This window comes from Scyliorhinus canicula, unplaced genomic scaffold (genome assembly GCF_902713615.1).
Source record: "Scyliorhinus canicula unplaced genomic scaffold, sScyCan1.1, whole genome shotgun sequence".
In the NCBI taxonomy this organism is placed as follows: Eukaryota; Metazoa; Chordata; class Chondrichthyes; order Carcharhiniformes; family Scyliorhinidae; genus Scyliorhinus; species Scyliorhinus canicula.
The window spans coordinates 58,969-182,500 of record NW_024055470.1 but is presented as its reverse complement, the minus strand read 5'-3'; the positions used below and the strand labels follow the sequence as shown (position 1 = coordinate 182,500).

General features: G+C 46.3%; 1 protein-coding gene, 1 long non-coding RNA gene, 23 other non-coding genes and 1 gene segment (V, D, J or C); 19 read left to right on the top strand and 7 right to left on the bottom strand.

The window, feature by feature from the left end:
* The first annotated feature begins 5,841 nt into the window (after positions 1-5,841).
* Positions 5,842-13,099, top strand: LOC119959816. The segment is given in 4 exon segments: positions 5,842-5,887; positions 6,039-6,156; positions 12,172-12,245; positions 12,780-13,099. Coding segments are annotated over 4 exon segments (558 nt in total).
* Positions 13,100-21,696: 8,597 nt separating this feature from the next.
* trnav-gac lies at positions 21,697-21,769 on the top strand. The gene has a single exon. It is a non-coding gene; the product is annotated as a tRNA-Val (tRNA).
* A 496-nt stretch (positions 21,770-22,265) lies between these two features.
* trnav-aac lies at positions 22,266-22,338 on the top strand. The gene has a single exon. It is a non-coding gene; the product is annotated as a tRNA-Val (tRNA).
* Positions 22,339-24,171: 1,833 nt separating this feature from the next.
* On the top strand, positions 24,172-24,244 carry trnav-uac. Its single transcript has one exon. It is a non-coding gene; the product is annotated as a tRNA-Val (tRNA).
* Positions 24,245-24,731: 487 nt separating this feature from the next.
* trnai-aau lies at positions 24,732-24,804 on the top strand. Its single transcript has one exon. It is a non-coding gene; the product is annotated as a tRNA-Ile (tRNA).
* A 1,627-nt stretch (positions 24,805-26,431) lies between these two features.
* On the top strand, positions 26,432-26,504 carry trnav-uac. The gene has a single exon. It is a non-coding gene; the product is annotated as a tRNA-Val (tRNA).
* A 94-nt stretch (positions 26,505-26,598) lies between these two features.
* On the top strand, positions 26,599-26,671 carry trnar-ccg. Its single transcript has one exon. It is a non-coding gene; the product is annotated as a tRNA-Arg (tRNA).
* A 327-nt stretch (positions 26,672-26,998) lies between these two features.
* On the top strand, positions 26,999-27,071 carry trnai-aau. The gene has a single exon. It is a non-coding gene; the product is annotated as a tRNA-Ile (tRNA).
* Positions 27,072-30,461: 3,390 nt separating this feature from the next.
* trnaa-ugc lies at positions 30,462-30,534 on the top strand. The gene has a single exon. It is a non-coding gene; the product is annotated as a tRNA-Ala (tRNA).
* A 94-nt stretch (positions 30,535-30,628) lies between these two features.
* trnar-acg lies at positions 30,629-30,701 on the top strand. Its single transcript has one exon. It is a non-coding gene; the product is annotated as a tRNA-Arg (tRNA).
* A 329-nt stretch (positions 30,702-31,030) lies between these two features.
* Positions 31,031-31,103, top strand: trnav-aac. The gene has a single exon. It is a non-coding gene; the product is annotated as a tRNA-Val (tRNA).
* Positions 31,104-36,498: 5,395 nt separating this feature from the next.
* trnav-cac lies at positions 36,499-36,571 on the top strand. The gene has a single exon. It is a non-coding gene; the product is annotated as a tRNA-Val (tRNA).
* A 1,017-nt stretch (positions 36,572-37,588) lies between these two features.
* trnap-ugg lies at positions 37,589-37,678 on the bottom strand. The gene is given in 2 exon segments: positions 37,589-37,624; positions 37,643-37,678. It is a non-coding gene; the product is annotated as a tRNA-Pro (tRNA).
* Positions 37,679-38,767: 1,089 nt separating this feature from the next.
* On the top strand, positions 38,768-38,841 carry trnan-guu. Its single transcript has one exon. It is a non-coding gene; the product is annotated as a tRNA-Asn (tRNA).
* Positions 38,842-47,568: 8,727 nt separating this feature from the next.
* On the top strand, positions 47,569-47,642 carry trnan-guu. Its single transcript has one exon. It is a non-coding gene; the product is annotated as a tRNA-Asn (tRNA).
* Positions 47,643-51,740: 4,098 nt separating this feature from the next.
* On the bottom strand, positions 51,741-51,812 carry trnah-gug. The gene has a single exon. It is a non-coding gene; the product is annotated as a tRNA-His (tRNA).
* Positions 51,813-71,460: 19,648 nt separating this feature from the next.
* Positions 71,461-71,550, top strand: trnap-ugg. The gene is given in 2 exon segments: positions 71,461-71,496; positions 71,515-71,550. It is a non-coding gene; the product is annotated as a tRNA-Pro (tRNA).
* A 1,051-nt stretch (positions 71,551-72,601) lies between these two features.
* Positions 72,602-72,674, bottom strand: trnav-cac. The gene has a single exon. It is a non-coding gene; the product is annotated as a tRNA-Val (tRNA).
* A 1,262-nt stretch (positions 72,675-73,936) lies between these two features.
* trnap-ugg lies at positions 73,937-74,026 on the top strand. Its single transcript is given in 2 exon segments — positions 73,937-73,972; positions 73,991-74,026. It is a non-coding gene; the product is annotated as a tRNA-Pro (tRNA).
* Positions 74,027-75,065: 1,039 nt separating this feature from the next.
* Positions 75,066-75,137, bottom strand: trnav-cac. Its single transcript has one exon. It is a non-coding gene; the product is annotated as a tRNA-Val (tRNA).
* Positions 75,138-77,414: 2,277 nt separating this feature from the next.
* On the bottom strand, positions 77,415-77,487 carry trnav-cac. Its single transcript has one exon. It is a non-coding gene; the product is annotated as a tRNA-Val (tRNA).
* Positions 77,488-78,277: 790 nt separating this feature from the next.
* On the top strand, positions 78,278-78,367 carry trnap-ugg. The gene is given in 2 exon segments: positions 78,278-78,313; positions 78,332-78,367. It is a non-coding gene; the product is annotated as a tRNA-Pro (tRNA).
* A 1,047-nt stretch (positions 78,368-79,414) lies between these two features.
* trnav-cac lies at positions 79,415-79,486 on the bottom strand. Its single transcript has one exon. It is a non-coding gene; the product is annotated as a tRNA-Val (tRNA).
* Positions 79,487-81,856: 2,370 nt separating this feature from the next.
* Positions 81,857-81,929, bottom strand: trnav-cac. The gene has a single exon. It is a non-coding gene; the product is annotated as a tRNA-Val (tRNA).
* A 23,746-nt stretch (positions 81,930-105,675) lies between these two features.
* Positions 105,676-111,879, top strand: LOC119959818. The gene is made up of 3 exons (XR_005459303.1): positions 105,676-105,760; positions 109,537-109,652; positions 111,824-111,879. It is a non-coding gene; the product is annotated as an uncharacterized LOC119959818 (long non-coding RNA).
* A 235-nt stretch (positions 111,880-112,114) lies between these two features.
* On the top strand, positions 112,115-120,157 carry LOC119959815 (zinc finger protein 16-like; the record flags this gene model as incomplete). The annotated part of the gene is made up of 2 exons (XM_038787907.1): positions 112,115-113,188; positions 120,137-120,157. Coding segments are annotated over 2 exons (1,095 nt in total), but the record flags the coding sequence as incomplete, so codon positions are not given.
* Positions 120,158-123,532: the final 3,375 nt, after the last annotated feature.

Here is a 123,532-nt window from a genome sequence, read left to right as displayed (position 1 = left end):
AAATCGCATTTAACCTCATGACATCCCTCTGAATGTTTGAACTTCCGCAATTGCAGGACTGCTGCAGACAGTGATCACTGTCTCTGTTTCTGGACTTCAGACTGGAGCCATGGGGGTGAAACTCTGTCTGTCTCTGGTTATTGTCCTGGTAACAGGTCGGTTATATTGAACCCCTGTCCTAAATTACCCAAATCGTATATTTATTTACATTTCTATCTTCGGGTACACGTCGTCCCCATGTTAATTCGTTTAACCCGCTGTATTTTTGTTGTTTAATTTCAGGGATGAGTAAGGGAGACACCGTATCCCAGGTAGAACGAGGAGTCGACGCAGAAGAGGGTGACGATTCAGCAATGCCCTGTAGTTACTCGGTATCGAATTCAGCTATAGTATATTATCTGTTCTGGTATCGTCAGTATCCACACCGATCTCCTCAGTATCTGCTCAGAGTTGATAATAATGGATTTAAACAGACGGCTCCCGGCTTTGAACACTTCAGCGGGAAACTCAACCAGACGCAAAGCACTTTTCACTTGTCTGTGACAGATTTGAAGATGACAGACAGCGCCGTGTATTACTGCGCGCTGAGACCCACAGTGAATGAGGGCCCGGCGGGGCTCAAACAAAAACTGGAGCGGGTCGACAATCACAGGGAGGCAAAGTGGTACTGCTGCCTCACAGCTCCAAGGTCCCGCGTTCAATTCTAGGTGACAGTCTGTATAGAGTTTGAATATTCTCCCCCTGTCTGCGTGCGTTTCCTCCCACAGAATGACTCACCTGATGAAGGAGCTGTGCTTCGAAAGCTAGTGATTCCCAACAAACCTGTTGGAATTTAACCTGGTGTTGTAAGATTTTTTACTATGTCCACCACAGTCCAACGCCGGCATCTCCACATCATGGCCTCTGATCTGAGTGTACCTTTTGATCTCACACTTTAAACAGTAACATATTTGAAACAGTATCGCTGTTTACTGTCCATCAGGAACCACGTGCTCCCTGTGTGCTTTACTTATAATAAACGTCTTGCTGCCCGGTGAGTCTGAGCTCAAATCCTCAGACTGTGTTTCATGGGTCATGTTACTCACAGAGTTCTCACACGTTCTATCTGTTGTTACAGGAACCAATGGCCAAGATTCAGTTTCCCAGGAGCCGCCTGAATTAACGGTTCAGGATGGATGGACGGCAAAATTGATCTGCAGTTACAAAACGGAATACCCTGGCCAGACTCTCTTCTGGTACATCCAGTATCCAGGAGAAGCTCCGAGATATTTACTGAAGAAATGCAATACGGGGGATGGGGAAAAGTCTTCAGATTTCCCAGACCAGTTTTCGGCTGATTTAGACCAAGACAAGACAGCAGTTTCTTTAAATATCACAGTGGTTACAGTCTCTGACTCTGTCGTGTATCACTGTGCGTTGAGTCCCACATTATTGCAGAGGCACAGTCAGTCTGCACACAAACCTGCAAGGCACTCTTGGTGAGGCGGTGGCGGAGTGGTATTATCACTGGACTAGTAAACCAGAGACCCATAAAAATGCCCTGGGGGCAGGTTCAATCACATCACAGCAGATGGCTACATTTGAATCTGAAATTAAAGATCTAATGGCGATCATGGAACCATTGTTGATTCTCGTTAAAAAAAAATCTGATTCACTAATGTAGGGAAATAAATCTGCCATCCTTACCTGGTCAGGCCTACACGTGACTCCAGACCCACAGCAATGTGGTTCACTCTTAACTGCCCCCTCAAGGACAATTAGGGATGGACAATAAATGCACAGCCTGCTACGCCGACGTCAGATGAAAGAATCAAAAAATCCTCCTCTCTGAACCAGTTCTGTGACCTGAATTGTGAACTGTCAATATAAACAAAACAACATTATAACGAGCAGTTCGCCCGAATAATTTCTTTCTGTGGCGCTGAATAGTATTTTCCGAGGTTCCTGACTAGCTGTCTAGTAGACTCTTACGCTGTTATCACAACATTAAGTAACACCTATCAGTGTCCATTCTCAAAATTCAATCTGCAAAAGGGCCAACATTCACTTTAATGCTCTCCCTGTGTCAAAGGTTAGTCAGTCGTTTAGTTTTGTCGAGACAGTTGATGGATTTGTGAATATTCCGGGAAATAAAGGATGTGGGGTAGGAAGGTAGATGTGAGATTGATCAACCATGATCTTGAATCATGAATTGCGGAGTAGGTCCAAGTGATGGGACAAATGGTCCACTGCAGCTCCTGTTCCTTATCGTCTGATGTTCTGTTCAATTCATTGTTCTGGCAACAGGTGCAAGTGGTACCGTGCTCCTCGCTCAGACGTCATGGATTGGAGAACAAATAAATGGATCTAATTGGATGAAACGTACGACAAAGGAGCCGTGAACTGATTGGGTGTCACCTGTTGGCTTTGTCAGGAATGAACCAATCGGTTGTGACGCCGGATATCACTCAACGTCTTCTGAATTCTTCATTACAACAATTCAGCTGTAACTCACTGTGTTCAAATCCACCATCAGCTCCGTGAACATGTTGTGCATTATCTTTTACTCATTCTTAACAACAGCCAATCTCCTAACTGGTAAGTTCCCAAGTTACACAATCTCAAACTTGTTCAGGAGACTGACATATACATCTTACCCTTCAACTGTGTTTTCCTTCTATTTGTAATATCCACAATTACGTTGATCACATTGTTTCTTAAAAGGTGATATAAAAAGTTAAAGTCCTTGTTTCTAATTGTTTGCAGGTGCGAGTGGTGCAGATTCTGTCTCACAAGAGCCGGTTACAGCCACAAAGTTTGCAGGAGAATCGATGACCATTGATTTCAAATATTCGACAACAAATATTGCATATTCTTTACAGCTATACCGTCAGGATCGGGATAGAACCACTGCATTCTTGATCTACATCCCTAATTATGGAGATGTTATCAGAGCAAAGGGCGTGGGGACTCGAATTTCTGCATCCCTAAACAGGATGAAAAGTGAGGGGAAATTCACCATCCGGGAGCTGCGGCTGTTTGACAGCACGGTGTATTACTGCGGACTGGGAGACAGTGACAACAACTAGTGGGAGCCTCGGACAAAAACACTGCCGCAGCGTAACAAAGGGAATAGCGGGCAGAGCAGGAACACCTGGACTTTGTAAACCTATCAGCAGATTGTTCTTATTCAAAATAAATCCGAAATATTAATAAGCCGAAAGCAACAGGTGCAACACTGGGAAGATAATGTGAGGCTGTGTTTGGAGTATTGATACCATGTTGTGAATGAAAGATATTATAATAGAAATGCTGAGAAAAATATTTAATATTTGATATCCAACATGGAGAAATACGACATATGAAAGGGAGACAGTGAGTGAATCAGAAGAAGAAACCGTGATAGATACGGAGACAGAGATAGGACAACCCCGTTGGATATACAGGGATATAAATCTGAGGAAAGGGAATGATGGAAATGAGAGAGAGGCAGGTTGGGGCAGACAGTGAGAGAAACGAAGGAGAGACGGGGGCAGGAAGGGGAATAGTTGAAAATATGGTTAAGAAACACTGAAGGGAACACATGCAAATATGTAGAGGTCATACAGACGGGAAAACGAAGGGAGACCAACGAAGAGGGAACAGGAGAAGCAGTGAGATAGACAGTGAGAGAAACAAAGGGGTTCAGTGAGAAACGCAATGTCCGAAATGAAATCAGGAATTCCAGAAAGAGGTGGAAAAATAAGATAATATAACGTCGCTTGCCCCCATCCGGAACACTAGACCAGTGCATAAAGCCTCGTTTCTGTAACCTGGTCTGTATATTCACAATCTAACTGCACTGAACGTCCTTCTTAACAACACCGGACATTGAGTTGCTGACATAGTCCGTCTGTAAAAGTCGAGGAATAAAAGTGCATAAGGTTAAAGTGAATTGATTTAAAGTTATGTCGATCTGTATGACTGGGCGTAAGTTTCCAGTTTCCGAGATGTCCTTAATATCGGTATATGCATAGTGATTAGCATAGTGTGTAGAACAGTTGCCTCACAGCTCCAGGGTCCCAAATTCGATTCCCCGCTGGACCACTGTCTGTGCGGAGTCAGCACGTTCTCCCCGTGCCTGTGAGTGTTTCCTCCGGGTGATCTGCTTTCCTCCCACAGTCCAAAATTATGCAGGTTAGGTGGATTGGCCATGCTAAATTGCCCTTTGTGTCCACAAAATGTTAAGTGGGGGTTACTGGATTACGGGGATAGGGTGGCGGCGTGGGCTTCAGTAGGGTGCACTTTGTAAGGGCCCGTGCTGATTCGATGAGCCGAATGACCTCCTTCTGCACTGTAAATTCTATGATTCTATGTGGCATCGTTAAACACATTAAATAATAATACAAACTCGTTGCACCAATCTGCTTAAGTGTTTTAAAGTATATAACCCCATCACTTACGGTGCAACAGCGCCAGTGGTATGATCAGAAACATGTCTGACTGAATATCTCAGTGAATGGGAATGATCCAGAGATTGAAAGGAGAGAGGGAGCTCGGGCCCTGTTCAGCTCAATGTTCCACCCAGACACTGCACGGGGTCAGGCCCATTGTGACCTCGGTCAGGAAACCATGCCTATTGGCTTTGGTGATGATCCCACGTGACTTTCTAATTGGCATGCTTGGATTTGATGCCTTCTGCTATGGGATTCTGTTGAAAATGTCGAGTTTATTGACGCACATTAAAACATGAATATCAAACATCATCTTCTAGGAAGTCTAAATGGGACCTGATCCGCCACAATTTTAATATTCGTTGACGTTTCATAAACAGGGGCTGTTTAGCACACTGGGCACACTGGGCTAAATCGCTGGCTTTGAAAGCAGACAAAGGCAGGCCAGCAGCGCGGTTCGATTCCCGTAACAGCCTCCCCGAACAGGCGCCGGAATGTGACGACTAGGGGCTTTTCACAGTAACTTCATTGAAGCCTACTCGTGACAATAAGCGAATTTCATTTTTCATTCGTTTCTGAGTTTTTGAAGTAAAGCTAAATGTTAATAAATCATTGCTTAGAAATCACCATTTTGATATAACGCAGAGATTTGGGAGAAAGTACATGGAATGGTACCAGGATCTCAGCATTCAATGACTAACTGGGACTGTTCTTCGCTTATCAATCAGTTCAGGGAGATTCTTAATTATAGTGGTAACGATTTTAAGACGTTTAATGAAACGGATCAGATGTAATTGTTTCAATCAGTAGAACATTCAATAATCCATGTCCGCCAGGTTAAGAGAGAGAAAGGCAAGGAAATATCACATTCACTTATTACACTGCCATGTGTTCAAACCTGGAAATAGTGCCTGAAATGGTGACAGAATATTCAATAGCAACGTTCAAAAGGAAATTATATGTATCTTGAACAACAAATCAGATAAAATGATGGAATGAAAAATTATTTGGTTAATTATTCCAATAGTCTCAGTGGGTGCTCCAAGATTCTATGATTCTCGCTGCTTTATGTCCTTCCCGCTCGAGTGCTTCTCAGTCTCTTGAACATTGAGCAGGTGCAGAATGGTCACAATATTCTGCATATTCTCTATTTCCGCTCCGAGTACAGCTGAGAGTCACCGCACATGTCACTCTGAGTCTGCGGTCTCCCCACCCACAGCTTCCGGTTGCTGCTCTCGCCCTGACCCAATTGTGTTATTGGAGAAATGTCTGCCTCTGCCATTGGCTGGATGAGCAATGCAGTGTGACGGGGATCTGTATTTCTGCCTCTGCCATTGGCTGGATGAGCAATGCAGTATGACGGGGATCGGTATTTCTGTGTCTGACAGAGGATTCCTCTCACTGCAGAGTTCCAGACTCAGGAAGGATCATGGGGAACCAGCTCGCTCAGATGCTCATCATTATCTCACTTCTCAGTAAGTATTTCCTTCCCAGTAAAACTCCATTCTCCTCCTGGCTGTTGTAACCCTGACGTTATTGTTGGTGAAAACAATAGTGATGGTGAAGATTAAGTTGATCAATTTGAGGTTGATACTGATTGTTTCTTTAATCTATTTTTTACGTCAGATTGGAGCCATCAGGACACAGTGGAGCAGCCGGATGCTGAAATAAAGATTGAAGAGGAAAGTAATGTCACACTAACCTGCAACTTGAAGACAAGCATTTCTACCCCTTATGTGTACTGGTACAGTCAGAGGTCCGGGAAGGCTCCACAATACATTCTTCGTGTTCTGGGGAAGAACATTTACAGACACCCTGACATCACCGATCGCGTTTCAGCTACCTTAAATAAAACTGCGAAGCTTAGCGAGCTAATGATAGGCAACACGCTGATGTCTGATCGCGCACTGTATCTTTGTGCCTTGCAGCCCACACTGCTACGGATATAGCGGGTCCCGTACAAAAACCCAACAGTCAGGGTTCCAGTTAGTGCTCAGCAAAGAAACAGCAATCCAGCCTCCACAGTGACAGTCACAGTCGGAGACCATTAGAAAACTGTAACAAATCGCACCCTACTGCACAGTATCCCAGATGTGATCCCACTCATACCCTCTATAACTGAAGCATAACCGCCATGTTTTTGTGATGAATTCACCTCACAATGAACAACAATATTCTCATTATTTGCTACACCTGTAAACTGGCGTTTGTGATTCACGCACTCGGAAACCCAGATCCTTCTGAATCTCAGTCCACTGCAATTCCCCAGATAATCAGCTTCTCTGTGTGTCTACCTCCCAAAATTAATAATTTCATATTTTCCACATTATACTCTGTTTGCCAGATCTTTGTCCATTCACTTACCCTATCCATGCCCTTTTATCGGCCCCTAAGGTCCTCTTCAACATTTACTTTCCTACATCTCTCTCTGTGGTCAGCAGATTGAGCAAATATACCATCCAAGTCATTTATCTAAATTGTAACCGTTCGAAGGCCCAGCACTAACTACATCCTGACAAACTGAAAAATATCCAGTTTGATGTTCGTAGTGGATTTCAGGAAAAGGTTACAGAAATACAGGTCCCGGGACACCTGCTGAGGCAGCAATAACAAACTGGGAAAGAGCTCCACTATCACAGGGCAGAAAATGTGTATCAGAGTTTGAACAAGCTGTCGTCGGGACCGAAGCTCGCAGCGTTATCGCGAGTCCTTTGTCGATAGTTTGACGTTGATAACAGGAAATACTTTGGGACCACCTTGCCTCTGGCGGGGTTCCCAGTGGGAGGATTTACATGGGCAGAATGGTGGAAAGGTGTCAATTTACTTATAGAGCAATATCCAATGGCAATTCTTCAGAAGCCGCTTTTCAAACCATAAAATGTCGAATTATCGAGGAAGATTGAATGATGTTAAGGCCGTTTTACATTATTTCTGAGTCACTTCATTTATGATTTTAATTGATCGTTAACTCTATGCATCACACTCGTTATTTTTCACTTTTTTCCACTTCATTTTTCATTGTTACAGAATGTTCTGTGCTGTTCTTTCACTCATTCCGTCAATATGTTAACACTTTCCCTTTCTTCGACTATATTTCCAACTCTCTTCATATTTCTCCCTCTTTAACTCTTCCGCTTCTATATAGGTGTTGTTCTCATTCCCCCTTCCCATGGAATACAACACCCCGCTTCATGAAACGCCGATATTGCAGCCACAGTGAAGCGGCTTTGTAAGACGGTGCAGGTTTTTGTATGGGGTCTCCCTCTGTTTGTTACACTGTGCCTCACAGCGCAGAGATAGGTGGCAGCGTCTGTAATATGCGCCTCTCTCACAGTCAGGATACTGAGCTTGTTGTCTCCACCGATTGAAGCTGTAATCCTCCCGTGTTGATCGGTTCCTCTTGTGGCCATCACCAGATGCTGGGGTGCCTGGTTCGGGTACTGTCTGTACCAGAATACGATGCTAAATGCAACACTGCTGGTGCAGTTCATGGACACATTACCCGCTTCACTAGCAACCATCCACCCAGGGAGCTGCTGCACCTCATCTTCTCCGCTCACCTCCGTGCAGATCAGAGTGAAACACAGCAAAATGACTGTGTGAACCCGAAGCATTATCAGTTCACACGCAATACCGAGCTCGGCTTAGAACCGGGAGGTGAATACTATATTCTGAAAAATTAACCGGGAGCTCAGCGACGTGTTTCTGTTGAACTAAATAAATGAGCTGAGCATTTCTTAGGGTTTAACCACCCAGTCTCCACGTTTCACACTGACACCAGCTTGCACTGCCTCTGAACACGCACCTGTCCTCCCACCTTAAATACTTCTCATATATCACTCTGCTCCCTAGCGGTGGATACTGGTAAGGACACGGTGCAATTATTCACTTGAACTGCCGACAAGTTGCAGTTCACGAAAAAGTAACGAATGAGAACATGTATTCCCTCCTTCCTGTTACAGCTATGTTATTGCGGGAGATGAAAAAAATGAATGAAAATCGCTTCAAAGTAGGCTTCAAATGATGTCACTGTGAAAAGCCCCAGTCGCCACATTCCGGGGCCTGTTCGGGGAGGCTGGTACGGGAATTGAACTGTGCTGCTAGCCTGCCTTGGTCTCCTTTAAAAGCCAGCGATTTAGCCCAGTGTACTAAACCAGCCCCTAAATGCGAAGAACTTGATGTTTCTGCCGGGTTTCGAAGCGGGGACCTTTCACGTGGGTTAGGCGAATGTGATAACCACTACACTACAGAAACAGCTCAGAGACTAAATCTCACCTTCATGTCTGCTGTCCAACGATTGCGGTGCCTTTTGCTCACCTCACTCTTCCTGCAAATCTGACCAGTCGGTTTGAGAAGACGAAGATCCTGATGAAGGTCCTTATATCATTTTCCAATTTGAACCCGTCAAATGCGAACTCGTCTCTCTATCGGACATTTGTAACATCCCAACAGTAATAGCAGCAGTGAAAACACATGATAATAAATAACTTTTTTAAAGATTCAAGTTTCATATCAGTGTTAAAATAATGTTTCTGTTTCCGCATTGGCTCCCTCCATCACATTTTCTTCACTAAAGATACTCACCCAGTCTCCCACTGCCCTCTGGTGGCAGCTACAATCACTACAACGTGCGCTTAAAAATACCTGTCCCATTTCTGGAACCTAAGGCCATAAGACATAGGGGCAGAATGAGGCCATTTGGCCCATCACGTTTGCTCCGCCGGTCAAACACAGCTGATGTTCTTCTCATACCCAATCTCCTGCCTTCTCCGCATTACCCTGGCTCCCTTATTAATCAAGAAGCTGACTATCTCTGTCCAGTGTGGGGCAGCTGAGGTGCAGCGAGGTAAGAAGCACCGATTTGTGCGGCACTACCAGGCGGAAGGGAAGTGTTTCAAGGGACAATTAAAAAGGCAGGTGGGACAGACAAGGTGGGGTATCGGACGGGGACGGGGGTGGGGGGGGGGCGCCGTGATCGAACAGCAAGGGAGGGGGTTTGCTCAGACCGGACGTGCGTCGGATCACAAGATGGGGCCGGGTCAGACCAGGGGGCATCCGAAGGAACAAAGAGGAGGGAATGGGAGGCTCAGGTGTCGAGTGGGATCGGACGGCGGAGGGTCAGGCTGGAATGAAATGGGAGGGCCCGGCTGCATTGGAGAGGGAGGGTCAGACTGGACTGGAGTGGGAGGGCCAGGCTGGACTGGAGTGGGAGGGTCAGGCTGGACTGGAGAGGCAGGGTCAGGCTGGACTGGAGAGGGGAGGGTCAGGCTGGACTGGAGTGGGAGGGTCAGGCTGGAGTGGGAGGGTCAGGCTGGACTGGAGTGGGAGGGTCAGGCTGGAATGGAATGGGAGGGTCAGGCTGGACTGGAGTGGGAGGGTCAGGCTGGACTGGAGTGGGAGGGTCAGGCTGGACTGGAGTGGGAGGGTCAGGCTGGACTGGAGTGGGAGGGTCTGGCTGGACTGGAGTGGGAGGGTCTGGCTGGACTGGAGTGGGAGGGTCAGGCTGGACTGGAGAGGGAGGGTCAGGCTGGACTGGAGTGGGGGGGGGGTCAGGCTGGACTGGAGTGGGAGGGTCAGGCTGGACTCGAGTGGGTGTCAGGCTGGACTGGAGTGGGAGGGTCAGGCTGGACTGGAGTGGGAGGGTCAGGCTGGACTGGAGTGGGGGGTCAGGCTGGACTGGAGTGGGAGAGTCAGGCTGGACTGGAGTGGGGGGTCAGGCTGGACTGGAGTGGGTGGGTCATGCTGGTCTGGAGAGGGAGGGTCAGGCTGGACTGGAGTGGGAGGGGGGTCAGGCTGGGTTGGTGCGGGTGGGTCGGGCTGGACTGGAGTGGGAGGGTCAGGCTGGGTTGGAGTGGGAGGGTCAGGCTGGACTGGAGTGGGAGGGTCAGGCTGGACTGGAGATGGAGGGTCAGGCTGGAGTTGAGTGGGGGGGGGGTCCGGCTGGATTGGAGTGGGAGGGTCAGGCTGGATTGGAGTGGGGGGGGGGGTCAGGCTGGATTGGAGTGGGAGGGTCAGGCTGGGTTGGAGTGGGAGGGACAGGCTGGACTGGATTGGGAGGGTCAGGCTGGACTGGAGTGGGGGGGGGGGGGTCAGGCTGGACTGGAGTGGGAGGGTCAGGCTGGATTGGAGTGGATGGTTTAGGCTGGACTGGAGTGGGAGGGGCAGGCTGGATTGGAGTGGGGGGGTCAGGCTGGACTGGAGTGGGAGGGTCAGGCTGGATTGGAGTGGGAGGGTCAGGCTGGATTGGAGTGGGGGAGGGTCAGGCTGGACTGGAGTGGGAGGGTCAGGCTGGATTGGAGTGCGAGGGGCAGGCTGGATTGGAGTGGGGGGGTCAGGCTGGACTGGAGTGGGAGGGTCAGGCTGGATTGGAGTGGGAGGGGCAGGCTGGATTGGAGCGGGGGGGGGGTGTCAGGCTGGATTGGAGTGGGGGAGGGTCAGGCTGGACTGGAGTGGGAGGGGCAGGCTGGATTGGAGTGGGGGGGTCAGGCTGGACTGGAGTGGGAGGGGCAGGCTGGACTGGAGTGGGGGGTCAGGCTGGACTGGAGTGGGAGGGGCAGGCTGGATTGGAGTGGGAGGGGCAGGCTGGATTGGAGTGGGAGTGTCAGGCTGGACTGGAGTGGGGGGTCAGGCTGGACTGGAGTGGGAGGGTCAGGCTGGACTGGAGTGGAAGGGTCAGGCTGGATTGGAGTGGGAGGGGCAGGCTGGACTAGAGTGAGAGGGTCAGGCTGGATTGGAGTGGGAGTGTCAGGCTGGACTTCAGTGGGAGTGTCAGGCTGGACTGGAGTGGGAGGGTCAGGCTGGGCTGAAGTGCTGGGTCAGGCATTTTGCCCATCTCGTCTGCACCAACCCTTTCAATGAGCACCCTACCTTGGTCCAGATCCAGCCTTCATCCTGCAACCCCACTTGACCTGCACGGGAGCATTGTGGATAGCACAATGTCTTCACAGCTCCAGGGTCCCAGGTTCGATTCCGGCTTGGCTCACTGTCTGTGTGGGGTCTGCACATCCTCCCCGTGTCTGAGTGGCTTTCCTCCGGGTGCTCTGGTTTCCTCCCACAGTCCAAAGATGTGCAAGTTAGGTGGATTGGACATGATAAATTGCCCTTAGGGTCCAAAATTCCCCTTAGTGTTGGGTGGCGTTACTGGGTTATGGGGATAGGGTGGAGGTGTTAGCCTTGGGTAGGGTGCTTTTTTCAGGAGCCGGCGCAGACTCAATGGGCCGAATGGCCTCTTTCTGCTCTGTAAATTTTATGATCTATGAACCTGCACATCTTTGGACACTAAGGGACAGTTTTCGAATGGCCAATCCAGTTAGCCTGCACATTTATGTTGCTGACGGCTCAGTATATCATCATATTCGCAAGGCCGAACGTTGACGCAAAATACAGAGTTCTCATCCAAACGCCATTGTTAACAACAATGCCCACCAAATTCATTCGAATGTCCTTTGTCCAGCTCTGGGCGAAACAACTGCCCACCTCACATTATAAATAAGCCTATTCCTGTTAACCTATTTAAGGATTAGCATGGAGATTAATCAATTTAATTTGTTGCTTTCGATCTTCGCCAATAGGATGAATTGGAGAACCAATGCCCTGTGAGAACATTGGTTGAATTGAAGAGAAAAATAGCTTACAGGCAATTGGATGTGACCCGATGACGTTGTGAGCAATGTACCAATCACCAGGCACTCGGATGTGACTCAACCTCTTCTTAACTCTTGACGAAAACAATTTCAGCCTCAACCATTTCTGTTCAAAGCTGCCACGATCTCTCTGCAAACATGTCGCCTGTTACTGTGTATTTATTCCTCACAGCGGCCGCTCTTTTAACCGGTAAGTTCACAAGTTGCACAACTCTTTCTGTCACAGCTTTTCCATACATGACATTCTGTCAGGCAGGTCGCTCAATACAAGGGGGTGGGTGTGGGTGGTCGGACAAATAGATTGACCCCAACTTCGAAAAGTCATCCGGATCTTGCTGGTCTCAGCACAGAACGCTGTTTGCTGGAAGTCGGCACATTTCCCAAGGGAATGAGAGCGGAAGAGTTGGGCTGAAATTGAAGCTTCTCTGCTCCTCGTGAATGACATTGACAAACAGCGGACTGTCAAACCCACAGATCGTTAGTACTTTCCGCTTCCAGTTAGAGTACTGAAGCTGAGGACCGGACCTCGTTAGAAAGACCGGACTTAAAAGATTTACAATTTCCAAACAATTTCCCGTTACAGCCACTAAGCTGTATGATATATAATTCTGTTCTGCTGTCTGTTCACTCTCTGAGGCTATTGTTCAGGATGACGGGACGATTCTGCGGTATAGATTCAGTGAATTCGCATTGTTTAATTGAAAATCACTCTGGGTTCTTACAGGACATTGTCGAGGAGATTCCGTTTCTCAGACACCGGCTGCTGTCACAGTGAGTGAAGGAAAAGATGTTCAGTTATTCTGTAATTATACAGCTACAAGCACGAGCAATCTTTATCTATTCTGGTACCGTCAGTATCCCAGTCGATCCATGGAGTACCTGCTGCAGATTAGTAAATACACCGGGAACACAGAGAGATACCCAGGGGACCGTTTTTCCGCGGAGCTCAATGATACAATCCGCACCGTCCTGCTGAATGTGTCTAAAACAGAGCTGACAGACTCCGCGGTGTATTACTGCGCACTGAGGCCCACAGAGACATAGAGCTGGGCTGAACCTGTACAAAAACTGTCAAAGTGCCATTCAGCATAACAGAGCGTGAGGCAAACGCTGTCATCAGCGGCGAATCTGTAATGGAGCCTGAAATCGAGGTGATATCTCAACTTTTCAATTCGAACATACACTTTTAGCACTAATAAATTTAATGCGAAAATAAAGCAATGGAAGGGGCCAGTTTCGTGAATGCACGTTAGAATATTTATAGAGCTTCAGGTTGCAAAGTGTTTCACCGTCACTGTTATAATACAATGTGGAAAACCTTGCAGCCAATTGGACAGAGCATATCATTCCATACAGTAATATTTAATAGCCTCGCTGTTACAGTAATTGTGATTGGTGGATGGATATTGGACAGGGCATTTCTCCTGCTCATTTTTTTGGAAATGGCTGCCGTGAGATATAGATGCCTCCATTGTTATATGTCTCACTGTGTTAGCTTCGCACAGAGACACATTCCGGAGGAAGGCGGTGTCCTCAATTTAACATATTATCCAGAGGCCAGGAACTCTGACAGTGCAGCATTCCCTGTGGGATGCACCGTCTCCTCGGTAAACTCCAGGATTCTTGTTCCTGACGGACTGCCGGTGTCCTGTTGAGAGGAAGGAACCTCTGAACAGGCTGGAGATAGAATCCTGGAAAATCCCAGAACGTGGTGACCACTCATTAATCCAATCCGGGAAAAGGAGACAGGAATAAAGAAAAGGGAATTAATAACAAATTAATGATCTTCATGGAAAAAGGAGGACAATTATTTTAACCCCTGGAGTAAATTATTCCTCGGTAAACCAAAGAAGGACTTTTACTGATGTCACACCATTTACCGACTCCGGATGTCCGAAAGCACTTTTCAACCTCAGGAAGTTCATTCCCACTGAAGTCGGTGTTGTGATGTCGGCGATATTATTAACAGGGAGGTCATTGGGAATGTTTAGTTCTCCGACAGAAAGTGTTGTCATCCTAATGCTTGAGCGAAGGGATTTGAGAGCCTAGGTATTTTCCTGGCACTTTGACCTTCTTGCAAATAGTAACCAGAACATTCTGTGACGATTTGGTGGACATCCCTTTCTCTCTCTCTCTATGATATATTGAGGAATCACATTGATTTGAAACCTGTTAAATCTCTTAGTCAGACCACCCAGTGATATTGGAATAAAACAATTTATTCTGTTCACTGTCTAAGTCTCCACTGTCATCCTCCTCATCCTCCAGGTACCATCACCTCAGGTGGCGCTGGTTGACCATTGCCTTCCATTAGATTGACCCATGATTATGTTTGACTGCAGTTATTTCAATTGCCTCCTGCATTTTGGTTGACTAGAAAAACTCTCCAGCTCTTACGACCTGTCAATGGGCATCTTGGAAGAATTTACAAGCTGATCATCAATCGGTTTAACCAGACTGCGATCCAGAAAGTCCTGAAGTGGGGCTGGATTCCAGAGCCTCAGGCCCAGAAACGTGCTCTGTACCAGAGCTTCTGTAATTCATACATAGGCTCTTGCCCTAAATACATATCGTTTACCGGGAAATGACACGAAGCATAGACATTTCCTGTATTCTCAGCTGTCAGCTGAGACGGCGGTGAACTGACGCCTCTGTAAATTTTGGACACAGATACTGTCCTAGCGCGCCATCTAGTGGAATATTCTCTGTCAAGCAGCGATTCTCGATTTATCCTCGAATATTGGGGAGATTTTATTGTGGCAACTTATTACGGGGTTTATTACTTTGATGTCTTTATTACCGCATCTGAGGCATTTTCCATCACACTGCTTTTGCTACACTTGCTATTTCGGATTGACGCGAGCTCATTTGCCTCAATCTTCTGGCGTGCCTACGTCATTTGTAAAGTACTTGTTATTTGCATAAATAGCTTAACGAAATAAACTGATATATCCACAACTGATAAATTTGGAACGTTAATTTCGGAACAATGGAAGGCTTGAAGGTTCCCTAAACATTAAACAATGATGGTAACCAAATTCCAGTAAGCCAATGTATCATCCAATGATTTACGTGTTTCTACTGAGGATTATCTGCCAATTAGATTATTAGGAACAATAAAGCATATGTTTTAAGTCCATAAGGAAGAACCTTTTAATCGATTTTGCTTGTATCACACTCACTTCTAAAGCCCATTCACTACATGTCTCTGCAGTCCCCATATCGAGTGAGCAGGGTACAGGGCTCTCAACTCTTTGTTACACAGTGTCTCACTGCATTGTAATACACCGCACAGTCTGTCAGCTCAACTGTGTTAACACTGAGAGTGGTGGAGCCTTTCTCAAGGTCCAGTGATACTTTAAACCTTCCCTGAACTCTTTAACCTCCTAGTGTGGAGACCAGATACTCGGGAGCTTGATTGGAGAACTTCCGGCACCAGTCATTTGTAGTGGAAGTAGCGTTGTGATGAAGCGAGATAGTCTGACATTGTGTTACCCGAGATATCGATATCTGAAATGTCTCTGAGTGACAAGGAACAGCTGTTAAAACAGAAATAAAATTAACATCACGATATGTCCAAGGAGAAATAGATAAAGTGCTTGAGTATATAGGCAGAATAGGCTAATCTAACAGTCTATCTATCATGATGTGAAGATGCCGGACTGGGGTGGGACGGTAAGAGGTTTTACCACACGAGGTTGAAGTCCAACAGCTTTGTTTCGGAACTTCTTACTGAATCTATCTACCATTCTATTTGTCTGTCTGTGTTCCCATGACTATCTAACCATCTATCAATTTTTCTATCTATCTGCATCATTCATTATCTATCTTTCTCTTGCACGTCAAGCTAAGTATTTGAAAGAGAAAGAAGAGTCAGATTTTCTGCCTGTGTCTTAACTTTGTAGTTTGGGACAATTAAATAGAGAACATTACTTAACCTGCCCTGTTCCTCTATATCTCCTGTAACAGCTATAACAGAGGTTATTCCTAAGGTTGAGAACGCTACCGTGCTGCCCTTGTGTTGGAAGATTGTCCAGATAGAAGTTTGAACATGGGAAAGTAACATTTATGATCATCACGCGCATCTCTAAAGGTTCTGGTTTGGGGAAAGGTTAACGGGGCAGCGGAGACCCGACAGTGAACAAGATATTGTCCAGCCGGATCCGCTCTGTGTGGCACTGTGTCTGCTTCACACAGAGATACATTCCGGAGTCCTGGACCGCGCTCTCATCTATACAGATGGTATTGGACTTATTTGTTCTGTCAAAGGACAGGGTGTAGCGTCCTTTGGTCTTAGTCCCCCGGTAAATGGAGGCGATAAATGTGGGAGCCCCTATCAGTGTCTGTCTGTCCCAGACTACGAAATAGCCAGAACCAATGGAGTGCCAGCAATTCAGTTCAGCCCGATCCCCTTCCCGAGACACCGCCTGCTCAGGGTGGGAGCTCTGATCCTCACACTGAACAGCTGGGAACAAAATAAAACCCACATAAACACACGGTGTTATGTGATTGTTAAAACAATGCATCAGATAAGAAAATAAACCCACCCAATATCAGCAGCTTCATAGTTCCAGCTGGAAACAGCTCTTTCCTGGGATTCCTGGTCACGATGATGAAAGTGGACAAAAGGCGGATCAATCCGGGTCTGATTTCCAGACTGGGACTTGCCCCCCCCCCCTCAATGTGAGACTGAGGGGCCACATTGTCACCGATTGGACTATTATGGGATGTCGTTACCTGGCGTTACTCACGGTGCCACTGAGCGATTGGCTGTTTCTCAATCCATAGACCACTTGAACCGTCACTGATTCCAAACCTCTCTGCTTCCTGTGTGTAACACCAGGTTACATTGATTCAGATAGTCAGTGCTCTGTTTCCTGCCTGACTGAGCAGAGCCATTGATTATCTTACAATCATAGTGTTTTACAGCCCAAAGAGAGGAAATTCGGTCCATTATGTTGTATTGTCTCGCTTAAGGAGTTATCCACTGATTAATTATCTGCTTGTTCCATAGATTTCATCATTTTTAAATTTCTAGTTACTGGTCCGATATTTATCCACTTCTTTCTTAAGCTGATTGATGGATTCTGTTCCCGGCAACGTTTCTCGTGCACTTGCTCCAGTTGCTGAAGTCTCTGCTCAGGATTATTGTATTTCATCCCTGCTTCATCTTTCCCAATCCCTCCCACACTCTGTCTGTGAGGTTAATACCAAATGAAAGAAGAGTAACAGAACCATCCATGTGTTTGAACAGCATTCCCAACAGCGATATGTACATATTTACACTTGCTGTATCTTTTCTAATGCCTGCGTCGTTGTTGATAAATCCTGGATCCTTTAACTCTGTAACATCATCAGCATCGTGTTCCCAAATTTTCGCATTCGATCCCTGAATTCTTTGTCCTCTTTGACTCATGTAAATTATATATACTTCTGAGTTCCTATCTCATTCCATCTACTTTATATGTTTATATGATAGAATCAGACACAGCATTTGTGGTTGCACTTTAGATCAACAACTAATGTTCTTCCGTGTTTATTCAATGCAGGAAATGATCTGCTGACGCAGCCATACAGATTCCTGCACCACTGCATTGTTTACAGAAGTAGTGATAGGAAGGGGCCAGAGGCAGCGATGTATCCACCAGCACAATCGGTTCATATCGAGAGCAGCAAACGGAAGCTGTGGTCGTGGACACCGCAGACTCTAAACTGATCAAACTGTGCGGCGGATCAACTGCTGGAGCGGAAATAGCGACGGTTCAATCTCCAGAGGCCTGTGACCATCCTGCACCTGCTCACTGCTCAAGTGACTGAGAACAAACAGTGAGGGAGTGACATGAACGCTCATGAATCACAGAGATTGAGGGAACGGAATGAGGATTCAGTTTTCCTGTGTCTATTTGAAAACGCTGTCCCAATCGCCTTTCACACCTCACATTAGCCATGATGCTTCCCTTCACAATTCTCCTTTGAAAGGTTCCGTTGATTCTTGGTGGAAGTACGGATGTAAACATATCGCAACACAGTAAATAAAATTCATCATAATAAATTAAATTCATCTCTCACTGTCTAATTTTTCATGTAATCGGGAAGATTTTGTTTGCTGCTTTTAGAAACAATTACTAGTGATATATACCACCAAAATCAATATGTTTTAGCACATCAATTGAGTGTCCCTTCTAATCATTCTCTGATTCGATGCGGATCTCACTCTGTGGCCAGGGAAGCCAAGGCCTTTTCCCATTTAATCTCTCCTGACTTGCCCCCTGTTAGAGCCCTTTCCTGTTGTTCTGTTTCCTCCCTCCGGGAGTTCACTTGGTTAAGACGTACTACATTTCTAACCTGTCCCGGTTTTAATGAAAGGTGATGGTGAAAGACGAACTTTGTTGTCCTGTCGAGAAATGCCGCCTGACTCCCTGAGCTGTTCCAGTATTTTCCGCTTTCTCCTCAGATGTTAGATCGACTTTCGATGGCAATGACAGTATGCTGCGTTTACTTTCGAGGGGTTCGTTGGTCTACGGATATGATTCTCGCTTTGGGTGTCTCGCTGTAGGAATTTGCGAGAGGTCTCGGGTTCAAATCCCGGGTGAGCCCTTCGATGAGGTTTTCCGATGGTCATACCGCATGTTTTCTTCATTTCTTTGCGGCGTAGACGGCGGGATTCATTCACATTGGGTTTGCTTTGAGAAGCTGAGCTCAAACTGCAGGGAACCAATACATTCCCGAGAAAATCGAAACATTTTCGAAACGCTTGTCTATGAGTGGACATTCACTTATCTCTATTCTGGTGGATTCCGGCAGCTCTCTGTCTGTTCCATTTCATTCATTCGGGGATGTGAACACCCCTGGCTGCTCCAGCATTTATTGCCCACAGCTATTTGCTATTGGGACGGTGATGGTGAATTGCCTTCTTGAATCGCTAGTCTATTTTTACCCAATATTTATTTTGACAGTGAAACATTCCCAATTCCCCATTTACATTCACGTATTTATTTATTATGTATGTCTTCATTTCGACCCTGGCCTGCTGCAATGTTCCACAGAAACCCAGCAGAAACTGGGGGAATAGCTCCTCATCCTCTGATTAGGCATGTCCCGACATTAGGCCTTCCCGACTTAACATTCGGTTCAACAACCTTAGACTCTGAACTCTCTCTACCCCCTTAACCACCTGTTTATTTCCATCAACTTATTTTCATTAATTCCAACGATATGTTTTGCCCTCACCATTGCCCCTCCATCCAGCCCATCCGATCCCACTTGAGCAATCTGATCTCTATTGCAGGGGCTGGATTAGCACAGTGCGAAATCGCTGGCTTTGAAAGCGGACCACGATAGGCCAGTACCAGCCTCCCCCAACAGGCGCCGGAATGTGGCGACAGTAACTTTATTTGAAGCCCACTAGTGACAATAAGCGATTTTAATCTCATTTTCCTCTGCCTCGCTGCTTACTTTTGTTCTACCATGAACACATTCTGACCTCTTAATGCGCCTCTATCAGCACCTTTCTTAGCCCTGATTAGCCTCAATTACATTCCCTTTTCCTTTCTGTCCAACACATTTTCGTCATTTGCCACCATCGCTGACACTCTACCGAGGACCAATGCGTCACGTCAGCCCCGCCCCAGCCACAAGAGTCTGAATCTGACCCTGTTGCCCGTTCTCCAGCTTTGACAAAGAGTAAGCCAGACTCGAAACGTCAGCTGCCATCTCTCTCCACAGGGACTGCCAGACCAGCTGAGACTGTCCTGAATTTTTTGTTTTTGTTTCCCATCGACGCATCCGCAGTAAGTTGCTTTTATCGTACATTTAGACATGTGTGAAATGGTGATTAAATATGTTCATCTGCATCTGTCAACACAATAGATTCTGTGGTGGATGAACAAACTGCTAATATCCGAATTGTGGCAAATTAGGAAAGGCTTTGCTTCCCCTGGCGTCTGGAAAATTCAGCATTTCTGACTTTGTTGCAGGAATTGCAATACCTTATGCGAGACCAAATCTCATGTTCCTCGAACGTGCGAGATTGAGGAACAAACGTATTTTGTAAAACCATTCGTCACACGAAATGAAAAGCGCGGGATGTTTCCTAACCACCGTGGACCTTTCGCGTGTTAGGCGAATGTGATAACCACTACACTACAGAAACCGGTGGGAGCTTCGCCATCAGTGGACGTGTGTAATGTTCAACCTCAATGTGTTGCTGCAGCTTCTAATGGTTCCGCGGAGTGGCCATGTAACTTATTGCAAGAAGCCGTTTCTTTAAAACTGATCTCTCAACTTATGAAAGCATCAGGTATTGAACTTTGCTGAACTGAAGATAAGTTATGTTTTGCTTGAAGTTACAGAGAGAGGGCAGGGCTTTTATGAGTAACCACAGCTGATACGAGAATTGATGATGTCCTGCTGAATTTGCTCTGCATCAAGAACCAGCTGTCCAACCCACTGAACTAAAGAGGACGCCAAAACTCAGAACTGCAAGCCAGCCAGGAGTCGAACCCAGAATCTCCCGATTCGTAACCAGACGCATTATCCATTGCGCCACTGGCCCACCGAAGTTCCAAGTTTTTGCTATTCCTCGATGATGAAGACCAGTTACGAGACTGAGGTAATATTTAGCAACATATAGACTAAACTGGAAGGACCAGATGTTTCTGCCCAGTTTCGAACCGGCGACCATTCGCGTGTAAAGAAAATGTGATAACCACTACACTACAGAAACAGCTGGCAACACAGAAGCCAACGGACCTGTGTCACCTTCAAGTCAGCTGCCTTGTTGCAGCTTCGCATAGTTCGGCTGAGAGGCCATGTCGCTTCTTAAGAATTGACAATTATGTGTTTCTTATATTTGACCTCTTTGTGTTTTGGTGTGTAACATGCTGCAGCCTAAATACCGTTCATGTAGAAGAAAGGAGGGGTAATTGCAAATCAACATTGAGCCTGGATTCCCACACTGGCTTTTCCTGTTTCTCCATCAGGAAGACCGTTTTTACTTTCCAAAAGGTGGATCAGTTAACTCTCTGGCATTTCCTCTAAGTCAGTTACAGTATCGTTTGTGTCTGTCCTTTTGAGTACACATTACTACAAGACATCCTTCAATCTGGCCTGTTGCATTTGCTGATCCCAACGGCATCTACTCTGCATTGGAGAGACTAAATACCGACTCGGTTACCGCTGTGCAAAACACCTTCGCTCCATCGACAAGCTGGTGGAAGACTCTCCTGTCGCTTGCTATTTCAACTCCTTTCTGCTACATGGACGGTATTTAGGCTGCAGCATTTTCCACACCAAAACACAAAGAGGTCAAATATAAGAAACACATAATTGTCAATTCTTAAACTCAACTCAAGCATTGAATAACGGAACAAATATTGTGTAAAGTCGGTTGCTATTTTCTGTAGGATTTCAGAATGCTGCATTAATAATAGAAGAGAGCATTTCGCCGTTAGAGTTTTCTGAACAAATTCTTCAGTTCAATATAGGTTCTTCTACTGGCTTGTAAATTTAGACATCTGTTTTAAAGAAATAGACGTGTTCTTGTTAGAAGTGACATGGCCTCTCAGCCGAACCATGCGAAGCTGCAACAAGGCAGGTGAGTTGAAGGTGACACAGGTCCGTTGGAGTCTGCGCTGCCAGCTGTTTCTGTAGTGTAGTGGTTATCACATTCGCTTGACACGCGAATGGTCCCCGGTTCAAAACCGTGCAGAAACATCTGGTGTTTCCAGTTTAGTCTGTCGCAAAATGTGACCTCAATCTCGTAACTGGTCTTCATCATCGACGAATACCAAAAGCTTATGACTGCTGTGGGCCAGTGGCGCAATGGATAACGCGTCTGACGACGAATTAGGAGATTCCAGGTTCGACTCCTGGCTAGCTCGCAGTTCCTAGTTTTGGCGTCCCCTTTAGTTCAGTGGGTTGGACAGCTGGTTCCCGATGCAGAGCAAAGTGAGCAGGGCATCATCAATTCTCGTATCAGCTGTGGTTACTTATGAAAGCCCTGCCCTCTCAATTTAACTTCAAGCAAAACATAACTTATCTCCAGTTCATCAAAGTTCAATATATGATCCTTTGATGAGTTGAGACATCAGTTTCAAAGAAACGGCTCCTTCCAATAAGTTACATGGCCTCTCAGCGGAACCGTTGGAAGCTGCAACAATACATTGAAGTTCAACATTGCACAGGGCCACTGATTGTGATGCTCTCAGCGGTTTCTGTAGTGTAGTGGTTATCACATTCGCCTAACACGCGAAAGGTCCCCGGTCCGAAACCGGGCAGAAACATGGCGTGCTTCTGATTTTGTGTGGCGAATGTTTGCACTAAATACGTTTCTTCCTCAATCTGAGCGATTAACCCTGTAAGCTAAAGGGCTGTTTAGCTCACAGGGCTAATCCCTGGCTTTGAAAGCAGACCAAGGCAAACCAGCAGCACGGTTCGATTCCCGTAACATCCTCCCCGAACAGGCGCCGGAATGTGGCGACTAGGGGCTTTTCACAGTAACTTCATTTGAACCCTCCTCGTGAAAATAAGCGATTTTCATCTTGCACGTTCGAGGAACGTGAGATTTGGTCTCGCATGAGATATTAAAATTGCTGCAACACAGTCAGAAATACTGAATTTTCAAGACGCCGGGGGAAGAAAATTTTTAACAAATATTTTGCCACAATTCGGATATCAGCAGTTTGTTCATCCACCACAGAATCTATCGGATGCAGATCAACATATTTAATCACCATTTCAAACATGTCTAAATGTACGATAAAAGCAATTTACTGCGTATGCGTCAATGGGGAACAAAAACAGAAAACACAGGACAGTCTCAGCAGGTCTGACAGCCTCTGTGGAGAGAGATGGCAAGTGTCGTTTCGAGTCTGGGTGACTCTTTGTCGAAGCCGGACAACTGGATCTTTGGTTAGGTTTAGATTGGCGGTGCGTGGGGGAGAGCGACAGACGACCAGCGATGGGTGGAGAATAACAAGAATGTGTTGTGCTGAAAGAAAAAGGGAAGGTAAATGTTTCTAATCAGTGTTCAGAACGGTGCTGATAGAGGCGATTAGAAGATTAGAACGTGTTAATGGCAGAGGACAATGCGGAACAAGGAGCGGATTTCCCAAGACGGATGCGATTGGCTAGGGGAATGGGGAGGGGGAGACAATGGGAGAGGAAGACATATCAATGGAAGCAATGAAAATAGGTTGATGGAAATAAACATGTGGTGAAGTGGGAAGAGTGATTTCACGGTGCGAAGTTGTTCACCGTACTGTAAAATCCGCAAGGCTGTACCGTGCCTATTCGGAGGATGGGGTGCTGCTCCTCGGCGTTGTGCTGAGCTACATGGGAACATAGCAGCAGGCCATGATCGGACATGTGGACATGAGAGCAGGACAGTGAGTTCAAATAGCAAGCGACAGGAGAGTCTACCACCAGTTTGTCGATGGAGCGAAGGTGTTTTGCAAAGCGGTCACCCAGTCGGCATTTAGTCTCTCCAATGCAGAGTAGATGGCATTGGGATCAGCAAATGCAGCGGGCCAGATTGAAGGATGTCTGAAAGTAATGTGTACTCAAAAGGACAGACACAAACGATACTGTAACTGACTTAGAGGAAATGCCAGAGACTTAACTGAACCAGCTTTGGGAAAGAAAAAACGGTCTTCCTGATGGAGAAATAGGAAAAGCTAATGTGGGAATCCAGGCTCAAAGTTGATTTACAATTACCCCTCCTTTCTTCTACATGAACGGTATTTAGGCTGCAGCATTTTACACACCAAAACACAAAGAGGTCAAATATAAGAAACACATAATTGTCAATTCTTAAACTCAACTCAAGCATTGAATAACGGAACAAATATTGTGTAAAGTCGGTTGCTTTTTTCTGTAGGATTTCAGAATGCTGCATTAATAACAGAAGAGAGCAGTTCGCCGTTAGAGATTTGCTGAACAAATTCTTCAGTTCAATATAGGTTCTTCTACTGGCTTGTAAGTTTAGACATCTGTTTTAAAGAAATAGACGTGTTCTTGTAAGAAGTGACATGGCCTCTCAGCCGAACCATGCGAAGCTGCAACAAGGCAGTTGAGTTGAAGGTGACACAGGTCGGTTGGAATGTGAGCTGCCAGCTGTTTCTGTAGTGTAGTGGTTATCACATTCGCTTTACACGCGAATGGTCCCCGGTTCGAAACCGGGCAGAAACATCTGGTGTTTCCAGTTTAGTCTGTCGCAAAATATTACCTCAATCTCGTAACTGGTCTTCATCATCGAGGAATAACAAAAGCCTATAACTGCTGTGGGCCAGTGGCGCAATGGATAACGCGTCTGACTCCGAATCAGGAGATTCCAAGTTTGGCTCGCTCGCAGTTCCTAGTTTTGGCGTCCCCTTTAGTTCAGTGGGTTGGACAGCTGGTTCCCGATGCAGAGCAAAGTGAGCAGGGCATCATCAATTCTCGTTTCAGCTGTGGTTACTTATGAAAGCCCTGCCCTCTCAATTTAACTTCAAGCAAAACATAACTTATCTCCAGTTCAGCAAAGTTCAATATATGATCCTTTGATGAGTTGAGACATCAGTTTTAAAGAAACGGCTTCTTCCAATAAGTTACATGGCCTGAGCGGAACCGTTAGAAGCTGCAACAATACATTGAAGTTCAACATTGCACAGGGCCACTGATTATGACACGCACAGCGGTTTCTGTAGTCTAGTGGTTATCACATTCGCCTAATACGCGTAAGGTCCCCGGTTCGAAACCGGGCAGAAACATGGCGTGCTTCTGATTTTATGTGACCAATGTTTGCACTAAATACGTTTCTTCCTCAATCTTGCCCGTTCGAGGAACATGAGATTTGGTCTCGCGTGAGATATTAAAATTCCTGCAACAAAGTCAGAAATACTGAATATTCAAGACGCCGGCGGCAGAAAAGCCACATTTTGCCACAATTCGGATATCAGCAGTTTGTTCATCCACCACAGAATCTATCGGATGCAGATCAAAATATTTAATCACCATTTCAAACATGTCTAAATGTACGATAAAAGCAACTTACTGCGTTTGCGTCAATGGGGAACAAAAACAGAAACCACAGGACAGTCTCAGCAGGTCTGACAGCCTCTGTGGAGAGAGATGGCAAGTGTCGTTTCGAGTCTGGGTGACTCTTTGTCGAAGCCGGACAACTGGATCTTTGGTTAGGTTTAGATTGGCGGTGCGTGGGGGGAGAGCGACAGACGGCCAGCGATGGGTGGAGAATAACAAGAATGTGTTGGGCTGAAAGAAAAAGGGAATGTAAATGTTTCGAATCAGTGTTAAGAATGGTGCTGATAGAGGCGATTAGAAGATTAGAATGTGTTAATGGCAGAGGACAATGAGGAACAAGGGGCGGATTTCCCAAGACGGATGCGATTGGCTAGGGGAATGGGGAGGGGGAGACAATGGGAGAGGAAGACATATCAATGGAAGCAATGAAAATAGGTTGATGGAAATAAACATGTGGTGAAGTGGGAAGAGTGATTTCACGGTGCGAAGTTGTTGACCGTACTGTAAAATCCGCAAGGCTTTACCGTGCCTATTCGGAGGATGGGGTGCTGCTCCTCGGCGTTGTGCTGAGCTACATGGGAACATTGCAGCAGGCCAAGATCGGACATGTGGACATGAGAGCAGGACAGTGAGTTCAAATAGCAAGCGACAGGAGAGTCTACCACCAGTTTGTCGATGGAGCGAAGGTGTTTTGCAAGCGGTCACCCAGTCGGCATTTAGTCTCTCCAATGCAGAGTAGATGGCATTGGGATCAGCAAATGCAGCGGGCCAGATTGAAGGATGTCTGAAAGTAATGTGTACTCAAAAGGACAGACACAAACGATACTGTAACTGACTTAGAGGAAATGCCAGAGACTTAACTGAACCAGCTTTGGGAAAGAAAAAACGGTCTTCCTGATGGAGAAACAGGAAAAGCCAGTGTGGGAATCCAGGCTCAAAGTTGATTTACAATTACCCCTCCTTTCTTCTACATGAACGGTATTTAGGCTGCAGCATTTTACACACCAAAACACAAAGAGGTCAAATATAAGAAACACATAATTGTCAATTCTTAAACTCAACTCAAGCATTGAATAACGGAAGAAATATTGTGTAAAGTCGGTTGCTTTTTTCTGTAGGATTTCAGAATGCTGCATTAATAATAGAAGAGAGCATTTCGCCGTTAGAGATTTGCTGAACAAATTCTTCAGTTCAATATAGGTTCTTCTACTGGCTTGTAAGTTTAGACATCTGTTTTAAAGAAATAGACGTGTTCTTGTAAGAAGTGACATGGCCTCTCAGCCGAACCATGCGAAGCTGCAACAAGGCAGTTGAGTTGAAGGTGACACAGGTCGGTTGGAGTGTAAGCTGCCAGCTGTTTCTGTAGTGTAGTGGTCATCACATTCGCTTTACACGCGAATGGTCCCCGGTTCGAAACCGGGCAGAAACATCTGGTGTTTCCAGTTTAGTCTGTCGCAAAATATTACCTCAATCTCGTAACCGGTCTTCATCATCGAGGAATAACAAAAGCCTATAACTACTGTGGGCCAGTGGCGCAATGGATAACGCGTCTGACTCCGAATCAGGAGATTCCAGGTTCGACTCATGGCTGGCTCGCAGTTCCTAGTTTTGGCGTCCCCTTTAGGTCAGTGGGTTGGACAGCTGGTTCCCGATGCAGAGCAAAGTGAGCAGGGCATCATCAATTCTCGTTTCAGCTGTGGTTACTTATGAAAGCCCTGCCCTCTCAATTTAACTTCAAGCAAAACATAACTTATCTCCAGTTCAGCAAAGTTCAATATATGATCCTTTGATGAGTTGAGACATCAGTTTTAAAGAAACGGCTTCTTCCAATAAGTTACATGGACTGAGCGGAACCGTTAGAAGCTGCAACAATACATTGAAGTTCAACATTGCACAGGGCCACTGATTATGCCACGCACAGCGGTTTCTGTAGTGTAGTGGTTATCACATTCGCCTAATACGCGTAAGGTCCCCGGTTCGAAACCGGGCAGAAACATGGCGTGCTTCTGATTTTGTGTGACGAATGTTTGCACTAAATACGTTTCTTCCTCAATCTTGCACGTTCGAGGAACATGAGATTTGGTCTCGCGTGAGATATTAAAATTCCTGCAACAAAGTCAGAAATACTGAATATTCAAGACGCCGGGGGAAGAAAAGCCACATTTTGCCACAATTCAGATATCAGCAGTTTGTTCATCCACCACAGAATCTATCGGATGCAGATCAAAATATTTAATCACCATTTCAAACATGTCTAAATGTACGATAAAAGCAACTTACTGCGTATGCGTCAATGGGGAACAAAAACAGAAACCACAGGACAGTCTCAGCAGGTCTGACAGCCTCTGTGGAGAGAGATGGCAAGTGTCGTTTCGAGTCTGGGTGACTCTTTGTCGAACCCGGACAACTGGATCTTTGGTTAGGTTTAGATTGGCGGTGCGTGGGGGGAGAGCGACAGACGGCCAGCGATGGGTGGAGAATAACAAGAATGTGTTGGGCTGAAAGAAAAAGGGAATGTAAATGTTTCTAATCAGTGTTAAGAACGGTGCTGATAGAGGCGATTAGAAGATTAGAATGTGTTAATGGCAGAGGACAATGAGGAACAAGGGGCGGATTTCCCAAGACGGATGCGATTGGCTAGGGGAATGGGGAGGGGGAGACAATGGGAGAGGAAGACATATCAATGGAAGCAATGAAAATAGGTTGATGGAAATAAACATGTGGTGAAGTGGGAAGAGTGATTTCACGGTGCGAAGTTGTTGACCGTACTGTAAAATCCGCAAGGCTGTACCGTGCCTATTCGGAGGATGGGGTGCTGCTCCTCGGCGTTGTGCTGAGCTACATGGGAACATAGCAGCAGGCCATGATCGGACATGTGGACATGAGAGCAGGACAGTGAGTTCAAATAGCAAGCGACAGGAGAGTCTACCACCAGTTTGTCGATGGAGCGAAGGTGTTTTGCAAAGCGGTCACCCAGTCGGCATTTAGTCTCTCCAATGCAGAGTAGATGGCATTGGGATCAGCAAATGCAACAGGCCAGATTGAAGGATGTCTGAAAGTAATGTGTACTCAAAAGGACAGACACAAACGATACTGTAACAGACTTAGAGGAAATGCCAGAGACTTAACTGAACCAGCTTTGGGAAAGAAAAAACGGTCTTCCCGATGGAGAAACAGGAAAAGCCAGTGTGGGAATCCAGGCTCCAAGTTGATTTACAATTACCCCTCCTTTCTTCTACATGAACGGTATTTAGGCTGCAGCATTTTACACACCAAAACACAAAGAGGTCAAATATAAGAAACACATAATTGTCAATTCTTAAACTCAATTCAAGCATTGAATAACGGAACAAATAATGTGTAAAGTCGGTTGCTTTTTTCTGTAGGATTTCAGAATGCTGCATTAATAATAGAAGAGAGCATTTCGCCGTTAGAGATTGGCTGAACAAATTCTTCAGATCATAAGAACATAAGAACATAAGAACTAGGAGCAGGAGTAGGCCATCTGGCCCCTCGAGCCTGCTCCGCCATTCAATTAGATCATGGCTGATCTTTTGTGGACTCAGCTCCACTTTCCGGCCCGAACACCATAACCCTTAATCCCTTTATTCTTCAAAAAACTATCTATCTTTACCTTAAAAACATGTAATGAAGGAGCCTCAACTGCTTCACTGGGCAAGGAATTGCATAGATTCACAACCCTTTGGGTGAAGAAGTTCCTCCTAAACTCAGTCGTAAATCTACTTCCCCTTATTTTGAGGCTATGCCCCCTAGTTCTGCTGTCACCCGCCAGTGGAAACAACCTGCCCGCATCTATCCTATCTATTCCCTTCATAATTTTAAATGTTTCTATAAGATCCCCCCTCATCCTTCTAAATTCCAACGAATACAGTCCCAGTCTACTCAACCTCTCCTCATAATCCAACCCCTTCAGCTCTGGGATTAACCTAGTGAATCTCCTCTGCACACCCTCCAGCGCCAGTACGTCCTTTCTCAAGTAAGGAGACCAAAACTGAACACAATACTCCAGGTGTGGCCGCACTAACACCTTATACAATTGCAACATAACCTCCCTAGTCTTAAACTCCATCCCTCTAGCAATGAAGGACAAAATTCCATTTGCCTTCTTAATCACCTGTTGCACTTGTAAACCAACCTTCTGTGACTCATGCACTAGCACACCCAAGTCTCTCTGAACAGCGGCATGCTTTAATATTTTATCGTTTAAATAATAATCCCGTTTGCTGTTATTCCTACCAAAATGGATAACCTCACATTTGTCAACATTGTATCCGTCTGCCAGACCCGAGCCCATTCACTTAACCTATCCAAATCCCTCTGCAGACTTCCAGTATCCTCTGCACTTTTCGCTTTACCACTCATCTTAGTGTCATCTGCAAACTTGGACACATTGCCCTTGGTCCCCAACTCCAAATCATCAATGTAAATTGTGAACAATTGTGGGCCCAACACGGATCCCTGAGGGACACCACTAGCTACTAATTGCCAACCAGAGAAACACCCATTTATCCCAACTCTTTGCTTTCTATTAATTAACCAATCCTCTATCCATGCTACTACTTTACCCTTAATGCCATGCATCTTTATCTTATGCAGCAATCTTTTGTGTGGCACCTTGTCAAAGGCTTTCTGGAAATCCAGATATACCACATCCATCGGCTCCCCGTTATCGACTGCACTGGTAATGTCCTCAAAAAATTCCACTAAATTAGTTAGGCATGACCTGCCTTTAACGAACCCATGCTGCGTCTGCCCAATGGGACAATTTCTATCCAGATGCCTCGCAATTTCTTCCTTGATGATAGATTCCAGCATCTTCCCTATTACCGAAGTTAAACTCACTGGCCTATAATTTCCTGCTTTCTGCCTACCTCCTTTTTTAAACAGTGGCGTCACGTTTGCTAATTTCCAATCCACAGGGACCACCCCAGAGTCTAGTGAATTTCGGTAAATTATCACTAGTGCATCTGCAATTTCCCTAGCCATCTCTTTTAGCACTCTGGGATGCATTCCATCAGGGCCAGGAGACTTGTCTACCTTTAGCCCCATTAGCTTGCCCATCACTCCCTCCTGAGTGATAACAATCCTCTCAAGGTCCTCACCTGTCATAGCCTCATGTCTATCAGTCGCTGGCATGTTATTTGTGTCTTCCACTGTGAAGACCGACCCAAAAAACCTGTTCAGTTCCTCAGCCATTTCCTCAATATAGGTTCTTCTACTGGCTTGTAAGTTTAGACATCTGTTTTAAAGAAATAGACGTGTTCTTGTAAGAAGTGACATGGCCTCTCAGCCGAACCATGCGAAGCTGCAACAAGGCAGTTGAGTTGAAGGTGACACAGGTCCGTTGGAGTGTGAGCTGCCAGCTGTTTCTGTAGTGTAGTGGTTATCACATTCGCTTTGCACGTGAATGGTCCCCGGTTCGAAACCGGGCAGAAACATCTGGTGTTTCCAGTTTAGTCTGTGGCAAAATATTACCTTAATCTCGTAACTGGTCTTCATCATCGAGGAATAACAAAAGCCTATAACTGCTGTGGGCCAGTGGCGCAATGGATAACGCGTTTAACTACGAATCAGGAGATTCCAGGTTCGACTCCTGGCTGGCTCGCAGTTTCTAGTTTTGGCATCCCCTTCAGTTCAGTGGGTTGGACAGCTGGTTCCCGATGCAGAGCAAAGTGAGCAGGGCATCATCAATTCTCGTTTCAGCTGTGGTTACTTATGAAAGCCCTGCCCTCTCAATTTAACTTCAAGCAAAACATAACTTATCTCCAGTTCAGCAAAGTTCAATATATGATCCTTTGATGAGTTGAGACATCAGTTTTAAAGAAACGGCTTCTTCCAATAAGTTACATGGCCTCTCAGCGGAACCGTCAGAAGCTGCAACAATATATTGAAGTTCAACATTGCACAGGGCCACTGATTATGATACTCCCAGCTGTTTCTGTAGTGTAGTGGTTATCACATTCGCCTAACACGCGAAAGGTCCCCGGTTCGAAACCGGGCAGAAACATGGCGTGCTTCTGATTTTGTGTGACGAATGTTTGCACTAAATACATTTCTTCCTGAATCTCGCACGTTCGAGGAACATGAGATTTGGTCTCGCATGAGATATTAACATTCCTGCAACAAAGTCAGAAATACTGATTTTTCAAGACGCCGGGGGAAGAAAAGCCTTTACTATTTTGCCACAATTCGGATATCAGCAGTTTGTTCATCCACCACAGAATCTATCGGATGCAGATGAACATATTTAATCACCATTTCAAACATGTCTAAATGTACGATAAAAGCAACTTACTGCGTATGCGTCAATGGGGAACAAAAACAGAAAACACAGGACAGTCTCAGCAGGTCTGACAGCCTCTGTGGAGAGAGATGGCAAGTGTCGTTTCGAGTCTGGGTGACTCTTTGTCGAAGCCGGACAACTGGATCTTTGGTTAGGTTTAGATTGGCGGTGCGTGGGGGGAGAGCGACAGACGGCCAGCGATGGGTGGAGAATAACAAGAATGTGTTGGGCTGAAAGAAAAAGGGAATGTAAATGTTTCTAATCAGTGTTAAGAACGGTGCTGATAGAGGCGATTAGAATGTGTTAATGGCAGAGGACAATGAGGAACAAGGGGCGGATTTCCCAAGACGGATGCGATTGGCTTGGGGAATGGGGAGGGGGAGATAATGGGAGAGGAAGACATATCAATGGAAGCAATGAAAATAGGTTGATGGAAATAAACATGTGGTGAAGTGGGAAGAGTGATTTCACGGTGCGAAGTTGTTGACCGTACTGTAAAACCCGCAAGGCTGTACCGTGCCTATTCGGAGGATGGGGTGCTGCTCCTCGGCGTTGTGCTGAGCTACATGGGAACATAGCAGCAGGCCATGACCGGACATGTGGACATGAGAGCAGGACAGTGAGTTCAAATAGCAAGCGACAGGAGAGTCTACCACCAGTTTGTCGATGGAGCGAAGGTGTTTTGCAATGCGGTCACCCAGTTGGCATTTAGTCTCTCCAATGCAGAGTAGATGGCATTGGGATCAGCAAATGCAGCGGGCCAGATTGAAGGATGTCTGAAAGTAATGTGTACTCAAAAGGACAGACACAAACGATACTGTAACTGACTTAGAGGAAATGCCAGAGACTTAACTGAACCAGCTTTGGGAAAGAAAAAACGGTCTTCCTCATGGAGAAACAGGAAAAGCCAGTGTGGGAATCCAGGCTCAAAGTTGATTTACAATTACCCCTCCTTTCTTCTACATGAACGGTATTTAGGCTGCAGCATTTTACACACCAAAACACAAAGTGGTTGTCACATTCGCCTAACACGCGAAAAGTCCCCGGTTCGAAACCGTGCAGAAACATCGTGTTCTTCTCATTTTGTGTGACGAATGTTTGCACAAAATACCTTTCTTCCTCAATCTCGCACGTTCGAGGAACATGAGATTTGGTCTCGCATGAGACATTAAAATTCCTGCAACAAAGTCAGAAATGCGGAATATTCAAGACGCCAGGGGAAGAAAGTCGATCTAACATCTGGATTGGATTGGATTGGATTTGTTTATTGTGACATGTACCGAGGTACAGTGTAAAGTATTTTTCTGCAAGCAGCTCAACAGATCATTCAGTACATGGAAAGAAAAGGGAATTAAACAGAATTCAAGAAAATACATGAGAATACATAATAGGGCAACACAACGTACACAATGTAACTACATAAGCACCGGCATCGGATGAAGCATACAGGGTGTAGTGTTAATGAGGTCAGTCAATAAGAGGGTCATTTAGGAGTCTGGTGACAGTGGGGAAGAAGCTGTTTTTGAGTCTGTTCGTGCGTGTTCTCAGACTTCTGAATCTCCTGCCCGATGGAAGAAGTTGAAAAAGTGAGTAAGCCGGGTGGGAGGGATCCTTGATTATGCTGCCCGCTTTCCCCCGGCAGCGGGAAGTGTAGATGGAGTCCATGGATTGGAGGTAGGTTTGTGTGATGGACTGGGCGGGATTCACGACTCTCTGAAGTTCCTTGCGGTCCTGGGCCGAGCAGTTGCCATACCAGGCTGTGATGCAGCCCGATAGGATGCTCTCTATAGTCCATCTGTAAAAGTTGGTAAGGGTTAATGTGGACATGCCGAATTTCTTTAGTTTCCTGAGGAAGTATAGGCGCTGTTGTGCTTTCTTGGTGATAGCGTCGACGTGAGTGGACCAGGATAGATTTTTGGTGATGTGCACCCCTAGGAATTTGAAACTGCTCACCATCTCCACCTCGGCTCCGTTGATGCTGACTGGGGTTTGTACAGTACTTTGCTTCCTGAAGTCGATGACCAGCTCTTTAGTTTTGCTGGCATTGAGGGAGAGATTGTTGGCGTCACACCACTCCACTAGGTTCTCTGTCTCCCTCGTGTATTCGGATTCGTCGTTATTCGAGATCCGGCCCACTCTGGTCGTATCGTCATCAAACTTGGAGATGGAGTTGGAACCAAGTTTTGCCACACAGTCGTGTGTGTACAGGGAGTAGAGTAGGGGGCTAAGCACGCAGCCTTGCGGGGCACTGGTATTGAGGACTATTGTGGAGGAGGTGTTGGTGTTCATTCTTACTGACTGTGGTCTGTTGGTGAGAAAGTCAAGGATCAGAGTGGAGAGCCAAGTCCTAGGTTTTGTCTCAGGACAGTCTCAGCAGGTCTGACAGCCTCTGTGGAGAGAGATGGCAAGTGTCGTTTCGAGTCTGGGTGACTCTTTGTCGAAGCTGGACAACTGGATCTTTGGTTAGGTTTAGATTGGCGGTGGGGGGGAGGGGAGCGTGAAGCGTTGGGCCTCGACAGACGGCCAGCGATGGGTGGAGAATAACAAAAATGTGTTGGGTCGAAAGAAAAAGGGAATGTAAATGTTTCTAATCAAAGTCAAGAACGGTGCTGATAGAGACGATTAGAAGATTAGAATGTGTTAATGGCAGAGGACAGTGAGGAACAAGGGGCGGATTTCCCAAGAGGGATGGGATTGGCTTGGGGAATGGGGAGGGGGAGACAATGGGAGAGGAAGACATATTAATGGAAGCAATGAAAATACGTTGATGGAAAAAACATGTGGTGAAGTGGGAAGAGTGATTTCACGGTACGAAGTTGTTGAGCCGACTGTAAAATCCGCAAGGCTGTACCGTGCCTATTCGGAGGATGGGGGCTGTTCCTCGGCTTTGTGCTGAGCTACATGGGAACATTGCAGCAGGCCAAGATCGGACATGTGCACATGAGAGCAGGACAGTGAGTTGATATAGCAAGCGACAGGAGAGTCTGCCACCAGCTTGTCGATGGAGCGAAGGTGTTTTCCAAAGCGGTCACCGAGTCGGTATTTAGTCTCTGCAATGCAGAGCAGATGCCGTTGGGATCAGCAAATACAACAGGCAAGATTGAAGGATGTCTTATAGTAATGTGTACTCAAAACACAGAATTATCAATTCTTAAACTCAACTCACGCATTGAATAAGGACACAAATATTGTTTAAAGTCGGTTGCTTTTTTCTGTAGGATTTAAGAATGCTGCATTAATAATAGAAGAGAGCATTTCGCCGTTAGAGATTTGCTGAACAAATGCTTCAGTTCAATATAGGTCCTTCTTCTGGCTTGAAAGTTTAGACATCTGGTTTGAAGAAACAGACGTATTCTTATAAGAAGTGACATGGCCTCTCAGCCGAACCATGCGATGCTGCAACAAGGCAGTTGAGTTGAAGGTGACACAGGTCCGTTGGAGTCTGCTTTGCCAGCTGCTTCTGTAGTGTAGTGGTTATCACATTCGCTTTACACGCGCATGGTCCCAGGTTCGAAACTGGGCAGAAACATCTACTGCTTCCACTTTAGTCTGTTGCTAAATATTACATCAATCTCGTAACTGGTCTTCATCATCGAGGATTAGCAAACGCTTGGAACTGCTGTGCTGTGCAGTCTGACTACGAATCAGGAGATTCCAAGTTCGTCTGCTGGCTCGCAGTTCCGAGTTTTGGCGTCCCCTTTCGTTCGATGGGTTGGACAGCGATGAATCCCGCCGTCAACGCCGCAAAGAATTGAAGAAAACATGCGGCTTGACCAACGGAAAACCTCAACGAAGGGCTCATCCGGGATTTGAACCCGGGACCACTCGCAAATTCCGACAGCGAAACACCCAAACCGAGAATCATACCCCCTAGACCAACGAGCCCCGCAAAAAAAGGCCACACCATACTGTCATTACCATCGAAAATCGATCTAACATCTGCGGAGAACGCCAAACGTACTGCAACATCTCAGGTAGTCAGGCAGCATTTGTCGACAGGACAACAAGTTCGTCTTTCACCGTCACCTTTCATAAAAACCGGGACAGGTTAGAAATGTGGTACGTCTTAACCAAGTGAATTACCGGAGGGAGGAAACAGAACAGGAAAGGGCTCTAATAGGGGGAAAGTCAGGAGAGATTAAATGAGAAGAGGCCTTGGGACCCTGGCCACAGAGTTAGGATGGCATCAAATCAGAGAATGATGACACCACAGTATGAGGCCATTCCGGCCGCCGTGTCTGTGCCAGCTTTCTGTTAGCGCAATGGAAGAAACAAAGAAACAAAAGATGTGTCTGGAGGAGCTATCGATGGCAGATTGATCAACAACTACCGCCCGGACACAAAGAACATGTGGAAACAAGATTGAAACCCAAATCTGCGATGTAAGGACACACAAAATGGGTGCGGCATTTACAGTGTGAAACTACTGAACAGACACTGAGTGTGAAAGCTGTATTGAGATCAGTGGAAAGATGCGCTGCTGTTCCTCGAGTGTCTGTTGAGCTTCTTTGGAACAGTTCACGACACCGAGGCCCGAGAGGTCAGCGTTAAGTGCCAGCTCCCCAGTCAGTTCAATTCTCCACTTTGGCTCTGTGGATTAGATGGGTCACGTCCCTGTGGTTAACACAGATCTGGAGCATCAATTATATCCAAACGCACTCCAGCTCAGACACTGTCTCTCTCTCTCTCTCTCGAGCATCATCTGTGGGGAGAGAAACGACGTAAACATTCCGAGTCCTGAGAAATCTTTTTCAGAGTGGGCCAATGTAAATCAACCCCGCCGTCAGCATCGCAAACAATTCGGAATCTCTGACCTGGAGTAAAGAGCCTGTCCTGGATTTAAACCCACGACCACTCCCATCGGCATTGCTTGAAAACCCCTAAACGAGAACCAGACCTCGAGACCAAGAGCACAAATTTAAGACCGACATTCAGGAAAATATAACTTATGTTAATTTCGATATAATTTCTACATCTCACGGCTTTATATGTTGAGACATCTGTTAATTTAAGAAACACGTGTGGCTTGCAACAAGGGACCTGGCTTCTCAGACAGAGCATCAGAATCTGCAGCAACACAGTGAGGTTGTACATTCCGCACGTCCATTGATTGCCAGCTGTTTCTGTAGTGTAGTGGTTATCACATTCGCCTCACACGCGAAAAGTCCCCGGTTCGAAACCGGGCAGAAACACCGAGCATTTAGCATTTCGTGTGAGAAAAGTTTGCACAATTATTGGGCACAAAATAATTCTATTTCCTGAATGTTGCCGGAATCTCGTGTGTTCCAGGACTATGAAATTTCGTCTCACACGAGCCACTACACTGAATTGAACATTAAGGCCCAAGCACTGAATTTTCGGCAGGCAATGAGAGGTGAAGAATTTTCATATCTTGGCACAGCTCGGATATTAGCAGCTAGTTCATCCACAACAGAATTTCAGCGATTTACAAATGAACATATTTAATCACCATCTCAAACATGTCTAAATGTATGACAAATGCAACTTACTGCGGATGCTTCAAACGGAAACAAAAACAGAAAATACTGGATAATCTCAGCAGGTCTGACAGCCTCTGGGGAGCGAAATGGCAGCTGTCGTTTCCAGTCAAGTGGACTCTTTGTCAAAGCTGGAGAACTGGAACTGGATATTCAGACGATTGTGGGTGGGGGGTGGGGGTGGTGGAGTGCTGTATTGGGCCTCGATAGAGGGCTAGCAATAGGTGGGAAATGACAAAAATGTCTCGGGCAGAAAGAAAAAGGGAATGTAAATGAGGCTAATCAAGGCTATGAAAGGTGCTGATGGCGCATCAAGCGGTCAGAATGTGTTAATGGCAGAACAAAGGTAAGCAGTGCGTCAGAGAACAATTACAAACAGGGATCAGATTGCTGAAGTAGGATGGTATTGGCTAGGGGGGGGCAATGCTGAGGGTAAAACATATCAATGGAAGGGATGATAAGTTGATGGAAAAAACATGTGGTGAAGGGGGAAGTGAGAGTTCACAGTCTGAAGTTGTTGTCTGAGTCCACCAGAATTAGTCAATAGAAATGTGAATGCCCACACATAGACAAGCTTCTCGGGAACGTATTGGTTCCATGCAGCTTGAGCTCAGCTTCTCAAAGCAAACACAATGTGAATGAATCCCGCCGTCGACGCCGCAAAGAAATGAAGAAAACATGCGGTTTGACCAACGGGCAAACCTCATCGAAGGGCTCGTCCGGGATTTGAACCCGGGACCTCTCGCAAATTCCGACAACGACACACCCAAAGCGAGAATCATACCCCTAGACCAACGAGCCCCGCAAAAAGAGTCAAAGCATACTGTCATTGCCATCGAAAATCAATCTAACATCTGCGGAGAACGCCAAAAGTGCTGCAACATTTCAGGGAGTCAGGCGGTATTTGTCGACGGGACAACAAAGTTCGTCTTTCACCATCACCTTTCATTAAAACCGGGACAGGTTAGAAATCAGAAGGGGGTTCAGTGCAGTTAGATTGCGAATATACAGACCGGACGATGTACCACATGCTATGGTATCAGCAAAATCGGCACAGCCGCCGAGATTGGTCATCATTAACATATTGACGATGAAGAAAGAGGAGATCTCAGGACGATATCTGGCGGCTGCCAACATGTCTAAAAAGAATGGTTACCTCAATATAAACGCGCTCAGTGTGGAGGACGGGGCGGTCTATTACTGTGCAATGAGCAGAGTGTCACAAAGCAGCTGCAACCACGTACGAAAGCCTCAGCGAGTATTTTCAATTCCAGTAAATTTGCGTTCCTGCCCTTGTACCGGAGGATGGTTTGATCTGGATTCAGAAAAATATTCAGGTCTATTTCTCCACAATTGCATTGCCGTCTATGTCCTTGTATTGGTCAATAGAGGAGCCGTTTCTGATTCGTGAGATTAATCAGCATGTCGCGATGCACAGTAAATTTAAGCTTGGAATATCCACTTCCGAGCAGCAGTAATGAAAGTTCTCAGATGTGGGGATAATAAAATCTTCCAGGACCGTTAACTTAGGTCGACCTTATGCCAATGAGTCTGAGCCCCCCAGTAGTCTTCAGCGGAACATCGACTTTCTGATCGAAAATACATCAAATCTATGTTGACATTTCCTGCTTTCTGTTATGGAGGTTCCCAGATAAGGGACGTGTTTCAACGAAAGTGTGGTGCTGTCCAAGTGAGTTCTGTAAAATCCACGGGCCTGTGATGATTCCACGTCTTACAAATGTCCATGCCCGCGGGACCATGTGTACGCTCCTTCCAGATATTTTCCGCACTGCCTCAGGGGACCAATATTGCCAGCATTCTCATTCGGTCCCTGGCAATCAGAGGATTGGCCGTCACTGTTGAAATGCACAGAGTTGCGATCCTGTTGTCGTCTCCGTGGCGCAATCGGTTAGCGCGTTCGGCTGTTAACCGAAAGGTTGGTGGTTCGATCCCACCCAGAGACGAATTGATGTTCCACTCCTGGATGATATCTGTTTAGGACAGGGCTAAATCGCTGGCTTTGAAAGCAGGTCAGAGAGCCTGATCATTAAGCACATCACCTCCATACTTCCGGAATGCCTTGCCTCACTTCACTTTGCATACCGTCGCAACCGGTCCACATCAGACGCCATTTCCCTGGCCCGACGCTCATCCCGAGAGCATCTCGAAAACAAGGACTCCTATTTATTGACTACAGCTCCGCCTTCAACACCATAATCACAGCCAAGCTCATATCAAAGCTCCAAAACCTAGGACTTGGCACCCCCACCCCAACTGGATCCTTGACTTTCTGACCAACAGACCACAGTCAGTAAGAATGAACACCAACACCTCCTCCATAATAGTCCTCAAAACTGTTGCCCCGCAAGGCTGGGTACTTAGCCCCCTACTCTACTCTCTGTACACACACGACTGCGTGGCAAAACTTGGTTCCAACTCCATCTACAAGTTGGCTGACGATACGACCAGAGTGGGCCGGATCTTGAATAACGACGAGTCCGAATACAGGAGGGAGATAGAGAACCTAGTGGAGTGGTGTAACGACAACAATCTCTCCCTCAATGCCAGCAAAACTAAAGAGCTGGTCATCGACTTCAGGAAGCAAAGTACTGTCGACACCCCTATCAGCATCAACGGGGCCGAGGTGGAGATGGTTAGCAGTTTCCCCACTGTCACCAGACTCCGAAATGACTCTCTTATTGACTGACTGTGTGCTTCAACCGATGCCAATGCATATGTAGTTACATTGTATATCTTGTGATGCCCTATTATGTAGTCCCATGTATTTTCTTGAAATTTGTTTAATTCCCTTTTCTTCCATGTACTGAATGATCTGTTGAGCTGCTTGCAGAAAAATACTTTTCACTGTACCTCGGTACACGTGACAATAAACAAATCCAATCCAATAACCCGTCTTGCTCCATTTTCACATTATAATAAATGGCGATGGTCTTTCTGACCGCCCTCTCGCATCCATCTTGAGAGATGAATATCACCCCCCCCCCCCCCCCCCCCCCACCACACACTCACACACACATATACCCCTACCCCTCTTGGTGTCGGTTTGTTTCTGGGACCCACTGCCTTTCTGCTATAATGTGATTGACGGCACAGACACATATAGGGATCTCTATATTTTTGTGCTGGTATTTCTCTATATATGTGTCATATTGCGATCACTTCTACATTTGCTGCTACGCAGATTCTCTCCAATCAGACGGAATATGAACCGTGCAGGCTGCCCGGATGCTGACTGTGTATCAGGATCGTCAGTATCGATTGTACTGCTGTGTGGCGTCAGTATCCTCTTCAACCCTCATTTCAGCGTCCAGATGTTCCACTGGGTCTTGGTGGCTCCAGTCTGATAGAAACGAACAGAAAACAATAATAATCTCAAAATTCAGAATCAGCCTCATATTGACCAACGTAACGGTTACCTGAACCATACTCATTATTATTTAATTAACAATAATATCTGGTTACTCAGTGAGGGGAGAATGGGGGTTTTGCAGTGAAGGAAATGCTGAGTAGCGAGATGATAACGAAGAGGGTGACGAGGCAGTTCCCCGCGATAGTTCCTGAATCAATCGCTCTTTAGCGCAGGCAATTATCTGTCAGAGCAGCAATCCAGATTCTGGTCCCACTGCATTGCTGATCCAACCAATGACAGGAATCGAGCAGCGGCAGCAATGTCTAGAATATCCCAATGGTGTTGGAGCGAGGCCATCAAACGGAAACTGTGACCGGGGCACCGCAGACTCAAAGCTGAAAATTGTGCGGCGGTTATCAGCTGCAGTCACAAGTGATGGGGCGGAAATAGCGACAGTTGAGCATCCAGCATCCCGTGACCATCCTGCACCTGCTCAACTCACTGAGAACAATATAGTGTCGGAGGGGTGGGGGCAGATTGAACTGACGCTGCCTGCGCCTATTTGAAATAACTTTTTCTATTGCCCTTTTTACCCTGCATTTAAATCCCGCGGGGTTTTCCGTTCTCAAGTTCTGACAATCCTTTTTGAAATGTTCGATTGATTCTTCTTCTCTCATCAATTGTTGCGCCAGACTCCAAATGATAACAACTCACAGTGCAATCAACCTCACTTGATTGCATATGGTTCGGTGGCCAAGAGGAAAGGCGTTGGTTTCGTAAACCAAAAATCGCGGGTTCAAATCCCGCCCGTGCCTTGGTGCTGATCCATTGAAAGACGTTTCATTGTCTCGCAAACGCTTGCAGCATGAAATATCATTCACCTATCTTCTTTATAGGACATTTAACCTAATGAAAGTCAATCTGGTCTCTGAAAAAAGCGATTTTCAGAGCAGTTCCCCTTTTGTACCTTCTTCGTCAGAACCACAATAAACTGCTATTATTCTGAGTTCTAACCTCCGCATGTCCACCAAAATCTTGGCATTCTTTCGACTTCATCGCATCCATGGTGTGAACCGAGAACTACAGATTAAGCATCATTTTTTGATTAGAAACACCTACAGTGACAAAGATAGTGTATTAACAGCTGAAATTTAGATTTCTGTCCAGGTTTCTCGCCCTGATATGCATTGCAGTCAACACTGAATCCACTCAACAGCCGAATTCTAACACGGAGTAAACCGAATCCGGCAGCAGAGGGCGCCAAATTCAAGCACGGGCGTCAGAAACTCACCTGATGGTGTCGGCCAAGCCGATAGGCGAGTGATGTCACAATAGACCCTCTCCCTGCACTGCACTAAGTTCCCTCTCTCCTGCACAATCCCTGACTCAGTCCAGTTCAGTTCACTGGGAGAGATTCAACCAGACATGGTTGTGATAATACTGGCGGCGCTATGGCACAGTAAGTAGTTACAGTGTTAATTAAACCAGATTAGCATATTAATACACATAGGCTATGTGTAATTAACGATCGGGAATGTCTATGAAGTGCCTGCATCAGAGGTCCCAAAAAATGCCGCAGATAGAAGTAGATTTATATCAACTCTGTTTAAACTCAGGGCGGCACGGTGGTGCAATGGTTGGCACTGCTGCCTCATTGCACTGAGGACACGGGTTCGATCCCGGTCCCAGATCATTGCCCGTGTGGCGTTTGAACATTCTCACTCCCACAACCTAGATGTACAGGCTAAGTGGACTAGCCACGCTAAAAAGCACCTCTTAATTGAACAAACTCTAACTTTATAAAGGAACAACAATCTGTTCATTTCAGTCCTTCACTTTCGCAGGCCGGCTATATGTAATCCAGTAGCCCAGTCAGCTGTGACAATAACTGTCCCAGAAGGGGGTTCGGTGAAGTTAAATTGCCAATATAAAGGCCCCAACATGTACAAAATGCAATGATATCAGGAGAAACCGGCACAGCCACCGAGATTGATTATCACCAACCCCTTAGTAATGAAGAAAGATGTGGGTTCAGGACGATATCTGGCGGTTGCTGACAAATCTAAACAGAACGGTTACCTCAGTATAAGCGCATTCGATGCGGAGGACAGGGTGGTCTATTACTGCTCACTGAGGAACAGCGTTCGAGAAAACCTAAAGCCCCGTACACAACGCTGAGTGAGTGTTTACACTATCACTGAGGTTCCTTTCCGAAAAGGAATTGATCCCGGGCTCAGGCAAGCAATCATGTCTATTTACCGGACATTTTTCTGTCCTTGTGTCGATCGACAGAGGAATAGTTTGGGAAATCTTGAGAGCTTTGGCTGAAAATATCAGGAATGATTGAATGGCGAAGCGCACTCGATGGGCCAAGTGGTCGAATTCTGCTCCTATGTCTAATGGCCTTATCATCTTATTATTGACTATTATGCCGCACATTTTATTGTATCTTTAAAACAGAATATCTACCTACCAGCAGAGGGAGGCACTCGAATGAGGAGGTAAGATGGACGAAATCATGGCCTGCTCTCGCAGATGAGTCCAAGGACAAAGTCTTCTCGTTACCCGTTCCTGTAACGAAATGCAGAATGGATCAATATCTGCTGCGGTACTAAATGTACCAGGTACTTAACGGGCGGCACTGTGGCTCAGTGTTTGCATTGCTGCCTCACAGCTCCAGGAACCCGGGTTCGATCCCAGCTTGAGTCACTGTCTGTGTGGAGTCCTGCACATTCTCCCACTGTCTGCATGGGTTTCCTCAGGGTGTTCCGGTTTCCTCCCCAATTCCCAAAAATACATGCTGTTAGGTAATTTGGACATTCTGAATTCTCCCTCTGTGTACTCGAACAGGCGTCAGAATGTGGTGACTAGGGATTTTCAACGTATCTTCCATTGCAGTCTTAATGTTAAGCCTAATTGTGACCTAATAAAGATTATTATTATGTACAATAACCGCTGAACAACATGAGAATTACTATCAGTCTGGGACATTGGAAGCACATGGTGCCAGGTTTAGACCTTAATAGATATCAAGTTGTCGATCGAAAATACCTGAAGTTTCTGTTGACACGACATGTTTTATGTTGGATTCCCACGCAGATCAGGGACAGACTTCGTCCAATTGAGACGAAGGGGCGCTAAGGGGCAATTTAGCAAGGCCAATCCAGATTTCCTACACATCTTTGAACTGTGGGAGGAAATCGCTTCTCGGACTTTTTGCTAAGATGACCGTGAGGTCAGGTGGAATGCGTGGATCTGGTATGTCTCTCTTCTGGGGGCCATGAATTGGATTCAATTTGAATTGGTTTTTGGAGCAGGCATGGAGCTGCATTAGGGATTTGCCCCTGTCCACATTCTGAGCTCTAGCTTTGTAACTCTAATAAGGTCTTTAAAAAAAACTTGAGCAGCCGGAGGAAACCTTCGCAGACATGGGGAGAAAGTGCAAACTGCACACTCACGGCCGGAACTGAACCCGGGTCCCTGGCGCTGTGAGGCAGCAGTGCTAACCACTGTACCACTCCTGTTCCACCGCACCGTCCCTACTCGCAGGACAATAGAGGCATGGATTCTAAAAGCAGGGAGATCATGTTGGAGTTGTACAGAACTGTCGTGAGGCCACAGCTGGAGTACTGTGTGCAATTCTGGGCGCCACATTATAAGAGGATGTGATTGCAGTGGAGGGGTTGCAGAAGAGATTCACCATTATGTAGCCTGGGATGGAACATTTATGTTATGAAGAGAAGTTGCATAGTCTTGGGTGTACAAGATTACGAGGGTCATGGCAGAGTGGATAGGGAGCAGCTGTTCCCCTTAGTTGAAGGGTCAGTTGCGAGGGGACACAAGTTCAAGGTGAGGGGCAGGAGGTTATGGGGATTTGAGGAAAATCTTATTTATTGAGAGGATGGTGACTATCTGGAGTAAACTACGTGGGAGGGTGGTAGAGGCAGTGTGCATCACATCCATTAAATAGTACCTGGCTGAACACATGGCACGTCTTCACATTCAAGGCTATGGAACACGTGCTGACAAATTACAGTGTGAAACTGCTGAACACACACTGAGTGTGAAAGCTGTATTGAGCCCAGTGGAAAGATGCGCTGCTGTTCCTCGAGTGTCTGTTGAGCCTCTTTGGATCATTTCACGACGCCGAGGTCCGGGAGGTCAGCGTTAAGATCCAGCTCTCCAGTCAGTTCAATTCTCCACTTTGGCTCTGTGGATTAGATGGGTCACGCCCCTGTGGTTAACACAGATCTGGAGCATCAATTTTATCCAAACGCACTCCAGCTCAGACACTGTCTCTCTCTCTCTGGAGCATCATCTGTGGGGAGAGAAACGACATAAACATCCCGAGCCCTGAGAAATTTTTTTCAGAGTGGGCCAATGTAAATCAACCGCGCCGTCAGCAGCGCAAACAATTCATAATCTCTGACCTGGAGTAAAGAGCCTGTCCTGGATTTAAACCCACGACCACTCCCATAGGCATTGCTTGAAAATCCTTAAACGAGAACCAGACCTCGAGACCAAAGAGCACAAATTTAAGACCGACTTTATGCAAAATATATCTTATGTTAATTTCGATATCATTTCTACATCTCACGGCTTTATATGTTGAGACATCTGTTAATTTAAGAAACAGCTGTCGTCTGTAACAAGGGACCTGGCCTCTCAAACAGACCATCAGCAGGGGGTGGGGGGTGGTGGAGTGCTGTATTGGGCCTCGATAGAGGGCTAGCAATAGGTGGGAAATGACGAAAATGTCTCGGGCAGAAAGAAAAAGCGAATGTAAATGAGGCTAATCAAGGCTATGAAAGGTGCTGATGGCGCATCAAGCGGTCAGAATGTGTTAATGGCAGAACAAAGGTAAGCAGTGCGTCAGAGAACAATTACAAACAGGGATCAGATTGCTGAAGTAGGATGGTATGGGCTGGGGGGAGGTGGGCAATGCTTAGGGTAAAACATATCAATGGAAGGGATGATAAGTTGATGGAAAAAACACAGTGAGGTTGTACATTCTGCACGTCGATTGATGGCCAGCGGTTTCTGTAGTGCAGTGGCTATCGCATTCGTCTCAAGGTCCCCGGATCAAAACATCGAAAATTTAGCATTTTGTGTGAGAAAAGTTTGCACAATTATTGGTCACAAAATAATTCTGTTCCTGAATGTTGCCGGAATCTCGTGTGTTCCAGGACTATGAGATTTCGTCTCACATGAGCCACGAAACTGAATTGAACATTGAGGCCCAAGCACTGAATTTTCGGCAGGCAATGAGAGGTGAAGAATTTTCATACCTTGGCACAGCTCGGATATTAGCAGTGAGTTCATCCACAACAGAATTTCAGCGATTTACAAATGAACATATTTAATCACCATGTCAAACATGTCTAAATGTATGACAAATGCAACTTACTGCGGAGACTTCAGACGGAAACAAAAATAGAAGATACTGGACAATCGCAGAAGGTCTGACAGCCTCTGGGGAGCGAAATGGCAGCTGTCGTTTCCAGTCAAGTGGACTCTTAGTCAAAGCTGGAGAACTGGAATTGGAGATTCAGACGATTGTGGGTGGGGGGTGGGGGTGGGGGTGGTGGAGTGCTGTATTGGGTCTCGATAGAGGGCTAGCAATAGGTGGGAAATGACGAAAATGTCTCGGGCAGAAAGAAAAAGGGTATGTAAATGAGGCTAATCAAGGCTATGAAAGGTGCTGATGGCGCATCAAGCGGTCAGAATGTGTTAATGGCAGAACAAAGGTAAGCAGTGCGTCAGAGAACAATTACAAACAGGGATCTGATTGCTGAAGTAGGATGGTATGGGCTGGGGGGAGGGGGCAATGCTGAGGGTAAAACATATCAATGGAAGGGATGATAAGTTGATGGAAAAAACATGTGGTGGAGGGGGAAGTGAGAGTTCACAGTCTGAAGTTGTTGAACTGATAAAATGAAAGGGACAAAGAGCTGTCTGAGTCCACCAGAAATAGTCAATAGAAATGTAAATGCCCACCCATAGACAAACTTCTCGGGAACGTATTGGTTCCATGCAGTTTGAGCTCAGCTTCTCAAAGCAAACCCAATGTGAATAAATCCCGCCGTCTACGCTGCAAAGAAGTGAAGGAAACATGCAGCTTGACCAACGGAAAACCTCATCGAAGCGCTTACCCGGGATTTGAACCCGGGACCTCTCGCAAATTCCGACAGTGACAAACCCAAAGCGAGAATCATACCCCTAGACCAACGAGCCTCACGGAAAGAGCAAAACCATACTGTCATTGCCATCGAAAATCAATCTAACATCTGCGGAGAACGCCAAACGTACTGCAACATTTCAGGCAGTCAGGCGGCATTTGTCGACAGGACAACAAAGTTCGTCTTTCACCATCACCTTTCATTAAAACCGGGACAGGTTAGAAATCAGAAGGGGGTTCAGTGCAGTTAGATTGCGAATATGCAGACCGGACGATGTACCACATGCTATGGTATCAGCAAAAGCCGGCACAGCCGCCGAGATTGGTTATCATTAACATATTGACGATGAAGAAAGAGGAGATCTCAGGACGATATCTGGCGGCTGCCAACAAGTCTAAAAAGAATGGTTACCTCAATATAAACGCGCTCAGTGTGGAGGATGGAGCGGTCTATTACTGTGCAATGAGCACAGTGTCACAAAGCAGCTACAACCACGTCCGAAAGCCTCAGAGTATTTTCAATTCCAGTAAATTTGCGTTCCTGCCCTTGTCCCGGAGGATGGTTTGATCTGGATTCAGAAAAGTACTCCGGTCTATTTCTCCACAATTGCATTGCCGTCTCTGTCCTTGTATTGGTCAATAGAGGAGCCGTTTCGGATTCGTGAGATTAATCAGCATGTCGCGATGCACAGTAAATTTAAGCTTGGAATATCCACTTCCGAGCAGCAGTAATGAAAGTTCTCAGATGTGGGGATAATAAAATCTTCCAGGACCGTTAACTTAGGTCGACCTTATGCCAATGAGTCTGAGCCCCCAGTAGTCTTCAGCGGAACATCGACTTTCTGATCGAAAATACATCAAATCTATGTTGACACTTCCTGCTTTCTGTTATGGAGGTTCCGAGAGAAGGGACGTGTTTCAACGAAAGTGTGGTGCTGTCCAAGTGAGTTCTGTAAAATCCACGGGCCTGTGATGATTTCACGTCTCACAAATGTCCATGCCCGCGGGACCATGTGTACGCTCCTTCCAGATATTTTCCGCACTGCCTCAGGGGACCAATATTGCCAGCATTCTCATTCGGTCCCTGGCAATCAGAGGATTGCCCGTCACTGTTGAAATGCACAGAGTTGTGATCCTGTTGTCGTCTCCGTGGCGCAATCGGTTAGCGTGTTCGGCTGTTAACCGAAAGGTTGGTGGTTCGATCCCACCCAGGGACGAACTCTTGTCCCACTCCTGGATGATATGTTTTTAGGGGCTGTTTTGGAGAGGGCTAAATCGCTGGCTTTGAAAGCAGACCACACAGGCCAGCAGCACGGTTCGATTCCCGTAACAGCCTCCCTGAACAGGCGCCGAAATGTGACGACTAGGAGATTTTCTGAGTAATTTCATTTGAAGCCGACTCGTGACAATAAGCGATTTTCCTGTTCTGATAACACGTACCGTGCACCGACTGCCGCATGGAATTGCCTCTATCGCTGTAATATCCTTCATGGCGCTGAGCTGGGGAATAGCTCAACGATGCTGTGTCTCCCTCGATAACTCAGGAGATTGTGACGCCTCCTCACGGACCTGCCAACAGACGAATGTTGAGCAGGAGTTGGCTATTCATCCGCTTGAGCCTTCTTCAACATTCAATAAGTTCGTGACAGATGCGAACATGACCTCAGATTCACATTTCACCGACCCCGGATAACCTTTGGTTACCTTTTCAGTTGAGAATCCAACCACATCGGTCTTAAAATCTTCAATGGGCCTATCTCAGCGGTCTCTGGAGAAGAATCCCTCAGAAAAAAAGCCCAAAGATCTACATAACCGGGCCGGGTCGAGCAGTATCTCTGGCCATGATGTGGAGATGCCGGCGTTGGACAAGGGTGAGCACAGTAAGAAGTCTTACAACACCAGGTTAAATGATTCTGTTTTGTTATTCACCTGAGGAAGGAGCTGCGCTCCGAAATCTCGTGTTTGAAACAAACCTGTTGGACTTTAACCCGGTGTTGTAAGACGTCTTACTGTATCTCTGGCAGCAGCGCACACCTTCCCGATGAAGGTAATGCATTCTATGCTCGGTTTGAGCAGGTAACCAACAATCCGCTGTCGAGTGCCCCAGCAGCCCTTAATTCACCCATACCCACCTTCACAGTTTCCGAAGTCAGATTATTATTATTATGTACAATAACCGCCGAGCAACATGAGAATTACTATCAGTTGGGACATGGGAAGCACATGGTGCCAGGTTTAGACTTTAATAGAAATCAATTTTTCGATGCAAAATCCCTGAAGTTTCTGTTGACCCGACATGTTTTATGTTGGATTCCCACACAGATCAGGAACAGACTTCGCCCAATTGAGACGAAGGGGCGCTAAGGGCCAATTCAGCAAGGCCAATCCAGATTTCCTACACATCTTTGAACTGTGGGAGGAAATCGCTTCTCGCCTTTTTGCTAAGATGAGCGTGAGGTCAGGTGGAATGCGTGGATCTGGTATGTCTCTCTTCTGGGGGCCATGAATTGGATTCAATTTGAATTCGTTTTTGGAGCAGGCGGCCCTGACGTCAATTGTAATGAAGTGCTTTGAGAGGCTGATCATGAAGCGCATCACCTCCATACTCCCGGAACGCCTTGACCCAACTTATCATTCCTTCCATTGATATGTTTTACCCTCAGCATTGCCCCCCTCCCCCCAGTCCATACCATCCTACTTCATCAATCAGATCCGTTTGTAATTGTTCTCTGACGCACTGCTTACCTTTGTTCTGCCATTAACACATTCTGACCGCTTGATGCGCCGTCAGCACCTTTCATAGCCTTGATTAGCCTCATTTACATTCCCTTTTTCTTTCTGCCCGAGACACTTTCGTCATTTCCCACCTATTATCCAGTATTTTCTGTTTTTGTTTCCGTTTGAAGCATCCTCTTCTTCACCTCTCATTGCCTGCCGAAAATTCAATGCTTGGGCCATAATGTTCAATTCAGTGCAGTGGCACATGTGAGACGAAATTTCATAGTCCTGGAACACACGAGATTCCGGCAACAATCAGGAAACAGAATTATTTTGTGCCCAATAATTGTGCAAACTTTTCTCACACGAAATGCTAAATGTTCGATGTTTCCAACCGGGAACCTTTCGCGTGTGAGGCGAATGTGATGGCCACTACACCACAGAAACCGCTGGCAATCAATCGACGTGCGGAATGTACAACCTCACTGTCTTGCCGCAGATTCTGATGGTCTATGTGAGAGGCCAGGTCCCTTGGTGCAAGCGACAGCTGTTTCTTAAATTAACAGATGTCTCAACATATAACGCCTTGAGATGTAGAAATTATATCGAAATTAACATAAGTTATATTTTGCTGAATGTCGGTCTTAAATTTGTGCTCTTTGGTCTCGAGGTCTGGTTCTCGTTTAGGGATTTTCAATCAATGCCTATGGGAGTGGTCGTGGGTTTAAATCCAGGACAAGCTCTTTACTCCAGGTCAGAGATTACGAATTGTTTGCGATGCTGACGGCGGGGTTGATTTACATTGGCCCACTCTGAAAAAGATTTCTCAGGACTCGGGATGTTGACGTCGTTTCGCTCCCCACAGATGATGCTCGAGAGAGAGAGACAGTGTCTGAGCTGGAGTGCGTTTGGATAAAATTGATGCTCCAGATCTGTGTTAACCACAGGGGCGTGACCCATCTAATCCACAGAGCCAAAGTGGAGAATTGAACTGACTGGAGAGCTGGATCTTAACGCTGACCTCCCGGACCTCGGCGTCGTGAAATGTTCCAAAACAGCTCAACAGACACTCGAGGAACAGCAGCGCATCTTTCCACTGGGCTCAATACAGCTTTCACACTCAGTGTGTGTTCAGCAGTTTCACACTGTAAATGCTGCACCCATTTTGCGTGTCCTTACATCGCAGATTTGGGTTTCAATCTTGTTTCCACTTGACAAATGCCGCCTGAGTCCCTGAGTTGTTGCAGTACTTTCGGCGTTCTCCGCTGATGTTAGATGGACGTTCGATGGCAATGACAGTATGCTTTGCCTGCATCTGCGTGGCTGGTTGGTCTAGGGGTATGATTCTCGCTTTGGGTGTCTTGCTGTCGGAATTTGCGAGAGGTCGGGGGTTCAAATCCCGGGCGAGCCCTTCGATGGAGTGTTCCCTTGGTCAAGCAACATGAATTCTTTGCGGCGCAAATAAATTTTCTGATTTTGTTTCCGATTGACGCATCCGCAGTAAGTTGCTTTAATCGTACATTTATACATGTTTGAAATGGTGATTAAATATGTTCATCTGCATCTGTAAACCCAATAGATTCTGTGGTGGTGGAACAAACTGCTAATATCCGAATTTTGGCAAAATAGGAAAGGATTTTATTCCCCCCGCGTCTTGAAAATTCAGTATTTCCGACTTTGTTGCAGGAATTTTAATACCTTATGCGAGACCAACTGGGAACTTCTTCGAACGTGCGAGATTGAGAAACAAACGTATTTCGTGCAAACATTCGTCACACACAATGAGAAGTACGGGACGTTTCTGCCCGGTTTCGGACCGCGGACTTTTCGCGTGTTAGGCGAATATGATAACCACTACACTACAGAAACTGCAGGGAGCATAGCAAACAGTTGACGTGTGCAATGTTCAACCTCAATGTGTTGCTGCAGCTTCTATTTTTTTCAGCTGAGAGGCCATTTAACTTATTGCAGGAAGCCGTTTCTTTAAAACTGATGTCTCAACTTATCGAAGCATCACACAGTTTTGGTGTGTAACATGCTGCAGCTTAAATACCGTTCATGTAGAAGAAAGGAGGGGTAATTGCAAATCAACTTTGAGCCTGGATTCCCTCAGTGGCTTTTCCTGTTTCTCCATCAGGAACACCGTTTTTTCTTTCTCAAAGCTGGTTCAGTTAAGTCTCTGGCATTTCCTCTAAGCCAGTTACAGGTGGCAGACTCTCCTGTCGCTTGCTATTTGAACTCACTGTCCTGCTCACATGTCCGATCTTGGCCTGCTGCAATGTTCCCATGTAGCTCAGCACAACGCCGAGGGACAGCCCCCATCCTCCGAATCGGCACGGTGCAGCCTTGCGGATTTTACAGTAGTCTCAACAACTTCGCACTCTTCTCGCTTCACCACAACTTATTTTCATTGCTTCCATTGATAAGTCTTCCTCTCCCATTGTCTCCCCTCCCCATTCCCCTATTGGTACGGGAATCGAACCGTGCTGCTGGCCTGCTTGGTCTGCTTTAAAAGCCAGCGATTTAGCCGAGTGAGCTAAACCAGCCCCAGCTAAAATATTGGCGCTCCCAATGCCGGGTCATTGCCATTCCCGCAATGCCGTGACTCGGATTCGAACCGAGGTTGCTGCAGCCACAACGCAGAGTACTAACCACTATACGATCACGGCGAGCTACTCAAGAGACACCCCAGCGTCCATTAAATTTCGGTACATTATCACTAGTGCATCTGCAATTTCCCTAGCCATCTCTTTTAGCACTCTGGGATGCATTCCATCAGGGCCAGGAGACTTGTCTACCTTTAGCCCCATTAGCTTGCCCATCACTACCTCCTTAGTGATAACAATCCTCTCAAGGTCATAGCCTTGTCATAGCCTCATTTCTATCAGTCGCTGGCATGTTATTTGTGTCTTCCACTGTGAAGACCTGTTCAGTTCCTCAGCCATTTCTTCATTTCCCATTATTAAAACTCCCTTCTCATCCTCTAAAGGACCAATATTTACCTTAGCCAATCTTTTTTGTTTTCTATATTTGTAAAAACTTTTACTGTCTGTTTTTATATTCTGAGCAAGTTTACTCTCATACTCTACCTTACTCTTCTTTATAGCTTTTTTAGTAGCTTTCTGTTGCCCCCTAAAGATTTCCCAGTCCTCTAATCTGCCAGCAATCTTTGCCACTTTATATGCTTTTTCCTTCAATTTGATACTCTCCCTTATTTCCTAAGATATCCACGGTCGATTTTCCCTCTTTCTACCGTCCTTCCTTTTTGTTGGTATAAACCTTTGCTAAGCACTGTGAAAAATCGCTTGGAAGGTTCTCCACTGTTCCTCAACTGTTCCACCATAAAGTCTTAGCTCCCAGTCTACCTTAGCTAGTTCTTCTCTCATCCCCTTGTACTCTCCTTTGTTTAAACACAAAACACTAGTATTTGATTTTACTTTCTCACCCTCCATCTGTATTTTAAATTCCACCATATTGTGATCGCTCCTTCCGAGAGGATCCCTAACTATGAGATCATGAACCAATCCTGTCTCATTACACAGGACAAGATCTAGGACCGCTTGTTCCCTCGTAGGTTCCATTACATACAGTTCTAGGAAACTATCGCGGATACATTCTATAAACTCCTCCTCAAGGTTGCCTTGACCGACCTGGTTAAACCAATCGACATGTAGATTAAAATCCCCCATGATAACTGCTGTACCATTTCTACATGCATCAGTTATTTCTTTGTTTATTGCCTGCCCCACCATAACGTTACTATTTGGTGGCCAATAGACTACTCCTATCAGTGACTTTTTCGCCTTATTATTCCTGATTTCCACCCAAATGGATATCCTCCATAGCACCGATGTCATCCCATACTATTGCCCGGATGTCATCCTTAAATAATAGAGCAACACCACCTCCCTTACCATCCACTCTGTCATTCGAATAGTTTGATACCCTCGGATATTTAACTCCCAGTCGTGAGCATCCTTTAACCATGTTTCAGTAATGGGCACTAAATCATAGTCATTTACGATGATTTGTGCCATCAACTCATTTACTTTATTCCGAATACTACGAGCATTCAGGTAAAGTACACTTATGTTGGTTTTTTTTACCTCTGTTTTGAATCTTAACATCTTTGGGGCTCGTTGGTCTAGGGGTATGATTCTCGCTTTGGGCGTGTCGCTGTTGGAATTTGCGAGAGGTGCCGGGTTCAAATCTCGGACGAGCCCTTCGATGAGGTTTTCCGTTGGTCAAGCTGCATGTTTGGGGCAGCACGGTAGCATGGTGGTTAGCATAAATGCTTCACAGCTCCAGGGTCCCAGGTTCGATTCCCGGCTGGGTCACTGTCTGTGCGGAGTCTGCACGTCCTCCCCGTGTGTGCGTGGGTTTCCTCCGGGCGCTCCGGTTTCCTCCCACAGTCCAAAGATGTGCGGGTTAGGTGGATTGGCCATGCTAAATTGCCCGTAGTGTACTAAAAAGTAAGGTTAAGGGGGGTGTTGTTGGGTTGCAGGTATGGGGTGGATACGTGGGTTTGAGTAGGGTGATCATTGCTCGGCACAACATGAAGGGCCTGTTCTGTGCTGTGCTGTTCTCTGTTCTAATTACATCTCCAGTTTTATTCCTTTTGTTATTACTGGGCCTATTCACTGAGCTCCCCTCAGTCACTGTCGCCCTGTTAGATTTTTGACTATGTCTTCTCTGCCTTGCACTTTTCCCCTTACTTCCTTTTGCTTCTGTCCCTGTTTTACTACCTTCCAACTTCCTGCATTGGTTCCCATCCCCCTGCCACATTAGTTTAAACCCTCCCCAACAGCTCTAGAAAACACCCCCCCAGGACATCAGTTCCAGTCCTGCCCAGGTGCAGACCGTCCGGTTTGTACTGGTCCCACCTCCCCCAGAACCGGTCCCAATGCCCCAGGAATTTGAATCCCTCCCTCTTGCATCATCTCTCGAGCCATGCATTCATCCTATCTATCCTGACATTCCTACTCACCTTTCGCGTGTTAGACGAATGTGATAACCACTACACGACATAAACTGCTGGGAGTGTGGCAATCAGTGGCCCTGTGCAATGTTGAACCTCAATGTGTTGCTGAAGCTGCTAATGGTTCCGCTGAAATGCCATGTAACTTATTGCAAGAACCCGTTTCTTTAAAACTGATGTCTCAACTTATCAAAGGATCAGATATTGAACTTTGCTGAACTGGAGATCAGTTATGTTTTGCTTGAAGTTAAATTGAGAGGGCAGGGCTTTCATAAATAACCAGAGCTGAAACGAGAATTGATGATGCCCTGCTCACTTTGCTCTGCATCGGGAACCAGCTGTCCAACCCACTGAACTAAAGGGGACTCCAACACTAGGAACTGCGAACCAGCCAGGAGTCGAACCTGGAATCTCCTCATTCGTAGTCAGATGCATTATCCATTGCGCCACTAGCCCACAGAAGTTCCAAACTCGTGCTATTCCTCGATGATGAAGATCAGTTACGAGATTGAGGTAATATTCAGCAACAGACTAAACTGGAAACACCAGATGTTTCTGCCCGGTTCCGAACTGGGGACCATTCGCGTGTAAAGCGAATGTGGTAACCACTACACCACAGAAACAGCTTTGCATGGTTCAGCTTTGCTGAGAGGCCATGTCACTTCTTAAAAGAACACGTCTATTTCTTTAAAACAGATGTTTAAACTTACAAGCCAGAAGAAGAATTTATATTGAACTGAAGAATTTGTTCAGCAAATCTCTAACGGCGAAATGCTCTCTTCTATTATTAATGCAGCATTCTTAAATCCTACAGAACAAAGCAACCGACTTTACACAATATTTGTTTCGTTATTCAATGCTTGAGTTGAGTTTCAGAATTGACAATTATGTGTTTCTTATATTTGACCTCTTTGTGTTTTGGTGTGTAACATGCTGCAGCCTAAATACCGTTCATGTAGAAGAAAGGAGGGGTAATTGTAAATCAACTTTGAGCCTGGATTCCCACACTGGCTTTTCCTGTTTATCCATCAGGAAGACCGTTTTTTCTATCTCAAAGTTGGTTCAGTTAAGTCTCTGGCATTTCCTCTAAGCCAGTTACAGTATCGTTTGTGTCTGTCCTGTTGAGTACCTCCCAACACACACACATGGAAAACCGAGGAGATGGACCATCCGAGCCTCCCTCGAAAACTCAATGGGGGAACAGGACTTCTACACCACCCCCCCCCCCCCCCCACCCGCTCCCCACTTCGCCGTTCAAAATGAGCGTAAATATAAAGTTAAAAGTTCTGACTTTGATTGTAAATATAAATGTACAAAAGGGAATGTGAGCACAGAACCTGGTTCACAGTGAAAGTGACGACCTGTTTTACAGATGTTTATGACGTTGCTGTTGCTTTGTTTCTTCTTTTGTATTCTTACCAATGGCTCTGTCTCATGTTGTGCATACATCTTGTTACTAAATGTTAAAAATCCCAATGAAAGTATTTGTGAAAAAGGGTCAATCACATTGCTGTGGATCTGCAGTCTCCTGTAGAACTGTATTTTTTACAATAACAAACCTGAATGATTTAAATTCCAACACCCGCCATGGTGAGATTCAAACAAGGATTTCTGATTTATTTACCCAGTGATAATGCCACGAAGTCACCACCTCCCCACTGACAGCCTCGAGTTCCAAAATAACAATTTTCACTGAAACATACGCTCATTTTGCAGAGTCCACCGTCAACATCCCCGAGAATGTGCTGCCCGACTGGCAGAACTGACTCAGAGGTGGCGGTAAAGTGGTTTCCTGTCGGGCGTTTGTCGAGTGCTGCTGGGAAGGGGTAAACTGCTTTGGCAGGAGGGTGGGAACTGATTGGTAAATTCAGATGTGGAATAATCAAGAATGGGCCTGGAAGGTGGAAAATCATTGGGTGCGTCTGGACAACAAAGGAATCCATTGATAGAAAATAAAAAGGAAGATTTGACAGTGGCAATGGGGATATAATTCAATATGGTGAGCACAGTAAACAAAATAGGCCAGTTTAGGGCACCGATAAGAGTATGAATTAATAGTTACTGCAGAAACAGATAGAGAGGGACCGAATGGCAGTTCAATATTCCTCCTGTCAGGGTTTTCAGACAGAGATAGACAGGGTATAAAAAGGGTGGGGTGGCTAAATTGGTTAGATAATCAATTACAGAAATGACAAGGGATGATATGTTGGAAGATGACCAATTGACGACACACCGATTGAGTGTAGGGCCAATAAAGGCGCTCTCATGCTACTGGGAGTGCATTACAGACCCTCAAACAGTCAGAAGGAGATCAAATGGTAAATATTCAGGTAAATCTTTAAAAAGTGTGAAAGCAATGAGGAAACAATCATTTCCGGGATCCATTTGACGCCTTGGATGACGAGACTCGTCGCACAAACACCATGTTGTCTCTCCTATACCGAGTGCAGTGAACAGAAAAACATGGTGAGCGAGCTCCATCTGGTGGCGATCTGAGGTATATGGCGCTTTCCTGGAAAATTATCGAATTCTCAAATTACTGAAGGATGTTGATGTATAATGACGTAACATTATTTTTGGTTCATATTTTTATTATTGCAATTTATTTCAATGATTATAAAGTTATACATGGAGCTAATTCCAGATTTTCTTTAAATCCTGCCGAATACCGTTGTTTAGTGTGATATCTCAGTCACATTGTTTAAGGATGCTGGTTTTAAACAATATGAAATCACGGAGATCTCGATGAGATCCTGACTCTAAAATACCAATACATCGAAAATATGTTAATATGGCCATAATTCACACAAATATCCTGTATTATTTTGGGATCTAAATGTAACTGATGCCATGTTTATCCTAATCCTGAGCTGTGGCTATTATATTTTACCTTTTTCAGCTGCTCCTATTAACTGAACACTTTGATGAACTCCTTGAAATGAGGAAGTTGGACGAATTGGGTTTTCTCCAGTCTGAACTTCAAGGAAAAGGGAAGAAAGAGGCAGAGGAAGTGTGTGAGAGAGGGTCAGAAACAGAGGAAGGGGAAACAGATATATAGAGACCGAGCGATAGGGCGGGGCAGACCTTGAGACAAAGACAGAGATGGAGGGACAGAGAAAGACAGGGAGAAGGAGAGAATCAGAAGATATTATTCGTCCAGGACTAACACTGATTGGCGCCCAACTGTCATCAGGGTCGACAGACCAGCCAATCATGTCGCTGGGAAACGCCCCTCAGTCTCCCAGTCAGTGAAGATTCTCCTGATCTGAATTTCTGCTTTAATACCAGAACAAATTTCAAATCGGATTTATTTCTGTCGAACTCTAATCCAGACACCATGTGTTCCCCATGTTGGTTACTGATAATAATGGCCATGCTTCCCGGTGAGTCGATGTTTAAATGTTCACCATGTGTTCTGTGTGTTATCTTTACTCCCAGATACTGAGTACATTTTGTGTTTTGTTCCAGGAACAAATGGTGAAGAATCAGTGTCCCAGGATCGATCTGAGATAACGGTTCTGGAAGGACAGAGCATTAACCTGGACTGTAGATACTCGACAGCTGTTTTTAACACTCTGTTCTGGTACATTCAGTGTTGCGGGGATCCTCCGAGGAATGTAATGAAAATATATAGCACGGGCAGTTCAGATAAGTCTCCAGATTTCCCAGCCAGGTTCTCGGCTGTTTTACACAAAGAAAACCAAACGGTTCCTTTAAATATCGCCGGAGCTGATCTCTCCGACAGTGCCGTATATTTCTGCGCGATGGAGCCCACACTGCTGCAGAGTTATAGCGGGTCCCGTACATGAACTCGCACTGGGAGTTCCAGTTATTTCGCAGCAGAGGGCGCTCTCACAATGGTAGACGGACACAACTACTCAGCCTGTGAGGGTCACAGGCTCATTAATACAACATCAAAATCAAACACAACACTCAATACGAACAAGTGAGCAGGAACTGAATACTTATATTCGTTAGTTTATAACTTGCATTTGTACTGAAATGAATTTCACAAGTTAATTTATGGTTCGTTAACTCACATTTAGTCTGTTTATGATCTTTCCATTTCTGTCTGAATTATTGTGTGAACCTTTCTCCATCTCAGTTCTCCCCTTCTAGGACCCTTTGATCAAAGTCGATACACAGAGTCTGGATGACTGGTGTATTTTATTGGTTCACAGACATTTGTAGAAAATTAGCACATTTCATGAGGCAGTGGTTGCAGACTTTATAACAAACGCCAAGGTCAGAGTCCCTCGAATATTAATTCTCCTTTCGAGTGTCTGTTTATTGTTTTTCTGACACAATTCACAAACATGTGTTCCCGTCCTACAATAACCAGACCAGTAAACCCATCCCTAACCCCGTCTGGAAATATGCAGCGATTCTTCTTATAAGGTACTGATTGTATCCCAGCTCGGATTGTTCCCATTCACTGACGGGCAGTTCCCCACCTACAGGTCTTAAACCATCATTGGAGACGCAAGAAAGTGAAGTGAGAAAATGCTGAGAAAGACAACCGATTCTTGATGGTGCGGAATAGAAGGTGTTGCTTCGAATTTCAACCTTTACAAATCAGACGGCGACAATGCGGCCATCTGGGTTGTATGGGGCTGGTGCAGGCGGGGCATTTCGGAAAGTAATTGTGGAACAAACACATTTCATCGCATTTGAAATCATGGTTTCAATCGGAATTTTAAACATATGATTATTTCCTGTTTCAGCATGTATTTCTGATCTGAGTGATGTGAATTCTGTTTCTCGGCTACTGCTGCCTGATGTTAAGACAGAAGATGTAGTTGCTTTTAGTTTAACCTTTGACGCTGCCTTCTTGAACCGCTGCAGTCCGTGTGGTGTTCAGGAGAAAGTTTCAGTCTTTCACTTGTGCTATGTTACTCATGTCAGCAGACAAGCAGTGAGGCAAAAAACAAAACAGCAACAGCACCGCTCAGGCAGCCAAACCTCCCTCCATCTCTGGATAGAGAAAGTGGCTCTGAATAGTTACTCAGGAGCAGGACTCACAGACTGAGTTCATGGTGGACAACAGTCCCGTATTTTGCACTGTGTCTTAGAGCTCCTGTCTGTTGGAGTTTCGACAGAATCTCGGGCAGATGCAGACATGATGTGGAGCCATCGAGCAGCGGCGATGTCAGCCACACAAACCCACACCGGGCGGGGGAGGGGACCACATTAACCTCGAATGAAACTAACCCACCTGTTACCAGCAGCGGCAGTAAAAATACACCGCAGAATCCGATCCGACCGACAGATCCGTCATCAAACCAGTCTCCAGGGTAATCCAGCCTTGCTATTTCTGATCAGCTGTTAATTCTCTAAAACTCAGGGCTGGCTGTTCAGATCAGCTCCGGGAAAGATATTTTTGACTCTTCAACCAGTCCCACTGACGTCACTCAGTTTACAGACTTACGTAACTCAATCTGCAGGAAAACATCACACGTGTCCTCAGTCTGACTCCACATAGGCGGTGCTCTGCGCATGCGCATTCTTTGACCCACACCCCATCCAATGCTGAATCTCCTTCACAGCTTCACTTTGTGATCACAAGCCCCTGAGACCCGGCTCGGGCGGGCACGGTGCAGTTGGTGTTAGACTCAGTTTGATGGACAACAGCGCTGCCTCCGCGGTATTGTCTCTGGTCCTGAACACTACCGAGAGCTACTGAACAGAGATCGATAGGATCCAACATGAAGCTGAGCTTCACTTTAGTGATTATCTCCCTGAATTTCTTACTCTTCTCTCCGTGTGAGTGTAATCACTATATCTGGCAGGAATATGTCACACATCAGACATGTCATGTTATAGGGACGTACAGTTTCCTTTATTGTATATATTGTTATGTCATGTTGTAGTTGATTGTGCTATATCATATTCTCGCCGTCTGTGTGATATTAAATTATTCATGTTATTTTACATCTCAGATGCCGCTGGCAGTGACGAGTTATCGCAGTCTCCAGAGTCAATGGTGGTTCCCGAGGGAGACATTGCATCCTTGGCCTGTTCCACCACAGTAGCAGGAAATATCCTCCAATGGTACAGACAATACCCGGATGGAACCATGCAGCACCCGGCGAGCGGGAGCAGCGATCAGGGCCGGATCACAGCTCGGTTCATTTCAGCAGAGTAACACAGCTCTCTGAATGTTAGTGACGTTCGAGTGACAGACGCCGCCACCTATCTCTGTGCAGTGAGGCACAGTGAACTCAAGGCCATTCAGCGCTGTACAAAAACATGCCGGGTGATTCTGAAAGTGTGTAGCCTGTGCAGTTATCCGAGAGCAGGCATTTTAGTAACACTTCCATGGATATGCTGCAATGAGTGAGGCCTGTTCGTGATTTGCGTTTACTCTTTCATATCAGAAAAGAAGGGTCAGAATCCATTTAAATTCATTTTATTTCTTTAGAAGTCACAACCAGAGAGCACGGGTCCCATGGTGCATCATCCAGTACTTAATATGCAAGAGCCCCGCCAGTATTATTAGAAACATGTCTGACTGAATCTCTCAGTGATTGAGAGAAGCAAGGGAACTCGGGCTCTGTTGAGCTCAATGTCCCACCCAGACACGATGTGGCAGCACGGGAGCCAGGCCCACTGTGACATCACTGAATATACGACTGGCTTTGGTCTCATGTGACTTTCTAACTATCATGCCTGGACTTTGCGCCATCTGCTGGAGGATTCTGTCCAATCCGGTTCACAATGGGGGTTTCTGAATGGATTTAAGGTCATTGATTTGTATGTGAAAACATCGATGTCAGGAATGAGAACTGACTATCCAAATCTGGATTCTTCTCGTTACTTCTTTCTCTGGCGCTATCTGTCGGAAGGTAGGTCCAATCCATTGCAACTTCACTAGGAGGCAGGCCGCAACCACTCCAGAGCTGGAACAGGAATCCAGACCCTTCTGGCTTTCCAATCTCCTGAGCTATACCCAACCGTCGTTCGCACACAGCATGAAAATCGTCGGTGTGCTAAATAGCGAGGAGGAATGGTATAGATTGCAGGATGATATTGACGGAAGGGCCAGATGGGCAGAACAGTGGCAAACGGAATTTAACACTGATGCATTTTGGGAGGACGAAGTTTGCAAGAAAACACACAATGAATGGCAGGACGCCAAGAAGTACAGGACCGTGGTGTTCATGCCCACAGATCCCCGCAGGCAACTGGACAAGTAGATAAGGTGGTGAAGAAGACATACAGGATACTTGCCTTTATTAGCTGAGACATGGAATATAAGAGCAGGGAGGTAATTATGGAGCCGTATAAAATGCTGGTTAGTCCTCAGCTGGAGTATTTTGTGCACATCTGCTCGCCACCTTACGGAAAGGATGTGATTATAGCAGAGAGGGTGCAGAAGAGATTAATCAGGAGGTTTTCTGGGCAGGAATGTTTCAGCTCTGAGGAGAGGCTAGATAGCTGGGATATTGTCCTTAAAGCAGAGAATACTGAAGAGGACCTAATCGAGGGGTTAAAAAAAACCTTTCCATGAGCAGAAGGGTCAACAATGAAGGGGCATAGATTCAAGGTATGAAGCAGAAGGTTTAGAGGGAATTTGAGCGCGGTGAGAACCTGGAACTCATTGCCCATAAGGCTGGTCCAGGCGGAAACTCTCATAACAATAAAGAAGCGTTTAGATGATGATTTGAAACGGCATTGCATGCAAGGCTCCGGGTCAATTGTCAGAAATTGGTTTAGACTAGATCGTTACTTAATGGCCAAGGCAAACATGATGTGTCAAAGGGCCTCTTCTTTGCCGTAAAGCTCTACGACTAAGGAGCCAGAGGCACGGAAGCTGCCGATGACGCCACAAGGCCACCTCTCCTTAGGTCAAAGAAAGTAAAGGAGAGACTGTACTGAGTTGCTGAAATGTGAGTGGATCTGTCAATGAAGATGAAACGGAGCTGTTTCAAGCAGATCCTTGGATAGTACAAAGATCGGGGAGAAATAAAGCCCAGGAAAGTTCCATTCATTATGTATACTGCGATTTGCTGAACTACAGAAGAGGTGTCTAAAAAAAGGAAGAAAATTCAACAATAACTTTAAGAAGGAAATGTAAAGGCAATTACCTGGCTATGTAGAAAATGCTATTTTTGAAAGAAGAATAAGATAACCATTTCAAAGTGTCTCGGGCAATATAGATCGTGTAGCCTCATCCCTGACTCGAAGATTCTAGATTCTAGTCCGTCATGTCCTTTCCAATATATTTCTTCTCAGTGACTTGAACAGTGAGCAGGTGCAGGATGGTCACGGTGCAGTGAAGATTCAACCGTCGCTATTTCCGCTCCATCAGTTCCGTGTACAGCTGAGAGTCACCGCACACGTCACTCAATATTCAGACTGCGGTATCCCCGCCCACTGCTTCCGGTTGCTGCTCTCACTCTGACCCAATTGTGGAGAGATTGCTGCTGGTGGATCATTCCTCTCATTGGCCGGTTCAGCAGTGCAGTGTGACGGGGATCTGTATTTCTGTCTCTGACAGAGGATGTCTCTCATTGCAGAATCACAAACTCAGGAAGGATCATGAGGAACCATCTCGCTTCGCTGCTCGTCATTATCTCACTTCTCAGTCAGTATTTCCTTCCCAGTAACACTCCATTCTCTTCCTGAATGCCGTAACCCTGATTTTATTGTTGGTAAAATGACAGAGATTATTTTGCTGGTGATCGTATTGCTGAATGCGATGCTAACTCTGATTGTCATTATTGTTGTTATTTCTGTTAGAATGGAGCCACCAGGACACCGTGGAACAAAAGGAATCTGAAATAACGGTTACAGAGGAAAGGAATGCCACAATAACCTGCACCTTGGAAACAAGCGATGCTAACCCTAATGTGTACTGGTACAGTCAGCAGCCCGGGAAAGCTCCAAAGTATATGTTTCTTCTTATTGGACAGATTGTGCAAAGGAACACCGACCTCAATGATCGGTTTTCTTCTACGTTTGATAAAAAAGACAAGACTACCGAGCTAACGATCAGTAATACAATGATCTCAGACAGCGCCTTGTATTTCTGTGCCATGGAGCCCACACTGCTACAGAGATACAGTGGACCCGTACAAAAACCCCACACTGGCAGTTCCAGCTGCCGCTCAGCAGGGCGCGCGTCCTCATGGGCAGTTCAGGTTACACAGTGAGTGACAAACATTGTAACAAAACATCTCAAAAATAGCAAGAGGTGAGGTCCACTTGCACAGTTAAACCAGTTTACGATTGCAACTTGCATTCATAACAGATGTAAGATTGACGAATCGATCTGTCATTCCTTAAATCCTGCTTCTTGTTTATATCTTGGTGTACAGACTCACTCACTCAGTAAACTATCAGGTCTCACTGGACAATAGCAAATGCAACAATTTAAATTAATGTTGAGCTTTTCGCATCATTACATGTCCAAAGGAATTTCAGAGGAGCATTTAGATCAAATGATCAAAAACCTGCTCAAAGAGTTCGGTTATTTGGGGCGGTACAATGGCTAGCACTGCAGCCTCACAGCGCCAGGGACCCGGATTCTACTCTGGCCTTGGACAAGCTCGTGGCGTTTGCACGTTGTCCCCGGGACTGTGATGGTTTCCTCCGTGTGCCGCGGTTTCCTCCCACAACCCAAAAATATGCAGAATAGGTGGATTAGATAGATTTAATAAACCTGAATCAGGCCCCCCTTCAGCCTTCTCTGCTCTGAGGGAAACAACCCTAAGCCAATCAGCCTGTCTTCATAGCCGAAACACTCCATCCCCGGCAACATCCTGGGGAATCTCCACTGCACCCGCTCTACTGCAATCAAATCCTTCCTGTAGTCCGGCGACCAGAACTGCACACAGGGATCCAGCCGTTGCCTAACCAGTGTTTCTGCAGCTTCATCATAACCTCCCTGCTCTTATGTTCAACGGAAAATAAACGCAAATATTTCATAAGCCTTTCTTAACCACCGTATTTACCTGTCCTGCTGTTTTCAGGGCGCTATGGATACGCATCCCAGGTCCCTCTGGTTACTGTAATTCCGAGCGGCCTATCTTTCATTATATATTCCCTTGCCTTTCTAGCCCTCCCAAATTGCATCACCTCGCAAATTTTCAGAGGCCATTTGCCACTATTCTAAGGTGTTCCTCTTCATTATTAACCACATCAACAATGTTCTCGGAATCTGCGAACTTACTGATTATACCTTCACGAGCGCCCCTGGGTTACACGGAATGTGGAGCTGAGGCCATGGTCACCTTAGTCCTGATCTCATTGAATTGTGGAGTAGACTCGAGTGGCCGATTGACCAACTCCCTGCTCCTACGATGGATGCTCATATGGCAATGAAAAGGCCCTGCATTTTCCCGAGTCAGTGTTGGTTACTGAGCGAGACACAGAATCGTTGAGCTGAGCCCCCACACCAACAGGCCGTATCCTTCAATGGTGCGGCGATCCCAATGCCGCAGCCAGCTCACGGCATTTGCTGTCCCAACATTATCACATCTTGCTTTATTGCAGCAGAGAAATGCATTCCTCTGATTGCCAGCGACACGCCAGTGAAAGACAAGGCCAGTAAAATTGGGCAGCCAATGCCTGGACATAAATATGTACGCAGAAATCCTGGAAGTTTGTCACTCGCGGAATTATTATAGCGCCAGGGATGTTATAGCACTCAGAATCCCAGATACACAGAACCACCAGTTCAGATGAGGCCTTCCGGTCAATCGAGTCTGCACCAACACGTGAAAAATACAGGACTAAACACAGGACCTCATTTGTCAGCACGTGTTCCATAGCCTTGAATATGAAGACGTGTAATGTGCTCATCCAGGTACTATTTAATGGATGTGAAGCACACTGCCTCTACCACCCTCCTACGTAGTTTACTCCAGATAGTCACCATCCTCTCAGTAAATAAGATTTTCCTCAAATCCCCATAACCTCCTGCCCCTCACCTTGAACTTGTGTCCCCTCGCAACTGACCCTTCAACTACGGGGAACAGCTGCTCCCTATCCACTCTGCCATGACCCTCGTAATCTTGTACACCCAAGACTATGCAACTTCTCTTCATAACATAAATGTTCCATCCCAGGCTACATAATGGTGAATCTCTTCTGCAACCCCTCCACTGCAATCACATCCTCTTATAATGTGGCGCCCAGAATTGCACACAGTACTCCAGCTGTGGCCTCACGACAGTTCTGTACAGCTCCAACATGATCTCCCTGCTTTTAGAATCCATGCCTCTATTGTCCTGCAAGTAGGGACGGTGCGGTGGAACAGGAGTGGTACAGTGGTTAGCACTGCTGCCTCACAGCGCCAGGGACCCGGGTTCACTTCCGGCCGTGAGTGTGCAGTTTGCACTTTCTCCCCATGTCTGCGAAGGTTTCCTCCGGCTGCTCAAGTTTTTTTAAAGACCTTATCAGAGTTACAAAGCTAGAGCTCAGAATGTGGACAGGGGCAAATCCATAATGCAGCTCCATGCCTGCTCCAAAAACCAATTCAAATTGAATCCAATTCATGGCCCCCAGAAGAGAGACATACCAGATCCACGCATTCCACCTGACCTCACGGTCATCTTAGCAAAAATTCCGAGAAGCGATTTCCTCCCACAGTTCAAAGATGTGTAGGAAATCTGGATTGGCCTTGCTAAATTGCCCCTTAGCGCCCCTTTGTCTCAATTGGACGAAGTCTGTCCCTGATCTGCGTGGGAATCCAACATAAAACATGTCGTGTCAACAGAAACTTCAGGTATTTTCGATCGACAACTTGATATCTATTAAGGTCTAAACCTGGCACCATGTGCTTCCAATGTCCCAGACTGATAGTAATTCTCATGTTGTTCAGCGGTTATTGTACATAATAATAATCTTTATTAGTGTCACAATTAGGCTTAACATTAAGACTGCAATGAAGATACGTTGAAAATCCCCTAGTCACCACATTCTGACGCCTGTTCGAGTACACAGAGGGAGAATTCAGAATGTCCAAATTACCTAACAGCATGTATTTTTGGGAATTGTGGGAGGAAACCGGAACACCCTGAGGAAACCCATGCAGACAGTGGGAGAATGTGCAGACTCCACACAGACAGTGACTCAAGCTGGGAATCGAACCCGGGTTCCTGGAGCTGTGAGGCAGCAATGCAAACCACTGAGCCACAGTGCCGCCCGTTAAGTACCTGGTACATTTAGTACCGCAGCAGATATTGATCCATTCTGCATTTCGTTACAGGAACGGGTAACGAGAAGACTTTGTCCTTGGACTCATCTGCGAGAGCAGGCCATGATTTCGTCCATCTTAACTCCTCATTCGAGTGCCTCCCTCTGCTGGTAGGTAGATATCCTGTTTTAAAGATACAATAAAATGTGCGGCATAATAGTCAATAATAAGATGATAAGGCCATTAGACATAGGAGCAGAATTCGACCACTTGGCCCATCGAGTGCGCTTCGCCATTCAATCATGGCTGATACTTTCAGCCAAAGCTCTCAAGATTTCCCAAACTATTCCTCTGTCGATCTACACAAGGACAGAAAAATGTCCGGTAAATAGACATGATTGCTTGCCTGAGCCCGGGATCAATTCCTTCTCGGAAAGGAACCTCAGTGATGCTGTAAACACTCACTCAGCGTTGTGTACGGGGCTTTAGGTTTTCTCTAACGCTGTTCCTCAGTGAGCAGTAATAGACCACCCCGTCCTCCGCATCGAATGCGCTTATACTGAGGTAACCGTTCTGTTTAGATTTGTCAGCAACCGCCAGATATCGTCCTGAACCCACATCTTTCTTCATTACTAAGGTGTTGGTGATAATCAATCTCGGTGGCTGTGCCGGTTTCTCCTGATATCATTGCATTTTGTACATGTTGGGGCCTTTATATTGGCAATTTAACTTCACCGAACCCCCTTCTGGGACAGTTATTGTCACAGCTGACTGGGCTACTGGATTACACATAGCCGGCCTGCGAAAGCGAAGGACTGAAATGAATAGATTGTTGTTCCTTTATAAAGTTAGAGTTTGTTCAATTAAGAGGTGCTTTTTAGCGTGGCTAGTCCACTTAGCCTGTACATCTAGGTTGTGGGAGTGAGAATGTTCAAACGCCACACGGGCAGTGATCTGGGACCGGGATCGAACCCGTGTCCTCAGTGCAATGAGGCAGCAGTGCCAACCATTGCGCCACCGTGCCGCCCTGAGTTTAAACAGAGTTGATATAAATCTACTTCTATCTGCGGCATTTTGTGGGACCTCTGATGCAGGCACTTCGTAGACATTCCCGATCGTTAATTACACATAGCCTATGTGTATTAATATGCTAATCTGGTTTAATTAACACTGTAACTACTTACTGTGCCATAGCGCCGCCAGTATTATCACAACCATGTCTGACTGAATCTCTCCCAGTGAACTGGACTGGACTGAGTCAGGGATTGTGTTGGAGAGAGGGAACTTAGTGCAATGCAGGGAGAGGGTCTATTGTGACATCACTCGCCTATCGGCTTGGCCGACACCATCAGGTGAGTTTCTGACGCCCGCGCTTGAATTTGGCGCCCTCTGCTGCCGGATTCGGTTTACTCCGTGTTAAAATTCGGCTGTTGAGTGGATTCAGTGTTGACTGCAATGCATATCAGGGCGAGAGGCCTGGACAGAAATCTAAATTTCAGCTGTTAATACACTACCTTTGTCACTGTAGATGTTTCTAATCAAAAAATGATGCTTAATCTGTAGTTCTCGGTTCACACCATGGATGCGATGAAGTCGAAAGAATGCCAAGATTTTGGTGGACATGCGGAGGTTAGAACTCAGAATAATAGCAGTTTATTGTGGTTCTGACGAAGAAGGTACAAAAGGGGAACTGCTCTGAACATCGTTTTTTTCAGAGACCAGATTGACTTTCATTAGGTTAAATGTCCTATAAAGAAGATAGGTGAATGATATTTCATGCTGCAAGCGTTTGCGAGACAATGAAACGTCTTAGAATGGATCAGCACCGAGGCACGGGCGGGATTTGAACCCGCGATTTTTGGTTTACGAAACCAACGCCTTTCCTCTTGGCCACCGCATCTTATGCAAGCAAGTGAGGTTGATTGCACTGTGAGTTGTTATCATTTGGAGTCTGGCGCAACAATTGATGAGAGAAGAAGAATCAATAGAACATTTCAAAAAGCATTATCAGAACTTGAGAACGGAAAACCCCGCGGGATTTAAATGCAGGGTAAAAAGGGCAATAGAAAAAGTTATTTCAAATAGGCGCAGGTAGCGTCAGTTCAATCTGCCCCCACCCCTCCGACACTATATTGTTCTCAGTGAGTTGAGCAGGTGCAGGATGGTCACGGGCTGCTGGGTGCTCAACTGTGGCTATTTCCGCTCCATCACTTGTGACTGCAGCTGATAACCGCCGCACAATTTTCAGCTTTGAGTCTGCGGTGCCCCGGTCACCGTTTCCGTTTGATGGCCTCGCTCCAACACCATTGGGATATTCTAGACATTGCTGCCGCTGCTCGATTCCTGTCATTGGTTGGATCAGCAATGCAGTGGGACCTGAATCTGGATTGCTGCTCTGACAGATTATTGCCTGCGCTAAAGAGCGATTGATTCAGGAACTATCGCGGGGAACTGCCTCGTCACCCTCTTCGTTATGATCTCGCTACTCAGCATTTCCTTCACTGCAAAACCCCCATTCTCCCCTTACTGAGTAACCAGATATTATTGTTAATTAAATAATAATGAGTATGGTTCAGGTAACCGTTACGTTGGTCAATATGAGGCTGATTCTGAATTTTGAGATTATTATTGTTTTCTGTTCGTTTCTATCAGAATGGAGCCACCAAGACCCAGCGGAACATCTGGACGCTGAAATGAGGGTTGAAGAGGATACTGACGCCACACAGCAGTACCATCGATACTGACGATCCTGATACACAGTCAGCATCCGGGCAGCCTGCACTGTTCATATTCCGTCTGATTGGAGAGAATCTGCGTAGCAGCAAATGTAGAAGTGATCGCAATATGACACATATATAGAGAAATACCAGCACAAAAATATAGAGATCCCTATATGTGTCTGTGCCGTCAATCACATTATAGCAGAAAGGCAGTGGGTCCCAGAAACAAACCGACACCAAGAGGGGTAGTGGTATATGTGTGTGTGTGTGTGTGGTGGGGGGGGGGGGGGGTGATATTCATCTCTCAAGGTGGATGCGAGAGGGCGGTCAGAAAGACCATCGCCATTTATTATTATGTGAAAATGGAGCAAGACGGGTTATTGGATTGGATTTGTTTATTACCGAGGTACAGTGAAAAGTATTTTTCTGCAAGCAGCTCAACAGATCATTCAGTACATGGAAGAAAAGGGAATTAAACAAATTTCAAGAAAATACATGGGACTACATAATAGGGCATCACAAGATATACAATGTAACTACATATGCATTGGCATCGGTTGAAGCACACAGTCAGTCAATAAGAGAGTCATTTCGGAGTCTGGTGACAGTGGGGAAACTGCTAACCATCTCCACCTCGGCCCCGTTGATGCTGATAGGGGTGTCTACAGTACTTTGCTTCCTGAAGTCGATGACCAGCTCTTTAGTTTTGCTGGCATTGAGGGAGAGATTGTTGTCGGTACACCACTCCACTAGGTTCTCTATCTCCCTCCTGTATTCGGACTCGTCGTTATTCAAGATCCGGCCCACTCTGGTCGTATCGTCAGCCAACTTGTAGATGGAGTTGGAACCAAGTTTTGCCACGCAGTCGTGTGTGTACAGAGAGTAGAGTAGGGGGCTAAGTACCCAGCCTTGCGGGGCAACAGTTTTGAGGACTATTATGGAGGAGGTGTTGGTGTTCATTCTTACTGACTGTGGTCTGTTGGTCAGAAAGTCAAGGATCCAGTTGCAGAGTGGGGGTGCCAAGTCCTAGGTTTTGGAGCTTTGATATGAGCTTGGCTGTGATTATGGTGTTGAAGGCGGAGCTGTAGTCAATAAATAGGAGTCCTTGTTTTCGAGATGCTCTCAGGATGAGCGTCGGGCCAGGGAAATGGCGTCTGATGTGGACCGGTTGCGACGGTATGCAAAGTGAAGTGAGGCAAGGCATTCCGGAAGTATGGAGGTGATGCGCTGAATGATCAGCCTCTCTGACCTGCTTTCAAAACCAGCGATTTAGCCCTGTCCTAAACCGATATCATCCAGGAGTGGAACATCAATTCGTCTCTGGGTGGGATCGAACCATCAACCTTTCGGTTACAGCCGAACGCGCTAACCGATTGCGCCACGGAGACGACAACAGGATCACAACTCTGTGCATTTCAACAGTGACTGCCAATCCTCTGATTGCCAGGGACCGAATGAGAATGCTGGCAATATTGGTCCCCTGAGGCAGTGCGGAAAATATCTGGAAGGACCGCACACATGGTCCCGCGGGCATGGACATTTGTGAGACGTGGAATCATCACAGGCCCGTGGATTTTACAGAACACACTTGGACAGCACCACACTTTCGTTGAAACACGTCCCTTATCTGGGAACCTCCATAACAGAAAGCAGGAAATGTCAACATAGATTTGATGTATTTTCGATCAGAAAGTCGATGTTCCGCTGAAGACTACTGGGGGGCTCAGACTCATTGGCATAAGGTCGACCTAAGTTAACGGTCCTGGAAGATTTTATTATCCCCACATCTGAGAACTTTCATTACTGCTGCTCGGAAGTGGATATTCCAAGCTTAAATTTACTGTGTATCGCGACATGCTGATTAATCTCACGAATCCGAAACGGCTCCTCTATTGACCAATACAAGGACAGAGACGGCAATGCAATTGTGGAGAAATAGACCTGAATATTTTTCTGAATCCAGATCAAACCATCCTCCGGTACAAGGGCAGGAACGCAAATTTACTGGAATTGAAAATACTCGCTGAGGCTTTCGTACGTGGTTGTAGCTGCTTTGTGACACTGTGCTCATTGCACAGTAATAGACCGCCCCGTCCTCCACACTGAGCGCGTTTATATTGAGGTATCCATTCTTTTTAGACATGTTGGCAGCCGCCAGATATCGTCCTGAGATCTCCTCTTTCTTCATCGTCAATATGTTAATGATGACCAATCTCGGCGGCTGTGCCGATTTTGCTGATACCATAGCATGTGGTACATCGTCCGGTCTGTATATTCGCAATCTAACTGCACTAAACCCCCTTCTGATTTCTAACCTGTCCCGGTTTTAATGAAAGGTGATGGTGAAAGACGAACTTTGCTGTCCTGTCGACAAATGCCGCCTGAGTCCCTGAGATGTTGCAGTACTTTTGGCGTTCTCCGCAGATGTTAGATTGATTTTCGATGGCAATGACAGTATGCTTTGACTCTTTTTGCGGGGCTCGTTGGTCTAGGGGTATGATTCTCGCTTTGGGTGCGTCGTTGTCGGAATTTGCGAGAGGTCCCGGGTTCAAATCCCGGACGAGCCCTTCGATGAGGTTTTCCCGTTGGTCAAACCGCATGTTTTCTTCATTTCTTTGCAGCGTCGACGGCGGGATTCATTCACATTGTGTTTGCTTTGAGAAGCTGAGCTCAAGCTGCATGGAACCAATACGTTCCCGAGAAGCTTGTCTATGTGTGGGCATTCACATTTCTATTGACTCTTTCTGGTGGACTCAGACAGCTCTTTGTCCCTTTCATTTTATCAGTTCAACAACTTCAGACTGTGAACTCTCACTTCCCCCTTCACCACATGTTTTTTCCATCAACTTATCATCCCTTCCATTGATATGTTTTACCCTCAGCATCGCCCACCTCCCACCAGCCCATACCATCCTACTTCAGCAATCTGATCCCTGTTTGTAATTGTTCTCTGACACACTGCTTACCTTTGTTCTGCCATTAACACATTCTGACCGCTTGATGCGCCATCAGCACCTTTCATAGCCTTGATTAGCCTCATTTACATTCCCATTTTCTTTCTGTCCGAGACATTTTCGTCATTTCCCACCTATTGCTAGCCGTCTATCGAGGCCCAATACAGCACTCCACCACCCCCACCCCCCACCCACAATCGTCTGAATCTCCAGTTCCAGTTCTCCAGCTTTGACAAAGAGTCCACTTGACTGGAAACGACAGCTGCCATTTCGCTCCCCAGAGGCTGTCAGACCTGCTGAGATTATCCAGTATTTTCTGTTTTTGTTTCCGTTTGAAGCATCCGCAGTAAGTTGCATTTGTCATACATTTAGACATGTTTGAGATGGTGATTAAATGTGTTCATTTGTAAATCGCTGAAACTCTGTTGTGGATGAACTAGCTGCTAATATCCGAGCTGTGCCAAGATATGAAAATTCTTCACCTCTCATTGCCTGCCGAAAATTCAGTGTTTGGGCCTTCATGTTCAATTCAGTGTAGTGGCTCGTGTGAGACGAAATTTCAGAGTCCTGGAACACACGAGATTCCGGCAACATTCTGGAAATAGAATTATTTTGTGCCCAATAATTATGCAAACTTTTCTCACACGAAATGCTAAATGTTCGATGTTCCTGCCCGGTTTCGAACCGGGGACCTTTCGCGTGTGAGAGGAATGTGATAACCACTACACTACAGAAACCGCTGGCAATCAATGGACGTGCGGAATGTACAACCTCACTGTGTTGCTGCAGATTCTGATGGTCTGTTTGAGAGGCCAGGTACCTTGTTGCAAGCGACAGCTGTGTCTGAAATTAACAGATGTCTCAACATATAAAGCCGTGAGATGTAGAAATTGTATCGAAATTAACATAAATTATATTTTGCTGAATGTCGGTCTTAAATTTGTGCTCTTTGTTCTCGAGGTCTGGTTCTCGTTTAAGGATTTTCAATCAATGCCTGTGGGAGTGGTCGTGGGTTTAAATCCAGGACAGGCTCTTTACTCCAGGTCAGAGATTACGAATTGTTTGCGATGCTGACGGCGGGGTTGATTTATATTGGCCCACTCTGAAAAAGATTTCTCAGGACTCGGAATGTTTACGTCGTTTCTCTCCCCACAGATGATGCTCGAGAGAGAGAGAGAGAGAGAGAGAGAGAGAGAGAGAGAGAGACAGTGTCTGAGCTGGAGTGCGTTTGGATAAAATTGATGCTCCAGATCTGTGTTAACCACAGGGACGTGACCCATCTAATCCACAGAGCCAAAGTGGAGAATTGAACTGACTGGGGAGCTGGATCTTAACGCTGACCTCCCGGACCTCGGCGTCGTGAAATGTTCCAAAGAAGCTCAACAGCCACTCGAGGAACAGCAGCGCATCTTTCCACTGTGCTCAATACAGCTTTCACACTCAGTGTGTGTTCAGTAGTTTCACACTGTAAATGCTGCACCCATTTTGTGTGTCCTTCCATCGCAGATTTGGGATTCAATCTTGTTTCCACTTGTTCTTTGTGTCCGGGCGGTAGTTGTTGATCAATATGCCATCGATAGCTCCTCCAGACATATCTTTTGTTTCTTTGTTTCTTCCATTGCGCGAACAGAGAGCTGGCACAGACACGGCGGCCGGAATGGCCTCATACTGTGGTGTCATTATTCTCTGATTTGATGCCATCTTAACTCTGTGGCCAGGATCCCAAGGCCTCTTCTCATTTAATCTCTCCTGACATGCCCCCCATTACAGCCCTTTCCTGTTGTTCTGTTTCCTCCCTCCGGTAATTCACTTGGTTAAGACGTACCACATTTCTAACCTGTCCCGGTTTTAATGAAAGGTGATGGTGAAAGACGAACTTTGTTGTCCTGTCGACAAATGCCGCCTGACAACCTGAGATGTTGCAGTGATTGTGGCGTTCTCCGCAGATGTTAGATTGATTTTCGATGGCAACGACAGTCTGCTTTGACTCATTTTGCGGGGCTCGTTGGTCTAGGGGTATGATTCTCGCTTTGGGTGTGTCGCTTTCGGAATTTGCGAGAGGTCCCGGGTTCAAATCCCGGACGAGCCCTTCGATGAGATTTTCCGTTAGTCAAGCAAAATGTTTTCTTCATTTCTTTGCGGCGGAGACAACGGGATTCATTCACATTGAGTTTGCTTTGAGAAGCTGAGCTCAAACTGCATGGAACCAATACGTTCCCGAGAAGCTTGTCTATGTGTGGGCATTCACATTTCTATTGACTAATTCTGGTGGACTCAGATAGCTCTCTATCACTTTCATTTTATCAGTTCAACAACTTCAGACTGTGAACTCTCACTTCCCCCTCCACCACATGTTTTTTCCATCAACTTATCATTCCTTTCATTGATATGTTTTAACCTCAGCATTGCCCACCTCCCCCCAGCCCAGAACATCCTACTTCAGCAATCTGATCCCTGTTTGTAATTGTTCTCTGACGCACTGCTTACCTTTGTTCTGTCATTAACATATTCTGACCGCTGGATGTGCCATCAGCACCTTTCATAGCCTTGATTAGGCTCATTTACATTCCCTTTTTCTTTCTTCCCGAGACAGTTTCGTCATTTCCCACCTATTGCTAGCCCTCTATCGAGGCCCAAAACAGCAGCCCCCGCCCCCCACAATCGTCTGAATCTCCAATTCCAGTTCTCCAGCTTTGACAAAGAGTCCACTTGACTGGAAACGACAGCTGCCATTTCGCTCCCCAGAGGCTGTCAGACCTGCTGAGATTGTCCAGTATTTTCTGTTTTTGTTTCCGTTTGAAGCATCCGCAGTAAGTTGCATTTGTCATACATTTAGACATGATTGAGATGGTGATTAAATATGTTCGTTTGTAAATCGCTGAAACTCTGTTGTGGATGAACTCGCTGCTAATATCCGAGGTGTGCCAAGATATGAAAATTCTTCACCTCTCATTGCCTGCCGAAAATTCAGTGCTTGGGCCTTAATGTTCAATTCAGTTTAGTGGCTCATGTGACACGAAATTTCATAGTCCTGGAACACACGAGATTCCGGCAACATTGAGGAAACAGAATTATTTTGTGCCCAATAATTATGCAAACTTTTCTCACACGAAATGCTAAATGCTCGATGTTTCTGCTCGGTTTGAACCGGGGACCTTTCGCGTGTGAGGCGAATGTGATAACCACTACACTACAGAAACCGCTGGCAAGCAATGGACGTGCGGAATGTACAACCTCACTGTGTTGCTGCAGATTCTGATGGTCTGTTTGAGAGGCCAGGTCCCTTGTTGCAAGCGACAGCTGTTTCTGAAATTAACAGATGTCTCAACATATAAAGCCGGGCAGGAGATTCAGAAGTCTGAGAACACGGACGAACAGACTCAAAAACAGCTTCTTCCCCACTGTCACCAGACTCCTAAATGACCCTCTTATGGACTGACCTCATTAACACTACACGCGTGTCTGCTTCATCCGATGCCAATGCTTATGTAGTACATTGTATATATTGTGTTGCCCTATTATGTATTCTCATGTATTTTCTTGAATTCTGTTTAATTCCCTTTTCTACCCATGTACTGAATGATCTGTTGAGCTGCTTGCAGAAAAATACTTTTCACTGTACCTCGGTACACGTGACAATAAACAAATCCAATCCAATCCAATCCGTGAGATGTAGAAATTATATCGAAATTAACATAAGTTATATTTTGCTGAATGTCGGTCTTAAATTTGTGCTCTTTGGTCTCGAGGTCTGGTTCTCGTTTAAGGATTTTCAATCAATGCCTATGGGAGTGGTCGTGGGTTTAAATCCAGGACAGGCTCTTTACTCCAGGTCAGAGATTACGAATTGTTTGCGATGCTGACGGCGGGGTTGATTTACATTGGCCCACTCTGAAAAAGATTTCTCAGGACTCGGAATGTTTACGTCGTTTCTCTCCCCACAGATGATGCTCGAGAGAGAGAGACAGTGTCTGAGCTGGAGTGCGTTTGGATAAAATTGATGCTCCAGATCTGTGTTAACCACAGGGACGTGACCCATCTAATCCACAGAGCCAAAGTGGAGAATTGAACTGACTGGGGAGCTGGATCTTAACGCTGACCTCCCGGACCTCGGCGTCGTGAAATGTTCCAAAGAAGCTCAACAGCCACTCGAGGAACAGCAGCGCATCTTTCCACTGGGCTCAATACAGCTTTCACACTCAGTGTGTGTTCAGTAGTTTCACACTGTAAATACTGCACCCATTTTGTGTGTCCTTCCATCGCAGATTTGGGTTTCAATCTTGTTTCCACTTGTTCTTTGTGTCCGGGCGGTAGTTGTTGATCAATCTGCCATCGATAGCTCCTCCAGACATATCTTTTGTTTCATTGTTTCTTCCATTGCGCAAACAGAGAGCTGGCACAGACACGGCGGCCGGAATGGCCTCATACTGTGGTGTCATTATTCTCTGATTTGATGCTAACCTAACTCTGTGGCCAGGGTCCCAAGGCCTCTTCTCATTTATTCCCTCATTGGGTTTGCTCTGAGAAGCTGAGCTCAAACTGCATGGAACCAATACGTTCCCGAGAAGCTTGTCTATGTGTGGGCATTCACATTTCTATTGACTAATTCTGGTGGACTCAGACAGCTCTCTGTCCCTGTCCTTTTATCAGTTCAACAACTTCAGACTGTGAACTCTCACTTCCCCCTCCACCACATGTTTTTCCATCAATTTATCATCCCTTCCATTGATATGTTTTACCCTCAGCATTGCCCCCCTCCCCCCAGCCCATACCATCCTACTTCAGCAATCAGATCCCTGTTTGTAATTGTTCTCTGACACGCTGCTTACCTTTGTTCTGCCATTAACACATTCTGACCGCTTTGTGCGCCATCAGCACCTTTCACAGCCTTGATTAGCCTCATTTACATTCCCTTTTTCTTTCTGCCCGAGACATTTTCGTCATTTCGCACCTATTGCTAGCCCTCTATCGAGGCCCAATACAGCACTCCACCACCCCCACCCCCACCCCCCACCCACAATCGTCTGAATCTCCAGTTCCAGTTCTCCAGCTTTGACAAAGAGTCCACTTGACTGGAAACGACAGCTGCCATTTCGCTCCCCAGAGGCTGTCAGACCTGCTGAGATTATCCAGTATTTTCTGCTTTTGTTTCCGTTTGAAGCATTCGCAGTAAGTTGCATTTGTCACACATTTAGACATGATTGAGATGGTGATTAACTATGTTCATTTGTAAATCGCTGAAATTCTGTTGTGGATCCACGAGCTGCTAATATCCGAGCTGTGCCAAGATATGAAAATTGTCCACCTCTCATTGCCTGCCGAAAATTCAGTGCGTGGGCCTCAATGTTCAATTCAGTTTAATGGCTCATGCGAGACGAAATCTCATAGTCCTGGAACACACGAGATTCCGGCAACATTCAGGAAATTGTGCCCAATAATTGTGCAAACTTTTCTCACACGAAATGCTAAATGTTCGATGTTTCCGCCCGGTTTCGAACCGGGGACTTTTCGCGTGTGAGGCGAATGTGATAACCACTACACTACAGAAACCGCTGGCAAACAATGGACATGCGGAATGTACAACCTCACTGTGTTGCTGCAGATTCTGATGGTCTGTTTGAGAGGCCAGGTCCCTTGTTGCAAGCGACAGCTGTTTCTTAAATTGACAGATGTCCCAACATATAAAGCCGTGAGATGTAGAAATTATATCGAAATTAACATAAATTATATTTTGCTGAATGTCAGCGCATCTTTCCACTGTGCTCAATACAGCTTTCACACTCAGTGTGTGTTCAGTAGTTTCACACTGTAAATGCTGCACCCATTTTGTGTGTCCTTCCATCGCAGATTTGGGATTCAATCTTGTTTCCACTTGTTCTTTGTGTCCGGGCGGTAGTTGTTGATCAATATGCCATCTATAGCTCCTCCAGACATATCTTTTGTTTCTTTGTTTCTTCCATTGCGCTAACAGAGAGCTGACACAGACACGGCGGCCGGAATGGCCTCATACTGTGGTGTCATTATTCTCTGATTCGATGCTAACCTAACTCTGTGGCCAGGGTCCCAAGGCCTCTTCTCATTTAATCTCTCCTGACATGCCCCCCATTACAGCCCTTTCCTGTTGTTCTGTTTCCTCCCTCCGGTAATTCACTTGGTTAAGACGTACCACATTTCTAACCTGTCCCGGTTTTAATAAAAGGTGATGGTGAAAGACGAACTTTGTTGTCCTGTCGACAAATGCCGCCTGACGACCTGAGATGTTGCAGTACTTTTGGCGTTCTCCGCAGATGTTAGATTGATTTTCGATGGCAATGACAGTATGCTTTGATTCTTTTTGCGGGGCTCGTTGGTCTAGGGGTATGATTCTCGCTTTGGGTGTGTCGCTGTTGGAATTTGCGAGAGGTCCCGGGTTCAAATCCCGGACGAGCCCTTCGATGAGGTTTTCCCGTTGGTCAAACCGCATGTTTTCTTCATTTCTTTGCGGCGTCGACGGAGGGATTCATTCACATTGGGTTTGCTTTGAGAAGCTGAGCTCAAGCTGCGTAGAACCAATACGTTGCCGGGAAGTTTGTCTATGGGTGGGCATTCACATTTCTATTGACTAATTCTGGTAGACTCAGACAGCTCTTTGTCCCTTTCATTTTATCAGTTCAACAACTTCAGACTGTGAACTCTCACTTCCCCTTCACCACATGTTTTTTCCATCAACTTATCATCCCTTCCATTGATATGTTTTACCCTCAGCATTGCCCACCTCCCCCCAGCCCATACCTTCCTACTTCAGCAATCTGATCCCTGTTTGTAATTGTTCTCTGACGCACTGCTTACCTTTGTTCTGCCATTGACACATTCTGACTTCTTGATGCGCCATCAGCACCTTTAGCCTTGATTAGCCTCATTTACATTCCCTTTTTCTTTCTGCCCGAGACATTTTCGTCATTTCCCACATATTGCTAGCCCTCTATCGAGACCCAATACAGCACTCCACCACCCCCACCCCCCACCCACAATCGTCTGAATCTCCAGTTCCAGTTCTCCAGCTTTGACAAAGAGTCCACTTGACTGGAAACGACAGCTGCCATTTCGCTCCCCAGAGGCTGTCAGACCTGCTGAGATTATCCAGTATTTTCTGTTTTTGTTTCCGTTTGAAGCATTCGCGGTAAATTGCATTTGTCATACATTTAGAAGTGTTTGAGATGGTGATTAAATATGTTCATTTGTAAATCGCTGAAACTCTGTTGTGGATGAACTAGCTGCTAATATCCGAGGTGTGCCAAGATATGAAAATTCTTCACCTCTCATTGCCTGCCGAAAATTCAGTGCTTGGGCCTTAATGTTCAATTCTGTGTAGTGGCTCGTGTGAGACGAAATTTCATAGTCCTGGAACACACGAGATTCCGGCAACATTCAGGAAATAGAATTATTTTGTGCCCAATAATTATGCAAACTTTTCTCACACGAAATGCTAAATGCTCGATGTTTCTGCTCGGTTTGAACCGGGGACCTTTCGCGTGTGAGGCGAATGTGATAACCACTACACTACAGAAACCGCTGGCAATCAACGGACGTGCGGAATATACAACCTTACTGTGTTGCTGCAGATTCTGATGGTCTGCTTGAGAGGCCAGGTCAGTTGTTGCAAGCGACTGCTGTGTCTGAAATTAACAGATGTCTCAACATATAAAGCCGTGAGATGTAGAAATTATATCGAAATTAACATAAATTATATTTTGCTGAATGTCGGTCTTAAATTTGTGCTCTTTGGTCTCGAGGTCTGGTTCTCGTTTAAGGATTTTCAATCAATGCCTATGGGAGTGGTCGTGGGTTTAAATCCAGGACAGGCTCTTTACTCCAGGTCAGAGATTATGAATTGTTTGCGATGCTGACGGCGGGGTTGATTTACATTGGCCCACTCTGAAAAAGATTTCTCAGGACTCGGAATGTTTACGTCGTTTCTCTCCCCACAGATGATGCGAGAGAGAGAGAGAGAGAGACAGTGTCTGAGCTGGAGTGCGTTTGGATAAAATTGATGCTCCAGATCTGTGTTAACCACAGGGACGTGACCCATCTAATCCACAGAGCCAAAGTGGAGAATTGAACTGACTGGGGAGCTGGATCTTAACGCTGACCTCCCGGACCTCGGAGTCGTGAAATGTTCCAAAGAAGCTCAACAGCCACTCGAGGAACAGCAGCGCATCTTTCCACTGGGCTCAATACAGCTTTCACACTCAGTGTGTGTTCAGTAGTTTCACACTGTAAATGCTGCACCCATTTTGTGTTTCCTTCCATCGCAGATTTGGGATTCAATCTTGTTTCCACTTGTTCTTTGTGTCCGGGCGGTAGTTGTTGATCAATATGCCATCTATAGCTCCTCCAGACATATCTTTTGTTTCTTTGTTTCTTCCATTGCGCTAACAGAGAGCTGGCACAGACACGGCGGCCGGAATGGCCTCATACTGTGGTGTCATTATTCTCTGATTCGATGCTAACCGAACTCTGTGGCCAGGGTCCCAAGGCCTCTTCTTATTTAATCTCTCCTGGCTTGCCCCCCATTAGAGCACTTTCCTGTTGTTCTGTTTCCTCCCTCCGGTAATTCACTTGGTTAAGACGTACCACATTTCTAACCTGTCCCGGTTTTAATAAAAGGTGATGGTGAAAGACGAACTTTGTTGTCCTGTCGACAAATGCCGTCTGACGACCTGAGATGTTGCAGTACTTTTGGCGTTCTCCGCAGATGTTAGGTTGATTTTCGATGGCAATGACAGTATGCTTTGACTCTTTTTGCGGGTGTCGTTGGTCTAGGGGTATGATTCTCGCTTTGGGTGTGTCGCTGTCGGAATTTACGAGAGGTCCAGAGTTCAAATCCAGGACGAGCCCTTCGATGCCGTTTTCCCGTTGGTCAAACCGCATGTTTTCTTCATTTCTTTGCGGCGTCGACGGCGGGATTCATTCACATTGGGTTCGCTTTGAGAAGCTGAGCTCAAACTGAATGGAACCAATACATTCCCGAGACGTTTGTCTATGTGTGGGCATTCACATTTCTATTGACAAATTCTGGTGGATTCAGACAGCTCTTTGTCCCTTTCATTTTATCAGTTCAACAACTTCAGACTGTGAACTCTCACTTCCCCCTCCACCACATGTTTTTTCCATCAACTTATCATCCCTTCCATTGATATGTTTTACCCTCAGCATTGCCCCCCTCCCCCCAGCCCACACTATCCTACTTCAGCAATCTGATCCCTGTTTGTAATTGTTCTCTGACGCACGGCTTACCTTTGTTCTGCCATTAACACATTCTGACCGCTTGATGCGCCATCAGCACCTTTCATAGCCTTGATTAGCCTCATTTACATTCCTTTTTCTTTCTGCCCGAGACATTTTCGTCATTTCCCACCTATTGCTAGCCCTCTATCGAGACCCAATACAGCACTCCACCACCCCCACCCCCCACCCACAATCGTCTGAATCTCCAGTTCCAGTTCTCCAGCTTTGACAAAGAGTCCACTTGACTGGAAACGACAGCTGCCATTTCGCTCCCCAGAGGCTGTCAGACCTGCTGAGATTATCCAGTATTTTCTGTTTTTGTTTCCGTTTGAAGCATCCGCTGTAAGTTGCATTTGTCACACATTTAGACATGTTTGAGATGGTGATTAAATATGTTCATTTGTAAATCGCTGAAACTCTGTTGTGGATGAACTAGCTGCCAATATCCGAGGTGTGCCAAGATATGAAAATTCTTCACCTCTCATTGCCTGCCGAAAATTCAGTGCTTGGGCCTTAATGTTCAATTCAGTGTAGTGGCTCATGTGAGACGAAATTTCTTAGTCCTGGAACACACGAGGTTCCGGCAACATTCAGGAAATTTTGTGCCCAATAATTGTGCTAACTTTTCTCACACGAAATGCTAAATGTTCGATGTTTCTGCCCGGTTTCGAACCGATGACCTTTCGCGTGTGAGGGGAATGTGATAACCACTACACTACAGAAACCGCAGGCAACCAACGGACGTGCGGAATGTACAACCTGACTGTGTTGCTGCAGATTCTGATGGTCTGTTTGAGAGGCCAGGTCCCTTGTTGCAAGCGACAGCTGTTTCTTAAATTAACAGATGCCTCAACAAATAAAGCCGTGAGATGTAGAAATTATATCGAAATTAACATAAGTTATATTTTGCTGAATGTCGGTCTTAAATTTGTGCTCTTTGGTCTCGAGGTCTGGTTCTCGTTTAAGGATTTTCAATCAATTCCTATGGGAGTAGTCGTGGGTTTAAATCCAGGACAAGCCCTTTACTCCTGGTCAGAGATTACGAATTGTTTGCGATGCTGACGGCGGGGTTGATTTACATTGGCCCACTCTGAAAAAGATTTCTCAGGACTCGGAATGTTTACGTCGATCCTCTCCCCACAGATGATGCTCGAGAGAGAGAGAGAGACAGTGTCTGAGCTGGAGTGCGTTTGGATAAAATTGATGCTCCAGATCTGTGTTAACCACAGGGACGTGACCCATCTAATCCACAGAGCTAAAGTGGAGAATTGAACTGACTGGAGAGCTGGATCTTAACGCTGACCTCCCGGACCTCGGCGTCGTGAAATGTTCCAAAGAAGCTCAACAGACACTCGAGGAACAGCAGCGCATCTTTCCACTGGGCTCAATACAGCTTTCACACTCAGTGTGTGTTCAGTAGTTTCACACTGTAAATGCTGCACCCATTCTGTGTGTCCTTCCATCGCAGATTTGGGTTTCAATCTTGTTTCCACTTGTTCTTTGTGTCCGGGCGGTAGTTGTTGATCTGCCATCGATAGCTCCTCCAGACACATCTTTTGTTTCTTTGTTTCTTCCATTGCGCTAACAGAGAGCTGGCACAGACACGGCGGCCGGAATGGCCTCATACCGTGGTGTCATTATTCTCTGATTTGATGCTAACCTAACTCTGTGGCCAGGGTCCCAAGGCCTCTTCTCAATTATTCTCTCCTGACTTGCCCCCCATTAGAGCCCTTTCCTGTTGTACTGTTTCCTCCCTCCGATAATTCACTTGGTTAAGACGTACCACATTTCTAACCTGTCCCGGTTTTAATGAAAGGTGATGGTGAAAGACGAACTTTGTTGTCCTGTCGACAAATGCCGCCTGAGTCCCTGAGATGTCGCAGTACTTTTGGCGTTCTCCGCAGATGTTAGATTGATTTTCGATGGCAATGGCAGTATGCTTTGGCTCCATTTGCGGGGCTCGTTGGTCTAGGGGTATGATTCTCGCTTTGGGTGTGTCGCTGTCGGAATTTGCGAGAGGGCCCGGGTTCAAATCCGGGACGAGCCCTTCGATGAGGTTTTCCGTTGGTCAAACCGCATGTTTTCTTCATTTCTTTGCGGCGGAGACAGCGGGATTCATTCACATTGCGTTTGCTTTGAGAAGCTGAGCTCAAACTGCATGGAACCAATACATTCCCGAGAAGTTTGTCTATGTGTGGGCATTCACATTTCTATTGACTAATTCTGGTGGACTCAGACAGCTCTTTGTCCCTTTCATTTTATCAGTTCAACAACTTCAGACTGTGAACTCTCACTTCCCCCTCCACCACATGTTTTTTCCATCAACTTATCATCCCTTCCATTGATATGTTTTACCCTCAGCATTGCCCCCCTCCCCCCAGCCCATACCATCCTACTTCAGCAATCTGATCCCTGTTTGTAATTGTTCTCTGACACACTGCTTACCTTTGTTCTGCCATTAACACATTCTGACCGCTTGATGCGCCATCAGCACCTTTCATAGCCTTGATTAGGCTCATTTACATTCCCTTTTTCTTTCTGTCCGAGACATTTCCGTCATTTCCCACCTATTGCTCGCCCTCTATCGAGACCCAATACAGCACTCCACCACCCCCACCCCCCACCCACAATCGTCTGAATCTCCAGTTCCAGTTCTCCAGCTTTGACAAAGAGTCCATTTGACTGGAAACGACAGCAGCCATTTCGCTCCCCAGAGGCTGTCAGACCTGCTGAGATTATCCAGTATTTTCTGTTTTTGTTTCCGTTTGAAGCATCCGCAGTAAGTTGCATTTGTCGTTCATTTAGACATGTTTGAGATGGCGAATAAATGTGTCATCTGCATTTGTAAATCCCTGAAATTCTGTTGTGGATGAACTAGCTGCTAATATCCGAGCTGTGCCAAAATAAGAAAATTATTTTCTTCTCATAGCCTGTCGAAATTTCAGTGCTTGTGACTTAATTTTCAATTTATTTTAGTGGCTCATGTGAGACGAAATCTCATATTCCTCGAACACACATGTTTCCGGCAATATTCAGAACCAGAATTATTTTGTGCAAACTTTTCTCATACGAAATGGTGGATGTTTCTGTCCGGTTTCGGGCCGGAGACCTGTCGCTTTTGAGGCGACGTAATAACCACTACACTACAGAAACCGCTGGCAATCTTTCATAGAAATTATAGTGCAGAAGGAGACCATTCGGCCCATCGAGTCTGCACCGGCTCTTGGAAAGAGCACCCTACCCAAGGTTAACACCTCTACCCTTTCCCCATAACCCAGTCCAACCCAACACTAAGGGAAATTTTGGACACTAAGGGAAATTTATCACGTCCAATCCACCTGACTTGCACATCTTTGGACTGTGGGAGGAAATCGGAGCACCCGGAGGAAACCCACGCACACACGGGGAGGAAGTGCAGATTCCACACAGACAGTGACCCAAGCCGGAATCGAACTTGGGATACTAGAGCTGTAAAGCGATTGTGCTATCCACAATGCTACCGTGCTGCCCAAATCAATGGACGTGTACAATGTACAACGTCACTGTGTTGCTGCAGGTTCTGATGGTCTGCTTGAGAGACCAGGTCACTTGTTGCAGACGACAGCTGTTTCTTAAAAAAAAACAAATGTCTCAACATATAAAGCCATGTGATGTAGAAATTATATCGAAATTAACATAAGTTATATTTTGCTTCAGCTCGGTTTTAAATTTGTGCTCTATTTCTCGAGGTCTGGTTCTCGTTTAGGGATTTTCAATCAATGCCTATGGGAGTGGTCGTGGGTTTAAATCCAGGACAGGCTCTTTACTCCAGGTCAGAGATTACGAATTGTTTGCGATGCTGACGGCGGGGTTGATTTACATTGGCCCACTCTGAAAAAGATTTCTCAGGACTCGGGATGTTTACGTCGTTTCTTTCCCCACAGAACATGTTCGAGGGACACAGTGTCTGAGCTGGAGTGCGTTTGGGTAGAATTGATGCTCCAGATCTGCGTTAACCACAGGGACGTGACCCATCTAATCCACAGAGCCAAAGTGGAGAATTGAACTGACTGGGGAGCTGGATCTTAACGCTGACCTCCCGGACCTCGGAGTCGTGAAATGTTCCAAAGAAGCTCAACAGCCACTCGAGGAACAGCAGCGCATCTTTCCACTGGGCTCAATACAGCTTTCACACTCAGTGTGTGTTCAGCAGTTTCACACTGTAAATGCTGCACCCATTTTGTGTGTCCTTACATCGCAGCTTTGGGTTCGAATCTTGTTTCCACTTGTTCTTTGTGTCCGGGCAGTAGTTGTTGATCAATCTGCTATCGATAGCTTTTCCAGACATATCTTTTGTTTCTTTGTTTCTTCTACTGCACTAACAGGGAGCTGGCACAGACTCGGCGGCCTGAATGGCCTCATACTGTGGTGTCATTATTCTCTGATTTGATGCTAACCTCACCTTGTGGCCAGGGAATCCAAGGTCTTTTCTTATTTAATCTCTCCTGACTTGCCCCCTATCAGAATCCTTTCCTGTTGTTCTGTTTCCTCCCTCCGGAATTTCTCTTGGTCAAGGCGTCCTACATTTCTAACCTGTCCCGGTTTGAATGAAAGGTGATGGTGAAAGTCGAGCTTTGTTGGCCTGTCGACAAATGCCGCATGACTCCCTGAGTTGTTCCAGTATTTTCCGCTTTCTCTTTTCTGGTACCAGAAACTCTTTTCTGGTATATTCAGTATCCCGGGAATCCTCCGAGGAATGTAATGAGAATCTATAGTCAGGGCAGTTCGGGTAAGTCTCCAGATTTCCAGGCCAGGTTCTCGGCAGCTTTGCACAAAGAAAACCAAACGGTTCCTTTAAATATCGCCGTGGCTGATCTCTCCGACAGTGCCGTGTATTTCTGCGCCATGGAGCCCACACTGCTGCAGAGATATAGCGGGTCCCGTCCCAAACACTCACACTGGGAGTCCCAGCCATTTCTCGGCAGAGGGCGCTCTATGTTGCCTAGGGACCATTGTAAATAATGATATGCTGCCTAGGGACCACTGCAAATAATGATCTACTGCCTAGGGACCACGGTAAATAATGATATGTTGCCTAGGACCACGGTAAATAATGATATGTTGCCTGGGGGCCACTGTAAATAATGATATGTTGCCTGGGGGCCACTGTAAATAATGATATGGTGCCCAGAGACCACTGCAAATAATGATCTACTGCCACAGGATCAATGTGATTAATGATATATTGCCCAGGGCCCTCTGTAAATAATGATATGTTGCCTAGGGACCATTGTAAATAATGATATGCTGCCTCGTGACCACAGTAAATAATGATATGTTGCCTAGGAACCACTGCAAATAATGATCTACTGCCTAGGGACCACGGTAAATAATGATATGTTGCCTAGGACCACGGTAAATAATGATATGCTGTCGAGGGACCACAGTAAATAATGATATGTTGCCTAGGGACCACTGTAAATAATGATATGCTGCCGAGGGACCACAGTAAATAATGATATGTTGCCTAGGGACCACTGTAAATAATGATATGCTGCCGAGGGACCACAGTAAATAATGATATGTTGCCTAGGGACCACAGTAAATAATGATATGCTGCCTAGGGACCACGGTAAATAATGATATGCTGCCTAGGGACCACGGTAAATAATGATATGCTGCCTAGGGACCACGGTAAATAATGATATGCTGCCTAGGGACCACGGTAAATAATGATATGTTGCCTAGGACCACGGTAAATAATGATATGTTGCCTAGGACCACGGTAAATAATGATATGTTGCCTAGGACCACGGTAAATAATGATATGTTGCCTAGGACCACGGTAAATAATGATTTACGACTGAGGGTCCACTGTGAATAATGATATACTGCACAGGGACAATTGTAAATAATGATATGCTACCAGGGTCACTGTAAGTAATGGTATACTACCCAGGGACCACTGTGAATATTTATATATTGCCCAGGGACCACTGTAAATTATGATTTACCACCCAGGGACCAGTGTAAATAGTTACATATTACCCAGAGACCACTGCAAATAATGACATACCGCCCAGGAACGTCTGTAAATAATTATATTCTACAGAGGGGCAACATTAAATAAGGATATTCTACCCAGGGACCACGGTAAATAACGAGATACTACAAAGGGACCAGTGTAAATAATGATATTCTAACCAGGGATCACTGTAAATAATGATATACTGCCCAGGGATCACTGTAAAGAACGACATACTGCCCAGGGATCACTGTAAATAATGATATTCTAACCAGGGACCGCGGTTAATAATGATATTCTACCCAGGGATCACTGTAAATAATGATATTCTACCTGAGGAGGATATTATTATTTACAGTGCTCCCTGGGTTGAATATTATTATTCTAAGTGGTCCCTCGGCAGAATATCATTATTTACCATGGTCCGAGGGTGGAGTTTCATTATTTACAGGTGTCCCTGGATACTATATCATTATTTACAATGGTGTCTGGGTAGTATATCATTATTTAGAATGGACCGTGGGTAGCATGTCATTATTTACAGTGGTCCCTGGGCAGTATATCATTATGTACCGTGGTTCCCGTGTGGTATAAAACATTATTTACAGTTGTCCCTGGGTAGTATATCTTTATATGTTGTGGTCTCTGGGAAGTATTCATTTTTTTCAGAGGTCCCTTTGCAGTACATAATTATTTACAACGGTCCCAGAGTGGAATTTCACTGTTCCAAATTGTCCCTGGCCAGTATATCATTATTTACAGTGATCCCTGGATAGTATATCATTATTTACAGTGGTATCTGGATTGTGTATCATTATTTACAGTGGTCACTGGATTGTGTATCATTATATACAGTGGTCCCTGGGCAGTATATCATTATATACAATGGTCCCGTGTCATATATCATGATTTAATTTCGTTTAATTTCGTTTGATTTCGTTATTTCCTGGGGCCCTGGATTAGATATTTTTCACTGTGTAGTACATCATTATATACAGCGGCCCAGCGTGTAGTTTCGTTATTTACAGAGGTCTCTGGATAGTATATCCTTATTTAGAGTGGTCCCTGGCCAGTATATCATTATTTCCAGTGGTCCCTGGGTAAAATGTCATTCTTTACACTGGCCCCTGTATAGTACATCATTATTTACAACGGTCCCAGCGTGTAATTTCATTATTTACAGTGGTCCCTGGGTAGGATATCATTATTGACAGTGGTCCCTGTGTAGTATATCATTATTTACAGTGGTCCCTGGGTAGTGTATCATTATTTCCAGTGGTCCCTGTGTAGTATATCATTATTTCCAGTGGTCCCTGGCTACTATTCTATTATTTCAGTGGTCCCTGGGCAGTATGCCATTATTTACAGCGGCCCAGTTGTAGTACATCATTATCTTCAACGGTCCGAGCGTGTGATTTCCTTATTTACAATGGTCCTGGATAGTACATCATTATTTCTAGTGGTCCCTGCTTAGTATATCATTATTTACAGAGGTCCCTGGGTAGTATATCATTATTTTCCGTGGTCTCTGGGCAATATATCATTATTTACAGTTGTTCCTGAGAATTTCATCATTATTTACCAAGGTCCTAGGGTGGAATTTCATTATTAACAGTGGTCCCTGGAAACTATGTTATCATTTACAGTGGTCACTGGGTGATATATCTTTATTTACAGTGTTGCCTGTGTAGTATGCCATTATTTACAGTGGCCCTCGGTAGTATATCATTAGTACAGTGGTCCCTGGGTAGAATATCATTATTTACTGTGGTCCATGGTCAGTATGTCATTATTTGCAGTGCGTCGCACATCACTATTTACAGCGGTTACTCTTTAACCTGTGATTATCCCTCTCTCTGGATCTGTAATGATTTGATTACCTGCAAATGCTCGCATTCCAAGCATTGCCCGGCATCTCTGACTTTGTCTATATAAATGTTTCTGAATGATACCTCACCATTCACCTGAGGAAGGAGCTGCGCTCTGAAAGCTCGTGTTTGAAACAAACCTGTTGGACTTTAACCTGGTGTTGTAAGACTTCTTACTGTGCTCACCCCAGTCCAACGCCGGCATCTCCACATCACAATATGATAGAGTTTACCCTGCAGTTTGAGAGGGAGAAGCTGGAGTCAGATGTAACTTTAGCTGACTCATTACTTCAAAACATCAACTTCATTGTAAGTTCCAATCTGTCTGACCCTGGGCGCTGCCTGTGCTTTTCATATTGAAAACATCTCTGTTCCACCCAATCAAAACAGACGCACATTTCATAATCAGAGGGAAGTCTATCTTTTTTGAGGTTGCATTGCAATTATTGTTAAAAGCGGCTGTGCCACGTGTTTGCTTTCTGGCCTCTCACTGGGGAAAGACAACTTCTATTCCAGCTCTGCACAATAACTGACCTATCACACTGTCAATTATTCACAACTTAAATAGTGGAATACTGCATGAAGGATATTTACTTCATCCAGTATCTGATTTTATAATTTAGGATCAAGTGTGTTTACTCAGCAAATTTATTAATCCGTATGTGTTTTCCACATGATACCCAGTTCCCCATATCTCCAAGCACACTCCATCGCTCCCTTCCATTCTCTCCCTCTCTCACACACTCTCTATCTCTCACATATTCTCCCTCTCTCACACTCTCTCCCTCGCTCACACTCTCCCTCTCACACACACTCTCTCTCTCTCTCTCACACTCCCTCCCTCTCACACACTCTCTCTCTCAAACACAGTCTCCCTCTCAAACACAGTCTCCCTCTCTCGCACTCTCTCTCGCGCACTCTCTCCCCCTCTCACACTCCCTCTCGCTCTCCCTCTCTCGCACTCTAATCCTCTCTCGCACTCTCTCCCCATTTTGCACTCTCTCTCTCTCTTGTGCTCTCTCCCTCTCTCTCTCCCTGCATGCCTCGCTCCCTCACACACTCTTTCCCTCCTTCACACTTTATCTCACACTCTTTCCGTCTCTCACACTTTACCTCTGTCGCACTCTTTACTTCTCTCCCACTTTCTCTCACACTTTTTCCCTCTCTCATTCTCTCACACTCTTTCCCCTCTCTCATTCTCTCACACTCTTTCCCTCTCTCACACGTTCTCTCACACTCTTTCCCTCTCCCACTCCCTCAGTCACTCACTCGCTCTCTCCTTTCCTTATGTCTGATATTATGTTAATATTTTATACACCATCCTTCTCACACAATCTGCCTCCATCATCCACTCACCCACTCGGTCTCCACTCTCTGCTTCCCTTTCTCTCAGACAATCTACCTCCTTCTCTCGTTTTATTCTTTATTTCTCCCACCCTCTTTCTCTCCCTTTCTATCTCCTCCCACCCTCTTTCTCTCTCACCCTGTCTTCTTGCAGCACATCGCACAGACTAGTTCTCTCTTCCTCCACATCTCACCCCGCCTCTCTCCCAGTTTAAGTGAATGAAATTAATGAAAATCGCTTATTGTCACAAGTAGGCTTCAGTGAAGTTACTGTGAAAAGCCCCCACTCGCCACATTCCGGCACCTGTTCAGGGAGGCTGGTTCGGGAATCGAACCGTGCTGTTGGCCTGTCTTGGTCTGCTTTAAAAGCCAGCAATTTAGCACTGTGTGCTAAACCAGCCCCTAATGAAATGAAAATCGCTTATTGCCACGAGTAGGTTTCAATGAAGTTACTGTGAAAAGCGCCTAGTCGCCACATTCCGGCACCTGTCCGGGGAGGCTGGTACGGGAATGGAACCGTGCTGGTGGCCTGCTTGGTCTGCTTTCAAAGCCAGGAATTTAGCCCAGTGAGCTAAACCAGCAGTCTGGCCAGTCTGCCTATCAGATGGACGGCCGGTATCAGTTAGAGACGGGGTACAGTATTAGTTTTCACAGCTGTATATGTTTTAATGCTGCTCTCTGAGGTGCTGAGTTTGAATGTGCTGCAGCCTCTGAGTTTTCTGAGGTTCCAATAGTTCTAAAGATTTTCTTAGTTTGAGGGTCTGAATCAGATTTAGATATGGGATCACATACTTTGCGCTTAAAACAGTTCCAGATTTTGGAGACATTGAAATTTGCTACTGAGGCTCAGACAGAACGTACTGATATCTAATCAAGGAATGGTCACAGATAGAGGCAGCTACATCCCAGAGTGCAGTGAAACCACCCAGAGGAACACACTGCCAATTGGAACTGAATCACTGAATGGTCACAGATAGAGGCAGCTACATCCCAGAGTGCAGTGGACCCACCCAGAGAAACACACTGCCAATTGGAACTGAATCACCGAATGGTCGCAGTTACAGAGGCAGCGACACCCCAGGGTGCAGTGGACCCACCCAGAGAAACACGCTGATAATTGCAACTGAATCACTGAATGGTCAGTTACAGAGGCAGCGACACCCCAGAATGCAGTGGACCCACCCAGAGACCCACTGACAATTGGAACTGAATCACTGAATGGCCACTGTTACAGAGACAGCTAAACCCCAGGGTGCAGTGGAACCACCCAGAGAAACACACTGACAATTGGAACTGAATCACTGAATGGTCACAGTTACAGAGGCAGCTACACCCCAGAGGGCAATGGAACCAGCCAAAGAAACACACTAACAATTGGAACTGAATCACTGAATGGTCACAGATAGAGGCAGCTACACCCCAGAGTGCAGTGGAACCACCCAGAGAAACACACTAACAATTGGAACTGAATCACTGGATGGTCACAGTTACAGAGACAGCTACACCCCAGAGTGCAGTGGACCCACCCAGGGAAACACGCTGACAATTGGAACTGAATCACTGAATGGTCACAGATAGAGGCAGCTACACCCCAGAGTGCAGTGGAACCACCCAGAGAAACACATTGACAATTGGAACTGAATCACTGAATGGTCACAGTTACAGAGGCAGCTACACCCCAGAGTGCAGTGGAACCACCCAGAGAAACACACTGACAATTGGAACCGAATCACTGAATGGTCACAGTTACAGAGGCAGCTACATCCCAGAGTGCTGTGAAACGACCCAGAGAAACACACTGACAATTGGAACTGAATCACTGAATGGTCACAGTGGTGTGAGGGTTATCACTGTAAAAAATCTGAGATCTAGAGATGGGACTGATGTTGTCTGAGTGGACAGCATCCTTTCTGTTAATGTTAGCTGAACAATGTGATCAACACAGTTCAGTGTTTGGAAAGTGGTCACTCACTCAAAAGAAAATATTTTATTTCACTGAACACAATATTGTAATCTGTTTGTTCATATATTTCTAATAATAACGTGTACGATTTCACAACCTCAATATCTCTGAGGTGGTTCTCCAGGGTATAAATTAAATGCTTTGGGAACATAGAACCTCGGAGTTTAACACAGAGACTGACGCCAGCACGAAAGGACACATCACTTCACATTGAAAATGCATGATCCAATTGATATTGCTGAGAAAATATTCTACACAATCGTTGCTATTGTCGGTGTTCCTGGTAAGTGACTATCACCATTGAACTTGTGTAAATCTGTGTGTGAGCGGCTCTCTGATTTGAAACTCTGAGTGAAAATTTTTAATCCTGATCTCATGCTCACTGTTATACAGACACCTGATCAACTATATCATTGTCAAATGTCTTTAAGCGTGTCAATGGTTTGAATCCCTTCCATCAAATCACAATAAACCTCTGTTTGTTACTCACTGGATCTCTGACCGGTGAAGTTATTATATTGAGTGGCATCTTGTATAATGTTAGATTGGATCTCAGTGAAAGCAATTTCTCTGAAGGGAGGTTTAGGAGGAGAAAGAATTAAAGCAGACTGATGTTTGGGTCACTAACCAGACTGGAATATCTAACAGCGGTGAACAAGGATTACTGGAAGTATCTGACAGTGTAGAATTGTACTGAGTGTGGGTCTCTAACCAGAGTGGAATATCTGATCTAATTATCTCTCTATTACTGGGGCTATCTGTCCATGTGGAATTGTATTGTTTGTGGGTCAGTAACTGGACTGACATTAGTTGGTTCTATTTTGAAATGATGTATTTTATTGGTGAGTTGTCGCTCCATTCTGTGGAGTTCTCTCTGTGAGTTTTAACTTTGGAATAGGTTGAAAACAGGAAGAGTTTGAAAATGAAAATCGCTTATTGTCACGAGTAGGCTTCAATGAAGTCACTGTGAAAAGCCCCTAGTCGCCACATCCCGGCGCCTGTCTGGGGAGGCTGGTATGGGAATCGAACCGTGCTGCTGGCCTGCCTTGGTCTGCTTTAAAAGCCAGCGATTTAGCCCAGTGAGCTAAACCAGCCCCCAGTGAGCTAAACCAGCCCCTGTTTGGCTGAGTTTTGAAGATGTTTGATATTTATTGAATGAAGTGAAATGTCTCTATCTCTGTTTTCTATTGACCTACTCCAACAGGAACAAACATGACCCACACTCCAATATTTCATAAAACCCACAACAGTGCAGTATTCCAATAGGTTTTGTGATTATTTTCTCATTTCTATTCATTCTGAAATGAACTCACATGTTTGATCAATTGTTATGGATGTTTTTAAACTGTGTTTCTGCTTCACACGATTTGTGAATCTATTCACCTGAACCCAGAAACCCCTCCAGTCCATTCACACACTTGTTTTCCAAGGAGTGATTGGGGGACTTATTGTTCTGATCAAAATGCAGCAGCAGACACTGATCTGTCGGGAAATTAATTTCCCATTGAAATACCCACTTTGCAAATTCATAATTACTGATAATGTGTTCCTGTAATTAGTTGTATTCTTCCTCTGTATTCACTATCACTCTCAATTTGATTTTGTCTGTAAATTGTGTAATTATCGTTCTGCTTCCCGATTCCATACTGATGATGGGAATGGGGAAGGAGAGTGATCCCAGTGCTGATCCTTGTGGAACACCACTTCCCACCTTCCACCAATCAGCCTAAATCCCTTTAACACCTCTCCCTGTTTTGTGTGTGTGTCGCCAGCATGTGTCCATTCTGCTGCTGTGTCCCCAAACTCCACTGGCTCTGAGATTACTCATCAGTCTGTTATGTCGGATTTTACTGACGGCCTTTAGAAAGTAAAATTGTTTAACATCTATTATACTACTCAGATCTATTATTTATGATAGTTATTGCAATAATTGGATGAAATGTGTCAGGAATGATGTTGACTTTGGAATATGTGCCGACTATTTAGTAGACCCTGTGTTACTGGTTTTCTTTTAAGTCATACGACTAATTCCACTTTTCCTACTGTTGACATTGTGACTGGAAGATTTTATTATATTCTGTTCTAAATTCAAGAATAACAGAGACCGACTTCTGCTTTTCAATTCTTTGGTCGTTATTCTGATGGTGATCAGTAAGTAGATAATATTGTCTCTGCTGTTTCTCACTGTCTATTTTATGAAAATTTGGTGCTGAAATCCATCTGCCTCCAGTAATCTCCCTCTACCTGGGCCCCACCCTCTGGCCTCCTATCAGCTCTTGATCTTTTCATTGAGATCTGTCAGTGTGACATCGACCGTCTCAATTTCTCTGTGCCTCTCACCATCTGTATCCTGACTCACTCTAAACTTGCTCCAATCCTCTCTCTAATATCCAACCCTGACCTGGTGACCTGACCTACCCACAAGGGTGGTGCCATTATTGTCTGGTGTACTGACTCATTCCTCACAGAGACTGACCGTCAACTCTCAGGCCCATCCTGCTACCTCCTCCTGGACCAGCAGCACACCACCAAACATCATGATATTGTTCCCAGGACACTCACTGGCCTCATTGGCTCTGGATATCCTCTGACCACAGCCTCGGACATCATCGTCCTACAACCCCACACATCCTGCATCAACCTCCCGCTTCTACCTCCTTCCCAAAATCCACAAACAGGAAAGTCCCAGTAGACCCATTACTTCGGCCTGTTCCAGCCCCAGCAAGGTCATTTCTTCCTCTGTTAATTCCATCCGCTTAATCCTGTTCTGTCCCTTCCTAATGACATTGGTGGCACAGTGATGCAGTGGTTGGCACTGCTGCCTCACAGCACCAGGTTCCCGAATCAATTCCTACCTTTGGTGACTGTCTGTGAAGAGACTGCAGTTTTCTCCCACAGTCCAAAGATGTGCAGGTTAGGTGGATTGGCCATGATAAATTGTGTTTAGTTTCCAATGTTGCACGTTTTACTTGAGTGTATTACGCGTTTATTGGAGTGTATTAACACGCCTCCGTTTAAAGGCCGTGTGCTTAACACTGCTACAGCTGTGTGTGTGTGTATTTTCAGCTCGGAGTCGCCAGGTGCCGTATATAGACACCTCACAAGTATTTCAAGGTCAGGTTCAAAGTAATAAAACTATACACCGATCAGTAAGTTCAAACGATCAATATTTATTATACAAATATAATAAATACGCATGCACACACTAAAGACTAATACTTATTTCTACTGTTAAACGACTAAATACTTATCTAAGTAGGAACCAGCAAGGTCAGGGGACAAGGCCTTTGTTCCTTTCTGGGCTGCACCTTCTGTTCACTAATAGTCGAATACTGTATAAGTAATGCCGGGTTCACGTAGCGAGCGTCGTTTTGGCATTTACTGAACGATGGCTGGTGCTCAATGGCTGGTGATGGGAGACAGGATCAACGGCTGGAGTCGGAGTCAGGATACAACAGCAGATCTGGGCCGGAGTCAAAACAGCAGTCCAAGCCGGAGCACAAAAACAGACAGAACCATGTGCGGGGTCTATCTTTATAGGGCCCCCAATGTCCGTGCCTTTTCGGGGCGGGCCTTTACCTGCCATGTATCGATTGGATCATTTCCCAATCGATGTCTTACAAATCCCCCAATCTGAGGGTCTCTTCTCGATGGGTGGGGCGGTCTCTAGGGTCTTATGTGATGGATACTTCTGGTGCCGTTTCGTCTGGGCGTCCACTCAAAGTATCCATTCAAACCCAAATGTTGCTATTGTGTGGGCCCAGATCTGGATCACCTCATTACTATGCAAAGCGTTTTGCTATTTACACCTTTGGTTGAGATCTTCCATCTGGCCATAAACCAGTTTTGCTACGTGCAGAATGCTAATTAGCCTTTGCAGACTGCTTGTCCTGGCTAAACTGTTTTCTCCCTACAGTCTTAGCAGTTCTTCATTTTGTTAGCCCAGTGTCCATCTTAGGTGGCTAAACCAAACAATTTAGATGGGGTCACTGGGTTATGTGGATGGGGTGGTCTTAACTGGTGTTTACTTTCCAAGGGCCGGTGCAGACTCGATGGGCTGAATGGCCTCCTTTTGCACTATACATTCTATATTTCTATTCCTCCCATGATTATGAAGTGGGAAGGTCCTGCGTTTGTTTTATTTTTCCATTGATCGTGGATGATTCAGATAAACCAGGAGTGGGGTCCAACCACATCAGAAACCCAGTCCAGGGAACGGTCGAATCCGGGGTGTGGTCCAATAATTGAGCAGGGATGACAATCTCTGGTATGTTTGTATCCGGTTTGGGAAACCTGGCCGGCCTGAGTGAATCCTGTAAATCAGACTAAATGAGAAATGTAACCTCTCCCAAAGGTATCTGAATTATAAACATTTTCCTACCAATGCCATCAAACTGACAGGGCTGCAATCCACACTTTCCCCGCATTCCCCATCTTTAACACTGGAGTTACATTTGCTACTTCCCTCTCTGCAATGTTAATCTCTGTGCCCACTCCTGTCCCAACACCCCCACCCACCCACTGTCGAGAATATTGATGCAGAGATTATGTTCAGACAGGGAGATTGATTATCCCGTAATTTCCCGCGTCTCTCCTTTCTCTCTCTGACAGTTAATTTACTGGGAATTGTAATTCTGTGTCAGGGGAAGTGTGGTCTCTCTACCTGCACCACTCGCTACCTGGTGGCCATGGCAACGGCGGATCTGCTGTTTATTATCACTAAACCCATACTGAACATGATCGATGATTATTATTTCCCCCTGAATTTCCTGTCGCTCACCCCTGTGTGCCGTGTTAACGCTGTCCTGATGACTGCAGCCAGGGACTGTTCTGTCTGGTTCACTCTCACTTTCTCCTTTGATCGATTTGTGGCCATTCGCTGCCAGAAACTGAAAACTAAATATTGCACCGGGAAAACTGCGGCTGTGGTTCTGTCAACAACCGGCCTCCTGCTCTGTGGGAAAAACATCCCCTGGTACTTTATATATAAACCTGGACGGATAATCGACAATGTCCAGTGGGGCTGTCAGATAAAGAGCAGCTATTGGACTGACACGGGATGGGTTGGATATAACTGGTTTGATCAGGTGTTAACCCCATTGATCCCGTTCTTCTCAATCCTGTTGACCAACGCCCTGACAGTCAGACACATTTTACTCACCAGTCGAGTCCGGAAGACACTGAGGGCTCAGAATCAGGGAGACAATCGCACAGACCCAGAGATGGAGAGCAGAAGGAAGTCAATGATTTTACTCTTCAGCATCTCCGGAACTTTCATTCTCCTCTGGACCGTGTCTGTTATTACATTTTTCTTTTTGGATTTGTCATATCTTGATTACCTCACCGATCCTCAATATAATTTACAACAAGTCGGATTTATGCTGCAGGATTTAAATTGCTGCACAAACACATTTATTTATGTGGTGACTCAGTCCAGGTTCAGGGAGCAGATCAAGATCACGGTGAAATATCCGGTTACATCAATTATTAAAATAATGAGTAAATTAAACTGACTGACAGCCTCTCAGCCAACCAGCAGCTCCAGCCGCTGACTGACAGTCTCTCAGCCAATGGGCAGCTCCAGCTGCTGACTGATAGCCTCTAATCCAATCAGCAGCTCCAGCCGCTGGCTGACAGCCTCTCAGCCAATCAACTGTGGGGGAGCACTGATAGTGGTGGCTGTGGGGGAGCACAGTCAGTGCTGGCTGTGGGAGGGACTGGCTGTGCTGGCTGTGGGGGGCACCGGCAGTGCTGACTGTGGGGGAGGAGCACCTTGCCCAATCGACCCAATCTCTCGTCCCAGGACATTTCAGCAACCTCGCTATCAGCCGGTTGACCCTCCGCTGCTTTCCCTCTCTGGCAAATATATCCTTTCTCAGTTAGGGAGACCAAATACTGTAAAAAGTACTCAAGGTGTTGTCTCACCAAGGCCTTGTATAACTGCAGTAAGACAACTCCCCTTCTGAACTCAAATCCCTCTTGCATTGAAGGCCAACATATCATTGGCCTTCTGAACTGCTTGCTGCACCCGCCCCCCCACTCTCCACTTTCACTGACTGGTGTACGAGGTCACCCCGATCAGTCTGTCCCTCCACATATCCCAACATCTCACTGTTTAAATACCACTCTTTCCTTCAGTATATTTTACACCAACCTGTACAACTGACAGGAATATCTCAGTGTGGGTGACACGGGGCACACTGGTTAGCACAGCTGCCTACGGCATTGAGGACACAAGGGCCGATCCGTGAACTGTCAAAAAATGACCGCTGTGAACTGTCATAAAATGGCCACTGTGAACTGACACAAAATGGCCGCCGTGAAGTGACCTAAAATGGCCACCGTAAACTGACCTAAAATGGCCGCCAAGAACCGACAAAAAGTGGCCAACGTGACCTGACATAAAATGGCCGCAGTGAACTGACATAAAATGGCCGCCATTAATTAACATAAAATGGCCGCCGTGAACTGTCATAAAATGGCCACTGTGACCTGACATAAAATGGCCACCATTAATTAACATAAAATGGCCACCGTGAACTGACATAAAATGGCCACTGTGAACTGACATAAAATGGCCACCATGAACTGACTTAAAATGGCCGCCGTGAACAGACATAAAATGGCCACCGTAAATTGACATAAAATAGCCGCCGTGAACTGGTACAAAATGGTGGGAAACAAGGAGAAGGTGGATCACACCCCAGATTGTCCAGGAAGGGCATCACGGAGGGTCTGCGGGAGAGACAGGGGACGGGCTCGGCAAGAGAGGGGGTTAGGGAAAGGGGGGCTGGGGGGAGAGGGAAAGGGTTAGGGAAAGGGGGGCTGGAGGAGAAAGAAGTGAAGGGTTAGAGAAACGGGGGCTGGGGGGAGAGGGGAAGGGTTAGGGAAAAGAGGGCACGGCGAGAGAGGGGGTTAGGGAAACGGGGGCTGGGGGTAAGAGGGGAATGGTTAGGGAAAGGGGGGCTGGGGTGACAAGGGAAGGGTTAGGGAAATGGGGGCTGTGGGGACAGGGGAAGGGTTAGGGAAAGTGGGGGCTGGGGGTTGGAAGTGTTAGGGAAAGTGGGGCTGGGGGTGAGGGGAAGGGTTAGGGAAAGGGGGGATGGGGGGAGGGGAAGGGTTGTAGTGGGAAAGTTGGGTCTGGGGAGAGTGGAAGGGTTAGGGAAAGTGGGGCTGGGGGGGTGGGGAAGGGTTAGGAAAAGGGGGGCTGGGGGAGAGGGGAGGGTTTAGGGAAAGGGGGGCTGAGGACGGAGGGGAAGGGTTAGGGAAAGGGGGGCTGGGGAGATAGGGGAAGGGTTAGGGAAAGGGGGGCTGGGGGGTTAGGGGAAGGGTTAGGGAAAGGGGGGTGGGGGGGGGGGGGGAAGGGTTATGGAAAAGGGGGCGGGGGGAGGAGGGGAAGGGTTTAGGGGAAAGGGGGGTGGGGGGAGGGGAACGGCTTAGGAAAGGGGGGCTGGAGAGGAGAGGGGAAGGGTTATGGAAAGGGGGCTGGAGGGGAGAGAGGGGAAGGGTTAGGGAAAGGGGGCTGGGGGGAGAGGGGAAGGGTTAGGGAAAGGGGGTTAGGGGGGAGAGAGGGGAAGGGTTAGGGAAAGGGGGGCTGGGGGAGAGAGGGGAAGGGTTAGGAAAAGGGGGCTGGGGTAAAGAGCGGGAGGGTTAAGGAATGGGGGGCTGGGGCAGGAGGGGAAGATTAGAAAAAGGGGGCTGGGGGTGGGTGGGGAAAGGTTAGGGAATGGGGGGCTGGGGGGAAGAGAGGGGAAGGTTTAGGGAAACGCGGGCTGGGGGAGAGAGGGGAAGGGTTAGGGAAAGGGGGCTGGAGGGGGGGGGGAAGGGTTAGCGAAAAAGGGGGCTGGGGTAGAGGGGAAGGGTTAGGGAAAGGGCGTTTGGGGGGGGAGGGGAACAGTTAGGGAAAAGGGGATGGGGAGAGGCAAAGGGTTAGGGCAAGGGGGGCTGGGGGAAGAGGGGATGGGTTAGGGAAAGGGGGCTAGGGGGAGAGAGGAGAAGGGTTAGGGAAAGGGGGGCTGGGGGAGAGAGGGGAAGGGTTAGGAAAAGGGGGCTGGGGTAAAGAGGGGGAGGGTTAAGGAAAGGGGGGCTGGGGAGAGGGGAAGGTTTAGGGAAAGGGGGCTGGGGAGAGGGGAAGGGTTAGGGAATGGGGGCCAGGAGTAGAGGGGTAGGCTTAGGGAAAAGTGGGCTGGGGAGAGAGGGGAAGGGTTATGGAAGGGGGGCTGAGGGAGAGAGGGTAAGGGTTAGGGAAAGAGGGGAAGAGTTAGGTAAAGGGGGGCTGGGGGGTAGAGGGGAAGGGTTAGGGAAAGGGGGCTTGGGGGGAGAGAGGGAAGGGTTAGGGAAAGGGGGCTGGGGGGAGAGGGGAAAGGGTTAGGGAAAGGGGGGCGGGGGTGGGAGAGGAGGAAGGGTTAGGGAAAGGGGGCTGCGAGAGAGAGGGAAGGTTAGGGAAGGGGGGCTGGGGGGAGAGAGGGGAAAGGGTTAGGGAAAAGGGGGCTGGGGGAGAGAGGGGAAGGGTTAGGGAAGGGGGCTGGGGAGAGAGGGGAAGGATTAGGGAAAGGGGAGCTGGGGTTAGAGGGGAAGGGTTAGGGAAAAGCGGGCTGGGGGGAGGGTAAGGGTTACGGAAAGGGGGCTCAGGGGAGGGGAAGGGCTAGGGAAAGGGGACAGGGGTAGAGAGGAGACGGGTGAGGGAAGGTGGGCTGGGGGGAAGAGGGGAAGGGTTAGAGAAGATTGATAGAGAAATGCAGCACAGAACAGGCCATTCTGCCCATGGTGTTATGCCGAACGTTTGTCCTAGGTTAATCATAGAATTTTGGACACTAAGGGCAATTTTTCATGGCCAATCCACCCAACCTGCACATCTTTGGACTGTGGGAGGAAACCGGAGTACCCGGAGGAAACCCACGCACACACGGGGAGGATGTGGAGACTCCACACAGACAGTGACCCAAGTCGAAATTGAACTTGGGACCCTGGAGCTGTGAAGCAATTGTGCTATCCACAATGCTACCGTGCTGCCCTTAAGAAGTTAGTCTACACTCCATTATTCTACCCTAATCCATGTACCTATCCAATAGCCGCTTGAAGGCCCCTAACGTTTCCGACTCAACTACTTCCACAGGCAGTGTATTCCATGCCCCCACTACTCTCTGGGTAAAGAACCTACCTCTGACATCCCCTCTATATCTTCCACCATTTATCTTAAATTTATGTCCCCTTGTAATGGTGTGTTCCACCCGGGGAAAAAGTCTCTGACTGTCTACTCTATCTATTCCCCTGATCATCTTATAAACCTCTATCAATTCGCCCCTCATCCTTCTCCGTTTTAATGAGAAAAGGACTAGCACCCTCAACCTTTCCTCGTATGACCTACTCTCCATTCCTGGCAACATCCTGGTAAATCTCCTTTGCACCTTTTCCAAAGCTTCCACATCCTTCCTAAAATGAGGTGACCAGAACTGCACACAGTACTCCAAATGTGGCCTGACCAAGGTTTTGTACAGCTGCATCATCACCTCACGGCTATTAAATTCAATCCCTCTGTTAATGAACGCTAGCACACCATAGGCCTTCTTCACAGCTCTATCCACTTGAGTGGCAACTTTCAAAGAACTATGAACATAGACCCCAAGATCTCTCTGCTCCTCCACATTGCCAAGAACCCTACCGTTAACCCTGTATTCCGCATTCATATTTGTCCTTCCAAAATGGACAACCTCACACTTGTCAGGGTTAAACTCCATCTGCCACTTCTCAGCCCAGCTCTGCATTCTATCTATGTCTCTTTGAAGCCGACAACAGCCCTCCTCACTATCCACAACTCCACCAATCTTCGTATCATCTGCAAATTTACTGACCCACCCTTCAACTCCCTCATCCAAGTCGTTAATGAAAATCACAAACTGCAGAGGACCCAGAACTGATCCCTGCGGTACGCCACTGATAACTGGGCTCCAGGCTGAATATTTGCCATCCACCACCACTCTCTGTCTTCTATCGGTTAGCCAGTTTGTAATCCAACTGGCCAAATTTCCCACTATCCCATGCCTCCTTACTTTCTGCACAAGCCTACAATGGGGAACCTTATCAAATGCCTCACTAAAATCCATGTACACTACATCCACTGCTTTGCCTTCATCCACATGCTTGGTCACCTCCTCAAAGAAGTCAATAAGACTTGTAAGGCAAGACCTACCCCTCACAAATCCGTGCTGACTATCCCTAATCAAGCAGTGTCTTTCCAGATGCTCAGAAATCCTATCCCTCAGTACCTTTTCCATTACTTTGCCTACCACTGAAGTAAGATTAACTGGCCTGTAATTCCCAGGATTATCCTTATTCCCTTTTTTGAACAGGGGCACGACATTCGCCACTCTCCAATCCTCTGGTACCACCCCTGTTGACAGCGAGGACGAAAAGATCATTGCCAACGGCTCTGCAATTTCATTTCTTGCTTCCCATAGAATCCTTGGATATATCCCGTCAGGCCCGGCGGACTTGTCTATCCTCAAGTTTTTCAAAACGTGCAACACATCTTCCTTCCTGACAAGTATCTCCTCGAGCTTATCAGTCTGTTTCACACTGTCCTCTCCAACAATATGGCCCCTCTCGTTTGTAAATACTGAAGAAAAATACTTGTTCAAGACCTCTCCTATCTCTTCAGACTCCATACACAATCTCCCACTACTGTCCTTGATCGGACCTACACTCGCTCTAGTCATTCTCATATTTCTCACATATGTGTAAAAGGCCTTGGGGTTTTCCTTGATCCTACCTGCCAAAGACTTTTCATGCCCTCTCTTAGCTCTCCTAATCCCTTTCTTCAGTTCCCTCCTGGCTATCTTGTATCCCTCCAGCGCCCTGTCTGAACCTTGTTTCTTCAGCCTTACATAAGTCTCCTTCTTCCTCTTAACAAGACATTCAACCTCTCTTGTCAACCATGGTTCCCTCACTCGACCATCTCTACCCTGCCTGACAGGGACATACATATCAAAGACACGCAGTACCTGTTCCTTGAACAAGTTCCACATTTCACTTGTGTCCTTCCCTGACAGCCTGTGTTCCCAACTTCTGCACTTCAATTCTTGCCTGACAGCATTGTATTTACCCTTCCCCCATTTGTAAACCTTGCCCTGTTGCACGCACCTATCCCTCTCCATAACTAAAGTGAAAGTCACAGAATTGTGGTCACTACCTCCAAAATGCTCCCCCACTAACAAATCTATCACCTGCCCTGGTTCATTACCAAGTACTAAATCCAATATGGCCTCCCCTCTGGTCGGACAATCTACATACTGTGTTAGAAAAGCTTCCTGGACACACTGCACAAACACTACCCGATCCAAACTATTTGATCTAAAGAGTTTCCACTCAATGTTTGGGAAGTTTAAGTCACCCATGACTACTACCCTGTGACTTCTGCACCTTTCCAAAATCTGTTTCCCAATCTGTTCCTCCACATCATTGCTGCTATTGGGGGGCCTATAGAAAACTCCCAACAAGGTGACTGCTCTTTTCCTATTTCTGACTTCAACCCATATTACCTCAGTAGGCAGATCCCCCTCGAACTGCCTTTCTGCAGCTGTTATTCTATCTCTAATTAACAATGCCACCCTCCCCCCCCCCCCCCCCCCCCCACCTCTTTTACCATCCTCCCTAATCTTGTTGAAACATCAATAACCAGGGACCTCCAACAACCATTTCTGCCCCTCTTCTATCCAAGTTTCCGTGATGGCCACCACATCGTAGTCCCAAGTACCGATCCATGCCTTAAGTTCACCCACCTGATTCCTGATGCTTCTTGCATTAAAGTATACACACTTCAACCCATCTCCTTGCCTGCAAGTACTCTCCTTTGTCAGTGTTACCTTCCCCACTGCATCACTACGTGCTTTGGCGTCCTGAATATCGGCTTTCTTAGTTGCTGGACTACAAATCCGGTTCCCATTCCCCTGCCAAATTAGTTTAAACTCTGCCGAAGAGTACTAGAAAACCTTCCCCCCAGGATATTGGTGCCCCTCTGGTTCAGATGCAACCCGTCCTGCTTGTACAGGTCCCACCTTCCCCAGAATGCACTCCAATTATCCAAATACCTGAAGCCCTCCCTCCTACACCATTCCTGCAGCCACGTGTTCAACTGCACTCTCTCCCTATTCCTAAGCCTCGCTATCACGTGGCACCGGCAACAAACCAGAGATGACAACTCTGTCTGTCCTGGCCTTTAACTTCCAGCCTAACTCCCTAAAATTGTTTATTACCTCCACACCCTTTTTCCTACCTACGTCGTTGGTACCAATGTGCACCACGACTTCTGGCTGCTCACCCTTCCGCTTCAGGATCCTGAAGAAACGATCCGAGACATCCCTAGCCCTGGCACCCGGGAGGCAACATACCTTTCGGGAGTCTCGCTCGCGACCACATAATCTCCTATCTATTCCCCTAACCATTGAATCTCCTACTACTATTGCTTTTCTATGCTCCCCCTTCCCTTCTGAGCCCCAGAGCCAGACTCAGTGCCAGAGACCTGGCCGCTGGGGCCTTCCCCCAGTAGGTCATCCCCCCCAACAGCATCCAAAACGGTATACTTGTTTTGAAGGGGAACGGCCACGAGGGATCCCTACACTGTCTGCCTGTTAGTTTTCTTTCCCCTGACTGTAACCCAGCTACTCTTGTCCAGTACCTTTGGTGTGGCTACCTCCCTGTAACTCTTCTCGATAACCCCCTCTGCCTCCCGGATGATCCGAAGTTCATCCAGCTCCAGCTCCAGTACCTTAACACGGTCTCTGAGGAGCTGGAGCTGGGTGCACTTCCCGCAGGTATAGTCAGCGGGGACACCAGTGGTTTCCCTCACCACCCACATCCTACAGGAGGAGCATGCAACTGCCCTAGCCTCCATCCCCTCTTACTTTACAGAATTAGCTGCCCTGTAGACCAACTGGACCTCTGCCCTTTGACTCTGCTTCCAGTCAGCTGTACTCTAAACTCCTGGCTCCCTTCACGCTCTTTGATAAATATAGGAAATTAAATGTCAGGAGCACCTTACTCCCTCCTCACCTAACTCCCTCAGTCACCAAAATCTCACTGTCGCACTCAAATGCCACAAGTTCAGCACTCTAGATACCTCCCGGCCGAGTCCAGCATCGGCACTGCGCATGATCCAGCTGACAATGCCCAGGGAGTGATTGACGGCAGCTCTGGACCAATCGGAAGAGAGGGACCGGCCTGGAGGACTGAGTGGTTGCAGTGGGTTCTCCAACCAATCGGAGAGAATGAGGGGCGGGGCTATGCCCCGTCTCCCACCTGATCTGAAGCATGCGCAGTACCGATGACAACTCGGGATTCAGGCGGTCGGGTAGAAATATTTTGCCGGTCAAATTCGGTTGGGTAAGTCATGAGGGAGGGATGGAGCCGGCGGATGGGTCGGGAGGCTTCATTAAAAACTCCGTGCAGCCTAAACACACCAAGCTCCGAATGTGAAACTCGGATACGGCAGTTGAACCGGCGAACGCTGCTGGCTTTTCCCTAAAACAGGCCCGGGTGGACGAAGTGTGCGGCGGAGCGCATGCGTAGTGAGTGAGAGTCCCGTTTTTTGTCCCGCCTCCCATTCACTCGGATTGGCTGGAGGGCCAGTCGCTCTCGGGTAGTCCTCCAACCCCGCCCCTGAGCTGGAACAAACCCTCCAGAATCATCCTGCAGATAGAAATCTGACAACAACAGGTTAAAGTCCAAGATAATGCTTTGAATGCGAGCATTTGTATGTAATTATGTCTTTACAGATCCAGAGATAGGGGTATATCCTAGTTTGCAGACTATTAGAACAAATGTACATTTCTATAAGACCTCACACTGCCACTGGGCCTTCTGAAATATTTTGAAGTCAATGGTGTACTTTTGAAATATATTCACTGTTGTAATGCAAGAAGCTGTAAGTACGCACCTATAATCACTATGTACTGATTTCATAGCAAAAACACTTTTATACCTCTAACACGTGGCTTCCTGCAGCCATTTCACCTTATGTACCTTTTCTATATTAGCTATGTATTGATTTCATAGCACAAAACATTAATTATATTAATTATTATTTAGTAGTGAACATTGATTATCATTTGTGAATTGGTGTATTTGGTAATTATATTGGAAAGGCTAGATATTTATTTTAAAAATAACACTTTCAACCAAAATGTTTCCAGAAACTGCAGAGCTATCAGAATTTATTTGAAAAAATAAATTACTTTGTAATTTTGAGAAGTTATTAGACATCATATTCTGCCAAGAATATTTGGGCCAGGCAGTGGAGGAATGGTATTGTTATTGAGCGAGCAATCCAGAGACCCAGGTTAATGCTCTGGGGATCTGGGATTGAATCTGCCTATGACAGATATTGAAATTGAATAAAGGAGTCAAATTAAAAGTCAAATGATGACATTGTGGATTGTTGTAAAAACCCGTCTAGTTCACTAATGTCCTTTTGGAAATCTGCTCTCCTTCCATGGCCTGGCCCACATGTGACCCCAGATCCCCAGCAATGTTGTGGTTGATTTGTAAGTGCCCTCAGTTGGAATGAGCAGTAAATGCTGGCCCAGCTAGTGACACCCACCTCCCATGAATGAATATTTTTTAAGAAGGCTCAGTGAGGTACAGTGAAAAGTATTTTTTTTTTAAAATATAAATTTAGAGTACCCGATCATTATTATTTTTTCCAATTAAGGGGCAATTTAACATGGCCAATCCACCAAATGTGCACAACTTTGGTTTCGCGCAGACATGGGGTGAATGTGTGACCTCCACATGGACAGTGACCCAGGCCGGGTTTCCAAGCCAGGTCCTCAGTGCCGTAGTCTCCGTGCTAACCACTGCACCACTTGCCACACTGAAAAGTATTGTTCTGTGTGCAGTCCAGACAGATTGTTCCATACATGAAATACCCCGTGGAGGCTTCAACAACCCAAATAAAATGTTAAATGTCCCTTAAAGGGCACCGAATAGAGAGAGCTGAGTGGTGACAGGCCAGGGTTACCGGCCGCCACCTTTACAGAGGACAAGGTGCCACAGGGCGCATGCGCTGTGAGACTGGACCAGATGCCAACTCTCTCGGATTGACTGACTGGATTCTCCAGGATTTTATTTTATTTATTCGTGGGAGTCACTGGCTGGGGCAACATTTATTGCCCATCCCTAATTTCCCTGGAACTGAGTGGCTTGCTCGGCCATGTGGGAGGGCATTTAAAGAGTCAACCACATTGCTGTGGTTTGGAATGGTGCCAGACCAGGTAAGGATGGCAGATTTTTGGGCAGCACGGTGGCCTAGTGGTTAGCACAGCTGCCTCACAGCTCTGAGGTCCCAGGTTCGATCCCGGCTCTGGTTCACTGTCCGTGTGGAATTTGCACATTCTCCCCGTGTCTGCGTGGGTTTCGCCCCACAACCCAAATATGTGCACAGTAGGTGGATTGGCCACGCTAAATTGCCCCTTAATTGGAAAAATTTATTGGGTAATCTAAATTTATTAAAAAAAAGGATGGCAGATTTTCTTTTCTATTCATTCCTGGGATGTGAGTGTCGCTGGCTGGGCCAGCATTCACTGCCCAGCCCTAATTGCCCTTGAACTGAGTGCATCTCAGAGGGCATTTTAAGAATCAGCTAGCAGACTATGGATCTGGAGTCATATGTCGGTCAGACTAGGTAAGGATCGAAGATTTCCTTCACTGAAGGTCAGGAGTGAACCAGGTGGGTCTTTACAATAATCGACAATCATGGTTTCATGGTCATCAGTAGACTTTCAATGAATTCAAATTTTACCTTGGTGAGGTTCGTGTCTGGGAAATCATTAGGAGGGTCAAAAATAATTTTGGGTCCTTGAAAAATCATTACAACAGTGAAAACATTTTTTTTGTAATTTTCTTTGAACATTTATCTTCAGCAGATATACAATTATTGAAAATGGGATAAAGGTTGTTTGGCTGACAGTCAATCACTCTCCTGAAGGGTAATGAGCTGTTGCACGTTTTACTTGAGTGTAATTCGCGTTTATTGGAGTGTATTAACACGCCTCCGTTTAAAGGCCGTGTGCTTAACACTGCTAGGCTCTATATGTGTATTTTCAGCTCGGGAGTCGCCAGGTGTCGTATAAACACCTCACAAATATTCCAAGGTCAGGTTCAAAGTAATAAAACTATACACCGATTAGTAAGTTCCAAACGATTAGTATTTATTATTACAAATATAATAAATACGCATGCACACGCTAAGGGACTAAGCTACAACTAAACTAAGCGATCAGAATACTTAACTAAACAGGAACAGGCAAGGTCAGGGAGCGAGGCCTTCGTTTCGATCTTGGTCTGTAACCTTCAGAGAGTGTGCTGGTCGCTGGGGGTCTAGTGGGGCTGGTTCGCGTAGCGAGCGTCGTATTGTCACTTACGGTTCGGCGGCTGGTGCTCAACGGCTGGAGTCAGGATACAAGTCGAAGTTCTGGGTCGAAGTCAAAGCCGGAGCACAAAAACAGACCGGACCATGTGTGGGGGTCTATCTTTTATAGGGCCCCCAATGTCCGTGCCTTTTTTGGGGCGGGCTTTTACCTTCAGGTATCGATTGGATCAGCTCCCAATCGATATCTTTCGAATCCCCCAATGGGAGGGTCTCTCCTCGATGGAGGGGGCGGTCTCTATGGTCTTTTGTGGTGGATACCTTTGGTGCCGCTCTGTCTGGACATCCACTTAAAGTATCTATTCAAACCCAAATGTTGCCATTGTGTGTGCCCAGATCTGGATTGCCTCATTAATATGCAAAGCGTTTTGCTATTAACACCTTTGGTTGAGATCTTCCACCTGGCCAGAAACTAGTTTTGCTGCGTGCAAAATGCTAATCAGTCTTTGCAGACTGCTTGACTTGGCTAAACTGCTTTTTCCCTGCAGTCTTAGCAGTTCTCCATCTTGTTAGCCCAGTGTCCATCTTAGGTGGCTACAGAGCCCTTTTGCTTCCCAATTGGCCGAGGAAGGCAGTGTGTCACAAGGACGGATGTGTTGACCAATTAATGGCTGGAGGATGGGGGCAGGTCATGTGATCAAACCTCCAGGAATACATTTAATCAAAGTTGGCGAGGAGAGAAAGTTGTGAATTTCTATCCTAAACTGACAGTGAGGTTTCTGTAAATTTACAGGATACTGGAAGAGGAGGTTTAACAGACGGGAAACACAAACCAAATGTTACATCGCAATCTGACAGAGTCACTCGATTCATCAGAACCTGAATATCAGCAGCATCTGGGTGTGGGAGGTGAAAGGTTTGTCTGTTCTGGCTGTGAGGGAAGATTTCAGGTCTCAGTGTGACTGGAAAAGCCCCGAGATTCACAAACCCTGGTTAGACCAAACCTGGAGAACTGTGTTCAGTTCTGGGCAACAAACCTGAGGAAGGATAGAATGGCCTCGGAGGGAATGTAGCACAGATTTACCTGAGTGATATCTGAACCCTCCGGGGTTAAATTACAAAACTAGACGACACAAAAGAGTCAGAGACATGATGGCACAAAGAAGGGCATTCGGCCCATTGAGTCCATGCTAGCTCTCTGGAGCAATCCAGTCAGTGCCATTCTCCTGCTCCCTGTATCCTCATAGTTTTATTTCCCTCAGATGTCTATCTAATTTCCTATTGAAATCAAATGATTCATTGTGTCTATTTTCAAACTCCCTCATAGGCAGCAAGTTTCAGGTCATTGCCGCTCGCTGTGTGAAAACATATCTCATATCACCTCATATCTCCTGTACCTTTTAAATACAAACTAGGAGCAGGCCACTCGGCCCCTCGGGCCTGCTCAGCATTCAATAACATTGCGGCTGATCTCATTCTAACCTCAACTGCACATTCCTGCCTACCCCTGATGATCTTTCACCCCCTTGCTCATCAAGAATCTATCCAGCTCTGCGTTAAAAATATTCAATGACTCTGCTTCCACTGCCTTTTAAGGACGTGAGTTCCAAAGTTTTACAACCCTCAAGAGAATAAAAAATCCTCATCTCCATCTGAAATGGGTGACCCCTTATTTTGCAACAGTGACCCCTTATTTTGCAACAGTGACCCCTTGTTCCAGATTCTCCCACAAGAGGAAACATCCTCTCCGCATCCATCCTGTCAGGACCCCTCAGGATCTTCTATAGTTCAATCCAGGTTTGACCCAAAACTTTAAATCTGTGTCCTGACAGATTAACTTAATTCCACCCTATCCACGTATCTGCTTGTCCGATCAGTGAATGGAAAGGGTTTCTTTGTCCACCCGATGGAAATCTGGCATAATCTTTTGGACCTGAATCAAATCTCCCCTCAACCTCCTTTGCTGGAAGCATTCTGGTAAATCTCCTCAGCACCTTCTCAAGAACCTTCACATCCTTCCTGAAGAGTGGTGACCAGAGCTTTATAAAGATGCATAGAATAGAAATAGAACCATAGAATTCCGAAGGTGCAGAATGAGGCCATTCGGCCCATCAAGTCTGCACTGATCCTCTGAAAGGGCACTTGTTTGGGCCCACATTCCTACCCTGTCCCTGTGACCCCCATAGCCCCACATAACCTGCACATCCCTGGACACTAATGGGTAATTTATCAAGGCCAATCCACCTAACGTTCCCTTTAGACTGTTGGAGGAAACCTGAGCACTGGCTGGAAATCCACAGAGACACGGGGAGAAAGTGCAAACTCCACACAGTCACCAAGGCCGGAATTGAACCCGAGTCCCTGGCGCCGTGAGGCAGCAGTGCTAATCACCGTGCCACCAGAAGCATAGTTTTGGGATCAATATTCCTGTTTATGAATAAAAGCAAATTACTGCGGATGCTGGAATCTGAAGCCAAAGAGAAAATGCTGGAACATCTCAGCAGGTCTGGCAGCATCTGTAGGGAAGGAAAAGAGTTAACAAAGGACCATGAAATGAAAATGAAATGAAAATGGCTTATTGTCACGAGTAGGCTTCAATGAAGTTACTGTGAAAAGCCCCTAGTCGCCACATTCCGGCGCCTGTTCGGGGAGGCTGGTACGGGAATCGAACCGTGCTGCTGGCCTGCTTGGTCTGCTAAAAGCCAGCGATTTAGCTGAGTAAGCTAAACCAGCCCCTCTGGACTCAACATGAGATCTTTTCTCTCCCTACAGATGCTGCCAGACCTGCTGAGATGTTCCAGCATTTTCTCTTTGGTTACTGTTTATGAAGCTCAAGATTGAATTTGCTTTGCTATCTATTCTCTTTAATATGACTTGTAGATATACAAAATCCCTCTTCACCTCTTTCTCTCTCCTCCCAAAGAGGCCAGTTGGGTTTTTGTGACAATCCAGCAGTTTTCATGGTCACTTTTTCCCAGTGCCAGCCCCACAAATGACCAGAATCATTCAGCCCAATTTCACAACCTGCCTTTGTGTTTTTGTGGGTTCTCTCACACTCCCTATTTTCTGTTTTAAATCAGTTTCACAGGGTGTTCGAAGGGGAGGCTTCAAAGTCCGGAAACTCAAATCAAGCATCACATCAGGATCTGACAAGAGCCCTCAATTTATCATATCCTGAATATCAGCGGATATTGAACATGGAAGGAAAAAGCATCATTCACAGTGGGGAGAAACCGTACACGTCATCAGGCCCCATGAGACAGAAATGCAGTCACACTGAGGAGAAACCGTGGAAATGTGCGGACTGTGGGAAAGGATTCACTTCCCCATCCCAGCTGGAAACTCATCGACGTGTTCACACTGGGGAGAGACCATTCACCTGCTCCACCTGTGGGGAGGGATTCACTCAGTCATCCCACCTGCTGAGTCACCAGCGTGTTCACACTGGGGAGAGACCGTTCACCTGCATAGAGTGTGGGAAGGGATTCACTCAGTCATCCGCCCTGCTCAGTCACCAGCAAGTTCACACAGGGGAGAGACCGTTCACCTGCTCCACCTGTGGGAAGGGATTCGCTAAGTCATCCAACCTGCTGAGTCACCAGCGAGTTCACACCGGGGAGAGGCCATTCACCTGCTCCACGTGTGGGAAGGGATTCACTCAGTCATCTGCCCTGCTGAGTCACCAGCGAGTTCACACTGGGGAGAAACCATTCACCTGCTCCACCTGTGGGAAGGGATTCACTCAGTCATCCAACCTGCTGAGTCACCAGCGAGTTCACACTCGGGAGAGACCGTTCACCTGCTCCACGTGTGGGAAGGGATTCACTCAGTCATCCAACCTGCTGAGTCACCAGCGATTTCACACAGGGGAGAGACCATTCACCTGCTCCACGTGTGGGAAGGGATTCACTCAGTCATCCGCCCTGCTCAGTCACCAGCGTGTTCACACTCTGGAGAGACCATTCACCTGCTCCACCTGTGGGAAGGGATTCACTCAGTCATCCACACTGCGGAAACACCAGCGAATTCACACTGGGGAGAAACTGTTCACCTGCATCGAGTGTGGGAAAGGATTCACTGAGTCATCCCACCTGCTGAGGCACCAGCGAGTTCACACTGGGGAGAGGCCATTCACTTGCTCCACGTGTGGGAAGAGATTCACTCAGTCATCCACACTGCGGAAACACCAGCGAATTCACACTGGGGAGAGACCGTTCACCTGCTCCACGTGTGGGAAGGGATTCACTATGTCATCCAACCTGCTGAGTCACCAGCGAGTTCACACTGGGGAGAGACCATTCACCTGTTCCACGTGTGGGAAGGGATTCACTGAGTCATCCACACTGCGGAAACACCAGCGAGTTCACACTGGGGAGAGACCATTCACCTGCTCCACGTGTGGGAAGGGATTCACTGAGTCATCCACACTGCGGAAACACCAGCGAGTTCACACGAGGGAAAGACCGTTCACCTGCTCCACGTGTGGGAAGGCATTCACTCAGTCATCCAACCTGCTGAGTCACCAGCGAGTTCACACAGGGAGAGACCGTTCACCTGCTCCACGTGTGGGAAGGGATTCACTGAATCATCCACACTGCGGAAACACCAGCGGGTTCACACTGGTGACAGACCGTTTCAATGTCCAGACTGTGGGAAGAGCTATAAAAGTTCTGGGGAATTGATGCGCCATCAACGTGTTCACACTGACGAGAGACCGTTCAGGTGCTCTCACTGTGGGACTGGGTTCAGACAATCATCTTGCCTCACTGCACATCAGCGAATTCACACCGGGGAGAGGCCATTGACCTGCTCCGAGTGTGGGAAGGGATTCACTCTGTTATCCCACCTGCTGAGACACCAGCGAGGCCACAAGTAACCACAGTGATTGGATTTTGCTGTTACTCACACTCAGGACTGAACCATGTTCATTTGGGTCTCTTTCTCCTGATAATAAACTCCAGCCCATTTACAGGGGCTAATATTCTGGCTGAAAGTTAAATAAATTAGAATTATGTTAAATACGCAGTGTTGAAACTTTCTAATATCTCTGACACACGTTTGTTCCTTTTGAAGTTCTCTCGCTCTCCCCTGTCTCTTCCATCTTCACCTCCAACAAGAAGTGTGAGGAGCTTGTGGAGCTTCTTTGTGACTGAGATTGAGTCAATCCGATCAGCTGCCTCTGCTGCTTCCCTCCCTTCCACGATCCCACCGGACCAAACTGTCTCTAAATTTCATCCTTTTGACTTCTGGTGCCGGCCATGGAGTAGGAGGTCGCGCATTTGGGAGCTCCCGCTCGTGACGGACCTTTTCTCTCGATTTGTTTCGGAATTCTATTAGAAACATCGGTGGAGAGTGAGACAGTGAGGAGAAATCCCCCACCAGTACGTGGAGCCGTGGACCAGAAATGGTCGTAAAAGAAGAATTAGTTGAGCAGAGAAGCTGACTGTAGAACCTGCAGCACGGGAAAGCATGGCAGAGGCGCAGGATCCCGGTTTGGTGGCACAGTGGTCAATGTTACTGCGGGTGGAGTTCATTCAGGAGAGCGTCACCAAGCAAATGAAGGCAACCTAATTAAGGCAAGGATTGATTGGGTGGACAGGGGCTGGAAGCCCATGGACCGGCGATCCAGAAGGTGGCTGAGCACGAGGACCATTTAACCGCTTTGGAGGTGGAGGTGGGGCTGATGAGGGACCACCAGAAAAAGTTGCAGGAGGACCTGGAGAACAGGTCCCAGAGACAGAACCTGAGGATTGTCGGCCTCCTGGAGGGCAGTGAAGGGTCGGATGCAAGGGCATGTGTGACGAATATGCTCGGAAAGCTGATGGGAGATGGGGCGTTTTGTCGACCCTTGGAAGTAGATAGAGCGCTTGCGAGGAAGCCGCGAGCGATATGAACCTCCGAGGGTGATCCGGGTGCGAATGCATCGCTTCCTGGATAAGGAGCGGATTTTGCGGTGGGCAAAGCAGACACTGAGCTGCAAGTGGGAGAACTGTGAGCTGCGCATCTACCAGGACCTGGGCGTGAAACTGGCCAAAAGACGAGCTGGATTCAATAGGGTAAAATCGGCCCTCTTCAAGCAGGGGGTGAAGTTTGGGTTGTTATACCCAATGCATCTGTGGGTCACGTATGAGGGCCAAGAACTTTACCTTGAATCGCCGGACGAAGCGATGGACTTTATCAAAGACAAAAGGCTGGCAGGGGTTTGAGGGCATTGAACCTTGGGGGAGGGTATTGCGGTATCGATTCTGTTAAAGTTTCCTTAGTTTTGATCTGTATATGCAGTGCTCTCTGTGTAACAGTTTTTAGGCCGTTGCTTAGATTTGTAAGTTAACTTTATTTCAGTAGGTAGATGGTGGAGGGATTTTTTTCTACTGTATGTTGATTGGGGACTGTGATGTTTTGAATATGTATGTTCGAGCGGGGGGGGGGGGGTGGATGGGATAGGATGTCTGGCGCCATGGGTGGGTTACCAGGCTCGGTGGGCTAAATCACGGAAGTGCAGTGGGGGAGGGGGTAGTGAGCAGGTGGTAAGTTTGTTAAGGGGGGTTGGGATTCTTGTGCTGCTAAGAGTGGGGCGGAGGGGGAAGCGGGAGCTGCTCTGCTGACAGAGGAGAAACTTGCTGAGAGACAAACGGGGAGGTCGAGGACAGTGGATGCCCGAAGGCGGGCCAATGGAGGTGAGGGACGCGAGCTGGAGGCTGGCCTAAGAAGGGTGATCAGTACATGGAACGTTAGAGGGCTGAATGGGCTGGTTAAGAGGGCTCAAAAGTTCATACATTTGATGGGATTGAAGGCGAACGGGATTGAAGGCGAACGTGGCAATGTTGCAGGAGACACACCTGAGAGCAATAGATCAGACCAGATTGAGGAAGGAATGGGTTGGCCAAGTATTTCGTTCCGTGCTGGACTCTTAAAACTAGGGGGGGGGTCGCTATCCTGATCAACAAACGGGTGGCATTTGAGGCAGGGAGAATAGTGGTGGACGTGGGGGAAAGTTCATCATGGTGAGTGGAAAGGTTGAGGGGATGCTGGTGGTACTTATGAATATATATGCACCAAACCGGGACAGTGTGGAATTCATGAGGGTGTTGGGTAAGATCCCGGACCGAGAGTTGCATAAGCTGATCATGGGGGGAGGCTTCAGTACGGTCATTGACCCAAGGTTGGACTGGTCGAGGTCAAGGACAGGGAGGGTACCAACAGTAGCGAAGGAACTTGAAGGGGTTCATGGAGTAGATGGGGTGGGGGGTGGTAGACCCATGGAGGTTCGGACGGCCAAGAGTGAAGTTTTCTTTTTCCTCCTATGTGCACAAAACGTACTCCCGGACCGACTGTTTTATTCTGAGCCGGGCTTTACTGGCGGGATGGTTGATACTGAATATTCGGCAATTGCTGTGTCGGACCATGCCCCACATTGGGTGGATTTACGGGTGAGTAAGGAGGGAGGGTAGCGCCCGCAATGGAGGTTGGGTGTGGGACTGTTAGCGGATAAGGGGGTGTGTGGGCGGGTGAGGGAGTCCATCCAGAACTATTTGGAAATAAATGATGCTGAGGAAGTTTCAGCAGCAACGGTTTGGGAAGTGCTGATGGCAGTGGTTAGGGGGGAGTTCATCTCGATACGGGCCCATAGGGAAAAGGTGGAGCGAGCAGGGAGGGATAGGCTGGTTGGGGAAATACTCCAGGTGGACAGGACATATTCGGAGGCTCCGGAGGTGGGGTTATTGAAGGAGTGGCAGAGGCTACAAATGGAGTTTGAGCTGTTATCTACAGGGAAGGTGGTGGAGCAATTGAGGAAGGCGAGGGGGGCGGTATATGAGTGTGGAGAAAAGGACAGTACGATATTAGCGCATGAGCTGAGGAAAAGGGAGGCGGCCAGGGAGATAGGAAGACTGAAGGACAGAGGTGGAAACACGGTCTTGTACCCAGCAGGGGTGAAAGGTGTGTTTAAGGAGTTTTATAGTAAGATATATGAGCCGGAAACCCCAGCTGGGGTTGACGGGTGAGGCAGTTTCTGGGCGAGTTGAAGTTCCGAAGGTACAGGAAGGACTGGTGGAGGGGTTCGGAGCCCCGATTGGAATTGAAGAAATAGTAGAGGGGCTGGAGGCCAGGCATTGGGTAAGGCCCCGGGACCGGACAGCTACCCAGTGGAATTTTATAAGACGTTCTCGGAGATGCTGGGCCCGCTGCTGGTGAGGGTATTTAATGAGGCAAGGGAGCAGGGTGCCCTTCCCCCCAACAATGCCGCAGGCCTCGATCCTGAAGCGGGAGAAGGACCCTGAGCTATGTGGGTCATATAGGCCAATCTCCCTATTGAACGTGGATGCCAAACTGTTGGCCAGAATATTGGCCTCGAGGCTAGAGGGCTGTGTCCCTGAGGTGATAAGGGAAGACCAGACAGGGTTTGTGAAGGGCAGGCAACTTTCGGCCAATGTCAGAAGGCTCTTAAACGTTATGAGAGGGAAAGGTATCGGATATCTACAAAGAACTCATCGAGTCGGGTAGAGGAGCTAAAGGGTAAATGGGAAGAGGAGCTCTGGGGAGGGATAGAGGCAGGTCTGTGGGCGGATGCCTTGAGCAGAGTCAATACGTCCTCATCATGTGCCAGGCTCAGTCCTGATACAATTTATGGTCGTTCACAGGCAGACATTATAAAAATAATGTAGAGTACCCAATTTATTTTTTCCAATTAAAGGGCATGTTAGCGTGGCCAACCCGCCTAGTCTACACATCTTGGGGTTTGTGGGGGCGAAACCCATGCAAACACAGGCATAATGTGCAAACTCCACACAGTGACCCAGAGCCGGGATTGAACCTGGGACTTTGGCGCCATGAGGCAGCGATTCTAACCACTGTGCCACCGTGCTGCCCCGTTCACCGGGGCACACATGCCGGTGGCCTGGATGAGCAGGTTTCTTGGGGTAGAGGACAGGTGTGGGGGGGGCGGTCAGCAAGTCATGTCCATATGTTCTGGGCCTGCCTGAAGCTTGGGGGATCCTGGCAGGGTTTTGCAGATGTCATGTCCACGGCCCTAAAACACGGGTGGTGCTGAGCCAGAGGTGCAGGATTTTGGAGTGTCGGCAGTCCAGGGGGCGAGAGAGGCTGATGTCTTGGCCTTTGCCTCCCTGGTAGCCCGGAGATGGATATGCTAGCGTGGAGGGACTCGAAGCCCCTGGAATCAGAGATCTGGGTTAGCGGCATGGCTGGGTTTCTCAGACTTGAAAAATCAAGTTTGCCCTCAGAGGGTCAACTGCTCGGGTTCATCAGGAGGTGGCAGCCGTTTGTCGACTTCTTTAGAGAAAATTAACTGTCAGCAGAGGCACAAAACTTAAAGGGGGGATAGTTAGGCTATTTTCTGTTGAGGGTAGGAGGGACTTGTTAGGGATGGAGATAATTTATGCACGATGTTTTATGTGGATTTGCATTGTTTACTGTTCTCACTTATTATTAAAATTACAAAACCTTAACAAAATGTATTTTTTTAAAATCAACATCACCAAAATCAGATGATCTGCACATTGCCACATTGCTGTTTGTGCCATGTTGCTTTGTGGAAATTGGCTGCTGCATTTCCTAGAACAGTGACGACACTCAAGCTTGGGACATGCTGGGGTTATGAAAGGCGCTACAGAAGTGCAGTTTTAAAGTTGAAGATTGATGCTTTCTGATCCTTAATTGATTTCAGACATCCCCAATTAATAATTTGCTTTAGGTTCGGACAAGACTTTATAACCAATTAAATCAAAGGCAGAATTCTGGACAGTAAATTTAAAAAGGAGTTTTTTTAAAGAAAAGCTTTACTGACTGACTTGAAGACATTTACATTTACAACTTCATGCAGGTGATCAGTCTGTGGAAGCGTAACCCTCCCTGGCTCCTTCTTTGACACTAATTTCCTTGGAACTCGGCCTCGAGAGTCTTCAGTACTTGACCAGCAAGGAAGACCTTCGGAACCTCGACTTTTACCCCCAAAGTGACCATTACCTCATGTCAGAGTTGGGCCTGTGGTAACATGACTATTGGTTAATTGGGCACCAGTTTAATTTAATTGGATGTTTAATTACTGACACCACCTTCTCTCATTACCTTTGACAGGAATACAATTGAACAGTTTCATACTATCCCTTTATCTGATTCTGTACAACCCCTTATTCAAACAGTTTCAAATGTTGAGGCTAATCAGAATTGGAAGGTCTCCCTTGCCGGTACATTTATCCTCATCGCACATTCTTTATATACACAGCGATTAAGCTTTTATATTTTTACAACAAATAAAACTCAGACTTTTACTATAACTACTGATTCATTATTGTTTAATTAATTGTAACTCAATTAAGGATCACTACTTATTTAATCACGTTAGATTGGTAGCTAATTAATACAATTTTAATTGATACATTTGATACAAGATACACTAGGTCACTTACGCTTCACACTGTGTCTGTGTCTATGTATTTACATTGTGTATTTATCGGATGTCCTAGATTGTTTCATGTATGGAACGATCTGTCTGGACTGTAGGCAGAACAATACTTTTCACTGTACCTCGGGAAACGTGACAATAAATCAAATCCAATCAAAGAGACAGTTTCTTACTAATCTTCAGATTGAACAATGAGCCTTCTTAAGAATTATTCATTAATGGGAGGTGGGGGTCACTGGCTGGACCAGCATTTACTGCACATTCCAATTGCCCTTGAACTGCGTGTCTTGTGAGGCTATTTCAGAGGAGGCTTACAAACCAACCACAACATTGCTGTAGATCTGGAGTCACATGTAGACCAGGCCACGTAAGGAGAGCAGATTCCAAAAGGACATTAATGAACCAAATGGGTTTTTACAACAATCAACAATGTCATAAATCGACTTTTAATTTGAGATTTTATTCAAATTCAATATCTGTCAGAGGCAGATTCAATCCCAGATCCCCAGAGCATTAACCTGGGTCTCTGGATTACTAGCCCAGTAACAATACCATTACTCCACTGCCCAGCCCACATATTCTTGGCAGAATATGGTTGTCTTGTAACTTCTCAAAATTATAAAAGTAATTTATTTTTCAAACAAATTCTGATAGCTCTGCAGTTTCTGGAAACATTTTGGTTGATTGTGTTATTTTTAAAATTAAAGATCTAGTCTTTGCAATATAATTACCTAATACACCAATTCACTAATGATAATCAATGTTAACTACTGAATAATCATGAATTTAATTCTTGTTTATTGCTATGAAATCAATACGTAGTTCATACAGAAACGGTACAGGTGAAATGGCTGCAGGAAGCCACATATTAGAGACATAAAAGGGCTTCCTTGACCTTATTACTAATGACAGTGAATGCACTATGAAAATAACAATTTAAAACCTAAATGTGATTACATATGCGTACTTACAGCTTCCTACATTACAACAGTGAATACATTTCAAAAGTACTCCATTGGCTTTAAAACACTTCAGGTGGTCCAGTGGTAGTGAGAGGTTTTATAAAAATGTACATTTGTTCTAATTGTCCACAAACAAGGATATATTACACTCGGTGTCCTCACCAAAATCATTGATAAAGATTGGGTCTTATTTAGTGTAATAACCACAGCATTGACACCATTTTGAATACTGTGAAACTCCAGACACACCATACGCACAATTATTTGCTGTAAAACACAGCGAATCGTTGTGATTTGTAATGCACTGTCCATTTGCAATGAGGTGCTGGAATCTCATTGGACTGTAACTTCCAAAAGGGAATTTGGTACATTCTGAAAAAGAAAACAAAATAGTCCAACTCTGGGATTAAATGGGTTGCTGTACAAAGAGCTGGCATGGGAAAAATGGGCCAAATAGACTTCTCAGTGCTCGAGAAGCCTTGTGTACATGTAAAGCGAGTGGTAACGACCTGGAACCTACTGCCTATGAGGGTAGGAGATGCAGAGATGACAGAAGGATTTCAATAGGAAATTGGACAGGCACTCAGAGAAATAAACCCACAGGGATTTGGGGATAGAACGGGGCAATGGGCAGACTGGCTTCCTCCACAGAGAGCCAACACGGTCTCAAAGGGCTGAATGGCCTCATTCCCCACCCTCCAGATGCTGTGATCTCGGGAGAAATTCAGCAGCTCCAGTCACTCCAACTAACTGGAGTCCCTCATCTCTGGTGCCATTCTCATTAATGTCCTCTACACCCCAAGAACATCACATCTTTCCGAAAGTGGGGAGCCCATACATAGGGTTCCATTGCAGAGGGATAGAATTGAAAAGCACAGAGGAAATGTTCAGCTTGTTTAGAACGATGGTTAGACTACACTGGGAGCTCTGTCAACATTGGTGATCTCCATTTCGATAAAGGAAATAGAGGCACTGGATAAGGTGCAACAAAGATTCATAATATACAGAACTGAGAGCATTTAACACTCAGGAAAGGCTGGAGCTGCTTTTTTCTGGAAAAGCAAAGGCTGATGGGTGATCTGGTGGAAGTCTTTGAGATTATGAAGGGATTCAATAATCCAATAGGAATTTCAGTGGAAACCTCTTTCCCCAGTGAGTGGTGAGAATGTGGAACCCGTTACCACAGCGAGTGGTTGAGGTGAACAGCATGAATCCATTGAACGTAAAGCTAGAGACATACACAGAGGGAGAAAGGAATAGAGGATATGCTGATGGGGAGATGTAGAGGGGTGGGTGGAGAATCATGTGGAGCGTAAATATTGACAAAGTCCATGGCTAACCTCAGCCGGTATGGGAATTTAACCTGTGCTGTTGGTGTCACTCAGCACAAACCAGCCATCCAGCCAACTGAGCTAACCAATCCCAGTGTAAATCTGTAATAATTCCTTCAATATTACTGATTGCCTGTCTCCCACCACACAATTTAATGAAGTTTCCCAGTGCACCTCAGACAACTTGCCCCTCATACCCTGATTGTTTTCTTCTGTGAGAAGCATGAAGATAAATTAAACAAAAGAATTATGTAACCACCATAGCCCATCTTCATGGCAATGAAGCATGATTTTTGGGGTTTCCAAACAGAAATAGCAATGAAACATCTTTTAACCGCCAAACCCCTTTCACTCCTTGTGAAATGTGAAACCAGATATTCGCAAGAAGGCTCAGAGAGAATCAGCCCACTAGAGGCGAAGCCGTGAGACCAGCCAGTCCAGCAGAAAGAAACCCTCTGACCATCCCCATTGACCAACAGAATGAACAAAATGCAGTCCTGGATGTAATTGAGAACAGAAACAATAACAGCAGAATCCAATCCCTGTAATCTGTTGTGAACATGTTGTTGTCTCAGAAAGTTCAATAAATTACTAAATCTCATCGCACATTGAGAGCAGGCGAACGGCCTCTTCCCAGTATGAACTCCCTGGTGTGACTGCAGATGGCATACCGAGTGAATTGTGAAAATAGATGTAAACGGGAGTGAGATCATCAGGATTATGGAGACATGGCTGCAGGATGACCAGGGATGGGAATTGAATCTATTCAGTATTTAGGAAGGACAGACAAAAAGGAAAAGGCAGTGGAGTGGCAGTGCTGGTTAAAGAGTAAATTAATGTAATAGGAAGGATATTAGCTCCAACAATGTGGAATCTGTATGGGTGGAGCTGAGAAACACCAAGGGGCAAAAAACTTAGTGGGCATCGTATATAGACCCCCAAACTGCAGTGGTGATGTTGGGAATGGCATAAAACAGGAAATCAGGCTGATTGTATCAGAGGCGACAAAGAAATGGGTGAGAAAATAAATACATAATTTGCTGCTTTCTTCACAAAGCAGATACCAGAAATGTTGGGAAGCGCCGGATTTAGTGAGAGGGAGGAACTGAAGGAGCTCAATATTAGGAGAGAAATGGTGTTGGTGAAATTGATGGGATTGAAGGGTGGTAAATCCCCAGGGTCTGATAATCTGCAACCGAAGTACTTAGGGAAGTCGTGTAGAAATAGTGGATGCAACGGTGGTCATCTTCCAGGATTCTATAGACTCTGGAACAGTTCCTGCAGATTGGCTTATGTAATTCCACCATTTAAAAAGAGATAGAGAGAGAAAACAGGGAATTATAGACCAGCAAATCAGACATCGGCAGTGGGGAAAATTCTAGACTCCATTCTCATAGATTTTATAGCAAAGCACTGAGAAACGAGTGGCAGGATCGGACAGTCAGCATGGATTTATGAAGGGACAATCATGCTTGACAAATCTACTGGAATTCTTCAAGGGTGTAACTGGTAGAGTTAACGAGGGGCAGCCAGTGGATGTGATATTTGGACTTTCAGATGGCTTTTGACCAAAGTCCCGCATAAGAGATTAATGTGTAAAATTAAAGCACTTGGAATTAGGGGTAGTGAATTGATATGGATAGAAAACTGGTTGGCAGACAGGAAACAGAGTAGGAATTAATGGTCTTTTTCAAACTGGAAGGCAGTGACTAGTGGGATACCACAGGGATCGGTGCTAGGACCTGAGATATTCACAAGATATATTTATGATTTTAAGAAAAATTTAAAGTACCCAATTCCTTTTTACCAATTGAGGGGCAATTGAGCGTGGCCAATTCACCTACCCTGCACTTCTTTGGGTTATGGGGGTGAGACCACGGAGACACTTGTATCCACACGGACAGTGACCCGGGGCAGGATTAAACACTGGTACACAGCACAGTGAGGCAACAGTGATAACCACTGCAACACCCTATATATTAATGATTTGGTGAGGGAGGAAAATCCAATATCTCCAAATTTGCAGATGACACCACTTTGCGTGTGTGTGTGTGTGTGGGGGGGGGGGGGGGTCTG